At 40.3% G+C, this 116,786-nt stretch overlaps 2 long non-coding RNA genes across 2 annotated transcripts; both read left to right on the top strand.

Annotated features, from left to right (window-relative positions):
- Window positions 1-26,050: 26,050 nt before the first annotated feature.
- Window positions 26,051-31,616, top strand: LOC111091510. The gene is made up of 3 exons (XR_005355293.1): window positions 26,051-26,181; window positions 27,178-27,403; window positions 31,323-31,616. It is a non-coding gene; the product is annotated as an uncharacterized LOC111091510 (long non-coding RNA).
- A 27,551-nt stretch (window positions 31,617-59,167) lies between these two features.
- Window positions 59,168-115,650, top strand: LOC111091506. The gene is made up of 5 exons (XR_005356207.1): window positions 59,168-59,320; window positions 59,414-59,642; window positions 60,042-60,132; window positions 97,120-97,227; window positions 115,270-115,650. It is a non-coding gene; the product is annotated as an uncharacterized LOC111091506 (long non-coding RNA).
- Window positions 115,651-116,786: the final 1,136 nt, after the last annotated feature.

Raw genomic sequence — 116,786 nt, 5'->3', positions numbered from 1 at the left:
ATCAGGGGACCTAGAGCATACATAGAGCATTAGCTTGGAGCCTGTGGTAGCAGAAGCTATTAATAAAAATGTTTCCAACTGGGGAACCTGGATAGCTCAGTGGTTGAGTGTCTGCCTTCAGCTCAGGTTGTGATCCCAGGGTCCTGGGGTTGAGTCCTGGGAGCCTGCTTTTCCCTCTGCCTGTATCTCTGCTCTCATGAATAAATAAATATATAAAATCTTTCAAAAAAAAAAAGGTCTCAAACATCATTAATCATTTGAAATGCAAACCAAAACCACAATGAGACCCCTTCTCATTCACAAAAATGCTATATATATTTTTTAAATGGACATTAGCAAGTGCTGGTGAAAATACAGAGAAATTGAAACACTTGTATGTTACTAGTGGGGATGTAAAATGCTTCAGCTGCCATGGAAAAGTCTGGTGGTTCAAAAATCTAAACCATAGAGGGGCACCTGGGTGGTTTAGTGGTTGACCATCTGCCTTTGGCTCAGGTTGTCATCCCAAGGTTATGGTATCAAGTCCTGCATCGGGCCTCCCACAGGGAGCCTACTTCTCCCTCTGCCTATATCTCTGCCTCTCTGTGTGTCTCTCATGAATAAATAAGTAAAATCTTTGGGCACTTGAGTGGCTCAGTGGTTGAGGGTCTGCTTTTGGCTCAGGTCATGATCCCCGGGGTCTTGGGATCAAGTCCCATATCCGGCTTCCTGCGGGGAGCCTGCTTCTCTCTCTCCCTCTGCCTATGTCCCTGTCTCTCTCTGTCTGTGTCTCTCAAGAATAAATAAATAAAAATTTTAAAATAAATAAATAAATAAATAAATAAATAAAATCAATCTTTTAAAAAGATCTAAACATAGAACCACCACATGACCCTGCAATTCTGCTCCTAGATATGTACCCCAAGGAAATAAAAACAGATATCCACACAAATACATGTACAGGCACATTCATTACAGCATTATTCGTAATAGTCAAAAGGGAGAAACAATCCAAATGCCTATTAGTGGAGGAATTAACACACAAATTGTGGTATCTTCACACAATAGGATATTATTCAACCATTAAAAGAAAAAAGGATGGGCACATGCTACAACGTAGATGAGCTTTAAAAACATTATGTTAAGTGAAAAAAAAATACAGACCAAAAATTCACATAGCATGTGATTCTACTTATATGAAACACCCAGAATAGGTAAATGCACAAAAATAAAGAGCAGATGGTGGTGACCTGGGGCCAAGGGTAGCAAGTAATAGGGAATAGCTGTTTGTGAATACAGGGCTTGATTTTTAGTGATGGAAATGTTTTAGAACTAAATAAAAGACATGGTTGTTCAAGAGTGGAAGTAGAAAAGTATAAGTACATCAAGTAAAGTAAATACAAATGTGTAAATATACTAAATGCATCTGATTTTTTTTAAATTTTAAAATGGTAAATTTTATGTGACATGAATTTCACTTCTTTTATTTTTTAAGGTTCAATATAGCAGTTTATTGGTGAGAAAAGTTATGCCAAATGTCTGAATTTTTTCATTTCATGCCCAGGCCAGTCTTTCTAGTTTGTGCGCAGTCAGCCTCTGAGAAGGTCACCCCACTGCACCTGGAATGGAAATCCCACTTCCTTGGAACAACATTCCCCAAAATACTCAGAAAAAAACAGTTGGAAAGAAAAATGACATCAGTGTAGGATTCTGTAATTGGTTCCTTGATGGATATGTTTGTTTTAACCCCAGACCCACGTAGAACTAAGTCTAATGATAATTATGTAAGCATAACTCATAGTATTTTTTTTTGTTAAATTGCATGTACCTTGTATTTGAAATGATTATAGTGTTTCAAAGAATAATTGGCAAAGGGATCCCTGGGTGGCGCAGTGGTTTAGCGCCTGCCTTTGGCCCAGGGCGCGATCCTGGAGACCCGGGATCGAATCCCACATCGGGCTCCCGGTGCATGGAGCCTGCTTCTCCCTCTGCCTATGTCTCTGCCTCTCTCTCTCTCTCTCTCTCTGTGACTATCATAAATTAGAAAAAAATTAAAATTAAAAAAAAAAAAGAATAATTGGCAAGGATAATTGATTTAGACTTCGGATTTTTAAGTTGACAAGGAAATACCCAGTTTGTAAATAGTATAAAAAATTAAGGAGAGTTTAAGATTATTCATATAACTTACATATTATGATATTATATGTGTTAGATTTATATTACTGAAGTATGTTTTGGGACGATTTTGGGACAAGAGACAAGGGAAAGACTAAGAAAGCTAAATACATAAGCAGTAAAAATAGAAGTGTAATTCAAAGATTTTAAATGGGACCAAAGATTAATTGAAGAGCCTTTAAAGTGATTTTTAGAAATGTATCAGCATTGTACATGACAAAATGAGATTTTATAAACTTAAGGAAAAATCGTGACTTTTAAATTGTAGAAATGCAAATAATCTTTTTACCCAAGACACACGAAAACACAGACAATATGTTCTTTGAGGTTTCACTGTAAATGAACAATATGTATGATGGCAAAACCCTTTGATGGAGCTTTATCTCCTTCCGCAGGATGCTACATATGGATAGGGTTTTCCTTGGCTGCAGAATTTCCTGTTCTCCGTACCTCAAGCTCAGAGCAATGATCAAGACTTTTAAGAAAACATGCAAAAGGCACTTCTCCTGCTCACATCAGCAGTTTGTATTAAATTTAGCACTTTATGTCTCATATGCAAAGTTAAAGTTTGGTTGTTGAGTACAATACACTACCACTTCTTCCTCAGTGTTAGAAGACTCAGTGGGAAAAATTTATGGAAAGAACCTGAATTGTAAGACTGACCATAGTAATCATTAGAAAAATATACGATTGCTTACAAATGCCCGTTGCTCCCAATGAATCCCAACAAATTATCAATAAAACAATGCACCTGGCAGCCCTGGTGGCTCAGCGGTTTAGCGCCTGCCTTCAGCCCAGGGTGTGATCCTGGAGACCCAGGATTGAGTCCCACGTCGGGCTCCCTGCATGGAGCCTGCTTCTCCCTCTGCCTGTGTCTCTGCTTCTCTCTCTCTGTGTCTCTCATGAATAAATAAATAAAATCTTTAAAAAACAAAAAACAATGCACCTAGGCAGAGCTAATTTTTACATATATGTACTTTACTCCATTCCCATTTTCAAAACTGTGTTTTGAAATGAACTCTCTTCTATGTACTCAAAGAAAGAACTTCAAGGAAAAAAAAAGAAAAAGAAAGGAAAGAGCTTCAGCAAATGGCCTTTGAACACTCTGGTTTGAAATTTAATGGGGTCTAGTCTGTCTGAAATGGCTTACCTGATGGATTTTTATTATTATTTATTATTACTATTATTATTTTTTTTATTATTTTGTATTATTTAACATTTATTGAGAACCAACATAACAGTTGAACGAAAGGGCATATGCACGAATTTGCAATCTCAACTCTGCCTCTTGTCCTGTTTGTCATGCAGATTATTACAAAGACCTTTCTATTTAGATCAACACAGACCATTTTTTTCTTCTGGAATAGTTTGCAATGATCTCACACGTGTTCCTCTGTTTCCTTCTTACATATGAATCTCAGCGTTTTTCCTCTCCTGCCTCCCTGCCATCCTAGCACCTCTTCAACAGGTCCACATCAAGATCCTCTCCCAGGTAACTGTCCCAGGATTTGCTTCCTGAACCACCACCATATATCATTATAGCCAGCAAAGTACCTTTCTGCCACCTCTAATTTTTGCAGGGCAACTTTTTGCTCATGGGATAAACTGGGATAAACTTGGGGTTCCTGGGATAAACTTGTCTATGTTTTATATTCGGTTACAGTTCAGCTGAGAGATGAGCAAGCGTATAAATTCTATGGCAGGGCTTTTAGAATCAATCTACTTTTTAGAGATAAATTCCTTTCTGGAATTTGGCAGGGATTCCTCAAGAGTAGATCAGAATTGACTATGATCATGTGAATGGTTCCACCATCAATTTACAAGAGGAGGGCTCCCACTATGCCCTCCAACTCCGTCCTTGTAATTTAAGAAGATTCCCAGGGAAAGGAGCACACTACTGAAAGATGATCCGATCTTTCCTCCTTCCACAACACTCTGGGTCCCCACCCTTCTCACATCCTAAATAGCCCTGATTGTCCCTTTACTCTCCCTTGTTGAATCACACAGCTCCTGACTCACTAAGCATCTCTAACACAGGACTGGCTACATACATTGTGGCGTCCAGTGCAAAATGGAAATACGTAAAAAAAAAAAAAAAAAATGGAAATACGTGGTCGTGGTCCCTTATTAAACACACACACACACACACACACACACACACACACACACAGCAAAAAAACAACGATGAAGCATTTCAGGAGGGACACAGCATAGCGTGAATCCCAGTACAGGGCCCTTCTAACTTCAGGTCCCTATCCAACTATGCAGGTCATAAGTCCTTGAAGAAAAGTGCAGATTCACGACCATCAGAATCAGAAGCCCCTTCGTAGGATTCCGAAATCTTCATTTACAAATTATTGCATAAAGAAAACCCAAAAGTAACTTTTTCTTAGGGAAAGGAGGGGTATGAACAAAGGCTGTGAGAGAGAAGATAATGGGGAGAGACGCAGCAGAGGGATGGAGAGCCCGGCCAGCAGAGGATAGAGACAAGGGGGAGCAGGATAAGAAGGGCCCAAGAGGGAAGGTTCAAAGAACTGGAGGCCCATGTTCAGAAATAAACAACCGATTTGAAATCATACAGCTAGGGATGCCTGGGTGGCTCAGTGGTTGAGTGTCTGCTTTCAGCTCAAGGTGTGGTCCCGGGGTCCTGGGATTTGTTCCACATCAGGCTCCCTGCAGGGAACCTGTTTCTCCCTCTGCCAAAGTCTCTGCCTTTCTGTGTGTGTGTGTGTGTGTGTGTGTGTGTGTGTGTGTGTATACACACAATTATATATATATATATATAATTTTTTAAATAAATAAATAAAATCTTAATATATATAATCATACAGCTAGTCAAAAGCCTCTGAGTGAATGAAGGCTCCCTTCAGGAGATCACAGATAATTTGGATAGATCTTTAATTGTGAAACTGACCAACAGACAAAAGCAGCTTTACTTTATACTGTAAGAGAATCTGTATGCATACATGTGAACTCCTGGTTCTCAAATAATAACACAAGAAGATATAATGAATCCAAAACTAGCCCAAGCAAAACAATCAACTTGCTATTTCAGAAGGGATGAAGAGATCTTGCAGAGCCTTGGAATAGGAATTCATTAGGAATTTATTGATGAATTACATTTTTTCACTGATGGATTTATAAATTAACTCAATTAAATTTGTGAATTAACTTCTTGACAAATGAGAGTGTGAACTGGTCAGCTAGTTCCTAACATACAAATTACTAAATTAGCTTTCATTAAACAAATGCAATGAAATGATATATAAAAAGGCTCCAGCAAGTATTAGTTGAGCAAATGAATAAATGGGTAAATGCAAACAAATCCCCTATTAGCCTGCAAATCTTGGCAATTCTAATTTTCCAATCTGAAACCTGACAATGTTTTTTTCGCAAACAAGGCAACCAGAGAAAATACTGATTCAAAAGACATTCGGTTTGCAGTATTAACCCCATATTTCTTTACTTCCCACACAGCAAGAAATTTAAAATATTTCTGGCCAATCATTGTGACACTTTGTGGAGCAAAAATAAAGGCTAGGGAAAGGATGAAAATGAGTTGAAAAATTCAAAGCCTCAGCTCACACGCCTGGAAGTAAGGAAACACTGGAGTGTTTTCTCCTGGCGTTTTGAAGTGGACTGTGATTTTTTTTCTGTAATTATATTTTCAAGACATTGTTGTTGATTTTTTGTTTTTTTAAAAGATGTTATTTATTTATTCATGAGAGACACACAGAGAGAGGCAGGGCAGAGACACAGGCAGAGGGAGAAGCAGGCTCCTTACAGGGAGCCTGATGCAGAACTCTATCCCAGGACCCTAGGATCACAAGCTGAGCCAAAGGCAGACACTCAACCACTGAGACACCCAGGGGCCCCTGTTTTTGGTTTTTTAAATCATACAAAATAGCTATTAAGATTTCAAAATATATGCTCAATGTCCAAAGTTTGGATACTAGGTGGACAAGCTGGATTAATTTACACAGCAGTAGCAAGAGGAGAAGAGTGGATAGGGAGAGAGATGATAAGGCCTTCCGGAATGGTTGGAGTCACGGTTCCCAAGGAAAACAACAGTGAACTTCAAAGAAAATCCAAAACCAACTCCCTGAAGGCTTGGTCAGCGACCAAAAAGCAGGCAGAACCTGGAGAGGGGTCTACATTAGGAGAAGGAAAAGCACTAGCTGAGTTTCCCTCCTTTACAGCTTTAAGCCTGAAGTTAGATGGTGCCTTTGGGATGATGGGGAAGGGGAAGGTAGCTAAAACTGGAACAGACACCCACAGTCTTTTTGGCCCAAAGAACCAGAGGACCAAGGACCACAGCAGCTGGAAATCTGAGAAAGGAAAGCAAGAGAGAGACCTTCTTTGCATAAATTCTGCACATAACCTCTAGGCTGACGTCCGAGCTACGCCTGAACCGTTGGACTTTTGAGGAGCCCCCACTAAGGCTAAAAGCTAATCAGAGATTTTAGCTGTTGTTCACTGCTTACAAAGACAAAAGAAAAAAGAATCAATATTCTCTGCCAGTGGTTCTCCAGTGAGTGGCTGGGATAGTATTACCTCCTGCCATGTAAGAGACAGCCACACACAGCAAGGATTGTTTCACTCAAAATGTCAGTTGCCACTTCACATCCAAAGGATGGCTATTATCAGGAAAGCAGACAATAACAAGTGTTGGGGAGGATGTGGAGAAAGTGGAACCTTTGTGCATTGCTGGAGGGAATGTGAAATGGTACAGCTGCTGCAGAAAACAGCATGATGCTTTAAAATTTAACACCAGATTTAACATATGATCCAGCAATTTCAGTTCTGGGTGTATACCGAAGAGAACTGGAAGCAGAAACTCAAACAGATATTTGTGCACCTGTGGATATAGCAGCATTATTCACAACAGTCAAAAGGTGGAGGAAACAACCTAAGTATCCATTAATGGATAAACAGATAAAGAAAATGTGGCATATACAGACAATAAATAGAATGTTCTTCAGCCTTTCAAAGTAATGAAAGTCTGACACCTGTTACAACATGGATGAACCTCGAAGACATCATGCAGAGTGAAATCAGCCAGACACAAAAGGACAGAAACTATATGATTCCATTTGCAAGAGGTATCTACACCAGTCCAATTCATAAAGACAGAAAGGGGAATGGTGGGTGGCCAGGGCCTGGGAGGAGGTGGTAATGGGGAGTTAGTATTTAGTAAGTCCAGAGTTTCAGTTGGGATAATGTCTGGAGATTGGTGGTGGTGACATTTGCACACTATGAATATACTTACTGTCACTGAACTGTACCCATAATAGTAGTTAAAATGGTAAATTTAATGGTTATGTATTTTTTTAAAGATTTTATTTATTTATTCATAAGAGACATTGAGAGGGAGAGAGAGAGAGAGAGAGAGAGAGAGGCAGAGACAGGCAGAGGGAAAAGCAGGCTCTATGCAGGGAGCCTGATGTGGAACTCGATCCCAGGACTCCAGGATCACGCCCTAGGCTGAAGGCGGAGCTAAACTTCTGAGCCACCCAGGGATCCCCTGGTTATGTATGTTTTAACACACACGCATCGGTGGTGCCACGTTAAGTGCTGCTCTAAGGTTAAGTGCTGCTCTAAGATTCAGAGACACTTCAGACCTCCCTAGGTAGAACTTGGGATGGATTTTCCTAGTGAAACATTGTTATGAAGGGTAGCTAATTCTGATTCAGGCACAAGATGGGTTAGTCTTTAAACCAGGACTAGAAATAATACTGATACTTATAATGTTGCTTTGATGTGAAAATACATTCTGATGTTCTATTTCACATGACTCACTTTGGCACATCTTAGAACATAACCGTGTAGGAGATGCTGCTTCTGCTTCAAGCTCAGCTACCTTCACCAGTTCACCTGGCTGCCCCTCCCGTCCTGAGTCCTGAACACACAGGAGCAGTACTTCATGCCTAGTCAGGATAAAGTAGCTATGCTGTCAGGATTTTGCCATATTGTTATTCTCAGAAAAAGAAAACATCAGCCTAAGCACATATTTCTGATGGAGAGAGAGAGGAGAGAAGTTTACTGTTAGACGCCCACAGAATGAAACTGATAATATATTCTGCTCTTTCTCAGCATGTCTCCAGCCCTTTCGGAGGGAAAGTATGCAAACTATTTGATAACTCAAAGTAATTATGTCCAGTTTTAAGAATAAGAATCGTAGGAAAACAAAGTGTTGAATACTCTGTAAACCAAGTTTTCAGCTTAATTACCTCTCTCCCAACTCATCAGTTTCATTCTAAATAGGCAAGTGTTATTTAAATTTACCTTCATGTTTACCAATTTACTTGTTCCTCTTATTCTTTTTTAAATCTTCTTTCTTTTTAAAAAGATTTCATTCATTCATTCATTTAGAGCATGGCAGGGGGAGGGGCAGATGGAGAGGGAGAGTGAGAATCTCTAGCAGATTCCACACTGAGCACAGCCTGACACTGGGTGCAATCTCACGACAATGAGATTGTGACCTGAGCTGAAATCAAGAGTTGGATGCTTAACCAACTGAGCCACCCGGGCACCCCCCGTTCTTATTCTTACATCTCTGATCTTCCTTCCAGTTTAATTTCGGTTTCCCTGGAACCCCTCCAGTTTCTCTTTCCTTGCTTGTTTGTCAGCAGTAAACTGTCATTGTTTGCCTAAAAATGTCTCTATATTTTGTCTTCATTTTTTCCCTCACACTTAAATAACAGTTTCAGGTTGATAGTCGTGTTCTCTTATCCTCTTAGCTCTCTGGTGAGGTTGTTTGTTTTCTTCTTTCTTTCCTTGTAATTGATAAATCTTCTGTCACTTTAAGGGTGGCTCCTTTTTAAGTATTCTCTGCCCCCCAACCCCTGCACCAACTCTCCTCTGGTTTATTTCAAGACCTAGCTGTCTTCAGTGTTCTGCATTTTTACTAGAACATGCCTCAGCGTGGGCTTACTTTTTGTTACCTTGCTTGGGACTTCATTTGATTCCTGCATCTGAGGATCCATGTCTTTAATCAATTCTGGAAGATTCTCAGCCCTAACTCATGTGTGCTCCACTGCCCAGTACAGAATGCCTATGAGATGTACCTTCTACCTTCTCAGGTTCTGTTCACTCTTAACCTCTCTTAACCTCTCTTTCATGTTTCTGTTCTCTTAACCTCTCTTTCATGTTTCAAATCCCTTCATCTCTCAGGGCTCTATGCTGTCTGGGTAATTTCTTCAGATTTATTTTATGATGCAGTAATCCCTTAATAATAAAATCTGTTTTGCTAGCTAGAAATTCTACTTGATTCTCCAATAAATGTGCCTGTTCTTTTTTCCCTCTCATTTAATTCTTAGTTTTTATTCCTTTGTTTATGCTCTTGATCATTTTTAACGTTCTTCTTTTTTAGCCATTTCCATATTGTATTAGTTTTCTAGGGCTGCCATAATAAAATGCCACAGACTGGGTGGTGTAAACAACAGAAATTCATTTCTCACGGTTCTGGAGGCCAGAAGGCTGAAATCGAAGTGCTGACAGGGTGGGTTTCCTCTGAAGCCTCTCTTCTTGACTTGTAGATAGCCGCCTTCTCCTTGCGTCCTCATATGGTCTTTCCTCTATTTGTGTCTGTGTATTAATTTTGTCTTATAAGGATACATTCAGATTGGATCAGGGCCCACCCAAGGGGCCTCATTTTGAACCAATCACTCCTATAACGGCCCTATGTCCAAATACAGTCATATTCTTGATACTGGGGGTTAGAGCTTCAACATATGGATTTGGGAGCTGGGGGACACAATTAAGCCCACAACACATTCTCTACTCAGCTCTTGGAGACTTAATCCTGCAGTTTGAGACTACTACCTCTAACTCATAATGAATTAGCTTCTCGTAGGTTTTATGAATTGGAATTGTGATCTTTATCTTCAGCGAGGCTTTATCTGTAAGTATCCTTCCAAAAAAGGACTTGCATTTGTTTTTGCCAGGCACTCTGGGTATTTATTGATCGAGGATATTTTGTATGTTCGTTTTTCAACTTGGAGAGTCACTGGGCTCTGCTCTAAGCTTGCATCTCAAAACCATGCATCATGTAGCCTGCAATCATGAATTCCCAGGGAGATTTTTTTCCCCCCATTACAGACTGTCAGAACACAGATTTCCTTGGCATCTCCCTTGGAATGAGGGTGTGGTTCCTCAAGGTCCTAGCTTAATGAGAGGTTTCATTTCCAATACCATGCCTCTCACAGCGTCAGGTCTTGCACTGAGGTGGTCCAGTTCTTGGGGTGGTCCTTGATGATCTGTGGCTCCTATTGTTGTCACACCCTTGTGAGCTGTCTTCCCCTTAAGTATGGGCAGGACCTGTGTCTGCTGCTGGCCAACAGAATATGGCCAGGTGATGGTGATAGAGTTGGTTAGACACCAACTATAGGTCAGGGCGGTGATAAATAGGTGACATGTTAGAAGCCTGGGGGTACATTCTGGCCTTGTAGCTTCTAAGACCTCAGGGCTAACAGACCAAGAGCCACAGGTGCAGAACATGCGCTCTCCTCCTCCCCCCTCTGCCCCAGGGTAACCCCTACACTCATTATAATTCATTTGCATTGTGGTTTTGAATCCTCCCCCCACAATGGGGGACTGTGCCATGATGGTTCCAGTACAAATATTGTAGGGTGGAAAACTCCCTCTCCCAACCTGGGAAGAGCCCCCCAAGTGATTGGAAAGCAGACTCCATTAGAAACCACCCCATCCATGACCCAAGACCCCAGCAGCCTCAGGGCAGTCACATCTCTGAACCTGCCCATTCTCCCATCTTAAGAGTTACTGTCCTTAATAAACTGTATCCAGTATGCAACAGATGAATCACTAAATTCTACGTCTGAAACTAATAATACAGTATATGTTAATTAAAAACTTAAAATTAAAAATAAATTAGTAAATAAACTGTTTTTGCTTTCTATTTTTCTTCTGGCTGTCTTTATTTAAGTTCAGATCCTCACATAAATCTCACATGAGAAATCCCAGAACCAAGACCTCCATTTCCACACAGCAGAATCTCCCACCCATAACAATGGTGAACATACAAGATTAAATGTATGTGATGAGACATACATGATGACATGGGCAAGATTGTAGTACCCATCCTGCTGGAGCCAGACTCTCTCTTCCTTTGAAGAGGCAAGATGTCCTGTTGGGGTTGTCTATATCAGGAAACCTACATGGCAGATGAGGACAGCCTCTGGCTGATAATCAGGAAAAACCTGAAGCCCCTCAGTCCTACAACCATAGGAATTTAATTCTGCCAAGTGCAGCTCGCCAGGGAAGGCCCTAGTGGAGACCTCAGCCCAGCTGACACCTTGAGTGCAGCCATTGGAAGCCCTGTGCAGAGGACCAGCTCAGTTTCTTTTTTTGTTTGTTTGTTTAAGATTTATTTGTTTATTTGAGGGGTGGGACAGAGGAAGAGAGAGAGAGGGAAAGAGAGAGGAAGAGACTACCTCATGCAGACTCCATGCTGAGCAGGGAGCCCAATGCTGGGCTGAATCCCACAACCCTGAGATCATGACCTGAGCCGAAACCAAGAGTCAGATGGTTAGCCAACTGAGCCATCTCAGCATCCCAACCAGCCCAGGCTCTTGACCCAGACACTGTGAGATAACAAATGTGTGTTGTTTTTAGCCAAGTCTGTGTAATTTGTTACCCAGTGAGCCATAACTAACACACCCCACCCTCCCCAGCTCACGTAGGCATCAAACCCAAGTGCAGAGATTTCCAAGACCTCCACCCCCAGGGCAGCCACACCAATTTACAAGATTGTTATCTGATTTTCAATTGTCTCTTTGCTCTGGGCTCCTAGGGCTTTCTGCAATTTTCTCTAACAATTAGCTGTCCAGTCACACACACACACACACACACACACACACACACACGTGTGTGTGCGCACGCGCAAAAAAAATCTTTGTTATTTTTGATGAAGCATATTTAGGTTATTTTTCAAATTTTGTTTGTTTTCAAGCTAGATGGCTTCAGGGTTATAGTCCTCCTTGTGGTTAGAAATGGAAGGACTCATTAAAGATTTCCAGTCAACTGGAAGCATCATGTTCTTTTTATATTCTTTCCACAGAAAATGCATCTACTCCCAAAATTCAAATACGACCTCTCTGGGGAAGACGCTCAAACTTTTATCTCAGATGCTAACCTTTCCCTCAGAACCCCAATCTATATTTTCCTCTGCCTTTTAGAAATACTTTTCCCTTGATAGTCTTATCTTGACATTAAGGCAATTTATTTCCTTCCCCCCCAACCCCCACACACAATCTTTCAGATGGATTATTTCTTAATCAGCTTCCAATATGTCCTTTCACTCACCCCTTTACCCAGCTGGTGGCCAAGAGCTTTTTATTGGTCTTTACAACGCTTCCCACATCCGCTTCTTCCTTTCATGGCTATCGCCAGCCCCTTACTATAGGCTCCCATGATTGCATGTCTAGACGCCTGCAGTATTTTCTTTTGCTTTCTCATTTCCTTACCTTGGCTCATGCTGGTACTTCCATCCAGTCTGCCCAGTCTGTCAATATCTTACCTCTTTAAACATCCAGCTCAAAGACAGCTTTCTCCAGGAAGCCTTCTGGAACTAACTTGAGCCCAAGCTCTCCTCCTCCTCTGCACTCAAACAGTATCTGAAACCTTAGGGTTGAGAACTGCCATGCTCTACTTCTGTGTATCTTTGCCTGGTAAAGTGCCTTCCAGAGACTAAGTGTTCAATACATTTTAAAAGACTGTGACTCTGATTTGAAAGGCTATCTGATCTCTGGCTCAGAAAAAGTAGTAGGAAGGGAGTCAGGAAATCTCATAGTAGAAAGCCACAGGGAGCTAAGATTCACAAAAGATGCAAAAAGTAACAAGATTTCTTATTGCCACCAGCCTAACTCAAAGATCCACCAGACATCCAAGCCCAACCCCACTCCTGACTTCTTTCTATTTCAAATAGCCACTCCCAGAGTGGCTCCAAACCAGAAGGCTCACAGAATATAGCTTAAAATCCCAGCTTCACTGACACTGAATACCCCCTATCATGGAGCCCTCCATAACAGCACCTACTCTTCCAACTTCACCTCCATGAGCTTTCTCCTTTCATCTACAGTCCAGCCATTCTGGATTAGCCACTGTCTAAGAGGAAGATTTGTGTCTTTCTCCATTAGCTGACACTGCACTGGAATGATCTTTCTCCTTTGTGAAAGAAAGGCTTATCTCATCACTGAGACTCAGCTGGAGTCACTTCCTCCATGCAGTTTGCCCGACTGCCACCTCCTTCCTCCCTTACCTATTGTTATCTTGTCCATTTCTCTGAGTTCTCATTTGTATCTAGCACAGAGCTTGGCCATGGTACACATAGTACTGATTGAAGGATTTCTTTCTTTTCCTTTTTTTTTTTTAATATTTTATTTGGGGCGCCTGGGTGGCTCAGGTGGTTAAGCATCTGCCTTTGGCTCAGGTCATGATCCCAGGGTCCTGGGATTAAGCCCCGCATCAGCTCCCTGCTCAGAGGGGAGTCTGCTTCTCCCTCTCCCTCTGCCCATCCCCCCACCACCTTGTCCATGCTTGCTCTGTCACTCTCTCAAATAAATAAATAAAATCTTAAAAAAAATATTTTATTTATTCATGAGAGACACACAGAGAGGGGCAGAGACACAGGCAGGAGGAGAAAGAGGCTCCATGCAGGGAGCCCGACATGGGACTGGATCCTGGGTCTCCAGGATCACACCATGGGCTGAAGGTGGCACTAAACCACTGAGCCACGAGGGCTGCCCTGATTGAAGGATTTCTTTTTCTTTTTTAAGATTTTATTTATTTATTCATGAGAGACACAGAAAAAGAGAGAGAGGCAGAGACACAGGCAGAGGGAGAAGCAGGCTCCATGCAGAAGCCTGACGTGGGACTCAATCCCGAGACTCCAGGATCACATCCTGGGCTGAAGGCAGGCGCCAAACCACTAAGCCACCCAGGGATCCCCAATTGAAGGATTTCTAGGTGTCAGGTGCTATTCTCAATAGCTGACATGTATTAACTCATTTTATCCCTGACAATGAGCTTTTGAGAGGATGACTGCAGATGAAGACACAGAGAAATCAGTAGTTTGCTTGAGGCCACAGGGCATGAAGTAGTGGAGCTGGGGTTTGAAGCCAGGGCATCTGACTCCAGAGCCCAAACCATTAACCATATACTATACTGCCTTTCAGTAAGCATTGACTGAATGAGTGTACAAATGAATGATTTCTCCAGAATGATTGGAGGGAATCAACAGTCCTTTTTCATTTGCCTTCATTGCTCATGTTAGCACATTCTACGTGAATTCTTCTTGGATTCACATCTCTGGGGAAGGTTCTCATCTGCTTTGGTTCTCTTGGAAATAAAGCAGAGGACTGACCAATTTACGGCCAGTAGAGCTCTCGTATAAGCCCAATATGGACCTGGCTGGATGGCAGATACTGCATAATAAAGAGGTGCTTTCCTTCAAGTGAAATAAAACTTGAGAGTTTTCTTGTTGCTTGCTGGATATCCTAGAATAGCATCCTGCATAATTCCTAGCCAGCATTATGGAATTTAAGAGCTGGAAGGGCCTTATAGTTGCTGCATTCCAATCCCTTAATTTAATAACAAAGAGATCGAGGCTCAGATCAGCAAAGTCATCAAACTTCCCTTGGCCACAGGCTAGTTAGTGATTCCCAGACCAAAGGCCAGAGGAGACAAAATACTCCACAATCTATTGGTGTATGTTTTTTCTCCAAGGAAAATGCCTGGTTCTGACATTATTTCCCCACTTTTTTTTTTTAATAGAAAACTTGCTTTAACGGAGTTGTGATCCAATTGCAAGGATTTCACCCTTTCTTTATGTAGCATAATTTGCTCACACTTCCACGTGGGCTTGGATCCAAAAGATTTATGGTGGTTCTGTAATATCCTACTAGATGAAGGTCCTTTTGCTTCATAAATGAAGAGACTACTTCGCTTTTCTTACAGCAGCTCTAGCAGAAGGGCAAATGGGCTTTAACCAAATGTGTTTCCTTAAATAATATAATTGATCATCAACCAAGTTCTACCACACTCTGTAGTTTCTTGTTAGGTAGATAACCAAGTTGTTAGAAAGTCTCAACATGGTTATTTATCTACCTAAGAAGAGATATAGACAATATATATCCAGTATGTTACTATATATAATCATTACATATTATATTGATTGTGTGTGATTATGTATTATAAATAACTACCATTAATATAATAATATTAATTTTGATAGGTAAACCGATAAGACACATTTTTGGAGTTTGTGATCCTCCATGGCATGAGATTCCTGACTAATTGAAGCCAGTAATGGTTTGGTAAAATGTTAGGTGCTCTGCTGAGCCCTATGTGTGGGTTAGACAAATAGATGCAAAGCCACGTTAAGCTGGTTTCAGATGACTGACTTTTGGGTACAGGACCTCAGCAGACATTGCAGACAGCCAGGAAATCATTCTAGAGGGCAATTCAAAGGCACTTTGGGCAAAGACATAAGAAAACAGCTGTCCAATGTAAGATTTTTTTTGAAGCTGTTGTCATATTTCTTACTTGAAAATTACCTAATGCTGCAACAAGGAGAGATCAAGTATAAGCAGGAAGAATATTTCCTCCTCTTCTTGGTCCTCTTATTCTCTCTCTCTCTCTCTCTCTGCCTATTCCTGTTATTGCAAAAACAGAGCTGTGAAGGGAGAAGCTAACTTATATTGGGAATCTATGATGATACAACAACAGTAATAACGATGGCTAACATTTATTGCATGCTTACTATATTCTCATTTAACTCTCTGTTGAATTCTTTCCTGTGTACCTGGCATTGTGCACTCTAGGTATTACTTTGTGTTATGCTCATACCTAGCCAATGAGATATTCCTAGCTTTCTCCCATTTTACACTGTAGGAAACTTTCCAAAGTCAAACAACAAACCAGAGGTTGAGCTTGGACCCTTATCCAGCTTGTCTGATCTGGAATCATGACCTGTGCCACTTACTCTGGCTGCCACCTCGAAGGCCCATCAGCACCACATACATTAGCAGATATAAATACTGCGAACATGGCTGATGTTTTCTTCTCTGCTAGAAGCCAGAAAATGTGAGGGTGTCATCTTGGTTTTGCTTCACATTTGCCAAGGGTCCTTAAGCAAGTCATTTACTTTCTCTGTGACTCAGTTTCTTTACCTGTACAGTGAAAATTTTATCTGTCCCACTTTGTCAAGGTATTTAATGACAGATCCAATAAAAGAATTGTGAAAGTATCATGAGGAATGTTTCCATAAGCAGGCATTGGTATGACTGTGTTTACTATAAAATGCAAAACCAAAATACAAAAACCTTTCTTTCTCTTTGACAGACAGGAGAGGTCTTTCTTATATACTTCTCTCTCATCATTTTCAAGACCAGCTATGTGAAGCTGGCAATAAATTACCCCTTACTTATAAAAAGGAATAAATGTAGAGCATCTGTCTCATAGGTACTCAATAAACATTAATTTCCTTACTTTGAGCATAGGAGGCAAAGTTTGTGCAATGGTTAATTATGTGTCAACTCAACTGGACCACAGGATGCCCAGATATTTGGTTAAATGCTATTCTGGGTGTTTCTGTGAGAATGATGGGTTGTTTTTTTTTTTTTTTTCAGTATTTTATTTTACTTAAAATTCCATTGTGGTTAAACTACAGTGTTATATTAGCGTCAAGCATACAATATAGTGATTGAACAATCCGTGAGGGTGTTTTTAAATGAGATTAACATTTAAATCAGTAGACAGAGCAAAGCAGATTGCCCTATTAATGTGGGTGGGCCTTGTCTAATCAGTTGAAGGTTCTAATAGACCAAAAAGTCTGACCCTCCCCTGGAATAAGAGAGAATTTTTTTTCTGCCTTTGAACTCAAACAGGAACTTCAATTCTTTATGGGTCTCTAGCCTTCTGGCCTTTGGACTGAAACTATTGGCTCTTCTGGTCTTTGGTTTGCTGTCTTACTCCACAGCTCTTCCAATCTTAGGTCTTACCTCCAAAATCACATGAGCCATCTCTTTTTAATAAATCTGTCTGTCTCTCTCTCTCTCTCTCTCTAAAGATACAGGCATAAACATATATATATATATATATATATACACATATATATAATTGATTATATTATATATACAATATATACATATATATTGTATGTGTGTGTATATATATATACACACACACACATACTGATTCTGTTTCTCAGAGAACCATGACTAACAGAGTCTGGTATATGCTCACTCAGTGCCACAGGAAAGATCTGTTTGCAACATCCTAAAACTAATAATCAGCCATGATTTTCCTGTAAGCAATTAGGTTCGAAATTGAAAATCCTGGGGATCCCTGGGTGGCTCAGAGGTTTGGTGCCTGCCTTTGGCCCAGGGCGCGATCCTGGAGTCCCGGGATCAAGTCCCACGACGGGCTCCCAGCATGGAGCCTGCTTCTCCCTCCTCCTGTGTCTCTGCCTCTCTCTCTCTGTGTCTATCACAAATGAATGAATGAATGAATGAATGAATGAATGAATGAATAAATAAATAAATAAATAAATAAATAAATAAATAAATAAATAAGAAATTGAAAATCCTGAGTGTGGTGAGGAGGAAGAGCTGTGCCCTAGGAGTCACTTAACTACATCAGAACTCTAGCTTCATGATTCAGGACATACCCTTGGGGAGCTCACTACTTGTCATGGCTGGCACCTCAGTGTCCTTTCTGTTCTAGGGTGCAAATCACTTATTTGGCTACAAAAGACTATTTTATAGTCTGTCTCACATTCTCTACTTCATAAATCTTCAATAGGTGTCAGCTCCACAGAAGGCAGTGGCTTGATTCAATAAGTCTAAAATGGTCCCCAAAGGCTTATCACCTGGATATATGAGGAATGGCTTTTAGATTTTCACCCTCCTTTAGTCTAAGCCAGCCTGAGAAAGAACACACCATGTCTGTCTGATCTGGGGGCTTTCTTCCCCTCCTCCACATCTCCAGTGATTTATAACTCATTTTTTTTCTGACTAACCGTGACCATGGTCATGACCATGCATACTACTCTGGACGGACTCCTCAGCTTATCAAGGGGATATGGCTATTAACAAGAGAGCTTGGCTCCCAGAGGGTTTGACTCCTGAGATGTATTTTTCTTCCTTTCTCAATTACTAGTGGAAAATAAAGCCTGGGAGGAAAACAAGATAAACAGTGGCAATTCAAATTTCCCCTAAGCTAGGGCTTATTTTTTATTTTTCCCAGATCTCAGATAAACTCTCCCTGGTTTCTGTTTTATGTCACTTTGGCTGACACATGTCAAGCTCTTAACATTGATTAAAAATAGACCATTTGGATGGAAACAGACTATCACAACACAAGGGGATTTTGCTGTTTCATTTTGTAGTTTTAATAAGTGTAAGGGGAATAAAGAGACCTAGGTGAATAGTCTTGGAGACCAAATCCTGTTTATCTACAGAACACATATACCTTCTCATCTCCCCTTCCTTATACTCTACTTGATTACTCAGAAGGGTGGGTTCAACCCTACCTCTACCACTGGCCTCTCACAGAAAGAGTCAATTAAAGAGAATGTCTAGAATTGCATGGATTATCCTTGTTTAGGCTACAATCTTGCTTGATAGTTGTGTGGGTACATATCTTACTTCCTCTGTTAGATTGAGACCTATGGTTGCAGACAGTGTCGTTCATGTCCTTCCCACAAGACACAGCATAGTCTCTTGACACACGCAGGAGACAATTGATTACAAATATTTGTTGGTTAAACAAATGAGTGAATGAAACTATTTTAATAGGCGTAGATGACAAGCCTTTTAGGAGCTGTTAGGTTCAATTATAATTAGACTCATGCTGTCATTCATCACTAGCAGTCTTGGCCAGATATTCAATGCTGCCAATTGATACCAGCCAATTGGTAAGTAAGGCTGTATAACCACCTCCTAGAAGATCACGATGCTTGTCCAGATTGCTGTTTGAAGATGAAACAAGGCGTTTCCACTGTAATTCTGACTCCACGCTAGCACTATGTGGTATGGTCTCTGCAGATTTACTTTCTCAAATATGACCCTGGAGCTGGAAAAAGAATAGGATCAGTGGCCCCAGTAAGGATATCTGTTTTCTAGAACCTAGTATTTTGCTAGACTGAGGCAATGTCATAAGAAGATACTTTATCATTGCCCCTCTCATTCTTGCAGACTCAACTACAATATCGAGATGCTGACATGTATAAGGAATGAAGAATTTGTTTAGCCTTCTATGGGAAAACAAAGTGAGAATAAACCCTTTAGCAAAAAAAAAAAAACCAAAACCCTACTAAACTTTTTCTTAAGAGATTTAGCACATTTGAAAAAAATGTACAGAAATGAGTATTTTTTTCCGCCAAAAAAACACCTCAGTTCACGTTTTCTTCAGGAGCCTCAAAATTTTCCATTTCTGGTCAAGATCTGAACAGCAAAAAAGGAAGTATGATCTGAAGTAATTATGGTCTGAGCAGGAGCAAAATAGGCCCCAGACCTCACGAGGAAACTTGACCAAAAGAGGAACAGTGCTCCTCCTGACTTAGAAAACTGAACTGCTAGAGTTTAACCAACTGGCCCTAATTCAGAGCAGGTGCAATCACTCCAGCCGTTTGCTGACAGGCAACATGGAGGAGAGAAAACAAAAAGAAGGGAGAAGCACTGAGCGCTCAGAGGCTTTCAGAGGCTCCTGTTGCTAGGGAACCACTTCCTCTGTGCTCATACACAGCTAACTCAAGCTATTCAGATATCACTAGAATAATCTTTCTTAGGCTTAGGAAGAAAGGAAACAGCTCTCAAAGCTCAGACGTCATGGTAACACCAGGCAAGGCCTGGCTTTTCCAGCAGGCACCAAAGAGGCAAGGATGCTGGGAGAGGACAAGAAGTGAATGGGCATCTTGTCTTTCTTTTTTCAGAGAGTCAGAGGGCTAACACCCCCCCCCCCCTTCTTCTCTTTCTACCCAGGTGTGTCAGTTGCAAACAGCGACAGCATGCACACACAGGAGCACACACAGTAATTTTATTATCAATTCCTTGAGAGCAGAGACAAGGCTTTATTTATCTTCAGATGCCAACATCTTCCAATCCAGCTGCTCTACACTCAGTTCTCCGTATGTATTGAATTCAACTCCTCTTTTCACAAAGATTTACTGAGGATTCGGTTCTATGTGCACTATGTGGCATGCTCTGCTGCAGACAAAAATGAGCACATATACTCCTCCCCTCAAGAAGCTTCCTGGTCTTGTAAGAGAAACACATGCAAGCATGAGGGTTGGCTACAGATGACAGCAACACACATAACAGTAGTGTAAATAAGATAGAAAGTTGTATATATAGTTTTTGTTCTTACACATAAAAGAAGTCTGCACGGAGGCAGTGCAGAGTTGGTATGGAGCCCCATGGTCACCAAGACCCAGTTTCTCCTGTGTCTTGCCCCCACTATCCTTGGATAAGAGTTTCATCCTCAAAGTCACCCTGTGATCCAAATGGTCACCATGATATCCTGCCAATGTTCCAGATGGTTAGGAGGGGAAGAGTGTTCTCTCTTGAGGGAGATTTCTAAAAGCCCCACAGTAGTATTACAGCATTTGATGGCTTTCTATGAAAAATATAAAGCCCCCTCCTCATGTTATTGCTTGAGGGGTGTGAAATCAGTCTTATTTATATATAGCTCCATTTTTGCTTTTTTTTTTTTTTCTTTTTAAGATTTTATTTATGTATTCATGAGAGACAGAGAGAGAGAGAGAGTCAGAGACAGGCAGAGGGAGAAGCAGGCTCCATGCAGGGAGCCCGATGCAGCACTCATCCCAGGTGTCCAGGATCAGGTCCTGGGCTGAAGGCGGCGCTAAACCGCTGAGCCACCCAGGCTGCCCCCACGTTTTCATTATGGAAATTACAGCATCTTATTACAGCAATTTTGGAAAATGGATTAATTGGTCCTTAACACCAATACTTAACAAATATTTATTGCACGCTATCACACTAGGAGCTAGGACTGTGAGAGTAAATAACTACTATGGGCATTCTGGATTTTTTTTTTTCTCCGTTTTGTAAAAATGCATCAGTTTTTGTGTTTTGTAGTTGTAATTACAGTAAATAATTTCATATCCTACTTTTTTTGCTTAACATTAAATCATTAGCTTTTTTCCACTTTATCATATGACTAAATTTGTAGCAAGCAAATATGTTCCCAGTAAAAATTAAATGTTATTTTTAAAAAGCCATAAAACAATGAGATACCACTACACACCTATAGAGTAACCAAAATACAGAACACTGACAATACCACATACTAGTGAGGATGCAGACCAACAATAAGTCTTACTCATTGCTGGTGGGAATGCAAAATGGCTCAGCCACTATGGAAAACATCATATTCTTACCATAGGGCCCAGCAATTGCACTCTTTGGTGTTTACTCAAAGGAGCTGAAACATTATCCACCAACTTTATCCACACAAAAACCTGCACACACATGTCTGTTGCGGTTTTTTCATAACTGCTATAACTTGAAAACAATTAAGATATCCTTCAGTTGGGACGCCTGGGTGGCTCAGAGGTTGAGCATCTGCTTTGGCTCAGGGTGTGATCCTGGAGTCTGGGGATCGAGTCCCACATCAGGCTTCCTGCATGGAGCCTGCTTCTCCCTCTGCTGTGTCTCTGCCTCTGTGTGTGTGTGTGTGTGTCTTTCATGAATGAATAAATAAAATCTTATAAAATAAAAAAGATATCCTTCAGTTGATGAATAAACTATGATCCATCTAGACAATGAAATATTATTCAGCACTAAAAAGAAATGAGCTATCAAGCCATAAAAAGACAGGGAGGAATCTTAAATGTATATTACTAAGTGAAAGAAACCAGTTTGAAAAGGCTACATATTGTATGATTTCAACTAGATGACATCCTGGAAAAGGCAAAACTATGGAGACAGTAAATGCATTAGTGGTTGCCAGGGGTAGGGGAGCAGGGAGGGATGAATAGGCAAAGCACAGAGGATATTTAGGACAGTGAAAATACTCTGTATGATGGATACATGTCCTTATACATTTGTCCAAACCATAGAATGTACAACACCAAGAGTGAACCCTAATGTAAACCATGGAGTTTCAGTGATAATGGTGGGTCCATGTGGGTCTGTCAATTACAACAAATGTTCCCCTCTGGTGGGGGATGTGGATAATGGGGAAGGCTATGCATGTGGGGCAGTGGGGGCGGGGGAGGGAAGGGGCATATAGGAAATCTCTACCTTTTGTTCAATTTTTTTTTTAAGATTTTATTTATTTATTCATGAGAGACACACACACACATACACAGAGAGAGGCAGAGAGAGAAGCAGGCTCCATGCAGGGAGCCTGATGTGGGACTGGATCCCGGGACTCCAGGACCACACCCTGGGCCGAAGACAGGCACTAAACTGCTGAGCCATCCAGGGATCTCCCCTTTTGTTCAATTTTGCGTGAACCTAAAACTAGTCTAGAAAAAAATGAAGTCTATTAAAAATAAATCTCAGCCACATTCCCTTGCTCTTGCCATCTTACACACTGTCCCAACTTGAAACTGCCAGTACCTAAGGTACATCCCATAGTTCCCTGGTAGGATGAAACTCCAGACACTAAAAGTGATTATTTTCTTAATAATCAACCCTTGATCGACTGCCTGTCTTATGCTGTCTCACTTCCCCTCCTTACCACATGTGCATCCTGGGATCTCCTCCAAACAAGCTGTACTAGAATCCTTGTCCCAGGATCTACTTCTGGGGGAACCACATTAAGGTATCTCCTGACAACTTGGCTTATATCCCATTGGCCAGACCTATCTGTAAGGGAGGCTCGAAAACATACTTTTATAGCTGGGCTTACACTGCACCCAACAAAATCAGAATCCTGTGGCTAAAGAAGAGAAGATGAATATTGGATAAACAATTGGCAGAGATAAGACATATCCACACATAATTGTAAATTATGGGCCATAAGAGAGGTATTAGAGTAATTCCTTCTCTGTAGGTATTCTATCACTTCATTAAAAGTACAGAATTTGACTTGGACCTTCAAACCCATGTATAATAGCTGAATAGATCTGACAGTGATATGTAGAGTGGGTAAGAGCAGGTAAGGTCTAGATGCAGAAAGACCAGATAGGAAACTATTAAAATAGTTTGGGCATGGGGGAATAATCAACTAACCTGGAATGTGACAACAGGACTGGAAAAGTTGGAATTGATACAAGAAATATTGCAAAGAAACCCAATGTAGAGTTTAAGCGGAAAATAGCAATGAAACATGACTTTGAAGCTGAAAGCCAAGATGGAAGGTGACAGCATAAACAGGAGTCATACAGTTGGAAAGAAGAGCCAGATCTGGGGGCGTTCATTTTTGTCTTAGATGCTGCAGGATTTCAACCTAGTATCCTAGAGCGAAGCAGATTAAAAACAAAGATACTAAATTTCACCAATCTTGGGGAAAAAAGTAAAGACTCATTTCTTTACTTCATCTCAATCATCTCAATGACTTTATATGCCTAGGGCCAATTCCAGGAACTCGCCCCACCCCAGTGTGCCCTCTTTACAGAAAACCAGGATGGTTAGCCTTTCTAAAAGGCACCAGATCTAAGATCCCTGCTGATAAATGTCCTCAAATCAGAGGCAAATAGAATCTACCCTCTCCACGTGTGGTACTGCTCAGAAATTCTCAACTCTGTCCAGAAGATATACTAGTGTTTTGTTTTGTTTTTAAAGATTTTATTTATTTATGAGAGACACGGAGAGAGGCAGAGACACAGGCAGAAGCAGGCTCCATGCAGGGAGCCTGACTCGGGACTCAATCCCAGGACTCCAGGAACATGCCCTGGGCTGAAGGTGGCACTAAACTGCTGAGCCACCCGGGCTGCCCTATACCAGTCTTTAAAGAGTTGCTGAGATGGCTAAGAGTATAGAGCATTGGACTCAACTGGGCCTCTGTTGGGATGAATTAACTTTTTAACGCTGAGTTTCCTTATTTGCAAAGTGGGGATAATATAGACCCCAGAGGGCTGTTAAGAGGATTAAATAAGAAACTCACAAAAGCACTTAGCATAGCGCCTAATGCATTGCAAGTACTTAATAAATGTTAGCTGGTGTTATTGTTGAGTATCCGGCAAGCATGCTTACCAGACACTTTGTGTTCAGTTGTTAGAAAAGGACAATTCAGCTAATGTGATGCTGAATACACTCAAATCAAAAACGGCAGCTGGACCAGGTGAACCCCGAATCCAATCAATGGGGTGTAGCTTGGTATGGAGCAGAGAAAGTCATAGTTACCTGAAGAAAGTAAAACATTTTCTTCAAGGCTTTCCAAATGGTTGGAGAGAACTCCACCCTGTGAACCCACTTAGAGCAGGGCAGGCATAAAAAGAATGCGGGCACAGAGAAAATGGCTGGAAACACAGCTATTGGGGTTGAGTGCATAAAACCAACAAGGCGAGACTTGAAGCCCTATATCTCAGTGCCCAGCAGAGAGGGCAGTCTCCACAAACACTTGTTGAACTCACCAGACAAGTTAACTGTGTAAGTAACCAAACGAACTGATCTGATGCCTCTGTGTTTATAATGACAGCCAGGCTAGCAATGGGCCTCCGCCAAATGCGCCCTGGCTCTTGAGTCCTTGGTCTGGTTCTGCTTCTATGGCTTGGAAAAAGCCAAGGGCTGTTTGTCCCTTTTGTCAGTTTCTCCTTGGATAGGAAAGCTGAAATTTTCCATGATTACTATACACACTGGAGTCATGCTTGATCAAAATCCATCTAAAAGGTGCCAGGCACACAGCCAGACGGGCAAATGCACACAAAGGAAATTTTACATCAGCCTTGCTGAGCCAGAGCAGAAACAGAAGTCCATCAGGGCAGCCCTCTCGGTGAGAACACAATGACCCCTTAGTTCCCATGAAAGGAAAAGACCCAGAGAAGCAGCTGTGCCCTATTGCCATCCTGAGTCCTCCACCGTCCTGTGTCGTTAAGGTGGGAGCTGCAACTACACTTCTAGCTGTTCAGTCACACCCATCCATTAAATGTTTCCCTTTCCTAGGGTACCCTTCATAGTTGTTATTGTCCATTACTGAAACCACGAGAAGCCTCTGAATGGTGTAGCATTAGCCTGTGACACAGAAGAAAATGTAACTGTGGGGAGCTTCAGAGAACGGGGTAAAGATCACTGGCCTGAGGTCAGCGCGCACCAGCTTGACGCAAGCTAGTGCATCTCGTTTCCACAGCAACGGCCCCCACGCCATCTCACCTGCTCCTCCGACACAGGCATGTTGGGGAGGTAACCTGGCAGGGATGTGATGTCACCCCACTTCTATTGTTTTATCACTTGGGCATGCAGGCCTGCTCTGTCAGTTTGTACAATTTCTCAAGAACAGATAGAACCTAGATTTTTACAGGAAGTTTTCCAGATTTTAAACATTGGGAACCGAATTTTTAATTTTGAAGAAGACTGCAGGCCAAACAAAATGTATCTGAGTTTGCCCTGTTGGTAACATCAGTCCTAAAATATTAGAAGTCACTTTTCAGGGTTTCAGAATTACTCTGTTTTTTTTTTACTATCTGTGTGGAACATGGACTACATACCAATCCTTAGCCATAATTCGTTAGAAAACTCATTAACATTTTGCTCTCATACTTTGTTGTCTCTTTTTCTCATCATCTCTCTGTGATGAAGGATAAAGATCCAGAGGCATTGTTTTCTAAGCTGTTTTTAAAAACAGGCTCAAAATAGGGTAAATGATGATTCAAGTTTCACACCGATCCAATCAGTAACTCAGCCAAACATTAGGGCTCATGTTTGGGGCTTGGAAAGAAATGATTCTGTGACTCAGATCCACTCCTCAATTCATATCAAGTAAGTTCAAAATGAGTCACAATATAGCAGTATCTAAGCAAATATGCTTTGTGATGGTCAACATCAAGTTGGAAGAGTCTCCTTCCTTCTTAATAATCATTTAACTTCCCCCAATTAACAGGTAAGTACAGAATGCTGCATTCAGAAAAGGTTGGAGAATTTTTAAGAAGCTGAGGAATGCCACCATTTTAACAAGTTAATAATTTAGTGATCAGAGCAGCTATTTCGCATTGAGGTTTTAAAACACTTTTGTCAAAAGGTTTTTAGTTTTTCTTTTTTGAGATCTCAGGTTCATTGATTCTTTTGAATATATTACACTGTGTTGAATGCTCTGATGGTGCCAGGGTACCCTCTCTGATTATGGGTCCCCCCCACCGAAAGCTGTTTCTGTGGAAGGTGAGGGAAATAGCAGGTGGGGTGGGGTGATAAGCCAGGAGGAGAGCTATCAGCTACTTCTGTGGCTTAACCCCTGGGAGCAACTCTGGGCATCAGTGCAGAACATGTGGCCCACGGCTGGCCACCCCAAGGGGTCAATGAGTGGAGGTATTTATTCATCAGGTCCCAGCAGTGTTTGCTTGAGGGCTACTCCTGAGGGGGTCAGAGCAGGTTCTGGAAGAGAAAGCCCAAGGCAGACACCTGTAGGTGTAGGAAGTGGAGCCAAGGTCTATAGAAGCAGAAGCTGGGGTATGGTGGCCACCCTGCTCCCCCAAGCTTCATCAGTCCTGCCTCCCCTAATCTGGAATCACGAGAAGCCTCTGAATGGTGTAGCATTCAGAGTAGTGACATTTTCTCAATGAAGTATAAATAACTTAGGAGAAGTCCTGGTTTGTCTTTTCAACCACATTGCTTGAGCTATGCTCCTCCTGTACAGATTCTAGAGCAGTGGCTCACCCACTGGGAGTCACCTAAATGGGTAGTAGGGCATGACTGCCACAAAGCCATGTTGAACTGAGGTGTGGGAGTGAGGGGAATAACGATGCTGACTTCAGGGGACCCCTAGGATCAAAAAGCCACTTCATTTAAATGTTTGCAGGGAAACATGGGTAAACAGCAACAAGAGAAACACCACCACCAATCTTTGAGATTCCAAAACTTTCCATTTTCTATCTCACCTAAGGGCTTTGGTGACAATGACCAGCTGGAACCTCTACATGATGATTTCCGCTATCTGTGTCCCGAGAACGGGAGGAAGGGTACAGTCCAGGGAAAGAGTGTGCTGGGCATCCAGAAGCACAGTATGCAGCGCAAGCTCCTGCTTTCCATTCACGTGCGGGGACGGGAAGTGAGAAGTGGAAGTGGGTAGAGGGATTCCTCCAGAATGGAGACACCCAAAGACCATCCGTGTATGGTTTCACTTACTTAACCTTAGAGTTGTTCATCACTGCTGCTCTTGTATATTAGTGCTGCCTTCATGATTCTTTCTGCTCTGAGGGATTTTTACAAAGGCTGGATAAGAAATTTTAAACAGGGAAATAATAGAAGAAAATAAAATAGCATTGAAACATCGTGTGGGGGACACACACACCCCACACATTAGAAAATTCTGCTCCAAGTATTGCCAACACTGAGCATTTCATTCCTAGTAACTGATTCATTTTTATGACCTGGATAAACTTCTAGGAAGCCCTGTGCCTCCAGGGTGCTAAGGGGACTCAGGATTGGATAAAGAGTAGTATCCGATAAAGCTACCAAGGTGTCTCATGTGGTGCATGGGCACAATATCTAAACCAAACATTTGATGTGCAGGTGCATTTCTGCTCCTCTTCGAGAAACAGGTGCCTGGTTAGTCGACAACACATCAGGTGTACCTTGATTGCAGAGGACTAAATCAAACTCCTTTTTATTTATTTGTGTTTTTTCATTTACAAACAATAAGTGGTCTATTGAATTTCCTGAATAAAAAAATCTGGAAATGATTAGCTCTCTGTCCATGGGGAGAGGAGAAAAACCAGAAACTGCTCCCTCAGTGACCCTGAGGAGTATGGATATTGTGGTTTCAAAGCTGTGGGTGGTATTATTGCTTAATAGATGTTACTAAGACAGTGCTGAGAACCTGGAAACCGGATTCATTAGTCTGACACCTTCTCAACATGAAATAATACTGAGTTAGGAGCAGACTGGTACAACTTAAGCGGGCAGGCTAGGAAGTTTCCCTTCCTGCTTGAAAGAACACTCTTGTTGCCCTGCCCTGCCGAAAACAAACATTACACTCACTCCCACCCCAAGCATCTCCTTGGATTCAAGGGCAGGGCCAGCTGATTTAACAGTGAAGAAAATCTAGCTGTGCTCTCCCCCACCCCATGACTTCCTCCTATGTACACTAATATCTATAAAAGCCCATGCATGGTATCCCATCCAGTGGTGTTTTAGTTCTTGGGATGGGGAATATATCACTTTCATAGGTGCATATTCCTCTGGTAGACCTTCACTTTGTGGGAAGAATTTACATGATAGTGAACATCCAATCAATTATCATTTGAAGTAGAGACTAAGATTAAATAAAATCTCCTTAGACTAAAATAAAAGCATGGTAGCCAAGTCCCATACAGGAGTTTGGGGATCAGCACTTTGCTAGAAGTCATGTGCAACCTCAGCATCATTTTCTCTAATAAAAGTCCCCTAGAACCCAGAGACTGTCCTATAGCCAAGGGAATGGGAAGAAGGTAAAGGAAGTACATTTAGTTCCTTGAAGACAAGCCCTGTGTCTCCCTCATCTTTGACTTCCCAGGGATTAGCGTGGTCGTCTTCATGTTTGTTAAAGCCCCTACTGAACAAGTCTTCAATATCAAAAGTTGTACTGTAAACCACACTTGGTCATTCACGCATTCATTTATACTTCAGTCAAACAGCCATCTATTTTGAACTCTTCCATACTCCAGAACATTATGCTGGGAACTGGAGAAAAAAAAATAGAAAAAGATTCTGTGTATTCAGCTTCTGGTAGAGCCAACTGCTTTAGTAGCAAGAGTTTAAAAGAGAAGAGCAATCATTCCTTCTTTGTCCAACAAATCTTTATTGAGCATCTACTTTACATAGGGCTCTGTTCTGGGCATTCATTATTTACATAGCAGCATAACATATGCTCAAACACCAGAGCTTATGGAGCTTACATTCTAGACGATGAAGACTCATAAAGAACAAGGAAAGGACATAGTGCATCAGAGAGTCATAAGTGGTTTTCAGACAACTAAGATGGGGCAAGGAGGTAAGAGTTATAGACAGATTACAGTTCTGCTCAGGGTGGTCAGAGAAAGACTTACTGAGGGCAGAGACCAGTTAGGAGGTAGGGATGGAAGCCATGCAGACCAACATATTCATCCCATATGGAAATTTAGGGATCAGGTCTTTGCTGGAAGACATCTCCAGCCCCCAGCAGCATTTTCTGTAATAAAAGACCTCCTAGGACCTCAGATGGTCTGTCCTAAGGTTAAGGGGATGGAAAGAAAGTAAACTCAGGATACAGGAAGCACACCACCTTCTGTTTTCCAATGTCCCTACCTGAACAGTTTTCTATTCATTCTTTAGCCAGGGCCTTAGAAAAATCGGTAAGGAAGATAAATCACCTTTTTTTTTTTTTTTTGCACAAAGTGAGGCATGACTGAAATACAGTTGGCATGGGGTAGAGACCTCATTTTGACTGTTCTACTATGACATGACAGTAAAAGCAAACATTTTAGTTATCTGAATTACCAGAGAATAGGTCATTCTCTCACCTCCCATGGCTCCCAGCCAGAAGTGCCACCTTCCTGCAGGGGGCCAGCCTCACACACACACACACACACACACACACACACACACAGCAACATCACATCTCTTAAGAAGCTGCTCAATGGAACCCTGGTCTCACTTCCTCACAAAGGTTACAAAAATACATATATTTTTTTCTTTATTGCTTTCATTTTTAGTTGAAGAATTTTAACTGTTTGGGGTTTACTTCACACATAAGAAACGTTACAAACCACAGGAAATGAAAGCTTGACTAAATGCAGATGACACAGAAGGCCAACTCTGAAAGTGTGCTGGGCCTCCCTCAGCCTTAGGTGACCTTTAGCAAAAAGAATGTTCCAGTGAAATGTTCTGTCATAAAACAACATTGACTTATAAGATTCTCCCCCATTATGATCAGAGTGTAGCAATCTTGAGGCCACAACAGCACACAGGCTGATAGCAACCAAAAAGATAATAAGGATTCTACAAAGTCTTCTTGGATTTTAAACACATTTGAAAGTTGTTTCAGCATTCAAAAATACTTGGCCTGCATCTAAAGCAATACACGGGCAACAAAAAAGGCAAGATCCGGCCAACATTTTAAAAACACATTTTACTTTCTTTTGAAACATAGCCACCAGAAAGGGTGCAATTCATTAAAAAAAAAAAAATTCTCTCAAGAAAATATAGCTGGCCCATCCATTCATCTGTCTCCCTGTCCACAAGGGAATGAATGAATAAATGAAGATATGATGTGCTAACTCCCTCTCACAGGGATCCCTGGGTGGCTCAGCAGTTTAACCCCTACCTTCGGCCCAGGGCATGATCCTGGAGTCCCAGGATCAAGTCCCACATTGGGCTCCCTGCGTGGAGCCTGCTTCTCCCTCTGCACCCCCCCCACTCTGTCTCTCATTAATAAATAAATAAATCTTCCTCTCACTCTCCCAAAACTGATACTACATAATTTCTATTCATTTGGCTAGAGATAAGATTAGTTTGGGCAAGATCTGTAGTTTCTTTATGTCAACTCATAAATCTGAGTCTCTGTACTAAAAAGGTAACACTCACTTTTAACCTTATTCAGTATTGATGCCTTTTATAGGCTGTTGTATTTGTGGTGCTTGGCTTGTTCCAAGGACCCTACAGTGAAACAGAGATTAAAGGAAGCCTCATCACAAAACTTCTCTAAAATGACAAGTCATGGAAACCACAAAAGGCTCTAGGAAAGGAACATATCCTATGGCAATACAAAAAGGAAAGACATGCCACAGAAAGACAGACCTGGGAGCAGGTGGCCAAGTGAGCCATGCAAACCAAAATGTCTGCCAACTTAGATGTAGCAGCTGCTGAGAAATGAGGTATAAATCCAGGTGAGAACATGTAAACTCTTCTCCTGTCCTCAGCTACTTCTAATAACTGGCTTATCTCAGACGGTCATATTGCCAGGCTTTGAATTGTGCCTTCTTGCTGACTTAGAGATTCTTCTGTTTGGAACTATGGCCTCCTTCTTGCTACTATTATTAAAGTATTGTTGTTTTTTTCTCTATTTTTCAGACAACATCATGGTACCTCAAGGAAACTCTTATGTCTGGAAATCTTTCCTTCACACCTCCATTCCTATCACCATTTTTCATGGGTCTATTACCTCATTTTTCCTTCTCCCTGTGCAATGATAATGATGTTATACAAGAAGGATGCAAGATGTCTCCAAAATGGCACCTTTGGATAAAAGATCTAACCAAAATGACACCTTTTTGGATAAAAGATCTAACCTTACTTCCAAAGAGATATAACCCCTGTTTTTAAGGAACACATAGCCTGATGGAATCTTCATTGAGTGTCCTCATGATTCAGAGCCTTATTCAGGTCAAGAAAGTAGCTAACCACACGTGTGACTACAGCCAGAAAGGCCTCCTCTTCTTCACCTGCTTGCTAATGTTTAAAATCCCTTTAGCAGCCACTACATTTTTTCATTCTGTAGGCAGATTTGCAGCTTAAAATACTAATAGGCTAAAGAGTCTTTTTTTATTAAAAGATTTTATTCATTTATTCATGAGAGACACACCGAGAGAGGCAGAGACACAGGCAGTGGGAAGCCCGATGCAGGACTCAATCCCAAGACCCTGGGGTCACAATCTGAGCCAAAGGCAGACAGACGTTCAATCACTGAGCCACCCAGGTGCCCCTACATGTTCTTTTGATGGTAGCAAAGCTGGGGATGGAAGGTAGTGAGGAGGGAATCCCACTGAGGGGGCAGGGCATGGAAACGGCAGGCTGGAGGCAAAAATAAACTTTATCTTATGATGAACCTACCCAGCAATGGTCTTGATGAAATGAAGCACCAGCTGACAGCAACTCACAATGTATCACATTAAAAGGGATTTATTATAAATGGGTTACCCTGTCCACTCAGTTAATATATCCATGAAGCCAAGGGGAAGTGCCACCTGATTCTGAGTAAGCAATAGGGTTCTGTCTATTACAGGCAGATCACTTAATTAGAAAAAAAAAACCCTCAAATGTACAGACACTAAATTATTAGACAGCAAAGGACAGGTAATGATGGTAGTAAAGTTTAAACATACTCCCAATTAACCTGTCATAGCCCCTGGGTAGACCCTGCAAGTAGAAATTACAGATCTCAGGATAAAGTGACAAATGCTTAAGGATTAGGTCATCAGCCACAAAAGGGGCCGGATACCGAATAAGTATCACTTTAGATTCAATTTGCAGTATTTGGTTTTCACTTTATAAATAGCCTGGCTAATGTGTCTTTCTTCACAAAAGGATTTCATATCTATCCTTTGAGACCCAGCCTATATGCCACAAATCCTTGGATAACTTCCAGGATCCCCCAAACTGAATTTCTCTCACCTCTTTGGATCTCCATCCTCCCAATCCTGCCTGCGTTCCAGCACATACCGTATCCTACCCGTGGTCTTAGTTCTCTGTGTTCATGTTTTAGAGACACTATTTAACTATAAGCTCTACAGGCAAGACTTTTCTAGGACCCTGCTTTCTCAATAACTTATATTTTACTTGTTTAAGCCTATAATTTCTCTATAATTTACATTTTCCTTTTATTTATTTAATGGTTGTATTTCTCATTTTCCCATAAGCTCTGTGAGACACAGAGTCACATCTGTCCTAGTTACCACTCTAAACATAGCGTAATTCCCAGCACAATGTCTAGCAATACTAGTTATTCAGTAAACATTTCTTAGTCAATGAATTATGTTCATACTTTTCAAATGACCTGGCAGACACAATTTATAACAGAATTTCAAAGAATATTTAATAAGCACAGTAGGTCTCAACTGAATGAACTAAAACTACAGGCATAAACACACTAATGCCACATGTTTGGATTATCTCGGCTGGTCCAATGTAATCACAAGGGTCCTTTCAAGAGGAAGATGAGGCGTCAGCATCAGAAAAGGCATGATAATAGAAACACAGGAAAGATATTGGAAAATACTATACTGGAGGACTTTAAAGATGAAAAATGGGACCACCAGCCAAGGAATGCAGATGACTTCTAGAAGCTAGAAAAGGTAAGGAAATGGACTTTCCCCTAGAGCCTCCTGAAGGAACAATGAAAGCCCTGCCAACCCCTAGATTTTAGCCCAGTGAGACCCATTTTAGACTTCTGACCTCCAGAATTATAAGATTATCAATTTGTGTTGCAAGGAACTAAATGTGTAGTTATTTGGTAGAGCGACAAGAAAAATAGTACATAACTTTTGCATTAAGTAATTAACATAGGAGATGGCAGAGAGTGGTGGTGGCAGAAATAGTAGAGAAGTAAATAAAACTGATATATATTTTTTCCTAGGCAGATCTGATAGCATAGGCATTAGATTGGATCCATGAGTTTTGACTCAAACAAGTAGCTAATGAAGATAAGTATTAAATTGGGAAAACAGGGCAGCCCCAGTGGCGCAGCGGTTTAGCGCCGCTGCCTGCAGCCCAGGGCGTGATCCTGGAGACCCGGGATCGAGTCCCACGTCGGGCTCCCTGCATGGAGCCCGCTTCTCTCTCTGCCTCTCTCCCTCTCTCTCTCTGAATGAATAAATAAATATATAAATCTTTAAAAAAATAAATAAATAAATTGGGAAAACAGGTTGGGTGAAGAACGAGAAAGGGAAAATACAGTTTATTTTCAAAGTGTTAAGTTTTGGGATGCCTGGGTGGCTCAGCAGTTAAGCATCTGCCTTCAGCTCAGGGCGTGATCTCGGGGTCCTGGGTTCGAATCCCACATCAGGCTCCCTGCTTCTCCCTCTGCCTGTGTCTCTGCCTCTCTCTGTCTGGTGAACCCAAGTACTATTTTAGAAATAGTGAGAAATTTTTGCATTTTGTGTTTGAAATTTCTACTTAAAGAATAGGGCTATTAGGTGTTTTTGAAAAAAAAAATAGAGGAATACGCCTTTTATTCATAATCCAAAATCTAAAGCTATACTATTCAACCACAAAGAAATTGGGATTACAGATTTCTAACTCAATGATGTCCCTTTTGCTGTAGAATTCTGTTCATTGGGGTCTCTGACTCCAAATGAATTTGTGGAGGGAAATCTTTCCTACTACACTACGTTTCTAGTCACACACTCACACAGGGCTTACAGATCTAAGATGCTAGCAGACTGTTTCAGAAGTGGATTTCTGATTTCTCACTTGGAGATTTCATGGTAGGACCTGTTGGATTCAATTCATGTCTTAGAAAAGCCTTGCAGAGTAGCTGTGTCTTCACAACATGGAGGATAATCAAGGCTTTGGATATCTTCAAAATCTAGTGGGCAAATGATACTATTTATAACAGCAACCAGAAAACTCAAAATCTCTTGGCCAAATTTGCATGGACCCAGCAATGGCCATAAGTCTAGCCTCCTCTAGCTGAGGAACTGACCATCAAGAGTAAGTGTGCAAAAGTGGCACTCAGAACAATTTTCAAGGGGTATAATATGCAAGCTTCGACTCTGCCTTCCTATGTCCCTACTTTCAAACTCCAAAATTCCTAGGGCACCTGGGTGGCTCAGGCAGCTGAACATCTGATTCTTGGTTCTGGCTCAGGTCAGGAGATTGATCTCTGCGTCCAGCTCCACACTCAGTGTGGAATCTCCTTGTCCCTCTCCTTCTGCTTCTTCCTGCCCCCACTCATGCCCTCACATGCCCATGCATCTGCATGCATGCTCACTCACTTGCTATCTCTAAGATAGATAAATAAATAAACAAATAAATAAATAATAAAATCTTTAAAGAATCAACTCCAAAACTCCTTATGAGCATCATCAACTCAAGGAGACTTCTTAGATTCTACTTCTACAATGCTCCCAGTGGTGTTTTAGTTGTGCCATCTTTTCACATTATTTCTCATGTTCCAAACACATCTATGCCTTAGACATTTACTTTCTTGAAAGGCATGGGTCGTGTCTTATTCTCCTTTATGGGTCAGAAATCTAAAATAGTCATAGAGTTTGCCACACTTAATGCATCCTACCTGCATCTCCATTACACAGGGAAATAAAATGCCTTGCATATAGTGAACACGAAGGACTCAATAAGAATTTACTGAATGACTACTAGGTGCCAACCACTATCCAAGGTGCTAAGATACCAATAAACAAGATAGGCAAAGTTTCTCTCTGGGGGACAATAAGTAACCAAATCAATCCATGGAAGGATGATTTTAGATTGTAATAAGAGTTATGAAACAAATAAAATGGGCAATGAGATAAAGAGTGATTCGAAGGAATGATAAAGTAGTCTCTGGGACTGGACATTTCAGCTAATACTTGATTGATGAGAAGGAGCCAGCCATACAAGGATCTGCAAGGGATCTGCAAGGGGAGCCATGTAAGGATCTCCTAGGGAGAGGCATCAAAGTAAAGCAATGTTTGTTACTGTGGGGGGTAGACACTTGGGAGGAGTATAGAGGGAGACTGTGGAGCTGCTTAATTGCTAACTTTCCTTTCTGCATCTACATCAGAGCAGGGTGTCACCTTTCCACCGTTTTGCATATTTTTTCATTACTATTTCCATTTTCTCAATTCTGCTCCCCCATTTGCCATTAAATTACAAGAAAACGAGCCTCTGCCAGCAGCAAACACATCTGGAGCCCTCTTCTAACCCCTTAATGTCTAAAATACCAAACAAAAAGCCACTTGGATATAGAAGCAGAGAGTATTAAGATTTAGCTTTCATTATTATAGGTCCATTCAACTAATGTTTATTTTTATGGCCATTATATGTCATTATCATTATACTGATCATAGTCAGAAACTAAGTTATAAATTGACTTATCACTGTTTCTTCCCATATTATCACATAGAAAGTCCTATTATGGGGTAAATAGCTTTAGCAAAGCTGCATATTTCACTATATGCTAACATAAAAAGAAACCCAGCAAATGCATCTAAATAACATTTTCCAAGGTAATCATAAATACTTCAGCAAAAAACTACATTACTTATTTTAGTATTCCCGAATTTGAAATTTCTTCATCATTATCATCATTTACTTCACTGCAAGTGTTCATCAAGAACTGTAATCAATAAAAGAAAGAAGAGAAGCAGCTAGTTTCTGCATCATAACCAGATTGTCTAGATGTCGTGCCTGGAATCCATTACTAGTGACATTTTTAGTTGTGTTTCCAATCATTTGGAGCACACAGACTTTCTTGTGCAACATGCAAAGCTTTTGGATGCTGTAGGCCCTCCTGTCAGCAACAGCAGCCCAGAAAAGGAGGCATCTCACTGGTGTACGCTACCTGATGCCATCTTCTGTTCCAACTCGAGGCATTTAGGCTCCTCCTGGGATCCTTCTTCCTGAGTTCCAGTCCCGCAAACCAGAAAAACAGAGAGAAAATAAAAATATGCATTAATTTACAGCAACAATTTCTGCAAACCTACTGAATTAATACGAGATGGAGAACAGAAAATATTAGGGACACCTGGGTGGCTCCATGGTTGAGCATCTGCCTTTAGCTCAGGGCACGATCCCAGGGTTCTGGGATCGAGTCCCTCATCAGGTTCCCCACAGAAACCTGCCTCTCCCTCTGCCCCTGTCTCTACCTCTCTCTGTGTGTCTCTTGTGAATAAATAAATAAAATCTTAAAAAAAAAAAAAGATTGAAAATATTAGACCAAGACTATGAACTGAGGCTTTGGACAAGCAACAAAGTCAACAGTAGATGTTGAGGGGGGTGCTGCATTACAAACTCCAGGGCTGTCATTCACACAGAAGTGTCTATGGATGCTGTCCCTGAAGCAGTACAATCCAGGGACTCTCTGTGACTAATACGTTTGGGAGCATCAATTATTAGATAATAGTGGTGGTGGGTTGCTCCATAAGACAAAAATTCTGCCAGTATGGTGTAACAAAGATAATTATGCTTTACTTTTCATAATTCAAAGAGCTGATTCATTGTATTTTTGAAAATTCAATCACAATTTAGTTATTTTTATCTTTGGAAAATTGAGTGAACACATTCTTCTCTGACTTCTGGGATGATATTCTTTAATGACAATCGTGACTCCTATAAGCATTGATAAAGTAGACCCAGCTAGGAGTGAGGGAAGTATATTAGGTGGAATATAATATAATATATATAATATAATATATATATATATATTTTTATATATATATATATAATTATAATTATATAATATATAATTATAATAATATAAAAGGCACATGGTGCCTTTCTAATTTTATCTGCAAGATAACTTTATGCTGATTCCTTCATTTAGTTTTTTCCTTCACCAAACAAATATTTGTTGAGTGCCTTGTAGGGGCTATTTCTGTGGGACCTTAATTTCTATGCAAGATCCCTTCAATTACACTGCAGACAGATGCCTACTCAGCTTCCTTCCCAGTCTGGCACACTTTCTGTACATACTTGTTCCTCGGGGGAATTTAGCCAGATAGAAGAATTTTGCACGACAATAAAGCATGTGGGTGAAGAGTTGCAAAAATGGTAAATGAAGCTACTCTGTAACCAAAGTAGAACTAACAAACTCAAAAATTGATTGTAGGAACACTCTCCAATTTGTTCTAAGTTTGCACCTCCTAAGTAATATTTCACCCAGATGAGAATCCACCAGACTCTCAAGCTTGGTTAGTAAGATAAGACATCTCTTTTCAATTCATAAAGAATAATTTCTTTAAATCATCATCAGTATCAACTCTTATAAGTTGATTTCACCTGTGTTGGGAACAAATGTTTTTCCAGAGATCAAAAATTCTCTTCAAATGTTCATCAGGGACTAGTTCCAAAAATATGTCCTACTTTTAAAACCCATGAACCAGTACTGGCATAGGCAATTTGGGTAAATAAGCCTTCAGTTCAATTAGCTCAAATGTATATGCTTTAAGAAATTTTTATGAAAATTGCTTTCAGAATTATATCTCTAAAAATGATATGAATTAATATGATGTTAAGGGACATGTAAATGATAGAAAGCTCCATAATACAGAAATTAAAATCCTCAAATAATTTCTTGTTTCATAACACCCAGCGGGACAGTATATAATGAAAACACAAGGAGTTATTTTATAATACAGCCACAAAGGAAGTCTCTTGAGATGCCCAAATAACCAAATAAAGTTGTTTCATGGATGAAAGGATTCTCCTTTGAGCCAATAAGACTGTTTACTTTTTATTGCTCTGAATTCCAGAATTGTGAAATAATGTAGCTCTTTAGCTTTCCTCCAGACATATTTATTATTTTATTTTAAATTGTCCTTCCTCCAATTTTCTCATTAAATAGTAAAAATTGCAAAGTCCTGGAATTATCTGCAGATGGAAGGATATTTGGAATCCTCTTCGCTGAAGAGCTCTCAGCATAGAATAAACAAGCATCTGTCTTTGATAGTGTAAACTATGTTCTATTTAGAGAAAAAAGACCCAGCTCCTCAGATTCTCGTGTTTCTTCTCTTCAGCGCAAGTCTGTGATTTGCTGAGTTTGTTCTTACTGGCTTTTTCCCAGCAAAGCTAGAATAAAATGACAACAGTCCAACTGTAGTAGACATCTGTTGATTTTGCTGCCTGGCATTTACTCACTCTATCTAGTAAGTGTGTCCTAATTTCCTCTTTAAAGTCATCCTTTCAGACTTTAACCAACTGTGGTTCCTATGAAACCAGCCCAGAGCCCCATGCATCTCCCTCCTCACCGCCAGGGCTGGTTATGTGACCCAGGCCCAGGCCCATCCCTCCATCTCATTTCCCTCACTGAGGGGTTTAGAGTCATCACGTGATCTGATCAGGGCTATAGAGAGATTTTCTCTGAAATTCTGGGAATTTGACTCCTATTCTAACCCACTGAAACCTGAAACAACTATGAGGGTTGGAGGCAGCTGTCCACACAAAGGAAGGTAGGACCAAGAGATGGACTGATACAGAGGCCTAGTGATGTCACGGGAGGCCCAAATCTAGGTATGTCAGAAGCAAACTTAACCTTGGACTTTTAATCCTAAGTCAGCTATTATATTCTATTTTTTAAAAATACATTGATTTTTAAAATAAAAACCCATTTGGGGGTGCCTAGGTAGCTTAGTTGGTTAAGTGTCGGACTCTTGGTTTTGGCTTAGGTCATGATCTCAGGGTTGTGAGATAGAGCCCTGTATGCTCAGTGTAGAGTTGGGCTGTATGCTCAGTGTAGAGTCTGCTTGAGATTCTCTCTCTTCCCCTATCCCTCCACCTGGCTCTCTCTCTCTCTCTCTCTCTCTCAAATCAATCAATCAATCTTTAAAAAATATTTTAAAAAATCAGGTTTTCTGTCACTTCTAACAGAACCAGCTGATGTACCTCCACTCTCGGAAGCCAGAGTGGGGTGTGTTGATCATTGGCTTCTGTCCCTCACACACTATGGGGTACTTTAATTAAATGGAATGATAGGGATGATGCACTGAGGAAATGCTCAGAGGAAGTGCTAGTACAATTTGACAAGCAATTGGGCTTTTCATCTATGTCTTATGATGTCTAATGCCAGGATGTTTTACTGAGAGGCCATGAGTTTCACATTCTTCACAAGATGGTCACTCAGGTACGTCCACAAGAAAAGATAGAGGAGAGAAAAAAAAAAAAAAAAACAGAAAAATCAAAGTCTATCACCCTTAGGTCCTAGAGAAGGAGGTGCAGCCTGTCTCTTAGGGCCACATGAGAAATACCAGGGTAGTGGGGGGCAGAAGACAGGAGCTAGGGGAGCACTTCGGCCACAGCCTTTTTTTGGGGTTTTTGCACAGGAAAGGCAAAGTAGGTGAAAGTAAACAGTTTAAGGTTGGCTAGTTTAAATAATTTCCATGGGCTTTGAGCAATAGAAATGATCCCTAGTTGCTTTTACTTGGCCCTGAGATAATTAAAGCAGAATGATATTGCATCCTGAGACACACAGACCAAATAGAGAATGTTCAACTCCAGGTTGGTTAGTATTCCTAGCACAGGCATAGGCATTCTCCAGGCTGGAGAGGATGTCTAAACATCCTAATATGTTTAGGATGTAATAGAGAGGATGTCAAAACATCCTAATATACAGAAAATTTTAAATATTTGCAATAAATCACGGTAAACCACAACCTGAGTATGTTTACAATGAGTGAGTTCAAGGTATGTTTTAGCACAAATAAGTTTCTTTTCCCAAGATTCACCGCTTGAGCAATAGTCAAAAAACAAAACAAACAATAAAAAATTAATTAATTAAAATATTAACATAGCCTTACTGATATACTTCAAGTCATTTTAACTTGGTCTTATAGTTTTGCAACATTGGCAGCTGGCTTTTCACTCTAGGAAAGCAAGTTTAGAAACAAAATGATAGTTTGAAAGAAAAATTGAATTCTTAAGCGAGAATTAAGGAGATCTGGTCCCATTTGTCTCTACCTGTTGCAATAAGTACATGACTGACTCTTGGCTTCAACTATTTGGAAAATATTTGGAAAATGGATCTCCATTTGGAAAATGGATCTCAAACGTAACCATTCCTCCCCAAGAAAGTTGAATTCTAATTTTAAATGACTGTTCCTGTAGCACCAAACATTTGAGGAGTCTTCAAATTTTCTCTATTATAGGCTACACTACAAAAAACATCTTTCAATGTAAGGATTTTCATTATTTCAAATTATTTTGGATTAAAGTTTCAAGGAGAGGATTCTGGATCAAAGGTCATGAATGTTTTTGAGACTATAAAACTCCCCCCAAAAATATTGCAGCAAATTAATTTTAAATTAATTTAATGTAAAAATAATTAATTAATTTAATGTTAAAATGTGACAGTTTCATTACACCTTCTCTAGAAACATCTAAGTTCACATTTTGATGGATATGAAAAGTCACCTATTGGAGGTTATTTTATTTTTTTAAGATTTTATTTATTTATTCATGAGAGACACAGAGAGAGAGAGAGAGGCAGACACACAGGCAGAGGGAGAAGCAGGCTCCATGCAGGGAGCCCGATGTGGGACTCGATCCCGTGACTCCAGGATCACGCCCTTGAACCAAAGGCAGGAGCTAAACCGCTGAGCCATCCAGGGATCCCCTGGAGGTTATTTTAGAAACTGATATCCAACATTCACTACAATCCAGTGCCAAGAGTCTCTCCTACTGCACTGCATTGCTACTAATAAATATGTTTAATTTCTCATGGAATCCAGCATTAAAGCCTTGTCTATCCCACTACAGTGCAGGATCTTTCAGAGCAAAAACTATACTTCCTCTTCAAGTTTCATTCAGGCTCTACCCTTTTTGTCAACAGATGCTTGTTAAACAATTGTTGAATGGATTCAATTGTTCACCTACTTTACATTTTTGTTTAATGTCTAACCTCGTAACACATCCCACAATAAAAAGTCAAGCATTGTCCCTCCTAATAACAAAGATCAGGTGGCAGTTTCTTCAAGAAGACCTTCCTGAAGCAGTCCCCATCTCCATTCCAAACTCTACCCCATTCAAACTTTAGGATGTATAGTTAGCAACAATTTCTTGGGTGCTTGCAATGTGTCAAACTGTACTGTATGTGTAGAGCTCATTAGTCCTCAACAGCTCCCTGAGATAGGTGACCTTATTATTCTCAGTCCTGGTTTATGGATAGAGAAACAGAGGCTCAGAGGGGCTCATTCATCCTATAGTGGACACTATGATGTGCTGCCTGGAGGCCCCTTCAGGACTGAAAGATTTATTGTCACAGCTACAGGAAATGTGGTTAAGAGACAACACTCAGCTGTCAGCATCCTGGGAGAGAGCTGCAGTGCAGGTGGCACTCAGAGTTGTGGACTTGAGGGCAGAGAGGCCTTGCCCCCTCACTCCATCTCAAGACAACTCTGAAGGGCCCTCCTCCCTTCAGAGCTGCCTATGACATTGGTAAGGCCTTCATTGAGAAACTTCATTGTAGCATATTATCCTCTTCTCCTCAAGTCACACAGCTAATAAGTGAGTCTGAAGACAAACCCAATAGAGGAGTGCCTGGGTGGCAGTAGGTTAAGCGTCTGCCTTCAGCTCAGGTCATGATCTCAGGGTCCTGGGATTGAGCCCCTTTTTGGACTCCCTGCTCAGTGGGGAATCTGTTTCTCCCTCTACCTCTGCTCCTCCTCACCCCCGCTTGTGTTCTTCCTTTTTCTCTCTCAAATAAATTAACAAAATCTTAAAAAAAAAAAAAAAAACTATTGTGTCTAGAGTCTATGCTCATAATCACCTCTCCATACTGCACTCCAGATGACTTGTTCTCTCTAAATTTCCTAGTGTGGAGATGGAGATAATAATGGTATCTATGTCCATGGGTTGTTGTGGCGATAATATATGTAAAGCATCTATTTAATACCTGCTGCAGAGGAAATATATAGGTAATGCACCTTCCCTCTTCCCCCAGTGGAAACACATAATTGGCTTTTATGTCCTTTTTTTGTCCATAGGACCACTAAGATGAAGATTAGAGGTCATCCACCAAAAGCTCTTTCCTGACTATATGTAGAACCTTGCAAAATTCACTTTAAATCAGTATGCATTTACTGAGAAATTTCCATGTTCATGGCATTATGCCAGAAAACATGAGGAATAGTACAGTGAAATAGGACATAATCTTGTACCTCCAGAAACTCATAACCACAGGAGAGAAATTCAAAATTTCCCTCATTTTCTTAGGGAAAGTAAAATCTTAATTCTAATAAATAACTTTCTCAGCCCCTCCCCTCCTCTTCATGTGGTGTAGTGTGTAGCTCCTGGAGAAGACAAAGAGTTTCAATATTAGAACCTGAGAGAAAGAGCTCGATTGGCACTTACAGGAGAGGAAAGAGTACTATAAATAAAGTAGGCTCACCCGTGTCCCTAGCTTCCTCTTTCTGAGGGAGCAAACCCACAATTTCAAAGCAAGCTCTAAACAAGCCTTCGAGCTTTCAGAGAACTGACTCTGGACCCCAGTACACAGGTTAGAAGCATCTGGTCAATTTTAAGACATGCCATGTAGTTGTCATTTTAAAGAATTAAGGCAGCAGATACAACTATCCTGAAATGTGCCAAGAACTATAGCAAGTGGGCGGGGATAGAAGGAAAGCCCACTGGCTTCCCACAGGGTGGCGAAAGGATGTGGGCCCTGGAGTTAGGGAGTTCAGACTTCAAATCCTGGCTCTGCCTCGTAGGAACTCTGTGAGCCTCTGTTTCCTCATCAAAATGTAAAGGTCATCACTTGATGTCCTCACAGGATAGATGCAAAGATTAAACAAGGTGACAGATGCAAGAATGTCACACTAGTCACTATTAATGTGAAATGGAGTGGTCTCCACTCCTCTAGCAGCCCTTCTGATAAGAATTGCCACCACCTGGCCACAAGGATTAATCCAGGCAAGGGGATATAGCCTAATTTAGGCTAGATATCCTGACTTAGCTGAGACTTCTCAGTTTGGAAGGAGTCTCAGAGCTAGTGACACATCCCCTGACAGAGCTCAAGCGAATGAACCCAACATTCGATGAGAAGCAAAGGCAAAAGTCAAAGAAGGAGCTATGATGAATGGTCCATGTGTCCTATTCTGTGGTTTATTATTAATTTCTATGTTCCTCTGCCAAATTTCTATTAGTTTAGGCTGCCTCTAACTTCTTGCAGCTCAGGGAATGTCCTTCAGATAACTGCAGATGCAGGGGAGCCCAAGAAAATTGAAGGTGTCAATTCTCAACTATTTCAGTAGCATGCTCCAGCCACTGTTGGATCCATAGAGGATACTTAGGAGCAAACATGCAATTCACTAAGTGACCCAAGATCGGGGAGGCTCTGGGACCTTGATCAAAGACCTAGTTCATTGATCAGAGACTTGGCTCATCATGGCCTATATAGTGCTTAGTGCTAAGTGCTTTTCTTCATCCCTACTTATAGGAAAACAAAGTAGTTACAGCAACAACAACAATCAAAAAAAAAAAAAGGAGAAGTATTAGATTCCATGCTTGTAAAGCTAGTAGATCTCAGACCTGGGTATATATCCAAATTACTTGGAGGACATGGCAAAAATACAGAAGAGGAGCCAGCCCTTGTCCACTTGGACAAGATTGGGCCTCTGGATTCCTATTTTTTTTAATGCTTTATTTACAGTGTTTTATTGCAGTGGAAAAGCACATATATTGGAGTCAAATGAATGAGGTCAAATCCTAGCTCTCCCATTTACCAGCTGTGGGATTTTACTTATTTACTTATTTGAGAAAGAGAGAGTGAGAGCACACAAGAGAGCACACAAGGGGGAAAAGAGGCAGAGGTAGAGGGAGGAGGCTCACCACTGAGCAGGGAGCCCAATGCGGGACTTGATCCTAAGACCCTGAGATCATGACCAGAGCCGCAGGCAGACACTTTGACCAACTGAGTCACCCAGGATCCCCTGACAAATATTTTTTTTAAAATCTGTTGTTTTGCTTCCTTTTGTTGTCCTTAAAGAAATCCTTGAGAGATGGTAGTTACAGATGAAAAGATGTCAGGAGTCATCTGACTTCCCTAAGTGAGCCTGTTTTCTTTTCTTGCATATTTGCCAGTTTCTAAAATGTCATATACAAAGGACTTTCATTAATTTATTTTAGGCACATGGTTACAGTTCAGTTCATTTCACTGTCTGGGAAGTTCCCTAACAATCAGACTAAAATTTCTCATGTTAGTGACTCATCAGTTTTTTTATTTTAACATATCATAAATTTTTTTATCAAGTTTTAAATTTTAATTATAGTTAACACACAGTGCTATATTAGTTTCAAGTGTACAATATAGTGATTCAACACTTCTAGGCATCACTCAGTGCTCATCACGACTAGTGCACTTTTAATCCTCTTCACCTCTTTTCCCATCCCCCTACTTTCCTTCCCTCTGGCAAGCATCTGTTCTCTGTAGTTAGAAGTCTGTTTCTTGTTTTGTCAGTCTCTATCTTTTTTTCCTTTGCTTGTTTTTTTTCCTTCTTAAATTTCACATATGAGTGAAATCATATGGTATTTATCTCTCTGACTTATTTTGCTTAGCATTATACTCTCTAGCTCCACCCATGTTGTTAGAAATGGCAAGATTTCATTCTTTATGGATGAGTAATATTCCATATATATATAAACATATATATATTCCATATGTATATAATACACACACACATCACCTCTTTACTCACTCATTTATCAATGGGCACTTGGGCTGCTTCCATATCTTGCTACTATAAATACTGCTGCTATAAACATAGAGGTGCTTGTGTATCCCTTTGAATTAATGTATTTATATTTTTTGAGCAAATACTCAGTAGTGTGATTCCTGGATCATAGGATAGTTCTACTTTTAACTTTTTGAGGAACCTCCATACTGTTTTCCAGTGGCTGCACCAGTTTGCATTCCCACCAGCAGTGCACGGGCTTCTTTTCCCGCATGTCTTTGCCAACACTTGTTTCTTGTATTGTTAATTTTAGCCATTCTGACAGGTGTGAGGTGACATCTCATCGTAGTTTGTATTTGCATTTCCCTGATGATGAGTGATGTTGACCACCTTTTCATGTGTCTGTTGGTCATCTGTATGTCTTCTATGGAGGAATGTCTATTCATGTCTTTTGCCCATTTTTTAATTGGATCATTTGTTTTTTAGGTGTTGAATTATATCAGGTCTTCACACATTTTGGATACTAACTCTTTATCGGATATGTCATTTGCAAATATCTTCTCCCATTCCATATATTGTCTTTTTTTTATCATTTTATTTTTCATCATGATAAGTGGACCTGATTAGCTCTCCTGGTGATGCTGATACACACCCAAGTGTAAAAATCACTATTGTAAAGGATGGGAATTTGGCCTGGTGCTCAGACAATATCATAAGAGCCCTCTCTTTTTCTGTCTCTCCATATGCCTGTTTCTGCCCATAAGTCTCTTCTCAGCTGACTTCATTGCAGAGCCAACACCACTGGAAGTCCTGAGGCCACATCCTTTCAGCTCATGTTTCAAAGGAGGGACAAGGAGTGTTTTAGACTCTGCATTCAGAGTGTAGGGGACGATCCTGATTGGTCCATCTTGGTTCACACACTCATCCCAAGTCTCAGCATCTGCCTATCAGAGAATGGAGACTATGATTTTTCAGACTCATATTATTGCCCATCTTAAGAGCTGCTGGAGAGAAGGTTACTGTAATTGGATTGGAAGGCTCACCAGAACCTCAGAAAGCGGAAAGGCACAGTTCCCTAAAGGAAGGAAGGCTGTGTCCTGAAGTGGGGGAGGTAGAGATACTGGCCACATTGCAGTTGAAAATATATACTCCCAGGCTGAATTCTCCAAAGCCACAGGACTAAAAATACCTACTGCTTTCTTAGGGTCTAGCATATGCTAGGAGCATCATGTATGCTACATGTGTATGAGATGATATCCAAAATATTTAACAGCATGGATTAGCTACCAGCTAATCAGAATGGGGAGGGTCTTGGAGGTCCTGGGGGACAGGCTTTAACCCTTTAGTTCCTGGACCAAGCAGAGTTCAGGGGTGATGTGGGAGATGGATGCCACTTAGAGATTGTAGAGAAATTACATACCAGTCAATACAAAGGTATTTTGATATTTGAATAGTCAACATATTCTTACTGATGTATACCTGCTGAATATATTCAGCCCTCAGTATCATCTTATAAAACACACTTCTAAATTAGAGGTACATCCTGGAAGTATGTTGTAATATGCTAGAGGTATGCAAACCTCTCTCTGGAACATCATTTCATTCAAAGACTTGGGAAAGAAAAGCATTTGCATATTAGTTTTTAAAAGATTTTATTTATTTATTTAAGAGAGAGAAAAAGAGCATGAGCAGGAGGGAGGGGAAGAAGGAGAGGGAGAAGAAGACTCCCCACTGAGCACGGAGCCTGATGCGAGACTAGATCCCAAGACACTGGGATCATGGCCTGAGCCAAAGGCAGACACTTAACCAAATGAGTCACCCAGGCACTCCATTATTTGTATATTAAAACTCCATTATTTGTATATTAAATATGACTACATTGCAGAAGGGTGTGTAGAACAGACAAATATTTAGGATGGCCATTGAATGTCAAAAGAATTTGGACACAGGGTCCCTGACATGGGGGTACTTCTGTAGACAAGACTGGAAAGCATTGGCAATGATACTGCAGTGTTGATACTTGTGTCCCCATTATACAGAAAGGGCCCTAACAGGTTGAGGACTTTGTCTAAGAATACATGTTTTAAATGGGGGTAAGAGTCCACACCATCTGTCTGAGTCAGAGCCCTGGGTATCTCAGCAGTACCACAGGTTTACTCCTAGAGGGTGTTATTTTTACAAACTTTAATCTTAAGTGGAAAGAACAGCTAGTTATTGAATAGCTATACTTGAAAGGACTAACTGAAGAGCACTTTGGGTAGGGAAGAACTTAAGGAGGAGCATTGCAAAGGAATGAGCAATTGTTCCTCATGATTAAGGAAGGCCATTTCAAAGATGCGCCATTGTGTGTTTCAAGGTTTAGGGAGCTCCAGGCCAAGAAAACCACAGAACAAAACAACATTTGTCACATGGTGGAAATTTCAGAGCTGGAAGCATAGGAAAGTTTGACACAATCTTTATGGCTGTAATTCAGTATGCTTGTCCAAAATTTAAAGTTGCATAATGACTGCAAAAATATTTGAAATAAAGTAAACTGTCAGACTCCTGGGGGAAAGTAAGAGGTAAAACCAGTGGCCTGTACATGTGGCTAGAGACTTACCATTTGAGACACCCTCAAATTTAGATGTTGAAATCCTAACCCCCAAGATGATGGTATTTGGAGGTGAGGCCTTTAGGGGTGATTAGGTCATGACCCCAGGGAGCTCCTGCAAGGAGCTGTGTGGATATAGTAAGAAGAAGGCCACCTATGTACCAGAAAGCAGGCTGTCATCAGATACCAAATATGCTGGTATCCTGATCTTGGACTTTCAGACTCCCTGTAAAAATACATGGTTATTGTTTAAGCCATCCAGTCCATGATGGTCTATTATAGCTGCCTGAACAGACTAAAACCCTGATTAATTTATTAACTTAACCATTATACATCCTGCATATAGATTTGTATTACACATTTTTTTAGAAAGATTTATTTATTTATTCAGAGAGAGAGAGAGAGAGGCAGAGACATAAGCAGAGGGGAGAAGCAGGCTCCATGCAGGAAGCCTGACACGGGACTCGATCCCGGGTCTCCAGGATCACACCCCAGGCTGCAGGCGGCGCTAAACCGCTGCACCACCAGGACTGCCCTGTATTACAGATCTTGGATGAGTGACAGGCGAATCATAGAACTCTTCAGCTACTTAAGCATCTAATTCTACTTCAGAGGCACAATATAAACATTTGTTGAATGAATGAGTATATAAGTGAATACTTTAAGTTTTTTCAAAATATCTTTTCTTTTTCCTGTAAAACTCAAGCTCCAGGAAACTATGTGTGGATATCATGTGGCTTCAAGCACTGGAAGATGATATAAGTTTGAGAGACACTGTATACCAAAAGGATTTCATACACACATTGCAAATGACAGAAGGAGAGTTTTTGTTGGAAATCAGGACATGAGTTTTTATTCTGTCTCCACATTGGTTCACAAAATTAGTAGTATCTCATATCTGCTTAGTACCTCTCACAATTTATAAAGAGGTGTACAATACATGGTTTATTTGACTACTTCAACACCTCATGTGGTGGGCAGAGCATTGTCTCCCTGTTTAGGGAAAATGCATGGTTTCCTCTGCTCACACTTACAATACTTCTGACCCAGATGTGTGCATTTTTTCCCCAGAATAATTCTCTGACACCAGCTCAGTGTTCACAATTTATTTCCACACTAATCAGAGTTAGTGTAGACCTCACAGGTTAAGGGCTCAGAACCCCCAAGACTGGGTCCACTTGAGATGCCAATCACTAGTAGGTCACCAGGTTACCCACAAATTCTGTCCCATTTGGCTACAAATTGCAGGTCACCCAATATCCTCCTTGGGCTTAATAATTTGCTATAGACCCCAGAACACAGGAAAACAGTTTACTTACTAATGTTGATTTATTACAAAGGATATTTTAAAGGATATACATGAACAACCAGATGAAGTGGTACATAGGATAAAGTTAGGGCAGGAATTTCTGTCTCCATGGAGCTGGGGTATACCACCCTCCCAGTAGGTAGAGGTGTTCACCAACCCAGAAGCTTTCCAAAACCTGTACTTTGGGGATTTTTATGAAGACTTCATTATACAGGCACAGTAAGTTATTAACTCCATTTCTAGCCCCTCTCCTCTCTCTAGAGAATTGGGGGTTGGGGGAGCTGAAATTTCCTTGCTTCTAATCATGGCTTAGTCTTTCTGATGACCAGTCCTTGGCTATTGTTGCCTTATTAGAACAAAAGGACCTCCTATCAGCTAAGAAATCCAGGGATTTAGGAGTTCTATGCCAGATGTTCCTACCACTTCAGAAAGTACATTAATTAAGAGTTCTGTCTCAAGAACTCAGGTCAAAGACTAAATATTAGAACAAAAATTCTTCTAGCATCCTTATCTACAAGGTTTTTAGGAGCTCTGGGTCAGGAACCAGGGGCAGAGACCAATATTATATATCTCTTTCTATTTCATACTCCCATTTTCCACATGAGGAATTTGGACCCCATGGTCGCACAACTATAAAGAAAGGCAAGACCAGACACTTTGCTCACTAGCCACTAAAGGAACACTTTCCAGTACTCCTGTCCATCCCTCAGATTTGAGGCAGAGGGATCAGAATATAGAAGGTCTCCTAGGATCAGAATATAGAAGGTCTCCTAGCAGGGATCAAAAAGTAGAGAAGGAGGAACAGTGCTGCCAGAGATCTATGCTGCACCAGTGAGAATACATTCTTAGAGCTGTCTTGAGAATTCTGGAGTGACTTCTGAGCCTTGGTTCCATGTTCCAATCAGCCTCACTTTCAGAATTTATTCTAAGCCAAGACATTTGTGAATGCTGGAATTATGTCTGTGAGCAGAGGTTACACCCTAGGAAGTGACACCCAGCAACTCTTTCGATTTTCTGTAGAACCTTCCAGAATAAGTAGACATTTGATGGTGGGCTTTTTTGGGCAAACCTAAATTTTTCTAGTCCTAGCTGAAGCTAAAGCTGTGGTAAGGAAATTTAGACTCAATGTCCGGCACCCAACCTCTTTTCCTGAAGTTCAAATTGACATGGAGTACTATTTATAAATTGTGCAAATGAGCTTAAAATATTGTTTAGACTCATCTTGGAGGGAAAATGCTAAATTGGGGTTGCTTGACACCCATTAAAGAATGCAAGAGAGGGAGAGAAGGAGAGAGCCAGTGACCTGCTGTCCTGTCCTCTTCTGGGCTCTAGCACTATGCAGGGTCCTGTTGAAGCATACCTCTTAAAGCACTTTTAAACATGATTTTTTAAATACAATTGCACCAGCTTTATTTTTTTAATTTTTTAAAAAGATTTTATTTGAGAGAGAGCATGTACACACTAGTATACACGAGTGCACCTGCATGCATGGGAGGGGCCGGAAAGAGGGGCAGAGAGAGAGGATCTCAAGCCAACTCTGCCCTGAGCTTGATCAATTGGGGCTAGACGTGGGGCTCAACAGGGGGCTTGACACAGGGCAACAGGGGCTCCACATGGGGCTGGATCCCACCACCCTGAGATCAGGACCTCAGCCAAAATCAAGAGTCTAACACTCAACCAACAGAGCCACCCAGGTCTGCATCAGCTTTTTTCATTACAGCAGTGTCATGGAAACTCATAGCTTTTCAATTTCCCTCACAGAAGCTTTATGCTCAGGGGATCCCTGGGTGGCAGTGGTTTAGCGCCTGCCTTCGGCCCAGGGCATAATCCTGGAGTCCTGGGATCGAGTCCCACATCAGGCTCCCTGCATGGAGCCTGCTTCTCCCTCTGCCTGTGTCTCTGCCTCTCTCTCTCTCTCTCTCTCATGAGTAAAAAAATAAAATCTTAAAAAAAAAAAAAAGAAGCTTTATGCTCAAAAAGACCTGTATAGCCAGAGGGGATTGAGTATTTCCCTGAGTCAGTATATACCTCTCATCTTTCCCACTGTGGTCCCAATAAGAAAATTTGGGGGAAAAAATAATGGTCATCCACTAGTTCTCATGAACATCATTTTAGAAAGACAGTGACATCAGATGGGAAATCAGAGTGAGAAGAGCCACCTGGCAGTCCTACATAACTGTGTGAAGCTGACCAGGTTCACACTGCCCTGGGCCTTAACAAAATGGACAGAAAGGCAGCCCTTCTTCACATCATAGCAATACTTCCAGAAGTATCCAGAAAAGCATCTTGAGCTTTCTTAACAGAAGTTTTCAACATTCTTGTTATTTGGAAAGAGAGAATTAAAAAGGTGTCTTTTTGCTTCACCAAAACCCAGGCACTGCTGTGTAAATACAGAATCAACACAAATGGATATAATTCTGTCACCTTGCACTCAGTGGTCCCCCGGCCAGTATTTATGGTTTGTGGGTTAACCTCACCACACAGATAACTGCAGTTGTGCTTGGAATGTACAGAAAGCTCAGCAAGAGAAGGAACAGCTTGGAGGAGGCAGGTTATAACAAAAAGTGCTGCAAGAGTTCTTTTCTTCCATTTTCATACCCTTCCTGCCTATAAATGTTTCTCTGCCCAATTCTCACGCATGGATAGAACCTGATAGATCCACTCCTAGACCATAAGGGTCAAGGTCATACATACACAGACACTCAAACATACACACACACACACACACACACACACACACAAACACATAAACACATCAATGAACACACAAACACAAATACATACAATACATACACTCCAATGCACACATACGTACACAACTCAAACACACACATATACACATGCACATAAACACACATACACAATTAAGTACACTTACAAAAACACACACAAACACAAATGTATATATACACACAAAGACATACATACACATACATACAAATACATATGGACATACTACTCAAACACAAATATAAACACACATACAAACATAAACATTTATACATAAACAGACACAGATGTACAATATACATGTGCACACACCATACATGCATGTACATACACAAACAAGCACACATATAAAAATGCACACAACCTACACAGAGTGAACAACACAACAAGGAATAAGCCTGGTAAATGAGATGCTTCAGTTGCTCAGCCTCCCCACACCTCCTGTCCATGCCTTTAGGCTTTCTATCAGGATCCATGCTGTTTCAGCACCTCTATTGTCAGAGCTTCCAGAAAGAGAAGAGGAGTTACTGGAAATCTGAGTGTTAACTTAAGCAATGCCCGAAGTTCCTTCACAAGGAATTCATAACCAGAGTTCCCCTCTTCCAGATGTTGCTCCACAGTCTGAGCGCCCCTCCCCCCACCTTCCTGCTGGCGGATGCTTCCCGCAGCCCCTGCAGACCTGCTCCAGATGTACTCTGACCAGTTTCTGCTGGTCTTCACTTGTCTACTCCTCTATGGATAGATATGAGATACGCTTACCGGGAAAGGGTCAATACTGAGCTTTAATCTAGAAAACCAAGGGAAGAAGTATTATCATCAAAGGGCAAGCATTCTTTCATTTCATGGGAAACTTAGTCATTCAACAAACAGGGACTGAGCACCCACTGTGTGCTTGTTGCTGGGCTAGGTGTGGAAGAGACAAGGAGGACCAATATGTAGCCCTAGCCCACAAGGGCCCCCTGGAGGAGGAAACCAACCATTAGAACAGGAGAAGTGCTAGGGAGGGTAAAGAGAAAGGGGCTCAGGAGTCTGCAGGTGACAAGAGGGAAGAAGCAGGAAGACTTCTCAGGGGAGATGACACTAAGTACCAGAGGAGGATGTGGTTTTCCTACTAGGGAACCGCTTCAAAAAACAAAACCCTTGGGTACCTGGGTAGCTTGGTAGGCTTAGCATCTGCCTTTGGCTCAGGTCATGATCCCAGGGTCCTGGGATTAAGTCCTGCATCGGGCTCCCTGCTCAGTGTGGAGTCTGCTTCTCCTTCTCTCTCTGCCCCTCCCCTCTGCTCGCGTGCATGGGTGCGTGCTCTCTCTCTCAAGTAAATAAATAAAATTGTTAAAGAAAACCCCCCTCTGATGTTATTTTTTCAGTTTCAATTTCTTCTTAAAAATTTTAAGGTATGCTTATACCTTGTATTTCAGAGATAGCCCATGTGCCCCATCATTCTCTGGCTGCCTGCTGATAAATCACAGGTTCCCTTGCCCTGTGGCCTCCCATGGGGCTCAGCCCATAGGACTGAGAGAGGGAGGAGAGTCAGGTCAAGGCTTTTATTCCACTCTCCCATCCAGGCAGTCTTCTCTAGGAAATGCTCTTTTTTTCTCAGTTCCTGTTGCAGCTTCCTCTCCACCCTCATCCCTTGGGTTTAGAAGTAGTAACAGCTCTTGCTCTGATATTAGTATCCCTTGTGGTTCCTCTATATCCCACCCACACTTTACAAAAGTTGCCTTATTAAACTCTCCTTGAATTATTCTAACTGGACGGCCATCTGTTTCCTGCTGGGATCTTGAATGATAGAGCAAATAGCAAATATATTAGGGAGGGCAGGATGCAAAAATTATATAAATATGCGTGTGTGTGTGCGTGCATGTGCACATGCGCACATATATGCCAGGGATAGTAATGATGCTATCTGATTTATTCATTTATTCCACAGACATTTATCGATGGCCAACTCTGTGAAAAATACAATGGGTGAGGAAATCACACTTCCTGTATTTTATGAGACACTGTCAGTTACAACATTTTTTGTTATGGTCAGATTATATATTTTAATTTGGAGCTCATAAAATATGACCTCAATAGCTATGGGCAAGGGGAAGATGAGTACAATGTAATCTGTACTCTTAGAGCTTATACTCTAGTCTAGCTTAATTCTCCAACGTCCAAGTCAATAAAAGAAAAAAGCACGTGGAGACAGTCCAAGGTATGATCAAGTACTGGATCTACATTTTGCAGGTCACACTATGGGTAACACTCCCTTGCCTGCTGAGAGGTGAGACTGCTGCTTTGGGGTCAAAGGCCTCAATGGTGACGATGAAGGCTCACCATGAGCCAGGCAGTGGAAGAACAGATTTAATATCTCTTCTTTGTGAAAACCTCTATAAAACAGGCATGGTGTTTTTCATTTTGCAGAAAGCCAAGTCTTAAAACATTAAGCAGTTAGCAGTGTTAGTTAGCATCCGGATAACCCAAGTTTATATCCAAGGTCTATTCCCTCTTAACTACTCGGCTCCATCATCTCTTCCAGGAATAGACAACTCATGGCCAAGACCAGAGGATGTTTGGTGAAGAAGACACAATTACAGGTTTGAAGACAAAGGGCTATCTTGCAATTTTGGCTTACTCTCTGTTATTATATCTGCACAGTGAGAAATGGGCTGGAGAACCAACGTTACTGGAATCTCCTTTTGATTCTGTAGGCTAGAATCAGATCTCAGCTAACAATTTACTCTGGGATTAGAAAGAAGGTCAAGGGACAAACTAAACCAGTTGTACCCAGGGGCATGCCAGGATTTGCTTCTGTAGAGGCTATGGCTTCCTCTAATAGGATCTAATAATTATTAGTTTATGGAGGTAGTAGAGATCAGCATGTCAGTGGGAGGGGTGGTGAGGGACACATTTAAGGCTGTGCTCCCTGTAATTAGCTACACTGGGGCTAGGGGTGAGCAGCTTTGACCTATGCTTCCTTTGGGAATAGGAGCAGCCAACCTAACCACACAAGAGGGTTTTTATGAGTGGTGAGCAATACAAATGCTTATACAAATTTAAAGTAACCCATAAATTTTGAAGAATTCAAGTTTAAGACCTGTTGATGCCCTTATAAAAGCCTACCTACTTTCCCCCTATACCTTAAGTACCTATATATCATGGTTTATGCCTGTTGTCCCAGAACAATTATAATAGTGTCCCCTTTCACTCTCAAAAGTGTTGTTTTAGATGATAAATTATCACTTTACCTCTGCTATACGTTACTGATCAATAAAAGAAAGTGAGGCAGTGGAATCCTGAGCTTCAAATACCCCAAGTTTGGTTTCAAAATAAGTGTTGTCTTGCTGCATGGGTCTAGATTACTCAATTAACCTCTCTGATCCTTTATGTCCCAAGTGAGAATAAAACATGTGGCTAGTGACTTTTATGACCAATAACAAATAGAAATAGTTCATAAAGTTATAGAATTTTGGAGCCAGAAACAATCTGAAGAGATAGTTTAGTACACAAAGGCTATGAAGAGCTGTAAGAAAGTCACAATGATGCAGTCAGTCGTCCCCCAACAGATCCTCTGTTGTTTTGGAGAAATCTAGCAACACAACCCAGCCGAGATGGGGCAGAGGGAGAGAAACTCTGTCCCTGAAACAAAGAGCTGATGATGGCTTGGAGACTCAAGCCTTTTGTCAAGTGAAATTCTAACAACTGATCAGTCAGTGTCTGTTTGCCTGCAGTTATCATAAAACATCCAGTGGTCCCAGTGACCTATTAACAGACCTCAGAAAGGTGTCCCTCCTCGATTCAGTAGCTGGTTCTGAATGGGACTGCAACTCATCAGTAGACTTCAATAGAGAAAGGTGGGATGGGGGGGACCCCAACCCAAGGGCCTGTCAGCTCTAACCAGAGGCACCATGACTGGATCCAGGGATGTGTTTCATTTTAGTGTCTCTAAGGATTGTCACAGTCTGCTCCTCTGTCTTGTTTACCCTTGCCACAAATCAACTGTGTCTCAAATGCCCACTCCTCCACCAGGCCGAACAATTTTACTCAGATCATGTCTGAAAATTATCAGTCTAGAGGGAAGAAGGGGTGGAGAGGTACAGAAAGAAAAAATAAGTCACCAAAGCCTAGAAAGTCTAGAAAGCCAAAGCCTAGAAAGGGAGCTGATCCTGTTCTTAGGCCTCTACTGAGGCTGCAGACAGAAAGGATATGATACCTCAGCCACTTAATGGACAAACTAGAAAAGGCTGCCTTGGTTCCTCTGTTCCTTCTTCTGCTTGTGACCTTTCCTTGTCTTTACTCCACCCTAGACCCCCCCAACCCTGCCGCCTGCAAGCCCAACTGAGTCCCAGAGATGACAGTGACAAGTTCCTTCAGAAGAAGTTGCCGTGGCTGGAATCTGGAATCATTTCCAAGGAAAGAACCATAGGTTTTTTTGTTTTTTGTTTTTTGTTTTAATAATGCAGGGCTTGGCACTCATGGAATTGGAAAGTCTGCCATGCCTGCCCAAGAATTATTCATAGACCAAATTCAAATTTGGGTGCCAAAAATTTTATAAAGTACTGCATTCCAGAATCTGTTTTTCTCCCTCTTACAACAGCTTTAGAGGAACTGAGGAGGGGCACATAAAAATAGCTACTTTCCAATGTGTTCAGTTCACTTCTAGGCAAAAATGTAAGGGTATCCTTGAAAGCTATTTCACTCCTCCGCAAAAAGAGGTGCCTGTGGGCTTCAGTGTGAGCAACCGCTATTTGTACGCACAGTTTGTGCCATCCGTTGCAATGTACTTTCATCTAGACTGTTTCTACAATTTTGTACCTTTGTTGCTATGGGGCCATTTGCCACACATTGGCTCAGCCCCAATTCAACTTTTGATCTTAAACACAAATACCAAGATTAAAAATAATGTCCATAGTCATTTTAAAAACCATGAAAACAAATCATTCCTGTGGTAGTACTCCTAAGCCAAGTTAAATCATGGTGGATTTGCTAGGAGGGAGACAGAAACCTACTGTGGGTAGTTCCTTGTGTCTTTCTAATTTAGCAATTGAAGGCCCAATTAAAAGTTGTTTGAGTAAAAGGAGAAAAAAAAGTGATCATTTTAAGTGCAGAGGATGCTAATACAATTCCTAGTGAGAAGGATATTCCTAGAAGGATTCCTAGTGATTCTGATAACCCCTGTTGTGGAGAATTTTGGAAACAATTTGCAAACTTATATATTTAATTCATCAAATTCTTACTGTTTATACTTACATGTGTATCGTACTTTATAAAAGATAATTCAGGAAGGAGCCTCGGTGCCCATCGAAAGATGAATGGATAAAGAAGATGTGGTTTATGTATACAATGGAATATTCCTCAGCCATTAGAAATGACAAATACCCACCATTTGCTTTGATGTGGATGGAACTGGAGGGTATTATGCTGAGTGAAATAAGTCAATCGGAGAAGGACAAACATTATATGGTCTAATTCATTTGGGGAATATAAAAAATAGTGAAAGGGGATAAAGGGAAAGGAGAGAAAATGAATGAAAATATCAGTGAGGGTGACAGAACATGAGAGCCACCTAACTCTGGGAAATGAACAAGGGGTAGTGGAAAGGGAGGTGAGTGGGGGGTTGGGGTGACTAGGTGATGGGCACTGAGGGAGGCACTTGGCGGGATGAGCACTGGGTGTTATGCTATATGTTGGCAAATCGAACTCCAATAAAAAAAAAAGATAATTCACGTATGTCATCATCTTACATGAGCTATGTAATGGCCCTTCAAGGAAAATACAGTCATACTCATTTTACACTTGGGCATGCTAAGGCTCAAAAGTTATTATGTGACATGACCAAGATCATAGAGCTAATACTCAACTCCAGATTTGTCTGTTTTTCAACATGGGGTTTATTTCACTATATCCCTGCTGACTTGCTTCTGCATACTGTATACAAACCGGTATGCCAGCTTTCAGGGAATTACAGATTAGAAAGCATTGCCCTGCCCTCTTTGAGGCTAAGACATAAACATGAATAACTTTAATACAAAGCAGATGTGATCACTGTACAAGTGGCATGAGTACAGGCTGTGGAGATTTTGAAAATGATATAATCTTAACTTTTGGGGTGACCGGGAAAATCTTGATGACAGAAATAGGTGTGCATTGGAGCATGGAAACGGGGGACACTGTGAGCAGGTAAAGTGGGTACCTTGCAGACTAATGGGAGAACATGAGGAACAGCAGGGAAACTACGTGAGTGATGAGAATAATAAGACATGCGTTCTGGCCAGAGAGCATTTGTACGGGAGGCTGAACCACATGGTAGAGTGTTTGAGTACTTTTTATTTAATAAGGCTTTTTATTTAATTCTCCAGGTTGTGAGAGGCCCACATTGGAGCAGAAACATTGTCCATCCAGGTTAGTCTGGAAACAGTGTGCGCAGACTAGATTGGCACGAGGAGAGTCTGTAAGTGGGGAAGGCAGTGAAGAGTCCATTAAACAAAACAAAACAAAAATGCAGTAATGGCCACTGTGATGCAGAGAGAGTAGCAGACTAAATGAGGTCAAGCAAAATCTAAGAGAAAATCAACCAAGAGTCAAGAAATAATCCCCAGTGGAAAAGATTATTCTCTGACGGCGAGCCATCTCTTTGGGCAATTTGTGAAGCTGGAGGGAAGCATCGGCACAATGAACGGCCATTAAGCCTGGCATCCCCTAGGGCACCTTGGGAGATAAAGGAGCGCCTGGCTCCCTGACTTCCAACTTTCAGAGCTCCAGAAAAATGGAGTGGATGGCTTCCTTCCATATGGAAGCCTTGGGGGCATTTCAGCGTCTGCACAGAATTTCATGTGGGGAGAGTAATTAGGGCCGACATCAGAGGAGAGCCAATAAAAAAGATGAATGTCCTGATTCTGAAATGACAATAAAAATGAAGGTAAGGGGGATCCCTGGGTGGCGCAGCGGTTTGGCGCCTGCCTTTGGCCCAGGGCGCGATCCTGGAGACCCGGGATCGAGTCCCATGTCGGGCTCCCGGTGCATGGAGCCTGCTTCTCCCTCTCCCTCTGCCTATGTCTCTGCCTCTCTCTCTCTGTGACTATCATAAATAAATAAAAATTAAAAAAAAAAAAATGAAGGTAAGGACGGGGGTGGAAGCTAAAAAATAAAAATAAAAATAACCCTTCATCCTGAGCTTATGTCTGTAGCCTGAGCTAGATCCACGATGCACAATCTGCTGCGGTTCCCAGCGCATCCATTTCCTGCCGTGAACAGCAAGGACCTTCTCCTTCCCAGACGTCGAAACAGGCTACATAACCTCCGACAGCCCAAGTTACCTGAGATCGCACCAGTCCTGGGTGGACTCGAGGCCCAGCCGGTCCCTTGGACGCTGCGAGGAGGCGGGAAACAAACCGCCGCGGGAGCGGGCCCAAAAGCTCAGCGGTGCCACTGACCTTCGCCCGGATTACAGGCTCACGCGGGGCACGCGGGCCCACGCACGCTGGACGTGCACGCAGACGCACCACGCACGCAGACGCACCCACGCACGCACGTGTTCACGTCGGCGTCTCACCTCGCTCGGGACGTGGGCTTTGTCACGTGCTCTAAAGCAGCAGGACTTCCTGTCCGTGCCGGGCGGCAACCGGAAGCGGAACCCAGTCGTATTTTCTGTGGAAACCTGCCTTCCCCCGCTTCTGGAGGTAAGCACCGAGCGCCTCTCATTTGAAGCCCCTGCTATGAAGACATTCTTTAAGGGGCGCCTGGGTGGCCCTGGGGTTGAGCAACTGCCTTTGGCTTGGGTTGTGGTCCTGCGTGAGGTCGAGTCCCGCATGGGGCCCCCGGGAGGGAGCCTACTTCTCCCCCTGCCTATGTCTCTCTCTGTCTCTGTGTCTCTCATGAACAAATAAAATCTAAAATAAATAAATAAAAAAAAATTAAAACAAAACATTCTTCAATGTCTTAACTTGACCTCCGGTTCCCTGACGTTCCGCTGATCTGGTTCAGCTCTAACAAACTTGTTTCTAAACATCCTCATGCGGGGCCAAATCCTCAGTTGTAAGTGGTAACAACCGCCCAATGGTACTTTCTGCCTCTCGCAGAATCCTTGAATGTGGGAGCAGAGAAGAAGGCAAAGGCTTTCCAGTCTGTCGGCATCAGGAAACGGAAGCCAGACGGCATGGCTGACCCCAGGCAAGTAATTTTTTTGTTGTTATTATTTCAAACAGGATGTGTGAGGGAAGAGGGACTCGTGTGGTGCTGTAATGGTGACCGTCAGTAACACTAGCCCGTTAACAGACTTGTCCTCTGGTGGCCCTTCGAAGGCACACAGTGCAGCGGTCCTTAAGGAAGGAGGGCTGAAGGGGGTGTCAGGAATAGGTAAGCACACCCAAATGCACTTCTCAGCAGACGAAACAGAATGAAAGCAATGGTACCATCAGCAGCACTTTGAAGCCTACTTTCAGAGGGCCAGGGTTCCTGCGCCTGGCAAGAGCAGGCCACCCGAAACAAATGTGGCAGAAGTAAAAATTCTTCTCTAGAATAGAGAATACGCTGATAAATGCAAGAATTACGACAGTTGGTCCTACAAAAAGTGCATCTAATGAAATATTCTTTATTTACTTATTTATTTATTTACGATAGTCACACACAGAGAGAGAGAAAGGCAGAGACACAGGCAGAGGGAGAAGCAGGCTCCACGCACCGGGAGCCCGACGTGGGACTCGATCCCGGGTCTCCAGGATCGCGCCCTGGGCCAAAGGCAGGCGCTAAACCGCTGCGCCACCCAGGGATCCCCTAATGAAATATTCTTAAGCGAACAAAGAAATACATAGTTTACTAAGGTACATACACAATACTGTATGTACATTTAAGATACATAAATGTGTGCATATCTAAAGAGCCTCTCTTATGCTCAGCACTTTTCCTAGGCCACATGTAATAAACTTCTGTTGTAGATCCTCAGAGAACGTTCAATGATTAAATGAAGTTCACCTCCCCAAATTAGGACTTAAGAGATATTAAGACTTAGGAGGAATCCAATCACTTTATTTTCTCCAAAGTTGTAAACATTATAAGAGACTTAATAGTAAAGGTTTCAGTAAACTGCTGTGCAAAATAAGTTTAATAAATGATTAATCCAAACAAAGTAGCAGGTTTGAACTGATACCTAACAAGGTGTTAAAAATTGTGGGAGAATCTGCCTGTGTCTCTGTGCCTCTCTCTCTCTGTCACTATCATAAATAAATAAAAAAAAAAATTGTGGGAGAATCTGCTAACAAGTGGTTTTGTACTATTTGCTCTAAAAAATGTTGAGATGTTATAACCTATCCTCAGAAAAGTGGGTCTACCTAGAGACAGGTCCCTGACAAAATCAGGAAAAAAATACAGGGGACACCTGGCCTAGTTGGGTGGTTAAAAATTAAACTGGACACATCTGAGGCAAAATCAAAACAGTACAACCCATTGAATGGGAGAAAGTATTTACAAATCATATATCTCATCAGAGCTTAATATCCCGGACATATAAAGAAGTTCTACAACTCAATGACAACAGCAAAACGAAGAACAACCCAAAACGGGATCCTTGGGTGGCTCAGCGGTTTAGCGCCTGCCTTCGGCCCAGGGCATGATCCTGGAGACCCCGGATCGAGTCCCACATCGGTCTCCCTGCATGGAGCCTGCTCCTCCCTCTGCCTATGTCTCTGCCTCTCTCTCTCTCTGAGTCTCTAATGAATAAATAAATAAAATGTTCAAAAAAATGGACAAAGCTGTTTAATAGATATTTCTCTAAAGAGATATACAAATGTCCAATAAACACATGAAAAGATGCTCAGCATCATGTGATTAGAGAAATGCGAATCAAACCAGTGAGGTACTGCTTCACATTCATTAGGATGGCCATAATAAAAAAAAAAGCATTGATGTGAATGTAAAGAAATTGAACATTTGTGCATTATTGGTGAGAATGTAAAATGGTGCAGTCACTCTGAAAAAACAATATGGTGAGTCCTCAGAAGGCCAAATATAGAATTACTATATTCCCCAAAAATTCCACTCTTAGGTATATACCTAAAGGAATTGAAAGCAGGGACTCAAACAGTTATTTGTACACCCATGTTTGTAGCAGCATTATCACAATAGTCAAATGTCCATCAATGGATAAGTGAATAAATAAAATGTGATATATACATACAATGGAATATTACTCAGCATTAAAAAGAAATGAAATTCTAGCACCCGGCATGAGACTCTTAAAAAGAAATGAAACTTTGGCATATGGTACAGATGAATTCTGAAGACATTATGCTAAGTGAAATAAGCCAAACAGAAGGGCAAATACTGTATGATTTCTCTTTATGTGAGGTACCTAGAATAGCCAAATTCAGAGAGCAGAATCGTGGTTGCTAGGGACTAAGGAGGGAGGGGAAATAATGTTTAATGGGTAAGGAGTTTCAGTTTAGGATGATGAAGAAGGTCTGGAGGTGGATGATAGCTATGGTTGCAAAACAATGTGATTGCACTTAATGGCACTGAACTATACACCTATGAGTGGTTTAAATGGTAGATTTTAAGTTGGCTATAATTTGCCACAATAAAAGAGCTTGAGGGACGCCTGGGTGGCTCAGCGGTTGAGTGCCTGCCTTTGGCCCAGGGAGTGATCCTGGGGTCTGGGATCGAGTCCCATATCGGACTCCCAGCATGGGGGCCTGCTTCTCCCTCTGCCTATGTCTCTGCCTCTCTCTGTGTGTGTCTCTCATGAATAAATAAATTAAATATTTTTAAAAAATAGAAGAGTTTGAAAAAATGACTTTAAACAGTCTAGTTCTGATCCTGTCACAGCCACTTCATAAGTGAGTTCATAAGCTATCAGAGCTACCTTTCATCTGTTTCCCTTAATTGTTCCCACAATTCTCCTGAAGGATAGAGAGACTGGACTTCTGGGTCAGGTGCTCATCACATGGAGCAGCTCAGAGAGTTTGTGCTTCCAGGTTACTTATTGGAGATGTTTACTTGGAACCAGGATAAAAAGAGCAATGATCACCAGCAGAGTGTCCCTGAGATTGAAGAGAAGTGAGCCCATTACTGCAGAGGAAAATGCTCTGCCCTCAGGGCTGTGATTTTCAAGGGCTGCTATTGCAACTCACAGAACTCCAGTTTCCCACGACAAATAACTCCCCTCTCTTCTGTGAGCTGTGGCAGCTGGGATAGATTAAGGAGCTACATTACTGCTGTAAGTAGGAGGCCCACATATTTGTTTTACTTTGCTTTTTCATTTTTCATTCCATTAAAATCACTTTACTTTTTCCATCCTTAAACATGGTTCCTAATCCTCACTTTACTATAATAATGAGATATTAATACAGTTTGGATTTTTAAAAGATTCATGAGGCTGTCAGTGAATCCCATCTTGTGGAGGAGACAGAAAGCTTATGAGGAAAAAAACAAAAAACAAAAAACAAATTCAGACCAGGCTATGGAAAGCATAGCACATATTAATGGCTATGAATAACAGGACTTCAGTCCCTGGCATGGCCGACAGACATTCCAGCTGAGGCACAGTGTGTCCCATTCTCCCTTCCATTTCCCATCTGGCCGTCACTTTTTATGACTGCCCAGTCTCTTCACCTTAGAAAGTTTGAACCCAGATCAGGGTGACCATTTCCCTTTCTTATGACTTCATGGGCATTTCAGGCAGAAAGGATATGATAGATGATTCCCACCTATATCATGATCTATGGAGCTGAATTTCCCAAGGAAACAGCCTTTCAGATCAGAGGTGAAGCCAATAGGCAGCCAGGCCATATTTACTCTTTTCTTTGGGCATTGAATCTCATCACTGGCAGTATGTTTGAAAAAAAAAAATGGGTAAGTTGGACTTTATCGAAATTTAAAATGTCTGAAAAAGATACTTCAAGAGAATGAAAAGACAAGCAATAGCCTGGGAGAAAATACTTGCAACACACATATCTGATAAAGGACTGGTATCCAGAATATACAAAGTTCTCTTAAAGCTCAACAATAAGAAAACAACCCAATTTAAAAATAGGCTAAAGATCTGAATGGAAACTTTTCCAAAGAAAATATCCAGATGGCAAATAAGCACATGAAAAGATACTTAGCATATATTATCAGGGAATTGCAAATTAAAACAATAGTTCAATACCACTGTACACCTATTAGAATGGCCAAAACCCAAAACACTGACATCATCAAATGCTGGTGGGGATGTGGAGGAACAGAAACTCTCATTCATTACTTGAGGGAATGTAAAATGTTACAGCCATTTTGGAAGACGTTTTGGCAGTTTCTTAGAAAACTGAACAAACTCTTTCCCCCTGATCCAGCAGTTGTACTCTATAACATTTAAACAAATGAGTTGGAAACATGTCCACTTAGAAACCTATACATAAATGTCTACAGTGTTTTTAATCATGATTGCTAGAACTTGGAAGCAACCAAGAGATTTCAATAAATGAGTGGATAAACAAATTGTGGCACATCCAGACAACAGAATATTATCCAGGTGTAAAAAGAAATGAGCTGGGCAGCCCAGGTGGCTCAGCGGTTTAGCACCGCCTTCGGCCCACGGCCGGATCCTGGGGACCCAGGATCGAGTCCCACGTCAGGCTCCCTGCATGGAGCCTGCTTCTCCCTCTGCCTGTGTCTCTCGTGAATAAATAAATAAAATCTTAAAAAAAAAAAAAGATATGAGCTACCAACCCATGACGTGGAGGAATCCTAAATGCAAATTACTAAGTGAAAGAAGCTAATTTGAAAAGGTTACATGTTGTATGTTTCACTTCATGATATTTTGGAAAAGGCAAAACTCTGAAGATAGTAAAAAAGATCCATGGTTGCCAGGGTTTCAAAAGAAGGAGGGAGAAATAGGCCAAGTACAGTGAATTTTTAGGACAGAAAACTCTTCTGTATACTACAATAGTGGGGTACACATCATTATGCATTTGTTAAAACTCATGGAATGTACAACACAGAGTGAATCTTAATGTAAAGCTATGGATTTTAGTTAACATAATGTATCAGTATTGACTTATCAGTTAACTGTAAAGTAGTACTAGGCTTAAATCTAGTTTCTTGCCAAAGAGCAAGAAATCCCTCCAAGTTACCAAATCAGGAAGATATGATTTTCCAGACCAGCATCATCACTTAAGAAAAATACACATACTTCGATACTTTTAGGACTTTTAGGAAATACACATTTATACTTTTAGGAAATCACAGAAGTAAGGGAGGCTGACTGGAAGTCAACATCATTGGTACAGTGAGTCTGAGGCTTAATGATTTCCAAATTATTGCTGGAAAAAGGTTTAAGGAACAAAATGGTCAGAGCCTTGGGTGATAAGTGGCTTTTATACTAAATTTCTTTTTCTCAGAAGTTCCTAGGAAGGGCTTTGTTTTAGAAGATGAGCCCAAAATTCCTATTTGCTTTGGGCTGCAGTTTAGAGATTTCCTTAGTGGTGACTGAGACTAGAAGTGTGCTCCCCTTTCACTTTAGGGCTTCTTGTTTCTTTGGACTTCTTTTCCTAAACTGGGTTTCTGGAGCAGCCCTGGCCTTGGCTACTGAGACTCAGTGGACACCCTGCTGCTATTTGCTCTACAGACAGGTTTAGAATCTCATCAAATCCATGGTCTTTTCTGGCTAATCAGATTAAATTTAAACTAACTACATTGTCATATTGGAGGATAAAGGGTATTATCAATAGTTACTCTGTCTCCCCAGTTGATAGTATGCATCAAAAGCCTCTATATTGTTCTTGTCCCTTGGCCCTGCAATTCCATAAATGTCAGCAAAGGTTTATCTATAAGGATGTTCTCTTTACAGCATGAATAATGTTACAGAAAAAATATTTTTTTAAGATTTTATTTATTCATGAGAGACACAGAGAGAGAGATGCAGAGACACAGGCAGAGGGAGAAGCAGGCTCCACACAGGAAGCCCGATGTGGGACTCGATCCGGGGTCTCCAGGATCAGGCTCTGGGCTGAAGGTGGCGCTAAACCACTGAGCCACCGGGCTGCCCCACAAAAAACATTTTGAAAATATTTTACAGGGGACCACTCTGCAAAAAATGTCCCTGTAACCATTTGCCTTCATGGTCCCAAGGAGAGGAGGGAGGAAATGCCACCTAGAGCTGGAGGAAATTTGTGATACAGAGAAGTCTTTGAACAGGGAAAAGTAATGCAAATCATTTGGCATTTCTGGAAAAAAGGGAAGAAGTGTAGGGAACTCTAGAGGGGAGCAGGACAGGGATAGGCATATGTGGGTGCTCTGGTTTCCCTATTCTGCACCGATGTTTTGATGCAGGGCTTGTTAAATGGGTTGAGCAGAAAGTATAGAACATCAGGGTTCATGGTTGTCTGGCTTAGAGGTTTCTGGAAGCATCTGGGGGAAGATTCTTACTCAGCCACATGCCACATGGAGCTGGAGTGCTGCCGGCTCAGCATTGGTGGTAGGAGGGGGCTGCGTGGATACCCCAATGACATATTGCTGGACTCCCTCAGTCTCTGTTAGCCCAGGGACTTTACAGGTGTCCGTGTGCTTTAATTTGGGCCCAGAGGATTGGTGGGCTGGTGGCCTTGGCTCAGGACACAGAGGTGACAGAGTGATGGGACTTTAAGATAAGATGCAAATGGCTAGTACCAGGACATTACTAAGACCAGAGTTCAGGTCTTCTCAGGGTCCCATGGCACTTAGCTGGGATGGGAAGGTATGAGTCTTCACAATCAGATGATGGCATCAGAGCAGGGTCCCTGGCCGTCTGATTTGATGTTCACTGGACAAAGCCTGCCCCAGTGACATATGCTCAGGCATGGGCCTTAGGCCTCAGTTTAGCTAAGGATGCATTCTCTCTTGCCCATTGTTTCTTGCCTCTGAAATAAGAATCCTGATCTACTTGGTTAGATTATCATCAGGAAAGAGATAAATATTTTTAAATTAGAAAAGTGTTTATAAATGTCCTAATATGACATAATAATACTTTGCCTTCAATGATGCATTTTCCTTTTGAGAACCTAAAATAGTATTTTTCCATTAACATAAATATTTCATAGAGAATGAAAGATACAAAAATGTTAGTAATTTGCTCTGGAGAACCACACAAGTCATTTGCCTTTTCAGATTCATTCTTCTGCTCTTCCCCCACCTATGTTTTTTGGGCTCCCTTACTCTCTAGGTGAGAGGGGTTAGTGGGCATGGTTTATACTCCCCTTCCACTTTGAAAGCATAGGCCAGTGCATGGTCTGGGCACCCTAACCAGCTGCCATCTCAGTAAACCCTGGGGCCTTAGCCCAGATCAGCCCTAATTGTGCCACCAAGATGGTCACAGAGTAGTGTCACTGGGACACCCCTGGTTAGAGCTCACTACAGCCCAAACCTTTGTGCCAAGGTGATGCAGACACAATATACCCAAGAACACTCCAGGACTATTTTCACTTTGGGTTTAGACAGCTTGCTAGGATTCCCTCAGTGCAGAGCACCCCCACAACATCTCAGTTGGAATCTCCTTTGGATCCACCCACCCTGTAGGGTGACACCTGTGAAGAGTGCCCCAGGAACCCCAGGCCTCTGCCTCTATAGGTTTTAGCCACCTCACAAGAGCACCCTCTGTGGGGAGTGCCCCAGACCCCTCCCTCCCATGCTGGCCTCAGCTCTAGCCACCTGGCTACCTGTTATGCTGAACACCTTGGGATACTCCAGCCTGCACCCAGTCAGTTTCAGCTGTCCTGCAAGGTCAACCTCAGTGTGGGAAGCCCAGGAAACCCTGGCATGCACTTAATTCAGCCCCAGCTGCCCTGTCAGGGTACATTTTGCATGGACAGCCCAGGGACCATATTGGCCCATGCCTATTTTAGCTTTAGCTGTCCTGCCAGGACATTCCCTGTGCAGAGTGCCCTAGGACATCCTGGCCTGAACCCCACCTCAGCTTCAGCAGCCCCTTCGGGGCACTCTCAATGTGGAGAGTCTAGGAATATCCCTATTTATATCCACTTCTGCTTCAACTATCCTGCCTAGGTGCCCTCTCTATATATGGAGTCCTGGATTTCACTGTCTTGCATCCACTTTAGTTTCAGCTATTCTGCTAGGGTACTGTCTGTGCAGAGAGCTCAAGAACTTCCTGGCCCACATACACATCAGCTCCAGCCACCCCATCAAGGCACCCCCTGCACAGAGCACCCTGGAACATCCTGGATGGCACCTATTTCAGCTTCAGCTGCCTTGCTAGGGTGCTCTCTGTGCATAGAACCCTGGGACACCCTGGCTTGCATCCAACTCACTTTTATTTTATTTTATTTTATTTTGTTTTATTTTATTTTATTTTATTTTTCCAACTCACTTTTAGCCCTGACAGGGAATGCATAATGTGGAAAGCACAGAACCCTCAGCTCATGACAGTCACAGCTCCAGCCAGCCAGCAAAAGTCACTAAGTACACACAGTCTACATAGGGGACAACCAAACATAAGACCATTCTTTGAAGTTTAGGAGAAGTAGCTATTCTGCTTAATCTATAGAAACAAGCACAGAAGGTCAAGCAAAATGGGGAGACAGGAGTATGCTGCAAAAGAAAGAACAAGAAAAAATTTCAGAAAAAGAACTAACTGAAATGGAGATTAATAATACGTCTGATTAAAAAAAGACAGTACATCTGATAAAGTAATGATCTTAAATCACAGGCTGGAGGAAAGAGTGGAAGAGCTCAGTAATACCTTCAATAGAGGGATAGAAAATATAAAAACCAATCAACATTGAAGAATACAGTAACAGAAATAAAACAAAAAAAATACCTAGAGGGAATTAACAGCAGACCATATCAGCTATCTGGAAGATAGGGTATTGGATTGTACCCAAGCAGAACAGCAAAATAAGAAAAGAATTTTTTAAAAAGAAGATAGGTTAAGGGATCTCTTGGACAATATCAAATGAACAAACATTCATTTCATAGGGGCCCCAGAAGAAGAAGAGAGAGAAAAATGGGTAGAAAACTTACTTGAAGAAGTAATAACCAAAACCATCCTAATCTAGGGAAGGAAATACACATCCAAGTCTAAGAAGCATTGAGTTTCAGACCAGATAAACCCAAGGAGGTCCACACTGTGACACATAATAATTAAAATGTCAAAAGGTACAGATAGAATCTTAAAAGCAGCAAGAAAGAAACAAGAATACCTTGTAGGTAACTACCTAGAAGGGAAAATCTATAAACCTATCAGTTGATTGTTTAGCAGAAACTTTGCAAGCCAGAAGAAAGTAGCATAATATATTCAAAGTGCTGAAAGGCAAAAACTTACAACCAAGAATTCTCTACCCAGCAAGGTTAACATTCAGATTTGAAGGAGAGATAAATAGTTTCCCAGACAAACAAAAGATAAATGAGTTTATCACCACTAAACCAACCTTACAAGAAATGTTAAAGGCACTTTTTTAAGTGGAAAAAACTGGTCATAATTAGACATAAGAAAGTTATGACTAAAAAGATGTAAAATATGACAATAGGTACATAAAATGTGGAAGAGGAAGAGGAAAAGAAGAGGAAAAAGGAAAAGAAAAAATTCTTGAAGAAAAGGAAAAAAATGACCATCAAATTAATGCAGACTCTATTTACTTAGGATGGTTATTCATGGTAACCACCAACCCAAAACTTATGACAGATACACAAAAAAAGAAACTCAAACATAAAACAATAGAAGCTCATCAATCACAAAGAAAGAGAGCAAGAGAAGAAAAGAACAAAGAAGAATACAAAAAACAACCATAAAACAATAACAAAATGGCAATAAGTACACATCTATCGATAATTACTTTGGATATAAATGGCCTAAATGCTCCAATCAAAAGATATAAGATAACAGTAGATAAAAAGCAAAACCTGTCTATCTGCTGCCTACAAGAGACTCCCCTCAGACCTCATGACACATATAGACTGAAAGTGAAGGGATGGAAAAACATTTATCATACAAATGGAGGAGGAAAAAAGCCAAGGTATCAATACTTATATCTGACAAAATAGACTTACAATTTTTTAAGAGAGAGAGCATGTGTGCACGAGTATGGAGGGGCAGAGGGGACCAAGAAAGAATCTGAAATTGACTCTGCGCAGAGCCCAATGTGGGCCTCAATCCCATAACTATGAGATCATGACCTGAGCTGAAACCAGGAGTTGAACACTTAATCAACCCACATGCCCCTGACAAAATGGACTTTATTTTATTATTATTATTATTATTATTATTATTATTATTTATTATTTAAATATTTTATTCAGGAGAGACAAACAGAGAGAGGCAGAGACACAGGTTGGGGGAGAAGCAGGCTCCCCCCAGGGACCCCAGGATCACGCCCTGAGCCAAAGGCAGACACTCAACTGCTGAGCCACCCAAAATGGACTTTAAAACAAAGACTGTAACAAGAGAAAATAGGGCATTACATAATGATAAAGGGATCAGTTCAACAAAAGAATATAACAATTATAAATATCTATGACCCTACACTAGAGCACCTAAATACAGAAAGCAAATATGAATGGACATAAAAAGAGAAATTGATGGTAATGTACAATAATAGTAGGAGCCTTTAATATCTCACTTATATTAATGGATAGATCAGGCAGAAAATCAACGAGGAAATGACATCTTTGAATGACACATTGGACCAGATGGACATAACATATACATACAAAACATTCCATCCAAAACCAACAAAATATACATTCTTTTCAAAGGTACATGGAACATTCTCCAGATCACATATTAGGCCACAAAAAAAAAAAAAAAGCCTCAATAAATTTAAGAAGATTGGAATTATGATATATATTAAGGGTATACAACTAGAAATAAATCACAAGAAAAAAAACAAATACATGGAGACTAAACAACATGATACTAAACCAGTGAGTCAAGAAAACACTCAAAGAAATAAAAAAAAAATAGTTGGAGACAAATAAAAATGAAAACATGATGGTCTGGAATCTTTGAGACACAACAAAAGCAGTTCTAAGAGGGAAATATATAGCGATACAGGCCTGACTCAAGAAACAGGAAAAAAAAAAAAAAAAGAAACAGGAAAAATCTCAAATAAACAATCTAACCTTATACCTAAAGGAACTAGGAAAAGAACAAAGCCCAAGGTGAGTAGAAGAAAGATAATAATAAAGAGCAGAGCAGACGTAAATGACATACAGACTTAAAAAAAAGTAAAAACATCAGTGAAACTGAGAGCCAGGTCTTTGAAAAGAGAAAATTGGTAACCACACTCATAAAAAAAGGAAGGAAGGAAGGAAGGAAGGAAGGAAGGAAGGAAGGAAGGAAGGACGGACCTAAGTAAACAAAACCAGAAATGAAAGGAGAAATAACTAACACCAGAGAAACACAGAAAATTATAAGAGAATACTATGAAAAATTCTATGTCAACAAATTGGACAACCTAGAAGGAATGAGTAAGTTCCCAGAAACATACAATCTTCCAAAACTGAACCAGGAAGAAATAGAAAATCTATATAGACTGATTATAAGTAACAAAATTGAATTGATAACCAAAAAGCTACCAAAAAATAAAAGTCCAGGACCAGGCAGATTCATTGGTGAATTCTACCAAACATTTATTTTTTTTTTCTACCAAACATTTAAAGGAGAGTTAATACCTATTCTCAAACTATTCCAAAAAAATGGAAGAGGAAGCACAGCTTCCAAATACATTCTATAAATCCAATATTACTCTGATATGAAAACTAAACAAAGACACTACAAAAAAAGCTATAGGCCAATATCCCTAATGAACATAGATGCAAAAGTCCTCAACAAAATATTAGCAAACCAAATTCAACAATACATTAAGAAAGATCAATAAAAAAAAAAAGATCAATCACCATGATCAAGTGGAATTTATTCTGGGGTTGCAGAATGGGTCAATATTTGCAAATCGATCAATGTGATATACCACATTAACAAAACAAAGGATAAAAATCTAATGATCATTTCAATAGATGCAGAAAAAACATTTGACAAAATTCGATATCCATTCATGATAAAACTCAACAAAGTGGGGTTAGAGGGAACATATCTCAACATAATAAAGGTTATAAGTGAAAAATCCTCAGCTAACATCATACTCAATGGGGAAAACTCAGAGCTTTTCCTTAAGATCAGGAATATGGCAAGGATGTCCACTCTTGGCACTTTTATTCAACATAATACTAGAAGTTCTAGCCATAGCAATCAGACAAGGAAAAGAAAGAGGCATCCATATTGGTAAAGAAGAAATGAAAATGTCACTATTTCCAGATGACATGATACTGTATGTAGAAAATCCCACCAAAGACCACCAAAAAAAAGACTATAAGTAATAAGTGAATTCAGTACAGTTGCAGTATATAAAGTTAATACTCAGAAATTGGTAATATTTCTATACACCAATAACAAGCAGAAAGAGAAATTAGGAAAACAACACTATTTATAATTGCACCAAAAAGAGTAAAGTACCTAGAAATAAATTTAACCAAAGAAGTGAAATATCTGTATTTCAAAATGTATAAAACATTGATGAAAGAAATTGAAGGTAGCACAAATGGAAAGATATTTCATGCTCGTGGATTAGAATTAATATTGTTAAGATGTCCATATTACCCAAAGCAATCTACAGATTCAGTGCAATACTTATAGCAATAATTGTGCTGTGGATAAACCTCATTGGCTATGATACTGTCACTGCACAAAGCTGATTCAGTGCAATCCTTATAAAAATACTAGCAGTAGAACAATTAATCCTAAAATTTATATGGAAACTGAATGGCCAAAGGAATCTTGAGAAAGAACAAAGTTGGAGGCATCACAATTCCAGTTTCAAGATATACCACAAAGTTGTTGTAAGCAAAACAGTAAGGTGCTGGCACAAAAACAGACACAAAGATGAGTGGAACAGAAAAGAGAACCCAGAAATAAACCCACAACTATGCTATGATAAAGGAGGCAAGAGTATAAATTGGAGAAAAGACAGTCTCTTCAATAAGTGGTACTGGGGAAAATAGGACAGCTATTTGTAAAAGAATGAAACTGGACCATCTTTTAACTCCATACACAAAAATAAACAAATTGATTAAAGACTTAAACGTAAGACCTGAAACTATAAAAGTCCTAGAAGAGAACGTAGGCAGTAATTTCTATGACATTGGCTATAGCAACATTTTTCTAGATATTTCTCCTAGGGTAAGGGAAACAAAAGCAAAAATAAACTCTTGGGACTACATCAAATGAAAAGCTTTTGCACAGCAAAGAAAACTATCAGTCAAACAAAAGGACAACCTACTGATTGAGAGAAGATACTTGCAAATGATATATCCAATAAGAGGTTAATATCCAAGCTATATTGAGAACTTATGGGCAGTCCGGGTGGCTCAGCAGTTAAGTGCTGCCTTCAGCCCAGGGCCTGATCCTGGAGACCTGGAATCGAGTCCCATGTCAGGCTCCCTGCATGGAGCCTGCTTCTCCCTCTGCCTGTGTCTCTGTCTTGCTCTGTCTCTGTCTCTCATGAATAAATAAAATCTTTTTTTTTTTTAAAGAACTTATACAACTCAACACTGGAAAAAAACAGTCTAATTAAAAAATGGCCAGAGGGCCTGAATAGACATTTTTCTAAGGAAGATATGCGGATAGCCAACTGACACATGTAGAGTCGCTTAACATCACTAATCACCAAAGAAATGCAAGTCACAACCACGATGAGATATTACCTTATACCTGTCAGAATGGCTAGAATAAAAAAGACATGAAACAACAAGTGTTGGAGAGGACATGAAGAAAGAGGAACCCTTGTACACTGTTGGTAGGAATGCAAATTGGTGCAGCCACTGTGGAAAACAGTATGGAGGTTCCTCAAAAAATTAGAAATAGCATTACCATATGATCAAATAATTCCAGTTTATTGTAGCATTATTTGCAATAGCCAAGATATGGGAAACAATCTATGTGTCCACAAATAGATGAATAAATAAGATGTGGTACAAATATGCAATGGAATATTACACAGCCATAAAAGGATGAGATTGTGCCATTTGAGACAACATGGATGGACCTAGAGGGTATTATGCTAAATAAAATAAGTCACACTGAGAAAGACAAACACTATATGATTTCACTCATAAGTGGAGTCTAGATTAAACCAATAAGAACAACAAATGTATAAACAAACAATGTAGAATCAGACTTATAAATACAGAGAACAAACTCATAGTTGCTGGGGGTGGGGTGGAGTGGGGTGGTTGGGGGGTTAGGCAAAACAAGTGAAGGGGAGAGAGAATAACAGGCTTTCAGTTAAGTCACAAGAATAAAGAGCAGAGCATAAGAAATATAGTCAATGATTTTGTACTAGTGATATATCAGGAGAGATGGTAGCTACACTTGTGATGAACATAGCATAATGTATAAATTTGTTGAATCACTATGCTGTACTTTTGTAACTAATGTGACATTGTGTGTCAACTATACTCAAAATAAAAACAGGAAGTGTAAGCCCTCCAGCTGTATTCTTTTTTATAAAAAGATTATAGTCCAAAAACCAAAAAACAAAAACCAAAAAAAAAGATTATAGTCACTGTGAAAAACTGTATGGAGTTTCCTTAAAAAGTTAAAAATAGAACTACCCTATGACCCAGCAATTATATTAGTAGGTGTTTACCCAAAGGATACAAAATACTGATTCAGATGAGACACATGCACCTTGATGTTTATAGCAGCATTATTAACAATAGTCAAATTATTGAAAGAGCCCAACTGTCCATCGACTAATGAATGGATAAAGAAGATAGATAGATAGATAGATAGATAGATAGATAGATAGATAGATAGATAGATAGATAGATAGATAGATATAGATAGATGATAGATAGATAATTACTCAACCGTTAAAAAGAATGAAATCTTGCCATTTGCAATGACATGGATGGAGCTAGGGTATATCCTGCTAAGTGAGGTAAGTCAGAAAAAGACCATATGATCTCATTCACATGTGGAATTTAAGAAACAAAACAGATGAGGGGTGCCTGGGTGGCTCAGTCAGTTAAGATCTGCCTTCAGCTCAGGGTATGATCTTGGGGTCCTGGGATCGTGCCCCTATCAGGCTTCCTTGCTCAGTCAGGAGTCGTCTTCTCCCTCTTCCTCTGCCCCTCCCACTGCTCCTCCTCACCCACTCACTCTCTCTTTCAAATAAATAAAATCTAAAAAAGAAAAGAAGAAAAGAAAAGAAAGAAAAGAAAAGAAAGAAAAAGAAAACAGATGAACATAGGGAAAGGGGAAAAAAAGAGAGGGAAGCAAACCGTAAGAGACTCCTAATAATTGAGAACAAACAGGATTGATGGAGGGGCGGTAGGCAGGGGATGAGCTACATGAGTGATAGGTATTAAGGAGGGCACTTGTTCTGTTGAGCACTGGGTGTTGTGTGTAAGTAATGAATCACTAAAATTCTACTCCTGAAACCCCTGAAAATTTTTTTTTAATTTTTGAAAAAAAAAAAAAAGACAAAAAAAAATCATGTTGAAGGTCATTGTCAGAACAAAAAATAAAGTTACAAGGAATGGAAAAAACTGTTTTTGGTTATTGTGGTTCCCTTAAATTTTAAGATCAGTTTGTCAATTTCTGCAAAAAAGATGGCTGGAATTTTGAATTGTGTTGAATCCATAAACCACTACAGGAAGTATTATATACATATATTTTTTTTATTGGAGTTCAATTTGCCAACATATAGCATAACACCCAGTGCTCATCCCATCAAGTGCCCCCCTCAGTGCCTGTCACCCAGTCACCCCAATCCCCTGCCTACCTCCCTTCCACCACCCCTTGTTCGTTTCCCAGAGTTAGGAGTCTCCCATGTTCTGTCTCCCTCACTGATATTCCCCACTCATTTTCTCTCATTTTCCCTTTATTCCCTTTCATTATTTTTTATATTCCCCAAATGAATGATACCATATAATGTTTGTCCTTCTCAAATAGACTTCACTCAGCATCATACCCTTCAGTTCCATCCACATTGAAGCAAATGGTGGGTATTCGTTGTTTCTAATGGCTGAGTAATATTCCATTGTATACATAGACCACATCTTCTTTATCCATTCATCTTTTGATGGACACCAAGGCTCCTTCCACAGTTTGCCTATTGTGGACATTGCTGCTATAAACATTGGGGTGCAGGTGTCCTGCCGTTTCACTGCATCTGTATCTTTGGGGTAAATAAACCCCCAGCAGTGCAATTGCTGGGTCGTAGGGCAGTTCTATTTTTAACTCTTTGAGGAACCTCCACACAGTTTTCCAAAACGGCTACACCAGTTCACATTCCCACCAACAGTGCAAGAGGGTTCCCCTTTCTCCATATCCTCTCCAATATTTGTTGTTTCCTGTCTTGTTAATTTTCACCATTCTCACTGGTGTGAGGTGGTATCTTATTGTGGTTTTGATTTGTGTTTCCATGATTGCCAGTGATGCAGAGCATTTTCTCATGTTGGCCATGTCTGTGTCTTCCTCTGAAGTGTTTCCATCTTAATAAGTCTCAATCCATTAAAATGTCTGTCTTTCTGTTTATTTAGGTCTTTTTAAATTTTTTTCAATGATATTTTATAGTTTTCGGTGTACAAGTATTGTGCTTATTTTGTTTAATTTATTGCTAAGTATTCTTTTGATGCTCTAATAAATGGAATTATTTTCTTAGTTTCATTTTTGGAGTGTTGATTGCTAGTATATAGAAACACAATTTATTTTTATATATGTATCTTAACCTACAACCTTGTCAAACTTGTTCACTAGTTTCAATAGTTTTTTTAGTGGATCATTAGATTTTTCTATATATGATATCATGTTATATGCAAATAGAGAAAATTTCACTTCTTCCTTTCCAGCCTGGATGCTTTTTATTTCTTTTTCTGGCTTAATTGCCCTGATTAGACCCACCAGTATCAGGGCATCTGGGTGGCTTAGTGGTTGAGCATCTGTCTTTGGCTCAGGTCATGATCCTGGGGTCCTGGGATTGAGTTCCATATGAGGCTCCCCATACGGAGCCCGCTTCTCCCTTGCCCTATGCCTCTCTCTGTGTGTCTTTCATGAATAAATAAATAAAATCTTTATTTAAAAAAAAAAGAACCACCAGCATCATGTTTTTTAAAAGATTTTATTTATTCATGAGAGACAGAGAGAGAGACAGGAGACAGAGAGAGGCAGAGACACAGACAGAGGGAGAAACTCTCTGCATGGAGCCTGACATGGGACTCGATCCTGAGTCTCCAGGATCACGCCCTGGGTTGAAGGTGGTGCTAAACTGCTGAGCCACCCAGGCTGACCCAGCATCATGTTTAATAGAAGTGGCAAGAGTAGACAGACATCTTGGTTTTTTCCCTGGTAGTAGAGCAGGAGCCTTCAGTCATTCACTATTAAGTATGATGTTAGCTGTGAATTTTTCATATGCTCTTTATCAAGTTGATAAAGTTCCCTCCTATTCCTAGTTTTTTTAATGTTTTATTAAAGGAATACACTTTTGTGTCTTGCCCTAACCCATAGATCTTTTAGCCTCTATTACCCTAAATGAATTTATTCTTTTAGTTCCATGGAAATGACAGCAAATAGCTACCACATTTGATCTCTTCTTCTTACTAACTAGCTTATTCCCTCAGTTCGAACAAAGCAGTTAAGTTTCTTAGAATAAGTATTTAGGATGTTCTATAATGTATAAAGCATACACGGTACTAAACTTTAAAACGTAAGCAAAGAATAAAATACTGCAGTAAAACAAAATCTCTATTTTATTAATGCCACGAGTCTGTTGTTGCTTGAGCCTTTTCTTCCTGTTATCCCACAGCAATTGGCATTAGTTTGCTTGTCTCAGTCATTTGTGGGATTGAGGTCATGCTTTCTTAGCTGTGTAGCCCAGAACAAATTACTTAATCTCTCTGTACCTTAATTTCCCCATCTGTAAGATGATCCTGAATACCTAACTTATGAAGAGACATGTATCTGTGTTAAGTATTTAATTTAGTGCCTGACACTTGGCAAATACACAGTAAAAGTCAGCTCCTACCATTATTACTATTACCAAACTTAGCCATGTATGAGCTTCATGTCTCTATTTCACATTCCGCAGATAATTTAACATTGTATATGAAGAATAAGTCATTTAGGAGGCTGAGAGGAAGTCTGTTATAGTCTAATAATCATCATGACAGCCTCCACTTCCAGTTAGTATTTACTGAATATTCAGCTATATCTGAGTCTGTGGGTTTAGAGGTCTTGGACATAGAATCATTCAAAGTCATTTTCAAAATTCAGGCCTATACCATTTTTACTTTATCCTCAGAATTTTCATGAGTTTAAAAATAAAAACGTTTTCCTAAAATAAAAAGAAAGTGATGTGCTGTATAGACATTTCTTCTCATAAACAGCAGAAGCATGAGCCACTTTCCATGTCCCGGAGGGAGCAGTTCCTTCCACAAACGTACACTCCCTGCTGCTGCAGTGTGTGCAAGGCTGGGAGTGTTGGGGAGGGGAGGGTGGGCTGACCCTGGGGTTGATCTTAGATTTTCTTAACTCTGAAGGTAGGTACTTACCTTACCACCCTTTCTGGAAATTTGAGCACTGAACTTTTCTTGGCTTTTCTCGAAGAAACAGATAGTTGTTCCCCAAAACACTGCTCCCTTTCCCAAGGTGGACTTACCACTGGAAGGTAGCTACCCAGCCAGGTACCACATTTCACACAGCTGGGTGCCACCATGTAACTGAGTTCACTAATGGAGTGTCCACAGAAGTGATGCCACTTCTTGGGCTGCTCATAAAATTTTGTGGAGCTCTCCATATTCTTACTTCTTGGATGGAATATAATTAACCTCTAAAGAGTTAAAGATGGTAAAACCTCCATCAGCCTTGATCCCTGAACAACTGTGGGCTGCTCTGCTGACCTCATCTATCAGTACTGTTATAGGAGTGAGAAATAAAACTCTATTGTCTTAAACTTCTGAAAGTTGAATATTTGTTTCAGAGGCTAACATTACCCTAATTCTCTCACTTTTATAAATCCTGAGTATTTATATAATCAGGCTTGTTTTTCAAGTGAGCATTTGTCTTAGTTCATTTGGACTGCTGTAACAAAATACCACAGACTGAGCAACTTATAAACAGCAGGAATTTACTTCTTTCAACTCTGGAGGCTGGAAGTCTGAGAACAGGGTGCCAGCATGGTCAGATGAGGGCCCTCTTCCAAGTCAGACTCCTTGCTTTGTCTTTATATGGTGGAAGGATCTAGTTAGTTCTCTGGGGTGTCTTTTATAAGGGCACTAATCCTTTTCAGGAGGGCTCCACCTGCATGACCTAATATTTTCTCAAAGGTCCTTGGGCATCAAGTTGTCAATATATGAATTTGGTGAGGAGACAAATATTCAGACCATAGTAGCATTTATATGGGGAGAAAGTCTTTTTTCCTGAATAGAGAGGGAGGGAGGGAGAGGGAGAACCTGATTTATTTTAGAACCTGGGCTTATTGAAACATGTTGAGATTAACATGCATGCACATGCATGAATATGTATTTATAGTCATATATGTTTGTTTATTTTTATTTTTAGTCATATATGTTTATGTGGATTTCTCTTACCTACTGAGTAGTCATCAGTTCATTCTTTAAATATCAAATGCTTACAATATGCCAGGCAGTGTGTGGACATAGGAGAACATAAAGGTTAGTAAGATATGGTCCTTAGCCTCCAGGGGCTCATAGAGACCTAATTTTAGTTTCTAGCTACCTAGAGCCTAGTTTTGCAGCTATCCCATATAGTCAGATAGTTCACCTCCTAGAGTGACAGAATGCTAACTCCAATGGATCATTTGGATCAACTCTAAAACTGTCTGGAGCATGTGCTCACATTCCATTTTCAGGAGGAGAGTATTCTCTAGGATGGGAAGCTTAGACCAGAATCCTCTCAGAAGGAAAAATCAGCCCTCACATGGTCTTCACACAAATTCCCAGGAAGCCCAGTACTAATAAAGATAGGGAAAAGACTAAAGAAGGACCCAGGATGACAGAAACTCATCTGAAAAGTAGAGTAGTCCATCCTTGGGCCTTAAACAGAGGGACTCCAGTCTCTCCCATTCCAGGGTCACTTGCTTGAGAAAATGAAGCATGGACATTTCTAAAGTGAGTTTGAGAATGAAATCACAAAAATAAACATTTGTGGAATCCATGTATAAGGTTCTGATAACTTCAAAGGATTGCAAGGAAACAACATTGCTATGAATTTGGTGTAAGTGAAACAGAAATATATGATTTAGATTTCCGTAAAAATAAACCCAGCTCCACAGAGGGAATAAAAGCAGCACCTGAAGGGATCCCTGGGTGGCGCAGCGGTTTGGCGCCTGCCTTTGGCCCAGGGCGCGATCCTGGAGATCCGGGATCGAATCCCACGTCGGGCTCCCGGTGCATGGAGCCTGCTTCTCCCTCTGCCTGTGTCTCTGCGTGACTGTGTGACTATCTCTCTCTGTGTGACTATGATAGATAGATTAGATAGATAGATAGATAGATAGATAGATAGATAGATAGATTGATTGATAGATAGTACCTGAAGGCCATATGCCTTTGTATGGGCCTTTGTGTTTGTAAACCCATAAGGCTCACAGAAAGAGTAGAGATTGTCAGGCCCTAAGCAACATCCTAGCTCCCTGCAGAGCCAGTCTCACTGAGCTGGGTAATGAAGCTTGGTTGGGCTTCCTAGAGGCTAGAATCTTTACTTGGAATTTGAGATACTTAGGGAGTCACTTAAAGAAGACAGTAAGGCAGAACAGGTGGAGAAGGAGAGATTGAGATTCACTCCTTAAAATGCAAGGTTTATGACCACAGAATATCTTTTACTCTGGATTTCATATTCAATCACTGCTCTCAATCAGTTTGGGCTACCATAATGAATATACCACGGATGGGGTGGCTTAAACAACAAATACTTATTTCTCACAGTTCTGGAGACTGGGAAGTCCAAAATCAACATGCTCATAGATCCAGTGTCTGGTGAAGACCACTTCCTGGTTTGTGGGTGGCCATTTTGTCATTGTATTCTTACACAGTTGGGGTCTGGGTTGGGGAATGGGGGTAGGTGGAGAGGGAAAGTTCTCTCATGTCTCTTTTTATAAAAGCACTAACCCCCTCACGAGGGCTCTACTCTTATTAGCTAATTACCTGCCAAAGACTCTACCTCCTAATACTATCATATTGGAAGTTAAGATTTCAACACATGAATTTTGAGAGGACATAAACATTCATTCCATAATAGTTCCAAGTCAAATCTTGGGGGAAGTGAACACAGAAAAATGTTCACTGGGAGGCATCTCCTGTTACAAACCAGGTACAGTGGTTTGCTTTGCGTACTGCCTTAGAGCTGAGTAGGAAAATATAGCAGGATTGGATTAGATGTCTGCACCTTAAAGGAAGAAAGGAATGAAACCACAGCGTAGGATAACATAGAACCAAACTGAAAAGACATTGTTTGTTAGATCTTTGAGGGGTATATTTTTTGGGTAATATTCCATAATTAATGACAGTAGTGTAATACTTCCCCCTAGAAATCATGTTTACCTGCATGGCAGCTAGAAATCTGTACAACTTTTTGCAAATGGCTTGACCCTACACAGCAGGCACTTCCCAAAAGGGCCAGTGCAGCTTAAATGACTCTTCCAGGCTTCCCAAATTATTAGCTGCATATCTTGTGCCTTCCTATATAAAAGGGTTTTTAACACTCTGATCATTCTCTGATCTTCAGAAACAGATATGTATTATTTTAGAGATAGCACCATCATGCTTTGGGCTTTGGTCACTGCCAGAGCCATGTCTCTTGAGTCTTAACTATGACAGTTTGTTCCAACCTGGACTTCCAACTGTCAGTAGCTGCATCTCCATGCCGTGGCGCTTTTTCTAGGACTAAATACTGTAACGTAAGAGTCAGCACACCATAGGTACCTGGAAATTAGCACCTCTCATTAGCAGCTCTTAACTGATGACTCTTGGGTGTTGGTGTGTAAATACCCCAGTTCCCTTAATCCTCAATGGGATTATACTGAGGCATGTGTTTTACACACTTCTCAGACTCTCTGCAGTATTAAACTCCAGTTGTCCTCTGTGGTGGCTAATTTAGTGTTAGGCTTCCTTTCCTTGAATCACTTCCCCACTCTTTTCTTGAGGCTTCTGGGGAAAACCTACACTAAAATAGACACTGAAATGCTTAGCTAAATCTCCATGCTTTAGCAGCCCACCTCACTTCCTAGTTTTAAGCAAAACGTTTAGAAAGTGATTACAGCAAATTTTGGGTACATTTAAAAGCTCTAAGCAGATGTAAGAAGATGAAATACCCTCTAGCAAACTCTTTAAATTCCAAAGTATAGAGGGCTGGGCTAAGCATGGGCAACCTCTATCATCATTCTCTCTCCCTTCCTCTCTCCCTCTCTCCCAGCCCTTCTTGCTTATCCACTGCCACACTTGATCTTAGCCAAAAGGCGGAGAAGCAATTCCACTGCCACACTTTATCCTCCTATAATTATGGAGCAAGGAAGCCTTACTGAATAACCCAAAAAGTAAATGTCCAGCCAACACAACACTTTGTGAGCTGCTGGGTAGTCTGAGATCTGAGCCCAAAGCCATGGGCTGGGTTATTTATTTAAATCTTTAAGATCAATTGCATTTGCACTTTTTTTTTTTTAAGCAAAGTTTTCCATTGATAAAAATCACTTCAGTGTACCAACTTTCTTAAAGAATAATCAACAATTATCTTTTCCTCTTTTTGGTTATTTATTTCTTTGATGATGTGGTTTTTAGTGTGTGCCTATATGTGTGTGTATTTTCTTTTTAACTGCCAGTGGTAGATGTCATAACGTGAAAGTAAACCAGTGAGAAATATAAAGACAGAGCACAGTAAATAGAGATGAAGGAGAAAGGAGAGGAGAACCACCCCCAGGATATCAATTCCAAAAGATATGGAAGCCCAGCTGGTCCAGCAGGGGTAATTTATGTGAGCTATCCATCACTGAGGGCCTTACGAAATATATTTCTTTTTCAACAGCTTCACCATCCTGATATATCTATATAGACTAGGATATTGGGTTGGGGATCATATTTTCCTTTCACTGCATGGTGATTTATTTGCAAAATTCTGAATCACAGACAAGTTTGCAAAGCAGTCAGCTGAGGAGGATACAAATGCTTTTAAAGTATCTAGTCATCATGTAACACTACTTATATTCACCTACAGCTTTTTTTTTTTTTTTTTTTTTTTTTACCATGCTCACTTGCAAGTACCCAAGAGGAAATCCAAACCGAGGCTAATATTATCCAAATACCAATCAGTTCATTTATTTATTGAGCACTTACTAGATGTCAGGCACCAAAAAAATAAGACAGAGGATGCCTATCCTTATGGGGCTCTCAACCTAGTAGGACAGAGGAATTAAGTCAATTAATTTTACCAAAAAAAATTTATTTCTCAACTCATATACTCCTTTGTTTTTACCACGTTGCTTCCCTGTATACTATTATATCAAAGATTACCAAACATCTGGTTTCCCTGGAACATTACCAATTTACTCCTGCTATCCCAATGTAATTATTAATAATGACACATTACACTCTCAAAAATTCCCCAGTTTCTATGGTAAATTATATGAAGACCTAACAATAACTACCCTGTCTATACCACCTCAATCCTACTATTGATTTTCTGTGTTCATTTTCTTACAACAGCTAGCTCTCCACACAGACATCACTGTTCAGGGGTTATTGACTACATCCTGAATACCCCATGAGCAAGAGCAAGGAAATGAGGCAAACCTATTTTTTCATTCTATAAACCAGTCTCTCCCAAAGATGGACAATTAATCAACTTGTCAGACAGGCAGTGCTGTGTAGTGGGAAAATATTGATTGCACCAGGAGTCCAAGAGCTGTTGTCAGTGATGGCTTTGCCATTTACTAGATGTTATTAAACTTGCTAGAGCCTTAATAAGTGGCCTTATCTTCAAAATGGGAATAATAACACCTGCCTGGACTATTTTAGAGAGTTGTTTTGAGAAGCAAATATATGTGAAAGTATCTCTAAACTGTAAAGTGCTATGCACATGTAAAGTATTGTAAATATGAAAGTAGAATACACTTGATATTTATAATTGACATGCTTAATCCAAATTATAATTCTTGTTAATAGAAACATATACTGTGTATAAAGTACAAATATTTTGAAGGCATGTATACTACTGATATTATTAGAATATTTAATGTTTTATATAACATTTCAAAATATTAGGAGCAAATCTGATACTCTCTTTTTTTTTTTTTTTTTTTTTAGAGGGGGAGAAAGAGTGAGCACACAGCGGGCAGGGAGATAGGGAGGGAGAGAAAGAGAGGGAGAATCTTAAGCACGCTCCATTCCCAGCACAGACTCCCATGTGGGGCTCGATCTCATGATCCTGAGATCATGACCTGAGCCAAAATCAAGAAGACTCTGATGCTTAACTGACTGAGCTACCCAGGTGCCCAGTAAATCTGATATTTAATGTGTTTTGTATAATATTCAATTTTAGATATTCAGAAGTAGAATAAATTACTGAAATTGCATATAGTATTCTAACTAATGGCAGCCATTATGCCAACTTCTTTCACATTAAGCTATAGTACTGTATAAGCTATAGTACATGTAGTTACCTTCACCCAACTTTTTGAGATAAAATAGCCTCAGAGGCCACCTAATATATCTACTTTAGTTTTGTCAGTGGACATCACATTTTCTCTCAACTTTGTCAGCCTCATGAAAAATCTCTGATTTATTTTGTTAATAAAATGCTGTCAAATTTCATACAAACCTGACTAAAGTTAAGTAAAAATATATGTCATGCAAAAATGACATTCACCAAGATAGTATTGTTTTACACATGATGACAAACTAGTTCCTGAATAAAAAGGTATAGTGACAACAGCCTGCCTGTCGTGCCAGGAAATTTACACTAGCAATGAATATATCATGGGGCTCTTGAAATATTAGAGTAGATACATATAACAGTGGGGAAAGTTTGTTCATGTGAATGATAAGGCAAACTGGTAAATTCAGCTTCTATTCGATCACTTATCTTACACTTTGAGAGGTATTTAACCATGAGAAAACTGTGGCTCAGAGAGGCTGTGCAACTTACCCAACATCAAACAGCAAGTAGCCAAGTCAAGATTCGACTCCAAGCCTTTCTGGCTCCGGAGTTTATGTTCTTTCCAGAAAACCACACTGCTTGTCAACATTTTCTTCTTCGGTAGTTGTCTAATTTGATTATATTAACTGCATATACCGTTTGGAATTAATTTCAGTGGATGTCCCTATATTAATCAGGATTTGCTAGAGATAAAATCAATAGGATATAAAGGGAAATTTATCATGAGGAATTGATTCATACAATTATGTAGGCTGAGAAGTGCCACAATCTGTCATCTGTAAGCTGGAGACACAGGAAAGCAAATGGTGTAATTTAGTCTGAGTCTTGAAGGCCTGAGACCCAAGATTGATTGAAATCTTCACCCAATAGCAGAGGATGAGATGTCCCAGCTTATGCAGTGAGGCAAAAAAAAGGGGGAAAATTCTTCCTTCCTCTGACTTTTTGTTCTGTTTGGGCCTTCAACAGATTGGATAATATTCACCCAAACTGGGGAGAGCAATAATCTACTAAATCCATTGATTCAAGTGCTAATCTCATCTACAAATATCCCCACAGACATACTAAGAAATAATGTTTAACCAGGTACTGGGACATCCCCTAATCCAGTCAAGTTGACGCATAAAATTAACTATCATAGTCCCAGAAGTTTCTGGTCACCTGGTGTTTATAGAGAACTTTGGTAAGGACAACTGGTGCTAAACCAATGATGTCATTACTTGAGCCATTGACTCAAATAAATGGACTGCTAGCCACATCCACATAAATTTGGGACTAGATTTATTCTAGACACACACTTAAACTTATTTCAATAGAGTCTTCTTCACTGGAAACAATTTAATTTGTAATGAAATTAAAACGTTAAGATAACAGGAAGAATAAATGTCCTGCTATACATAGTCAAAGATCCATTGTTTTATTGCTTATTAAACCGTGAGGGAAAGTGAATTGAAAGGCAAGATGAAGAGTTTCCAGAGCACTCAGAGACACTAACATTGTCAGACAGAAGCTATAGCCCAAGTATATTTTTCTTACATTGGCCCTACTGGATTAATAGGGAATTAGAAGCATCTACTAAATGATTATAAAGATGATTATGAAGAATTAGCAGGGCTTATTCACCAAAGCTTAGGACACACCTTCATTGCTCAAAGCTGAGCAACATTTTGAGTCTGTAGATTTACCACTGCTCTTGGCATTTCCTTACAGTTCTGTGCTTTTAATAGTTCATTTTCTGGTACCTTAGCAGTGAAATGCAGTGGGTACAGTTTTACAAATCCTCAAAGAAAACAAATTAATATACATCATCTCCCCCTGTGGCACATGGAAGCCCATCTGTCCTAGCCTAACCTGCCAAGTCAGCTTAGTCCTGAGCCAGCCAACATAGGCTGTCATGTAGGCTAGTGTCCAGCAAGACGTCGCCCACCTGCTGTCTCGAGGCTTGTATTGCAAAATTGGGTTGTATTTCAGTGTTTGGTCATTCTAAACTGTTGTGCATGCTGCCTGGAAAAATAAGTGGAATTCTTATCCCCCCAAATCCAGTGACCTTCCATGATGGGGCCAGATACCCATCTCTTGGAGCTATGTAGGAGTGGCCTTGACTACAAGCAGGGTGATAACTGGTTAGATGGCTCCTCAGGATGTCTGTCCGCTCGGTAAAGAAGAAATAACTTGAATTCTTAATCCTTTTAAGAGAAATGAAGCATTAAAAAATAAGCAAGAAAATTTTGGGCAAAAGACCATATGCCTATGAATGATTATAGGAGGAATTCCCCCAATTGCAAGGGAGTAAGACACTGTAGTACATTATTCAGGGAAAGAAGATTGGGAAGACTTCTTTGCAAAGGATTTAAAGCAAAAGGGTGTCTAATGATCTGCCAAGCTTCTCTGAACCAGGGCATGAACTGAAATGCCATTCATACTCAACTTCCACAGATCTGTGAATATCTAGCTTAATAGGATTCTAGAATTCCTTCCTTAGAAATGTAGTAATGCTAACATCTATTTGCATATTACTCTATAATTTCCCAAAGTACTATTATACATATTACCATATTTTATTGTTATAGGAAGGCTAGGAAGAAAATAGGGCATGATTGTAGTTTAAATGTAATAAAATACCTCAAGAGGTTTTAGTTATGCCCAGAGGTGGAGCAGTATGGAGAGGGAGCAGAGACCCAAGATGGAAGTCCTCAAAAATGTCTCCTTGGCAAAGTACGTGTGTTCCTCTAAAGTATATTATGATAGCCAGCCTTAAAATGGACAACTGAAAGAGACCTGAGATATCAAGTTCATTCTCCAGCTTTCAAATGAAGAAAATGAGCCCATAAAAGGGAAGTGATCAGGCCACGTTCACATGTCAGGAGAGAGGCATAAAGGAACAAAAACGCAGGTCTCATAACTCCCAAACCCTCTGCTTTTTCCACTTGTCCACAGTCTACCTTATGATCCTCATATCTTTCGGTTTCATCCTCATTCTTACCAGAAACCTGAGTTTAAAACTGATCATAGGGCAGCCCCGGTGGCCTAGGCCTAGCGGTTTAGTGCTGCCTTCTGCCCAGGGTGTGATCCTGGAGACCCGGAATCGAGTCCCACGTCGGGCTCCCTGCATGCAGCCTGCTTCTCCCTCTGCCTGTGTCTCTCTCTGCCCCTCTCTCTCTCTCTCTCTCTGAGTCTGTCATGAATAAATGAATAAATAAATAAATAAATAAACAAACAAACAAACAAACAAACAAAATAAATAGGGATCCCTGGGTGGCGCAGCAGTTTGGCGCCTGCCTTTGGCCCAGGGCGTGATCCTGGAGACCCAGGATCGAATCCCACGTTGGGCTCCCGGTGCATGGAGCCTGCTTCTCCCTCTGCCTGTGTCTCTGCCTCTCTCTCTCTCTCTCTGTGTGACTATCATAAATAAATAAATATTAAAAATAAATAAATAAATAAATAAATCATCTTTAAAAATAAATAAATAAAATTAAACTGATCGTAAATGACCAAGAAATCATTTTAACTTACTTTCTAAATGAAAAATACTGTATGCATCATTTTAACTTTTGTTAGTTTTAAAGAACAAAGAAGTAGGAAAAATTTACTGATAGTAAAAATTTTTTGAAATCCAAGAAAATTTTAAAATTAGAAGGCAAGTCCTGTACCCACATTCACTATTTTTATTTTTTATTCAATGGTAAGTCTGTTAAACTAGTTATTAAATATTTCTGAGTGCAAACCATTTGCCAGTAACTATGGAATGGAACAAGATGACAATGAACAGGATAGGCCCCACCAGAAGGAAGTATATGTGCAAAACCAAAAAAGCACAAAGGAGCAAAATACTCTTGGGTATGGTTTAGTGGTTGGTAGTGTAGCCTAGAATGTTTATGTGTGTGTGTAGCAAAAGATAGAGCTGTAGATGTGTGACCAGATGGTGGGAAACCTTACATTGCCATACTAAGGAATTTGATGTTGATTTTTAAGGAGAGACAGATATGGTCAGATTTATATTTCACAAGGAATAATACAGTGGTGTAGAAAGAATGCACTGAAAGACTGGAGACCTTTTAGAAGGCTAAGGAAATTGTCCTCTAGATTCTTCAGTCATTCCTTTTCAGTGACTTTTGGTATTCTCCTCTACCTGACCCTTAACATGTTGGGGAATTCATTGCTCTGTCCTTGCCACTTTCTCTTCTCTAGTTACACACTTCTTGGGTGATCTCATTCAGCTCTGCGATTTTTAGTATCTTAACATTTTTAATATTTAATAATATTTCTGTGCTCACAATCCTCAAATCTTTATTTTCTGTGAAGACATGTGCAATATATCACTGATCATTATGAAAGTACAAATTAAACCACAATGAGATACCAGCCTATACCCATTAGGAAGGATAACTGTAATAAAAAAGATGTACATTAACAAGTATTGGCAAGGATGTGAAGAAGTTGGAATGCTCATACATTACTGGTGTGAATAAAAAATGGTGCAACTACTTTGAAAAACAGTTTGACAGTTTCCTGAAAAGTTAAATGTAAGTTTATATGATCCAGCAATTCCACTCATAGGTATCATCAACCCAAAAGAAATGAAAACATACATTCATATAAAGATTTGTATGTGAATGTTCATAGCAGCATTATTCATAAGAGCCAAAAAGTAGAAACAAATGTCTATAAACTGCTGAATGGATAAACAATGTGGCATTTCAATGCAATAGAATACTATTCAACAATAAAAAAGAATTAAGTATTGATATTATTGTTATATGTTACAACATTAGTGAACTTCAAAAATATCATGCTAAGTGAAAGATGCCAGACACAGAAGACCACATATTATATGGAAATGTCCAGAAAAGACAAATACGTAAATAGAAAGATTAGTGGTTGCCTGAGGCTAACAGTGGGAACATAGGTTAATGTAAATGGGCATGAGGGATCTTACTGTGGTTATGGAAGTGTTCTAAAACTGGACTGCGGTTATGCAACTTGGGTAAACTTTAGAGAGAAAGACAAACCATTAGAGACTCGTAACTGCAAAACAAAGTGTTGCAGATGGGGAGGGTAAGTGGGGGAATGGGGTAATTGGGTGACAGGCACTTGAGGAGGGCACTTGATGGGATGAGCACTGGGTGGTGGCAATTTGAATTTAAATTTAAAAATATTAAAATAAATCATTAAATTGTACACTTAAAATGGGTGAGTCTTACCATATATAAATTATACCTCATTAAAGTTAACTTTACTGGAATCTGTTTCCAACCCTGCCATCTTACTGGAATACAGACTTCTACATCCAGTTGATTACTTGACATCTTTGGATGCCTAATGAGTATCTTAAACTTAACATGGCCCAAAAAGAGTATGTTTTAAAATGAAGTTTAGCTTATATAGTTATACAAATCAAGTGTGTAACTTGATGAATTATACCCCTGTAGAGCCACTACCTGGATTCAGATATTTCCATCAGACCAGAATATTCCTTCACACTTCTCCCCAGTCAGTACCTCTTTCTACCTCTCCAGAAGTAATCACTTTTATGATTTCTATCAGCATTGATTAGATTTGCCTGTTCTTGAACTTCTTATAAATTGGGTCTGGCTTCTTTCACTCAACATGTCTATGGGATTCTTTCAGGTTGTTGTATATATAAGTTGTATAATCTTTTTCATTGCTGTTTTTATTGTGCATTCTATGTATGAATATATCACAATATATTTATACATACTCCTGTTGATGGCCATTTAGTTTAACTACCATTTGGATTATTATTAATAAAGCTGCTGTGAACATTCTCATGTGTCTCTTAGTAGCTATAAGCATTCATTTCTATTGGATATTTTCATAGAAGTAGAACTGCTGTCATAAGAGATCCTTGATATATCCCCTTAAAAGTTATCTTTCTTGAATTTCCCCATATCATAAATACCACCGCTACCTATCTAATTGTTCAAGCTCCAGATACAACTCTTATCTTACCTTTTACCCCATTACTTTTGTCCTTAATTCCTTCTCTGCATAGCAGCTAAGGTTTTAGAAAAGTCAGATCATATCATTCATTTACCTAAAACCTTTTTTCCTCCAAAATTTCCAATAAAGTCTATAAACTCCTTTCCTGAGTTACACACCCCTGTTTTTTCATCTGGCCACTACCTACCTACCTCTGAAACTTTATCTCTTGTGCATGGTGTTCCAGCTGCCTCCAAACTTTCTTTTTGAGTACACAAAGCTCATTCCCAGGGCATTGGTATCAATTCTATTCCATAGCTGAGAGTACTAGTCCTCTGATCTTTGCATGATTGACTCCTTCTGTTCATTCAGATTTCAACCCAAAAGTCACTACATCTGAGAGGCCTTCTCTGAACCCTGAATTTGGTATAGCCATTTGGTCACTAGCTTTTACAGTAATGTAATATAGTTCTCTGTAGGGAAATTATGGCTATCTTATTTTTATTCTGTTTATTATTGTTTGTCTCTCCATAAGAATGTATGCTCCACAGGAACAAGGAATTCATCTGCCTTATTTATTACATGCTAGTGCTTTATAGAATGAATGTGTTACTTCATTGACAGTTACGGTCCAATTGTCACTTCCTTCAGCGGTTCTTAGAAACTCACATCCCTGGGGATCCCTGGGTGGCTCAGTGGTTTAGCACCTGCCTTCGGCCCAGGACGTGGTCCTGGAGTCCCGGGATCAAGTCCCACATGGGACTTCTGGAAGGGAGCCTGCTTCTCCCTCTGCCTGTGTCTCTGCCGCTCTCTCTCTCTCTCTCTCTCTGTGTCTCTCATGAATAAATAAAATCTTAAAAAAAAAAAAAAAGAAAGAAACATGTAGAGCTGGAGAAAATGGATAATTCAAGTTGTGGGTCTGCCAGGTGGATGGCAGGAAATGAAGATGTTGAGGGTGTTGGCAGGAGAATGCCAGATATGTTATACCCCAGAATCCAGGCTGGAAAGTAAAAGGAAGAAGCTATGTGGGAAGAAAATATGATTTAGAGGAGACTGGGAGGGGGGGTGGAATCTGACACAGCCAAAGAATATTTATATCCAGATTATATTGACATCTGAATCAGAAAGAGAGGCCAAAATAGCTGAAGAAGTAAGTATTGGGACTTACTTGCTCTGATAGTGGTTCAATAGCATGATTGAATCTTCCTATAAAAACTTATTTTATGTGGTCAGTACTTGGCGCTAGTCAATAAATATTTGTTGAATAGTTTGATAAATTAATGGAAGGATAAAGAAACAGCAAAGAGATGGTAATAGTTAAATGAATGAATGATAGAGTACAAAATTCATGTTCTACTGTGTTGCTTCTGGAAGTTAAAAGAAATAATTTCTTGCCATAAATTTGTCAACCTATTTTCAGCTCTCCAATGATATGAGTAGTCCCACTCCCCACTCCCACTCAGTCTAAGGGACAAGCCAAACTGTTTGGGAGAGCTTTCCTATAGACTCACGATTAAGACTATCCATTTGTATATTCTTCCTATTCCACTAAACTGAACAATACTTTATATAAGTACAGTAAGTTGGCTGTAAAATAAAAACCCCAAGCCCAATTATCACTCAGTTCTCCTTCACTGGCTCTATAAATCAGTGCTATTTTCTGAGTCCAAGATATACTAAAAACCTTACTAAGTACAAGCATCATAAATCATTAACTGATAATTTCCAAAAATTTATTTTAACTCCAGCCAGGAGTAACTCTTACTGGGATTTATTTTCACTCGCCGGCATGCAATATTATTTCAGGGTAGTTAATGCTGTAATGTTGAAATGATAAACTAAAAATAGATTTTAAATGAATGCAATAGGAAATGTTGGCAGTAGAATACAGGGTGAATGTTGTAGCTTAAGTCTGCAGAGGAATCCATTGGAGCCTTGATAATGTCATCCCCCAGCCCTCAAATAGGAAGGCAGCACCAGGTAGCTTTGCTGACAGCCTGGGAAAGATGTCACTCCCTGAGAGAGAGTGAAGAGAATAAAGTTCTTTGAACTCACGGTAGGACAAAGGAATAAGGAAAGGAGAAATAGAGGAGGCAGTAAAGCAATTCCCGAGGAATTCCCAGAGCACGATGGAGCCAGAGATCTTGTCAGAACTCTTGAGAAAAAACAGAGAGACTCCATTCATCTCTGCTTTACAGTAGGCCCTTTTGTTTGGCTCCTATGGTTGGTTTCTTTTTTCGTATATTACAGAGTTGGAGTCAGGATGATCTGAGGAAAATAGGAGAGAGAGGAAAGAGGACATAAGAATGAAAGAAAGCACTTCCTTTCATCAGAAAATAAAGTATTTTATTTCCACAGGGAAATGTTCTAAGATAAATTTATCTTCCCCAACCAAGAGACTTCTCTGGAAATGCTCCCCAGGCCAGTAGGCCAGTTCATCCCTGTGGATTTCTGCTCTCTCCAACTAGCTCATTGGCTTTACTTAGACTAGGTACCAGTTCAGTGCCTTAGCTTATCTTTTTTCTCCATCTGAAAATGTAATTTACACCACGGATTGATAGTGATGTTGTAAAACTTGCCTAACGTTTTGGAACATGACTTGTTCATGGACAAAAGCTTTATCTCTGGAAGCTTAATTCTCCTGACATTCAGCAGCAGCTAGTGCCACCACTGTGGAACATTTATCATGTGCTAGTATTATGAGAAACAGTTTACACATAAAACCTCACTGGAAATTAATAATATTTACACATACAAATGTAGAATGACAGGGAAGAAGTTTTCCCCATTCCGCAGCTGAAGAAGCAGAAACACAGGAAATGCAATTAACTTATTACAAAGGTAATAAGTGGCTGAATCTGGACCTGAATCTACATCTGACTCCAGAGCCCAGGTTGTTTGAAAACAGTCTTAAATTAGATGAGATAAAACAGTGAGAATAGTGAGTTTGTTGGGAGGCAGAGTTAGGGAAAGACAAAGTTATCCACACTACCACTGAGCTCATGCATTTGTACAGAGAATTGATTGTTAACTAGAAAGTGATGTGATGGTTTTCTTGGATTCCAGGCTAGGCTATTTCTCTTGACCATAGCCACACCCCTTAACCTCCTTAGTCTGCTCAGATCTTATCTATAAAATGAGATGGTCTCTCAGGGCCCTTTCAGCTTCAAAACATTCCCTTAGGATTCCCAGTGGTAGCCTATTTCTGGGTAGCCTGAAGCATGTCACACACCATTTGAAAAAAGGAGGTTAGATGCAAAAATACAAAATTAGGTCAGTAGCACCCTAAGGACTGCCTGTAGGACTAGTGACTGCTGAGTGTCCGAACATTAAAACTAGCAAATGTTTGGGACTGAATGGGTTGGTGTGCTAAGTTTCAGTTGATCGTATTATACTAGTTGCTGTCTATTCTGGATATTATTGCTGTGTAACAAGCAACCCCAAAGCTCATGGCTTAAAGCAACTATTTATTTTGCTCACAATTGTGGAGTCACAAATTTGGAAAGGGCTTAGAATGGGCTCTTTAGCCCTGCCCCACATGTATCAGCTGGGGTGACTGGGGCTAGTGGATACCCTTCCAAAATGGCCTTCTTACCCATATGTCTGGAGTCTCTCTCACATAGCTTCTCATCTACTTGGGCCCCTTTGTATGGCTTAGACTTCCTCAGCATGGTGGTGTCATTATTTGTAGTTCTAACGTGGCAGGTAGCTTCCAAAAGACCAAGACAAACCTGCTAGTACTCTTGGAAGCCATGCCCTAAAGTAGAATGTTACTATTATACCTATTAAAGTAATCACAGAGGAATCCAGATTCAAAGGGAGAGGAAGGGGCACCTGAGTGGCCCAGTGCGTGGAGCATCTGCCTTTGGCTCAGGTCATGATCCCAGGGACCTGGGATCGAGTCCCACATTGGGCTCCCACAGGGAATCTGCTTTTCCCTCTGCCTGTGTCTCTGCTTCTCTCTGTCTCTCATGAATAAATAAATAAATAAAATATTTAAAAGGGGGGGAGGGGAAACAGCTTCCCCCTTTCAATGGCAAAGTGTCAATCTGCCATAGTGTCCTACCTACCTCAAGATTTGGCCAGAAAGGAGCCACGTAACTATCAGATTTGGAGAAAGTGGAATGAGTCAGGGCAAAGAACTATAATCACCCACTGGGAATGGTATACTTAGCAGTTTGCCTGCCTAGCATTCATGATCCAGCCAGCTCTCTTCTGGCAATAGCACCTTGGGCAACCTGACCTCCTCAGCTCCTAACTCATATGATTTGGATAAAGGATAGATTTTATTCCTGAAATATGTGACTTGGACCTGATCAAACATCTTCAGTGCTTAGAACAGTGCCTGCCACATAGTAGGTGCTCAATATGAATGAATAAAAGAAAAAGATTGCATTCCTCTGGCCACAGGGATTATTTCAGGGATACATGATTCAAGTTATAGGACTTTTTCTAGAATGACTAGGAAAGAACTATCCTCCTTATGCTGGACTTGGAATCTTAAGTATGTAATGCAAAGTTATTGAGAGATACCACAAGGTAAATCCCTGCAAGAAAATAGGACTGGCCTAGTGGAAAGGAAAGCTGAGAGATGAAAAGAAAAAGGCAGAGTCTTGATAACATTGTTTGACATCCAGCTAGGCCTAAAGTTAGTCTGTCTCTTAGACTATTCAACTAACTAGCCAAAATCCAAAACACTGACACCAGCAAATGCTGACAAAGATGAGGAGCAACAAAAACACACTCATTGCTGAGAATGCAAACTGGTACAGCTAGCCATCTTGTAGGACAATTTGGTTGTTTCTTAAAAAGCTGAACGTAATCTTACTGTTCAATCTAGTAATTTTGTTCATTTACCCAAATGAGTTAAAAAAATGTTCACACAAAAACCTGCACATGAATGTCTATGGCAGTTTTATTCATAATTGCCCCAAATTGGAAACAAACAAGATTTTCTTTAATAGATAAATGGATAAATGAACTATGGTACATCTATTCAATGGACTATTTTTCAGATATAAAATAAATAAGCTATGGAGTCACAAAAAGTCATGGAGGAAACTTAAGTGCATATTGTTAAGTGAAAGAAGCTAATATGAAACAGCTAAAAGCTTATATCCTGTATTATTCCAACTATATCACATTTTGGAAAGGGCAAAACTATAAAAGGGCTCAAGTGGGGGGAGAAAGGAAGGTATGAATAGGTGTAGCACAGGGCATTTTTAGTGCAGTGAAAATATTCTGTGTGACATTATATTGGTGGATATGTCCCATTGTATATTTGTCAAAACCCATAGAATATACTGTACAGAGAATGAACCCTAAGATAAACTATGGACTTAGTTATTGTATCAATATTGGCTCATCAGTTGTTATAAATATACCATACTAATACAAGATATTAATAATAGAGAAAACTACTCAGGGGACAGATGGTATAAGAGATGGTATATGGAGACTCTTTGCTTTCTGCTTTGAAAACCTAAAATTGCTGTAAAAAATAAGCTACAAGTCAATACATCTTCTTTTTAGCTTAAGCAAGCTTAGGTTAGTTTTCTTTCACTTGTGATTTTAAAAAGCTCTAAGGGGTGCCTGGGTGGTTCACTTGATTAAATGTCTGGCTCTTGACTTTGGCTCAGGTCATGATCTCAGAGTCATGAGATGGAGTCCCATGTCAGGCTCTGTGTTGGGCTTTATACTGAGCTCCTCTCCCCCTCCCCACCCTGACTTGCTCTTTCTTTCTCTCTCTAAAGAAAAAAAAATTCTAATAGGTCTTGAGATGAATCTGGTTTAGTGGCCGGGAAATGACATGAGAAAACTGTGACAAGACTCAATTGTGCCCCAACAGCAGGCAGCATGGGATGTGATGATTTCCCAACAACAGGCAGCACTATGGTCAGGTTCCCCATGACTTTGGTGATTAGAGAAGTGCAGACAATATGCCAGAACCAGGGTGCCCAGTCAGGGGTGAGACTCTGAACTAGAGAACGGAGAATGGAAAGAGCAAGATGGGAGCCAAAGTATTGAAGAAACTGTCAAGACAGTCCCAAGGAACAAGGCAAAAGCCAGATATCAAGAAATGGAGGAGGCTTACAGTGTCAGAGTAGTGATGCCTCCACCAGGCCCTGATCTGGAGGTGGAAGGAGAGTGAGCTTGTAAGAGACGATTGTCTGCCCCACCCCTAGAGGGCAGGAGGGAACAAAGGAGGAGAGGAGCTCTGTGTTTTAGGCAAGACAGCACCCAGTTTGATTGCCACACTAGCCTACAAAAAAAGTCTGTTAGGAAAAGCAAACTGAATGGAGAAAGGTGTCAATCTCTTTATCTCCAGAAAAACCAGAGGGTACCCTCTGCCTCCAAACACAGACTCCATGAGAAGAGTCCCCTTTAAATATAATTCCTGAAAGCCCACTAGTTTCTTTAAACCCAGATCCCAGCACTGTTAGTTCTTTTCTTATGACAAGTTGATATTATTCTTCCTCCCTTCTTCTTTCCACACGTAACTGCCCAACTTTCTGAATAAGTTTTGTATGACCTAACAGGTGCTACAGAATCATCTATGAGCAATGTTTTAACTGTTTCTCCAAAGAAGCTTGGACAATGAAAAGAACCTGGATTTCAGCACCAGGCTCAATGTGTTTTGACATCAGGTAATGCTAATAAAGTACATTATTGATCTTGGTTGTAATTAAGAACTCTCCCTGTAGGCAACCAAAATGATCTCTTCTTTTTTGTTAATGACTTTAGTTTAATAAACTGATGTTTATGTTTAGAGAGATAGGTTAAAAAGCCCACCAATAGCTCTTCTCTTTCCCCCCCAAAAAGAACTGAGTCCATGAAATACAAAGATATATGCACCATAAGGATTGAGTAACGTGGGAAGGATGTCTTTGAATGAAGACATAGTTTAATCAACAAGGAGAGGCTTGACCTGAATAGAAGCTCCTCAAATTTAGAGACCTAGCACTGTGATGCAGTTTCCCAGGGAGACTGATTGGGCAACAAGGGGAGCTTTGAATCCAAGAATGGCTGTTTTTGTATTTTATGTATTGGTGTTTCAAATAAAATTTCCATTGAAAAGGATATTTCACTAATTTCCCTTAAAAACAAAACTTTAAAGACATAAAAATCACTGCCCAAGACATATTAGTTGAATAAAGATACATTGCTGCTGAGACTTGGGAATGAAAAGGAGCACCTGTGTCAGTGGTGGTCTTCTTGAGTCAGTAGAACCACTGGCACTGTGATCTTCCATTCTTTGATTTCTGCTACCTGTCCAGGGACAGTTAAGAAGTTTTCCTGGACTTGACTCACCTTCAGGTTTTTGCTCAAATGTCACTTCTCAGTGAAGCCTACTCTGACCAGACTGTATAACATGTCAAACGCATGTTGCCCAATAGGTACTCCCAGTCACCCTTACCTGATTTTTCTTTTATTCCTTAGCACTTTATCACTAACATACTATATAATTTAATTACTTATTACACTCCCCCTGAGACCACCTTGACTAAATGAAAATAGCAGCTACTATCGATTTTGTTCATTGCTGAACCTAAAACCGTGCCTGGAATATGGTAGGTGCTCACTAAATATTTTTAAAATGCTGGATGTGTTGTTTCTCTTTTCACCCTTGGCTGAATCATGGGAGAGAAAATGAAGAGGAACAGTATACTACATGCATTCAGAGATGAGCATTTGGCCAGGTAATATAATGCTGGATTGGTTCATTGGCCAAATTTTAGCAATTCCTCTCTGGATTTTATATAACTCCTTAGCTCCTGTGTTCTCTCTCTCTCAATCTCTATCTCTATCTCTTTCTCTTTCATAATCAAACTTACTGGAGAATAGTCTACATTTCTCATCTCCACTGTTTAATCATCCTTCTCTCCTACATTCATTGTAGTTCTTGCAGTGAAACAACTTTCTTGAAGATCACTAAAGATGTCTTTTACCGAAACCAATTGTACAGTTTTTAGTCCTCTGACTCTTGACCTTTCTACTCCCTCCCACTTAAAAGTGTCTCTTCCTTTGGCTTTCATACTCTTCTGGTTTTATTTCTTCCTCTGTTAGTTTGACCCCTCTCCAGTTCTTCACAGGGTCTCTTTACTCTGTTCTTGAAATGCTGGTGGTCCATGCCCATGTGGTATCCTTGGACCTCCTTCATCCATCTGCTCAGATTCTCCCTACTGATCCAGTTGCTCTATGACTTCAACAATGCCCAAGACAATAAGTTTCCAAACTCTATCTCTGGTTTAACCTACCCTCCTAAAGTTTAGATCTACACATTCCTCTGCCTCCTTAGCCATCTTTACTCTAGTGCCTCATAGGCACCTCAAACTCAACATGTCCAAATTCAGACACATCCTCTCCCTCCCAAATCTATAACATCACTTTCCCCACAATTGCCCAGCCCCTTAAGCTGCAAATCATCTATAACTTCTCCTTCTCTTATAAATACCACATTTAATCAGTTATCAAGTCCTATCAATTCTCTCTCCAAAGCATCTCCTTAATTATATCATTCATGAATCTATCATTATTTATTCCCTCAGTTTTTATAGGAACTTCCTAAGTGGTCTCCTTAACTGGCAACTAATTTCCCATGATAAAGTGATGTTTCCTTGAAATTCCCCGGTAATTCTCTATGATCTTCAGTCTAAAATGCAAACTCCTCAGTAAGGCATGCAAAGCTTGTTATAAATATACCATATTTATTGCTCTTTCAATATGAATTTATCAAATGAATTTATCAGAACATGATCTGTTCTGTCACTCCACCCCTATGCCCCACCAGGCTCCTCCATGTCACCATATGCAGCTGTAGTGAAATTTTTTTTTTTCTGAAACACCCTCACTCACCTTTGCTCTGGCAGTCCCACCTGTCTTTCAAGATTTCATTTATTGTCAGATCCTCTGATTAGGTACCCCAGTGCTTACTTATATCAAACACCTATTGTTCTTTTCTTATTTTCAGTTTTGTCTGCCTTCCCAACTAGATAGGGGGCTACTTGAGAAGAACATCATTCTCATTTACCTATATATTCCCCATCCCTACCCCTAAAAAGTAGATACAGTGCCTGCTTCCTAACAAGTGCTTGATAAATGTATATTGAATGAATGAATGTCTTCAAGCTGGGAATAAGTACATGGGGGTCAAGACAAGATCTGAAAAAGGGTAGTGGACATCTGTTATTCTTTTTGGCCACCCAGTATCTGAACCTTCCTCCCACGTCTGGAGAATTTCTGACTCTTAGTGGGAGGCAGAGCCTACCTCACACTCTTGATGCTGCAGATACCAGCAACTCACTATCCATCTCTTGTAGCTGTGGCAAAGGCTCTAGTCTGACTTCCTGCAATGAAATGGACCGTCTTCTCCAAGACTTTGAATGGGAAACTTGCACTTCAGATAGATGGAACTGAAAATGGTGGCCATTAGGCAAAATTTGCATTCCAGGGCTACAACAGCAGTGGTGCAAGTAGTAGCATCTAGAGTCTGGTCCCAGAGGTTTCAAAGGTAGAGTAGCATTTAACCAAGATACAGTGCAAAAGAAGACCAGGTAAAATTCCAGGGGCATCAAAGTCTTAGCAGGACCAAGTGGGACTGCATAACCTGCTTGCTCAAGTGCCAGCTGGCCTGAATTTTACCCCTGTCCTTCCTCAAAGCAAGGTTAAGAATAGATCTGATTATACCTTTGGGATCTGGAAGTAACCTTTCTTTAAAAAAGAAAAAAATCCTGAATGCTTGTTGTAGAGTCAGAGCCTGTGTATTCCGTGGCATGCCTAGAGTTTAGGGCCAGATGAGACCTGTTAAAGGCTAAAAGAGAGCTGGAGTTTGGTTCCAGCCAGCCTTTCTGGGAAGAATGAATCGCTGAGGTAGAATGGCTATATTTGTGAGCCAGGGAACAATGCCATTTAAGAAGAAACAAAAGCCCAGACAGACCATGTGATCTGTCAGCCTCTTGGAAGCCAGTTTGTCTGAGGACTTGTCACCTGAGTGACACTTCAGTGTGGCTGGTGAGTGAAGTCTTTCCCTGCTCACATGGTCTAATGCACTGTTTACTCAGCACATCTCAATGAGATCCTTGTGTTTTGACATTCCTCTGCCAATCTCCTCTTCCCCCTTCAATCAACCTGACTTCTGAGATACTAGTGCCTCATTTCTTCCTGGTTAAAATCTACTCTGTCGATCAAAACTAGATTGTGAGCTAGTCTGTTAAGTAAGTAAAAAACACACTTCATCATACAATAATTTTCCCTGGCACCAGCACCCTCACTCCATGGTCAAATGAATAATGTAGTGGCCTTATTAGAACTGAGGCATGACCAAAGTTCATATCCTAGTCTTAGTGAGGTCTTTATAGAGATGTGAAATGAGTCAGAAGGATAGCAGTTACAATATACCAATATTTATCTGGGTAATTTATCACCATGGGCTTTTTTTTTTTTTTTTAGTATTTATTTATGTATTTATTTATTTATTTATTTATTTATTTATTTATGAGAGAGAGCAAGAGAGGCAGAGACACAGGAGGAGGGAGAAGCAGGCTCCATGCCGGGAGCCCAACGTGGGACCTGATCCCGGGACCCCAGGATCCCACCCTAGGCCAAAGGCAGGCGCTAAACCACTGAGCCACCCAGGGATCCCTCACCATGGGCTTCTAACATTCCAGGGAGCAGAGGTACCAAGGGCCCACCCTCTCCAGTAATATACTCTGTATCAATACACTGCAGTGCCTAAAATCAGTAGCAGTAATGTCTTTGAAACAATGCGTAGTTCCAAAACTACGATGACAATGCCCCATGTGTTGTGGGAGGAATCATTAACAGCCACTGACACATCCACAGTAGTAGACCTTTAGGGAATTAAATCTAAGATAAGGAAGAAGACAGCTTGGAAAAAGAAAAGTCTAATCCCATTATGGAAGCCAGTCATGGAAGCCAGTTATGGGTGAGGCACCACACTGATCATCCTGAAGAGCCAAGGTACTTGGGAACTCAGAAAGAAAGATGAGTCAATAGCTCAAATAAGGAGAACAATCTAGGAAAAGCCACCTGGGGCCAGGAGAACAATTTGAAGGCAAGGCTAGTATGAAAATCCATTGGTAGCATCTCCAAGGCCTTTCTTATGGAATTTAAATGGGTCTCATTCACAAATGTCTTCTAAATGCATCCTCCCCTGAAAACTACTCCCCTGAGCCACATCTTGGAATATAGGACATCTGAGATGTTGGAGGAGATCATCAAGAGGATATGACCATAAGCTGACCTAAGAACTGGACCTGGGCAATCAGAGGCTCCTCATCCCTCCCCTATCTTTGGAATGTGCATTCTTCCCACTGTTGCTGCACTAGGAGCCACTTCAAGGATACAACCTTGAGAGAGTAATGTGTTATTTAGATTATCTTGACTGTATATGTGACTGAACCCCAATTAAGGCCTTTATATAATCTCTAAAGGTGCTAGTTCATGGGTGGAAGATCTATTCTTCTTGTGGCCATCAAGACAAGCCATGTACATAAGCTCCTTTGCTTATTAAAATGGCCAACTGCCAATCTGGAAAGGTCTGCTTCTTTCTTTAGTCTCTCCTTGCCCTCCATGTATGGAGACCAGTTTTGGATGTCATTTGGGGAGCTCCCAAGGCTGTGAACCAACAGTGTAAACCAAGGGAACTGAATCAGAATGGAAAAGCATAAAAAATTTAAAATTCCATAAAAAGTAGAATTCCCTGGAAAAGCACTTTTAAAGCACTCTAAAACTATCAAAGATGACAACACTCAAGTCTAAGAAAAGTAAAAACACAGAATATGACTTTTGCTGTTATTGTCCCAGGGATATCATGAAACTGAATGTGTTACGGGAGGAATCATTGCGTGCAGAGGACCCTGAATCCAGCCCTTAGACCCAGGCATCCAGGGTCTCTGCCGGTAGCACTTTGCTCTAGAGAATTCTACTCAAGGAGTCCTAGGCCAAAAGATGTGCACACTTAGCACCTCTCCCCTTCTAGATCATGCTGCAGGTTCTTGGGACCCAGGAATTCCCTAACTAGACTATCCTAGGTGGAAAACTTTCTTCCTCAAATCTGTAGTGCTGAAGGACCAAATAGCAGATGTGTATATTTCCAGTCAGGAGGAAGGTTCAGAGGGTAACTCTTTGGGGAAGGATGGGACAGCATTGGAACCTGCAGGCTGAGAAGTACAAATGCATGTGCTAGTGACCCCTGAAGGTACAAGACAGAATCAGGAGTGGCACAAAGAGGGAACTTGGCCTCAGACTTGTTTTTATTCTTACTCCAGTCCTGCAAATATTAGGAACAAATCTGCCTAATGCATTATTTCTGTGTCAGCACATCTGCTAAGGAATGGGCCCCAAACTGTTGGACATCCGCTAGGTAATGAGAATGAGGAAGATGACAGGCCTCAGCTGGGCAGATGGGATGTGCACATCTGCTCCCTTACTTCCTCATTATGATCTCTGGGGAAAGGTTGAATCTAAACACAGAGACTCCTCCACCCCCAAGTCTTCCCAAGAGAATGTTCCAAAGCAAATCCATAAATGAGGATTTTTAAAGAAACTCTCTTTGCAATTAAAACTAGAGGACATTATGGGAAACCATTCAGTTTTTATGTAATTTCTGATACATGGCCCTTGTCCTGCAAGGGGCTGAGCATGCTATGTAGACAATTTGTCTTCTGCATCTCTTTTTGAGCTTACCAGTCAATACTGAGAAACCACTAGTGAAAAAGAAAGTCTGCAAGACTGGGATATTAAGCATTGAGTAGTTCTTAAGGGAAGAAAATCAAGTGGAGTGACCTGATACGCTAACCCTTTGAAAATGTGGAAAGTCCTAGAACATTGATAGTTCTGTAGACCATTCCCAATTACCCCCCGCCCCCAGAGTTGTCTCTGGGTATCCATATGCCCTGGCCTTTGGCTCTGAGAGCTGCAGGGACAAGAGGGCAAGGAAGGGTCAGGTTCTTCAGAGAAGTTTATAACATATTTAGACTGAAGTCTACCTGCCCTATGCTCATACCTCCACCTCCAAAGAAGGTAAAGACTTGTTAATAAGACCAGAAAGCTTTTTCCCAGTGGTTGGTAAGAGAAAGAGGTTACAAAAACAGTGAAAGGAATTAGAAGAGAGATTTAATCCACCTCATCTCTAGCTCTGGGTTCCAAATGTTTTTTTTAAATACCCACCAGTCTTCCTATTTTAATATTTACAGGGCCATGGTGGATTTTTCCATTTCAGGTTGATGTCATTCCCAGGCTGCAGGTTTCCCGATATCCCATCTGCTAATGCAGTTGACTCCTGCAGACACAGACCCATTCACTCTGGTCTGAGAGGGCATCCTTCCTTCCTGTTTTTGCTGCAGCCTGGAAAGTGATGCCTGGAAAAAGGGACTGAACTTACTGCTCATCAAATCTCCGTGACGTCAGAGTTTCTTTCCTTTGGCTCCTCACTCGTCTCTTCAAAGGTGGCCCTCTAAACCACCCTGACCCTGTGTCCCTGGAAGGAACAGAGAGTCTGGAATAGACCCAGCTTTACACTCCAAGATTTCCCTGTCCCATTCCACTTACAAGAATTTCAGAGATGAGTTTTACCTCCTCTCCAGGGACAAGTGCAGATACTGAGACATATAGCATCTAGTAAACCTTGCATTGTTAGTAATAAGAGTTTGATATAGGAGATAAACATCTAACTCCAGTGGAACTAGATTTGTGCCATATTGTATAGCCTCATCATGTGTTGGGGTACCTCCTTGTGTGTGACAGTACAATCGTCTGTTGACGATTCTAAGATGGGATGGATAAGGCTTATGAAAACTTAGCCATTCGAACAATATAATATAAAAGAAAATTTTAAGAGCAGGCAATTTTTATCAGTCCAAGTATAATTTTAATAAAGTATGAGTGCTCCCAAAGTACAAAGCTGACTCTTATTCAAAACCTACTTATGACATTATTGAAAGGGTAGCAATGAAAAGAATGGTAATAGATGTCTGCATGCATGTACACAAATACACACACACATACACAAACACATGCACACGGACAACAATCAAGTTCTACTATTTGCTACAATTGAGGATGGTGACAGAAACTAGAAGTTGGGAATGGGAGTTTAAAATCCCATTACAGGGACACCTGGGTGGCTCAACGTTTGGGTGTCTGCCTTTGGCTCAGGGCATAATCCTGGGGTTCCGGGATCCAGTCCTGCATCAGGCTTCCCGCAGGGAGCCTACTTTTCTCTATGCCTTCTCTCTGTGTCTCTCATGAATAAATAAATAAATAATTTTAAAATAAAATAAAATCCCATTACAATGTAAGTTCTTCCTCCTGATGCCCACACCTTAACTGTGGGCAGATCTTCCTCAGACTTGTTGATGCTTAGGAAAATTCACAACACATAGAAGGAACTTATGCATTTATCATAGAGAGCCATTGTAATTATTCAGTACTTATTAAAGGTAAAATAGAATGCTTTTTTAGTTTCCTCACATCCATGTTATATTTATTGTGTGGATGGATGGAAGAAAAATCAGAGGAAAGCAACGGGATGAAGGGATAAAGTTAAGTATTTAAATGACTGACTTTTTAGTTTATTCCAATTTTTTACTTCACATATACTCTTCAGTGATAAGGAGAAAATTTTATTGCTTCTCAAACAAGAAAAAAGTACATTCAACTTTTCCATTTTGATAACAAAGAAAGTATTTTGTTAGCTGTTTTCCAAATGTTCAACATTCTCCTCACCCTGTATAAAATTTCAGGTACCTTGAATTCAACTAATAAATTTTTCATATCAAATATTTTAAAGGGAAAGTGAATCCAAGTAATTTCTGAAATATATATGTATTAGACATTGAGCCTCCCCTGAATTCATTGTGCCCCTGCACTGATAAACAGCAATATGTTGTGAATAGGATGGCCTCACATCCAGCCCCAGAGGTAGGATCTAACTTGTCAAGCCAAGTAGAGTAGTTCCATCTCCTTCTTTGTACATCATGGTAACAAAAGTCCAAGACTTGTTCTGATGGAAAAGAAATACTCTTTCCTCTCTGCCTCTCTCTCTCCTCCAGCTAAATGAGGATGGGAAAGTTTGAAGCCCTGGCGGCCATGTGGTGACTGGGGGAGCTAGCCTTTAAAACAAAATGACACTGTGAAAAGCAGAGAGGTGACACACAAAGAGTTGGTCTTTGGTACACCTTTGAGCAAAGCCTGCCCTGACTCCAGACTTTTCAGTAATAAAAGCTGTACTTTCTTTAGTCATTTGAGTTGGGATTTCTTCCACTAAGATGCAAATGTACTATGCCAGATACAGCACATCTACGTGTCTTCAACCATGTGGGTTATTTTATTTTTCTTATAGAAATCCATCATATACTGAAAATTATGAACTTCTTTCCTTTGAAAAATATTCAGTCAAAGATGAAATGCAGATCTGGAAAAAAATGGAAAATATTTCTTAACACCAAAGGTTGGATTAAATTCCTAATGACACGATGTAGTAAGTAAACAAGCCTGAGGTCACCCGTGCTTGCCAGGGCCAGGGCTTGAGTTAAGACCTGTTTTATGATATTTTAATTTATCAGTCAACCTTTTCACTGTCAGGGGAAAGCATATTTCAGAGGGATAGAAACTTGGAAACTGACCATCTGAACAAAGTCAGCAAATCTATAGGTTTGACAACCTGACACTTCTAAGGAGCATTTGACCTGACACTTCTAAAGAGCATTTAACACCAACCATGGTCTAAAGTAAGCATAAAATGATTTAGCGGTCCCAGAGAAATCTCTTTTGAGCAAGAACAGGTGACACTAGGTAAAAGGCCATTGTCGAGTCTAGGAGAGTAAAATTACCAGCAGTGGAATTAAAAGAACTTCAAGATCCCCAAAGCAAAGGCTCTGTAGTCAGAGCACTACAGCATTTTCCTCAATGGAAATATGTCCAATCAATTCCTGCTTTCTCCAGAAAGCATTCCATCGATTTCTTTTCCATCCATTCCATGAAGTTTTTTCTTTCTTTCTTTCTTTCTTTCTTTCTTTCTTTCTTTCTTTCTTTCTTTCTTTCTTTCTTTCTTTCTTTCTTTTTTTAAATTTATTTATTTGAAAGGGATACAGAGCAGGAGGTGGGGAGAAAGATGGAGGGCAAAGAGAGAAGCAGACTCCCCCCTGAGCCGGAAGCCGAATGCAGGCTCCATCCCCGGATCTTGGCATCATGACCTGAGTGGAAAGCAGACTTTTACTGACTGAGCCAACCAGACGCCACCATGATGTTTTTCTCCTTATCAAACTCTTTGTGATAGTCTTATGTGTCATCTTGATTAAGATGGCACCTAGGCCTTTAATCAAACACTAATCCAGGTATTGCTGCATAGATATTTTGTAGATACCCTTGATATCTACAATCAGCTGACTTTAAGTAAAGGAGATTACCCTTGGTAGGGTGAGCAGGCCTCTTCCAATTACTTAAAGGCCTTAAGAGCAAAGACTGAGGTTTCCTGGAAGAAAAGGACATTCTGCCTCAAGCCTGCAGCAAGTCCTGCCTGTTTCTAGCCTGCTGGTCTGTCCTGTGGATTTTATTTTTTTATTATTATTATTTTTTAATTAATTTTTTTAAAGATTTTATTTATTCATGAGAGACACAGAGAGAGAGAGGCAGAGACACAGGCAGAGGGAGAAGCAGGCCCCACGCAGGGAGCCTGATGTGGGACTCTATCCTGGGACTCCAGGATCACACCCTGGGCCAAAGGCAGGTGCTAAACTGCTGAGCCACCCAGGGATCCCCTGTCCTGTGGGTTTTAGACTTGTAGGTTCCCACACCTTTGTGAGCTGATTTCTTAAAATTTCTCTCTATATATAGATGATCAATGGACACATGAGAAAGAGTGATGCATAAATAGATAACATACATAGATGAGTAGATAGGTATTTAGATATAAATACATAAATATACCCAACATACATGTATTTGTGCACATGCATGTACATGTGCATGCACACACACACACACACACACACACACACATATCTTGGTTCTGTTTCTCTGGAGAGCCCTGAATTATATACACTATTCAATAAGCCAGATAGGACAAACCTAAAATTGCCCTGTTGAAAATCAAGAAATTGAGAGAGAATCCTTGGGATGTAAGAAACCACTATTCAGTGACAAAGGGAGACAGTGATGTATAAATAAGACCTCAAAAATGCCGTTTGATAGAGTGGAAACCACAGAGAAAATTTTCCACAACCAGAGAAAAGATTTTACCATTGAGACTTTCTTAAAACAGGCAGCCATTTTACTGATAATGTCCATAGATAAAGGAAAAACAACAAGCTCTCTAGTTGAAATAATTTGGAACTAGTTACATAGAAGGAAGGATAAGCTCACCCATCCTTCTTTTCCTTATTCTGTACACAAAACCATCTGGTTCCTTCTTCGTTGTTGTTATAATTTTATTACTAATCACATAGAGCATAAATTTATGGCAGGCTCCCTTAAGAGGGAAAAAGATTGCACAGAGAGTTTTAAATTACTTATATTATCCCTATAAAATTAGTTGATTAATGTGTCAGTACAGTCCAAACTCAAGTCATGTGTCCATCACTTTTTGTTGTCTATATTAAGCATTTGTTGTGTACCCCATGCTATGCCAGGCCATAGGAGCTATGGGCTTGTTTTCAAAGAGCTTATTTTCTAGTCAGGGACAAAGATGAACCTTTGAAAAGCAAAATGAATAATATGACTGAGTGTAGAACTGAATGCTAGCAGATATAAAGAAGATGCTATCTACCATTGGATTTTGATAAAGATGATTATAAAGGACTCAAATTCTCAAAGAAGATTTCATAAAGAAGACATGTACAGATCACTAGTAAAGATGTAAGATTCTTTGGCATTAAAACAAAATTCCCAGGGTGCCTGGGTGGCTCAGTAGGTTAAGCATCTGCCTTCAGCTCAGGTCATGATACCAGGGTCCTGGGATCTAGCCCCACATCGGGCTCCCTGCTCAGCAGGGAGTCTGCTTCTCCTCTTCCTCTGCTGTTCCCCCTGCTTGTGCTCTCTCACTCTCTCTGTCAAATAAATAAATAAAAATCTTTTTAAAAAATTCTCTGTGATTTAACCCAGAGTTATTTAACCCAGTTTAGCCATAGCATTCTGTCTGCAAAATGGAAACAGTGCATCTTTCTGGATCAGAAATGATGCTTTTAGCTGAAAATTACAGTGCCTAATCACATTTTATGTGCTTAACTATTTGCTAGGAAAAGAAGTGAATGGATGGGAATTATGTCTGGTTTGGGAACTATCTATATAAAGCAATCGAAAAACACAGTGGTAACAATGCTAATGCTGTGCTTGGGCGAGCTGTCAACCTTAATTTGGGACTTGTCACCATCTGTGTCCTGAAAGTGAGCCACACATTGGAAGATCCCTTAGGAATAAATAACCTAGGAGGTCATTCAACAAGGAACCTCAGAAACTTGAGAAGAAGGGTTTCACTTTTGGCCTCTGGAGAAAATGAGTATAATCCAGATGATCAAGCAAGAGAGGTGGTACCACCCAAAAGCATGAAACGTACAGAAACTCTTAAGTTGAAGAACTGGCCAGAATGACTAGATAGTGAATATCTCAAGCAAACATGGATTTAAAACTAACCTGGGACAAGATATCTTGTTTCAGAGGCCGGAAGCTGAGCAGGCATTTAGGAGATAGGTTAGTGATTGTGCCTCTCTTAGAGTGTCTGCAAGGAGTAGGAGTGGAGTGACACACAGTTTGCCCTAGGTGCTGAATTTGGGGTCCCCATCTGTAGGATATGTTAGCAGGCTGATCCCTGAGGAATTGACTGATGCAAAAACTTTCATTTGAAGCCAGAAATCTGGGCTGGGATGCTGCAGCTGCTAACATGCATTCTCAGGTTAGTTGGAGAAAAACAACAAATAGTGCCAGCAAATGGATTAAAAAAGAAAATCTGTGCTCATTCAGTTCAACACTCTCTGTATTTGTCTCATTTCCCTTAACTTCTTTTTTAAAATGTTTAAAATTTTTAATTTAAATCCAATTTAATTAACAGATAATCTATTATTAGTTTTGGGGGTAGAGTTTAGTGATTCATCAGTTGCATATAATACCCAGTGCTCATTACAAATGCCCTCCTTAATGCCCATCACCCAACTACCCCACCCCACCACCCACCTCCCCTCTAACACTCACAGTTTGTTTTTTATAGTTAGGAGTCTCTTATGGCTTTCCTCCTTCTCTATTTTCAACGTATTTTTCCTTCCCTTCCCCTCTGTTCATCTGTTTTGTTTCTTAAATTCCACATATGAGTGAAATCATATAGTATTTGTCTTTCTCTGACTTATTAGCTTAATACTCTCTAGTTCCATCCATGTGTTGCAAATGGCAAGATTTCATCCTTTTTGATGGCTAAGTAATACTCCATTGTGGGTATGTGTATGTGTGTGTATACCATATCTTCTTTACCCATTCATCTGTTAATAGACATCTGGATTCTTTCCATATTTTAGCTATTGTGGATATTGTTACTATAAACATTGGGGTAAAGGTGCCCCTACAAACCATTATTTTTGTATCCTTTGGGTAAATACCTAATAGTGCAATTGCTGGGTCATAGGGTAGTTTCATTTTTAATTTTTGAGGAACCTCCGTATTGTTTTCCAGAGTGACTGCACCAGTTTGCATTCCCACCAACAGTGCAAGAGGGTTAACCTTTCTCTACATCGTAGCCAACATCTTTTGTTTCCTGAATTGTTAATTCATCATTCTGCCTGGTGTGAAATGGTATCTCATTGTGGTTTAGATTTGTGTTTCCCTGATGCCAAGTGATGTTGAGCATTTTTTCTCATGTCTGTTGGCCATTTGTGTGTCTTATTTGGAGAAATGTCTGTTCATATCTTCTGCCTGTTTCTTGACAGTATTTTTTGTTTTTTGGGTGTTGAGTTTGATAAGTTCTTTATAGATTTTGGGTACTTGCCTTTTATCTGATATATCATTTGCAAATATCTTCTCCCATTCCATAGGTTGCCTTTTAGTTTTATTGATTGTTTCCTTTGCTGTGCAAATGTTTTTTATCCTGATGAAGTCCCAGTAATTCATTTTTGCTTTTGTTTCTCTTGCCTCTGAAGACATGTCTAGCAAGAAGTTGCTGTAGCAGAGATAAGAGGCTGCTGCCTGTGTTTTCCTCTAGGATCTTGATGGATTCCTGTCTCTCTTAACTCTTAAATACAAGTTTCACTGGAAAAAAATCTATCTATTTTGAGATAGATTAATATGCCCCAGAGTACTAACTGGGCTGTGACAGTGAGAGAGGGTCTGCCCACATACTGGGTCACAAATAGGGTCTGAACTGATAACAAAAGATTGGGATCGTCCCCTGCATATTCTCAGATCATAATGCCTTGAAATTAGAACTAAATCACAACAAGAAATTTGGAAGGACCTCAAACACGTGGAGGTTAAGGACCATCCTGCTAAAAGATGAAAGGGTCAACCAGAAAATTAAGGAAGAATTAAAAAGATTCATGGAAACTAATGAGAATGAAGATACAACCGTTCAAAATCTTTGGGATGCAGCAAAAGCAGTCCTAAGGGGGAAATACATCACAATACAAGCATCCATTCAAAAACTGGAAAGAACTCAAATACAAAAGCTAACCTTACACGTAAAGGAGCTAGAGAAAAAACAGCAGATGGATCCCTACGCCCAGTAGAAGAAGAGAGTTAATTAAGATTCGAGCAGAACTCAACGAAATCGAGACCAGAAGAACTGTGGAACAGATCAACAGAACCAGGAGTTGGTTCTTTGAAAGAATTAATAAGATAGATAAATCATTAGCCAGCCTTATTAAAAAGAAGAGAGAGAAGACTCAAATTAATAAAATCATGAATGAGAAAGGAGAGATCACTACCAACACCAAGGAAATACAAACGATTTTAAAAACATATTATGAACAGCTATACGCCAATAAATTAGGCAATCTAGAAGAAATGGACGCATTCCTGGAAAGCCACAAACTACCAAAACTGGATCAGGAAGAAATAGAAAACCTGAACAGGCCAATAACCAGGGAGGAAATTGAAGCAGTCATCAAAAACCTCCCAAGACACAAGAGTCCAGGGCCAGATGCCTTCCCTGGGGAATTCTATCAAACGTTTAAAGAAGAAATCATACCTATTCTACTAAAGCTGTTTGGAAAGATAGAAAGAGATGGAGTACTTCCAAATTCATTCTATGAGGCCAGCATCACCTTAATTCCAAAACCAGACAAAGACCCCACCAAAAAGGAGAATTACAGACCAATATCCCTGATGAACATGGATGCAAAAATTCTCAACAAGATACTAGCCAATAGGATCCAACAGCACATTAAGAAAATTATTCACCATGACCAAGTAGGATTTATCCCCGTTGAACCAAGGCTGGTTCAACACTCATAAAACAATCAATGTGATTCATCATATCAGCAAGAGAAAAACGAAAAACCATATGATCCTCTCATTAGATGCAGAGAAAGCATTTGACAAAATACAGCATCCATTCCTGATCAAAACTCTTCAGAGTGTAGGGATAGAGGGAACTTTCCTCAACATCTTAAAAGCCATCTACGAAAGGCCCACAGCAAATATCATTCTCAATGGGGAAGCACTGGGAACCTTTCCCCTAAGATCAGGAACAAGACAGGGATGTCCACTCTCACCACTGCTATTCAACATAGTATTGGAAGTCCTAGCCTCAGCAATCAGACAACAAAAAGACATTAAAGGCATTCAAATTGTCAAAGAAGAAGTCAAACTCTCCCTCTTCGCCGATGACATGATACTCTACATAGAAAACCCAAAAGCCTCCACCCCAAGATTGCTAGAACTCATACAGCAATTTGGTAGCGTGGCAGGATACAAAATCAATGCCCAGAAATCAATGGCATTTCTATACACTAACAATGAGACTGAAGAAAGAGAAATTAAGGAGTCAATCCCATTTCCAATTGCACCCAAAAGCATAAGATACCTAGGAATAAACCTAACCAAAGAGGTCAAGGATCTATACCCTAAAAACTATAGAACACTTCTGAAAGAAATTGAGGAAGACACAAAGAGATGGAAAAATATTCCATGCTCATGGATTGGCAGAATTAATATTGTGAAAATGTCAATGTTACCCAGGGCAATGTACACATTTAATGCAATCCCTATCAAAATACCATGGACTTTCTTCAGAGAGTTAGAACAAATTACTTTAAGATTTGTGTGGAATCAGAAAAGACCCCGAATAGCCAGGGGAATTTTTAAAAAAGAAAACCATATCTGGGGGGCATCACAATGCCAGATTTCAGGTTGTACTACAAAGCTATGGTCATCAAGACAGTGTGGTACTGGCACAAAAACAGACACATAGATCAATGGAACAGAATAGAGAACCCAGAATTGGACCCTGAACTTTATGGTCAACTAATATTCAATAAAGGAGGAAAGACTATCCATTGGAAGAAAGACAGTCTCTTCAATAAATGGTCCTGGGAAAATTGGACATCCACATGCAGAAGAATGAAACTAGACCATTCTCTTACACCATACACAAAGATAAACTCAAAATGGATGAAAGATCTAAATGTGAGACAAGATTCCATCAAAATCCTAGAGGAGAACACAGGCAACACCCTTTTTGAACTTGGCCACAGTAACTTCTTGCAAGATACATCCACGAAAGCAAAAGAAACAAAAGCAAAAATGAACTATTGGGACTTCATCAAGATAAGAAGCTTTTGCACAGCAAAGGATACAGTCAACAAAACTAAAAGACAACCTACAGAATGGGAGAAGGTATTTGCAAATGACGTATCAGATAAAGGGCTAGTTTCCAAGATCTATAAAGAACTTCTTAAACTCAACACCAAAGAAACAAACACTCCAATCATGAAATGGGCAAAAGACATGAAGAGAAATCTCACAGAGGAAGACATAAACATGGCCAACATGCACACGAGAAAATGCTCTGCATCACTTGCCATCCAGGAAATACAAATCAAAACCACAATGAGATACCACCTCACACCAGTGAGAATGGGGAAAATTAACAAGGCAGGAAACCACAAATGTTGGAGAGGATGCGGAGAAAAGGGAACCCTCTTACACTGTTGGTGGGAATGTGAACTGGTGCAGCCACTCTGGAAAACTGTGTGGAGGTTCCTCAAAGAGTTAAAAATAGACCTGCCCTACGACCCAGCAATTGCACTGTTGGGGATTTACCCCAAAGATTCAGATGCAATGAAACCCCGGGACACCTGCACCCCGATGTTTATAGCAGCAATGTCCACAATAGCCAAACTGTGGAAGGAGCCTCGGTGTCCATCGAAAGATGAATGGATAAAGAAGATGTGGTTTATGTATACAATGGAATATTACTCAGCCATTAGAAACGACAAATACCCACCATTTGCTTCAACGTGGATGGAACTGGAGGGTATAATGCTGAGTGAAGTAAGTCAATCGGAGAAGGACAAACATTATATGGTCTCATTCATATTGGGGAATATAAATAATAGTGAAAGGGAATATAAGGGAAGGGAGAAGAAATGTGTGGGAAATATCAGAAAGGGAGACAGAACATAAAGACTCCTAACTCTGGGAAACGAACTAGGGCGGTGGAAGGGGAGGAGGGCGGGGGGTGGGGGTGAGTGGGTGACGGGCACTGAGGGGGACACTTGATGGGATGAGCACTGGGTGTTATTCTGTATGTTGGTAAATTGAACACCAGTAAAAATTTAATTTATTAAAAAAAAAAAGAGAGAGAGGGTCTGCTTAAGAGTCAGCTTGTGGCATCAGGATACACTGTCTTTACACCATTCTGTCCCTTCATTTCTTCTTCTTCTTTTTTAATTCATGAGAGACACCGGGAGAGAGGCAGAGACACAGGCAAAGGGAGAAGCAGGCTCCTCACAGGGAGCCTGGTGTGGGATTCGATCCCCAGACCCGGGATCACTCCCTGAGCCAAGGCCAACCCACCCAGGCATCCCCCTTTACTTCTTTCAGCAACTATGAAGGCAGCTGACCTCTGGACATATACTTCTATGGAATAAGACATATCCTTCTGTTTAAGCCAATCAGAATCGGGTTCTTGGTCACCTGCTGCTGAAAATGCCTCTGTCTTTTTCACCTGGTGAATACCTTCTCAGCTTTGAGACCCTGCTCTTGTCGCATTGAGTCACTGCCTACCTTCTTAATGCTCCAGATTTCTATCATGGCACCTCTGCTCTTAGGGTTTATTTCTATCTCTGTCAGCCAGACAGTAAGCCCCTTAAGAGAAGGAAGTTACTCATTTTCCCCCCAGAATTGAAAGAGTCCCTGGCACAACAAATGTGAATGAATGAACGAATATGTGACCTTAGAGATAGAGATTCTCTGTGACAGCAGAAATGCTGAAATGTAATTATGAGTCAAGAGAAAAGGAAGCAAGAATAATAAAGGACAGTGTGGAACAGGGAGTGAGGAGAGAGAAAAATGGGAAAAATAAGAGACTGTAATTATGAGAAACTGATATATGATCAAATTAAGGTTTATGGAAATTCCATTGGATGGGAAAGAAAAAAGTGTATCTAACTGTATAAATGCTTTTACCAATAAGCCATAGAAATAAATATTAATGCCATTTTGGCATTTATCACCTCATTCCATAGCTGTGGATTTGCCTGACTCCTGTGCTAATAGCAAGCAACACAAAGGCAAGCCAAGCACTTGGATCTTCATGTCATGCCCAGCACCTAACACAGTGTGTGTCAGGTCCTCATTAAGATCTGTTGAATTGAGGATCGAATAAAGACTTTAAAGCTTCAAAGTTAGCTCTCACCCTGATTACTGAAAGCGCGGAAGAAATAACCTGTTGAACATTTTATTTGAAATTATTTGTTCCTTGTTAAATCGAATTACTTTTTTTCTCCTTTAACACTCTCTAACAATAACATGTAAATCATGAGCTTTTATTTCAGATTTAGAAACTTAACCATTAAGTACAAAAAGCCTGTGCTTGATACTTAAACCAGTTTAACTAATAAGGTTTAATATATATATTGTGTGTGTGTAGTATATATATATATATATATATATATATATATATATTTTTTTTTTTTTTTTTTTTAGCCAAAAGCATTGTAAAGCCAGAACTAGAAAAAAAAATTAGGCCATTCTTAGCAATGTCTTTTGTACAGCTTGGTGTCTTATTAATGTGAACAGTATTATTTCTATACTTCTCCACATGCTATTAAAGTCACACAGAGTACTGAGGTGAATGTATCCCTTTGTTCTCTTCTGCTCCCATTTTAATGGTATCATTACTTGTGTTATTAATATCCTATATTTCCTCCTGTAATGCTTGAAGTTCTGTATAAATAGTCATTCTTTCCAATCTGGTACTAGAATTATAAAAGCTCTCATTATCCTCATTGTGCAAATAGGAAAACAAGCATAAAGTGGCCCATTCTTTGCATAACGTGGTCCCAAAAATAGAGTATAAGGACAGTTGAAAGGAGACTTCTGGCTGAGTTCACTTCAAAATAAATTTGTCTGGGTCTATTGTCTCTAACCTGAGTAATAAACAGCTCACTCTTCAGAGAGATACATTCTCTTAGGCCCTACTCCCTGGTGTAGTCTTAAATTATTTCCACCAATTTCTAAAATGACAAATGTGTCACAAATATACAGGCCACACTAAACAAAGTCCTCATGATAAAAATATGTGAAGGCTCATGTAACATAAAACTCTCCTCTAATTTTGATTTTATTGATTCATCTTCCATGTGCCAAGTACTGTTATAGGTGCTATGTATAATAGATAAAAAGAAAAGAGGATATAGCGCCTGCCCTAAAGTTCTTCACAGCCTAGTGGAGAGTCAGACACATAAACTTGGTACAGTTTAATAAATGCTTTAATTGAGGTAAACACCAAGTGCCAGGCTAGCCCAGGACAGAGCACCAACCGGGAACAGAGTGTTGGGGATGGTATCAGAAAGTGGGGACAGAGAAGGGAAGAGCAGTAGGAGAATGAGCAGGATATATCCAAAGTGCATGGAGGATAATGGGGGAGGGAGGAAGCACGTGGCCCAGCTATATAATACGGTAGTTATTGTACCACCACAAAGGGAAGCACTTGTAGGGTGAAACCAGTGTTATGGATGACTGAGCAGAGAGACAGAAGAAT

This window comes from Canis lupus, chromosome 2 (genome assembly GCF_011100685.1).
Source record: "Canis lupus familiaris isolate Mischka breed German Shepherd chromosome 2, alternate assembly UU_Cfam_GSD_1.0, whole genome shotgun sequence".
In the NCBI taxonomy this organism is placed as follows: Eukaryota; Metazoa; Chordata; class Mammalia; order Carnivora; family Canidae; genus Canis; species Canis lupus.
This window is presented reverse-complemented; position numbering and strand designations above follow the sequence as displayed.